This window comes from Henckelia pumila, chromosome 4, assembly GCF_033568475.1.
Source record: "Henckelia pumila isolate YLH828 chromosome 4, ASM3356847v2, whole genome shotgun sequence".
In the NCBI taxonomy this organism is placed as follows: domain Eukaryota; kingdom Viridiplantae; phylum Streptophyta; class Magnoliopsida; order Lamiales; family Gesneriaceae; genus Henckelia; species Henckelia pumila.
In genome coordinates, this window is record NC_133123.1 from 215,184,806 (window position 1) to 215,328,984 (window position 144,179).

General features: G+C 37.5%; 1 protein-coding gene across 1 annotated transcript; it reads right to left on the reverse strand.

The window, feature by feature from the left end:
* Positions 1-49,016: 49,016 nt before the first annotated feature.
* LOC140867825 (ATP-dependent DNA helicase SRS2-like protein At4g25120) lies at positions 49,017-99,127 on the reverse strand. Its single transcript, XM_073272881.1, has 29 exons — positions 98,858-99,127; positions 97,797-98,583; positions 97,680-97,721; positions 97,367-97,530; positions 96,483-96,678; positions 96,089-96,145; positions 95,898-96,003; positions 95,674-95,807; positions 95,477-95,551; positions 95,244-95,369; positions 95,038-95,169; positions 94,844-94,927; positions 83,572-83,685; positions 80,088-80,188; positions 76,606-76,672; positions 76,214-76,264; positions 54,936-55,013; positions 54,589-54,798; positions 54,443-54,481; positions 54,199-54,270; positions 54,027-54,113; positions 53,900-53,956; positions 52,565-52,770; positions 52,380-52,473; positions 51,895-51,945; positions 51,319-51,381; positions 51,125-51,184; positions 49,761-49,823; positions 49,017-49,254 (listed from the first exon to the last, which is right to left on the reverse strand). The coding sequence occupies exons 1-29, from the start codon at positions 98,983-98,985 to the stop codon at positions 49,165-49,167; spliced, it is 3,534 nt and encodes a 1,177-aa protein (XP_073128982.1). The 5' UTR covers positions 98,986-99,127; the 3' UTR covers positions 49,017-49,164.
* Positions 99,128-144,179: the final 45,052 nt, after the last annotated feature.

Genomic DNA, 144,179 nt, shown 5'->3' on the forward strand with positions numbered 1-144,179 from the left:
GTTTGGATCTTTGATGAGACCTTGGTTCCTTTGCCTGAGTAACGGCACCCGTGTTGTCACAGTACACCGGGACTGTACCAACAGCTTCAGGAATGACGCCCAACTCTTGGACGAAATTCCTCATCCAAACGGCCTCTTTAGCAGCAGCTGATGTCGCAATGTATTCTGCCTCAGTGGTGGAATCCGCTGTGGTGTCCTGCTTGGAACTCTTCCAAGAGACAGCACCGCCATTGAGCATGAACACAAATCCAGAGGTTGACTTCGAGTCATCCACGTCACTTTGGAAGCTAGAGTCGGTATAGCCTTCCAATCTCAATTTTCTTCCCCCATATACCATGAACATATTCTTAGTCCTTCGTAAGTACTTAAGAATGTCCTTCACGGCTTTCCAATGCATTTGACCGGGATTGGCTTGATATCTGCTCGTGACACTCATAGCAAATGCTACATCCGGTCTGGTAGATATCATCCCATACATGATACTACCTATGGCTGATTCATATGGTACATGTGTCATTTTCTCTATCTCTTCATCAGTCTTGGGACACATGGACTTGGATAGAGAAACTTCATGACACATAGGTAGATGTCCTCTCTTGGACCCATCCATTGAAAACCTTTTCAATATGGTTTCGATGTAAGTTGATTGAGTGAGTCCTATCATTCTTTTAGATCTATCTCTATAGATCTTAATTCCTAGAATATAGGATGCCTCACCTAAATCCTTCATCGAGAATCTACCTGATAACCATATCTTTGTTGACTGCAACATCCCTACATCATTCCCAATGAGTAGGATGTCATCAACATAAAGTACTAAGAATGTCACAGCATCCTTAATTACTTTCTTGTACACGCATGGTTCCTCCGGGTTCTTGATGAAACCAAAATCCTTTATTGTTTCATCAAATTTCTGGTTCCAACTTCTTGATGCTTGTTTGAGACAATAAATTGATCTCTGAAGCTTGCATACCTTATGCTCGCTTCCCATGGATGTGTATCCCTCAGGCTGCGTCATATAGATCTCTTCCTTAATGTTTCCATTAAGAAATGCAGTATTTACATCCATTTGCCATATCTTATAGTCATACCAAGCAGCTATGACAATAAGGATTCTTATGGACTTGAACATTGCAACTGGTGAAAAGGTTTCATCATAGTCAACTCCTTGTCTTTGAGTATAACCTTTCGCCACCAATCGTGTCTTGTAGGTCAATACCTTACCATCAGGCCCAAGCTTTCTCTTGTAGATCCATTTACACCCTATTGGAACAATTACATCGGGAGGATCTACTAAAGACCAAACTTGGTTTGTATGCATCGAATCTATTTTCGACTACATAGCTTCAAGCCATAAATTTGAATCCGCATCAGAAATTGCTTCCTTGAAGTTTCTTGGATCACATCCAACGTCGGGTTCATCTTGATCCCCTTCAAGAAGAAGACCATATCGAATAGGAGGTCTAGAAGTCCTCTCGGATCTTCTAGGTATAGGCGTGAAACGACCCTAACTCTATAATTATTAAATAAATAAATATGCGGAAATTTTATTTTTTTTTTATATACTTACTAAATAAAATATGCACATATATGCCCATACATACATGCACAGAATAAAAAGATTTAAAATACATAAATAAAAACTTAAATAAAAGAATTTCATTCTTTAAATAAAATAAATATCTGAGTCAAACATTTAATTAAAATTACTGCATAAATAAAATGATTAAAAATTTGCATGTACTGACAATATTCAATAAAATATTCAAAACACACAACCACTGAAAAATAATATAAAATATGTAACATGCTGACATAATCAAAACATGCATGTGACTCAGACATCTATCACGGTCACGGGGTCACTGCATGTCCTCTCATATGTCCTCGCCGCCGGTAGGAGCTACATCCTCCTCTACGAACTCACCTGCACCATACCAGTGTAGTGAGCCTAGAGGCCCAACATGCTAACATAACAAGGGTTTAAAATAATTTAAAACAATTAAATATTAATACATAACATATACATGAATGAGCATGCTTAAAAATATCATGGCATAAACATAACTTAAATTAACTTAAATAACATAATACATAAATATTGTTGAGAAGTTAAATTTCTAACATCGCATGGTTGTATCCGTAGTGTAACCTTAAATCATACATTAAATACTGATCAGCGTGAAAACCAACGTACGTGGCGGTGACGAATCACCTCTTAAATTGGCAGTAAACTGCCCTTCAATAGTTCACATATGGGGACGAATCCCCCTCAAATTGTCACACTACTTCAACTCCCAACATAAAATATTTTATTATTGCTCAACCTTAAACATTTAATTATGCATAAAATTATTTCATGAATGCATGCACTAAAAATATGTCCGTCATATATATTTAATTAATTGTTCATAATATAATATACTCATACTTAAAATAGACTTTATGCATAAAAATAATTAAATATATATTTCGGACTTATTTATTTTTCATGGGTTGGTCCAGACTGCTGATCACTCACTCTAAGCCCATTAAACTTAAATAAAATCCAATAATCATATATTTTAGCCCAAATAACTTAATTAAACTTAATTGGGCCTAAATAAAAATATTTAAGCCCATTAACTTAATTAAACCCAATAAAATTCTAGACAGGCCCAAAAATCCACGGACTGGCCCAAAAATTCTCATGGGCTTTCAAGCCCATAAAAATCATTGGACTAACTTAAATAAATTATTTAAGTCCGAAATAAAATTATTTGGAGGCCCAAATAATTTTATTTCAAATTAATTAGGCCCAAAAACATAAAAACTCATTAAATACTTAAAAATAAAAATACCCAAGCCCGGCCCACCAAACCCAGACCCGAACCACCTGACCCGACCCTAGACCTACCAGACCCGACCCTGACCCAAGACCCGACCCAGAACCCACCCCAAACCCAAAACCCGTACCCCCTCTCCCAAAACCCTACGCTGCGCGAGCAGCAGCCCTTTCAGGGCTGCTGCCGCCTTGCTCTGGCCATGGCCGGCTGGAGCGCCACCGGCAGGACCTACCCAGGGTCCTGCCGGTCCTAACCTGGTCAGCCCCACCCTCGGCTAGCCCCTGCATGGCTCGAACCAAGCCCTCTTCCACTAAACCCTACCCTGCGCACACAAGCCCCTTACATGAAGATCTGATCGGCCAGCCCTTACACAGCATGCTACCTGGCCCTAGTTTGATCCTTAGGCACCCTAAGACACCCCCTGACCGAACCCTCAGTCCTGGACCAAGCCATGCTATGAAAACGTGAGCCATGAGTTATGAAATCCAAGAACCAAGCGTATACATTCACTTCCAACTCGCTTTCTGAAAAATTTCAAGGACTAAACAATGCATACACAACACACACATTTAATACTGATATGGCACGAAAAAAGAGGAAGAAAAACATGCCTTGCACCAAAGAAATCGATTGAGCAACATACGTAGAACGTTTCCGGGACGACGGGACGAACACACCTTCGAAGCTTTAAGAAAATCGAGCTATGGAACCTCCTAGGCTTGTTGATCGAGGAAGAAGATGAATAATGGGGGAGAGGGAGGCGGCTAAGAGGGGTAATCGGTTAAGGGTTTGGGTAGATTAGGTTTTGGGGTTTTTTGTTTAATTAAAATAGGTTTTAGGATAATTAAAAGTTTTAAATATAAAACATAAAATTTTAAACTCTAAATAAAAGTTAAAATCTGATAACTTAAACTAGATAATATAAAAATCCCGAAATTACAAATTTAGGGAATTTTAAAAATAATTAAAAGTCATTAAAATGGCTAAATTTGGATAAAAATGGACTCCTAAAATTATATAAAATTAAATACTAAAAATTTTGAGATAATAAAACTCAAAATAATATTTTAGGGCTCTAAAAAGGCTCATGAAATTAATTGGCTAGAAAGTTGTCATCTCGTCCGTCCACGGTCCCGTCTACGCGATAAAATAATTAAAATACTAAAAATCATAAAAATCACTAATTATGGGTTAAATGCTTAAAAATAAATTAAATCATGCACAAATAATTCACATAATTATTTAACCCATAAATCTAAACTTTAAATAATTAAATATCCTAATTATGCATTCGGATTTACGTATTTAAAATACCGGATGTTACAAGGCGTGTCCTCTGAAGATTCTTGAGGTATGGGATCATTATTTTGTATTTTGGGTTCTTCTCGAATTTCTTCGAGTTCCATCATCTCGCCTTTCTTATCCAATAAGTACTCCTTCTCCAAGAAGGTGGCATTCCTTGAAACAAACACTTTTGTTTCAGTAGGATGATAGAAATAATATCCGATTGCGGATACCCTACAAAATAACATAAGGTGGATCGACTATCCAACTTATCTCCCACTGTCTGCTTCACGTAAGCAGGACATCCCCAAATCCTCAAGTACGAATACTTAGGAGTTTTGTCATTCCATAACTCGTATGGTGTTTTGTTCACTGCTTTAGTGTGAACGTTGTTCAACAACAATACCGCCGTTTCAAGAGCATAGCCCCAAAACGAAGGTGGGAGCTCAGTGAAGCTCATCATGGATCGAACCATGTCCAACAAAGTTCGATTACGATGCTCCGATACACCATTCAGCTGTGGTGTCATAGGAGGAGTCCACTGTGAGAGAATCCCATTCTCTTTTAGATAGTCCAAAAACTCGGCACTTAAGTATTCTCCACCACGATCCGATCGAAGTGCCTTAATACTTTTGCCTAGTTTGTTTTCTACTTCAGCCTTGAATTCTTTGAACTTTTCAAATGCTTCAGACTTATATTTCATTAAATATAAATACTCATACCTTGAATAATCATCAGTAAAGGTAATGAAGTAGGTGTGGCCAAATTGAGTACCAATTCTAAATGGACCACAAACATCTGTATGGATCAAATCCAACAGATTTTGACTACGCTCAGGTTTTCCTTTGAAAGGAGATTTAGTCATTTTTCCTTTCAGGCAGGACTCACAAGTAGCTAGAGAGTTAATATCAGACATATCAAACATGCCCTCTCCCACTAGCTTTTTCATCCTCCTTGATGAAATATGACCTAGCCTAGCATGCCAAAGGTTTGCCGGGTTTTGACTATCGATTTTCCTTTTGTTCGTTGTTACCGGTTTATCAACATAATTTATTGGAACGTCTTTTAATTTTAAGTTATATAGATCGTTTTCAAGTTGTCCATTTCCAATCAAACATTCATTCTTGTAAATATTGCAAATCCCATTCACAAAATTGCAAAAAAAACCATCTCTATCAAGCATAGAAACAGAAATAATGTTTTTAATCAAGTCTGGAACAAATAAAACATCTCTCAAAAGTAACTTAAAATCGTTCTGCAAAATTAAATAAACGTCTCCCACAGCTTTGGCTTCAACTCTAGAACCATTTCCAAGCCTCAGCTGGGTCTCACCCATTCTAAGCTTGCGACTTCTTGTCATCACCTGCAAATCATTGCAAATGTGAGATCCACATCCGGTATCCAATACCCAAGAAGTAGTATTAAGTGAAACATTTATTTCAATATAAAACATACCCTTCGCAGTTCGCAACTGCTCTAGATATTCCTTGCAGTTACGTTTCCAATGACCGGGTTTCTTGCAGTGATGACAAACATCCTTGGACTTTTCCATGTTTGAAGCCTTTGTCTTGTTCTTCTTCTCGGGTCCGGTTTACTTGGATGGGGCAGAACGTTTCTTACCCTTTGTACTTGGCCCCTTCTTAGCAGAAGAAGAGGAGCCCACCAAGAGAACCGGTTTATCCTTCTTTAAAGTGGCTTCATAAGTTACAAGCATATTGACCATCTCTTCAAGGAAGGCCTCTATCTTGTTCATATTGAAATTCACCACAAAACCGTCAAACGATGAAGGAAGAGAGAGAAGTAATAAGTCCACATTGAGTTCATGCTCCAATACCAAATCAAGCGTTACCAACTTCTGAATGAGCCAAATCATGCGTATCCCATGATCACGGACCGAAGTCCCTTCACGCATGCGACACGTCATTAACTCTTTTACAGTAGCGAACCTTTCAGCTCTCGATTGAGCCCCAAAAAGTTCCTTGAGTTGTACGTGAATGTCAGCAGCATTCATGGTATCCTCAAATCGCCTCTGGAGTTCATCAGACATCGAAGCTTGCATATAGCATTTGGCCTTGATATCATGGTCCCACCATTTATCAAGTTTGTCCAACTCTTCCGGACTTATATCAGCTGGTGCTTCCTTCGGAGGAGATTTTTGTAACACGTAGAACATCTTTTCCGAGGTCAAGACAATCTTCAACTTACGGAACCATTCCGTATAGTTTGCGCCAGTCAGTTTATTTTGTTCGAGAATAGAGAATAGTGGATTGCGCGAATTCATCTTAATGAAATACTGAAAAGAAACAGACAATAATCAGTGATTGTTTAATTAATTTACTAAGACATAAAATAGGCAAAATTTATTTTATGTATCTCACTCCCACTATTTTAACGATTTCACTACCCTCTAGTGAAAACGAGAAACATTTTCTTTAGTGGGAACATGGAGTCCAATTGACAAACTATAGTCCCGAATAATATCAGCCAACCATAATTTTCAAAAGGTAGAGCCCAATTGCTTCCAAAGCAACCTCCATGTTTTTACCTCATGTCCAATAAGGGCCCAATAATATGACGCCGTTTATTGTGACATGTCAAGATGACCCATCAATATCAAGTTGTGATGGACGGTCGCCATGTGGATCCCCAATAATATGAGCCAATCCCATGGGAGTTCCATCCAACTTACAACATGTGTCGATCCAATGTACAGCTTTTCGACGAACGGGCCCCCCCAATAATATGAGCCGGACCGTATCCGCGGGTAGCATCTCATACATTGATCGTTGATGGAAGGTAGGAACATTTAAACAATATTTAAATTTCCTTTATTTATCTTGATATCAATTTTAAATCATATTTAAAATGAGGGATTTTAATTTTGAAAATTTGTCTCATCATTTAAAATTTGTATGCTTGCGGGATTCATACAATTTAGTCTAAACATGCATACAACGATAATATCATATATTATATTTTAGGATGATCGATTCCATTACTAATCGACCCGTGGTTGCCAATCACGAGTCTAAGTCCAATCCTAGGTAATATGCAAGTATGCAATGCAATCCTATTACATTGAGCTTCCAATTTACATTTCTTCAGTCTTTATTGTCTGCTGGGCCCACCTTCGTTTTCAAATCTTCATCTCCCACTATGTATAATGTATTTACAATAAATAACTATGACAAGTAGGGGATACATTTTAAGGGGTGGGAACGGGCCATAAACCAGGCCCACTTTTTATGTACAATTCATATTGGGCCATAAACCAGGCCCATTAATAAATCCAACAACAATAAAAACAAATGTAAATTCCCTAACATACACCTACAAAATTGGTCATGGTAATCGATCATCCTTATCCAATAATATTTAATTCAAAATTAATTTATTGGATAACATGCAATGGCAATTAAATTAAAAAGGATAAAATCATATTCCATATATAAAATCTTCTTTTACATACAAAATCACATTTTACCTTTTTATCAAATAAAATCATATTTTACATATAAAATCCAATTTTATACATAAAATCATATTTTACTCAATATTTCCATAAGATCATATCTTATCATCAATTGTACCAAAAATAATTAATTTCATAAAATCTGATTTAACGGATAAAATCTATAAATTTTCCAAAAATTCAAATTTATCCAAAAATCAATTTTAAAATTTTTGGACTCGAACAATTCGATCCGACGCCTCGTGGACCAATCAAAAACAATTTTTGATCGGACCAAAAATAGAATTTTAACATATTAAAATTTTAATTAAAAATAAAAATTAATTTTCCCGGGCCGCCCGGGACGATCCCGGGCAGCCCGCGCCCCAAAAGGGGCTCGGGCCGGGCAGCCCGTCGCTGCCCTGGGTAGCGAAGTTCGCTGCCCCGGGTTTGCCCATTAATTTTAAATTTTAAAATCCTTTTGTTTCAAAAACCAAGGCTTAAAAATTTTTTGTAAAATTGATTAATTTAATCGCTTGATCTGAGCAACTTGGCTCTGATACCACTGTTGGAAAACGGTGTTCAGATCAATCAGAATTGATATCCGGTGCAGCGGAAGTTTTAAAATTTTATATGGAACGATTCCATATCATGGGTATCAAAACTTTACGATTAAATTGTGCGTGTAAAAATTAAATAACAATTAAATTTTTACCTTGAATCTCGAAACGAGATTATGGACACCAACAGATAACTCTGCTCTTGTTGTATATCCCAGGAACTGATGGACGAACAATTCTTCAATCAGGTCCACGAACAGAATTCGAATCCCTCTGATAGATTGCACTAGAAAATCTATCAGAAGTTTCTACGAAGAGAATTAACGAATTTGATCCGTTAAACTAGACTGCAAATTCGAAATTCACAGATTGGATTTCAGAGAGAAAAACACAGAGAGGGGGGCGGCCACTCTAGGTCTCAAAACCCTAGTGTTCGAAAATTATGATCCTTCTATCTAATTTCTGTACTGCAATAACTTATTTATAATGTGGGCTGCTAACAGCTTAGGGCCCATTAGTCATAAGTTAAAGCCTGACAAGCAAAGCCTGTATATTCAGAAATTAATATAAAATTCATCGTGACTCAGATTGATAAACCAATTTCACCAATGTGCACAGAAACCATTTCTGCATCTTTTAAAGTCAAGATAAATTTTTTGAATCCGAATTCAGTGATTTCCAAAAATGCCCATCCCTTTGTCATTTTAGGAAATCTTACTCTTCTACTCTGATATAAGAAGTCCTACTTCTTTGTTCATTAAATTTAACTCTTTAAATTTAACTATCTCAACGGGAATTAGAAATCCATTACTTGTGTGACCCTCAATGGTTCAGGGATACAGCTAGCCATGGGCTCACAACTCCTTGTGACTCGGAACAACAATTTCCGACTTGCCCATCGAATCATGGTAAGAGCGCCTAGCAACATCGCCCCATGATTTCCTAGGTATCACTGATAGTGCCTGCAAGAACCAATAGATTTTGGTTAGCGTACAGTACGGTCCCTTCATCCATATATCCCGATCGAATCAACAACTATTGGTAAATCGAGAGTCGTTCGAGATTCGATAACTATGCAATACATCTTGAAGATCAAATAGTGACATCGCATGTGCTACTAAGAAACCATTTCTTAAAACACATCATGTACTCTGGCCAGAGATTCGTCACACTAATATCTCCTCAGATTGCATAGGATATCCACACTAGCAAGTATGTGGTGAATCCTTGACAACAAAGCATCGACTCCTATATGTGTCGTAACTGTACCCAATCCCGACACCTGATTACCACCCCAATAGAGTCGGTAAACGAGTCAAAGTACAGTACTAGCATATAGAGTCTCAATGATGTTTCAAGTAGTAAGGACTAATGGTGTACAACCAAAACCGCGGACTTTATCCACTCGATAAGTGATAACCACTTGGAAAGTCCGGATAGGGTAGTTCGATCATTCATCGTATGAATATCCATTTGCATGCTTTGAACATCTCTATGTTCCATACCAATGAAACGTGGTACTCAGCATCGCAAATGCTAGTCTCAATCTCGAGCGATCCTTATCCTTATTAACGGACGGCTCAATCGACTAGAAACTGTTTAGAATATACAGTGACTATAAGATGTGTTTCATGATAGCCATCCCCATGTGCCACCATATCTTACATACACTATAGTATATTCAAGGTCTTTATCTAAACATCTTATAGTATGTCACAACATAATAATATGATAAAAGATAAAGTAAATGCCATTATAAAAGTGTAAATTATATTAAACAAAAGATTGTTTATACATAGAGTCATAAAAGCCCTTAGCCACAAGTTGGCTCACCGGGCACCCACTCTTTCAATTTCAACATCAATCAAAGATATTAACATGATATAACTTCTATAAACATACATATACTCATAAATCAAGTCTTGAGCATAATAAACTAGCTTTTACAACTTCAACTAGATCACAAACTACTCAAAACATAAGATTACACAACTTGTTTCAAAGTTCTTCCAACATATCATGTTAAGTGTTCTATCATGCTTGCCATACTTCTAAGTACATCTACAACCCGAGTCCTCACGTGCTAGACTCTCTCCCAGCTGTCAATGACGTCGATGACTAGCTCCTGCCCCTTCTGTTGTCATACACACATACAAAACAAGACAACAGCCGGATAAACTTCGGTGAGAAACAATTCTCAGTATAACCAACATATAGAAAGCGTTAAATAAATCGTATCGACTCTATTTAAACTCGACTCAACAAATAGAGTAAATTAACGCTTCGAATAAGAATTGATTCATATAACTTTGTGCCATCAAGATTCGTAAATGATCTTGACATGGATATTCATCTAACGAGTTCGTAACCGACACGAAAATAAGGTTAACAGCAACCTTGGCATAGAATAAATTCAATATAGCATCATATCAACTCGAATATAAAGATCCACTACCTGAGATGGATCGACAGCAACACAATCAAAAACATAAACAAGTATGTGGTTTTTGCGGGCCAACTCAAGATTAGTCGTTCTTGAGTTTCAAAGTCCCTACTTCGCGATGTCGTTATTATACCTTCGTTTATCTCAATTCTGAACTCTTCCAATCTGTAAGATACAATCATAACACATATATCAAACTTCATTTCAATCTATTGTATCAAAAACAAGTCGAAAACATCATAAGATCGTCAATCAATCGCATTTCAAACCTCAATCCACTTTCTTCGGTTCAAAGTCATTGTCTCGAGTCGTTGGCCTTCCAAACTCAACTGAAACTGAAGAATAAAATTCTATAATATTCACATCATCAAGATAAGTGTTTCAGCTTAGCTATCGAATATCAAAACAGTCCAAAAACTCGATTAAACGGCGTAGCGATTGAAAATCGGAAACCGACGTAATCCCGAAACCATTTCTAACTTCAAAACCAATTATACGTGTATTCAATTCAACAAACCAACTGATATATCATTCCAAACCTCATCTCAGTAGCCATAACAATTGATATACATGCTGGAATCAAAGTTGAATACAAATAACACAAACTCATCAATCCGGTTTCGATATAGAATCGCATAAACGTCGATAAACATAATCGAAAACTCAACATCTGATATCTGTCAACTTTAGAGCTTCAAACCATACTGAAAGATGTAAACACTTACACTAGATCGAAGCCCTCGTCGTAAGGATTCCAAAACAATTTACGGAATCGAAATCGGACAACCGGTTCAAAAGTTACGGCAAATCGAAAATCGAACTTTCAAAGAAAAACGATAAAGGAACTCAGCTCTCTGTTCTTGAATTCTGAATTTGATAAGAAAGATACACGTATACATGCTGATAATCAATTCAAAATCTGATAACTTTAATTCTATTTGCACTTTAGTCCCTCAATTCTTCAATAATTGCAATTCGGTCCTCGGCCCTTTTTTAATTCAATTTCAATCCTTAATAATTTAAGAATATTAAAATTTAAATCAAAACTCTAAATATCCCCAAATTAAATATACTTGGATTAAAATCAAATTAATTTCGGATTAATTTCTAATTAATCCCGGGCCTTACAAAACAGCTGTCAAAGAAGAAAACCCAATAAAGAAGTGGTTCGAAGCCACTAGTGATACAGACAGCGACTCAATGTAATAAAATAATTATAATCGTGGACCATACCACATGTAAAGGCATCTCCTCAGACGATAAATGAGATGTATTCAATTATGTTGTCTTTAATTATGTCAGGGGTGGTCCCCCTTTGTTCTTATCTTTGTACTTATTTTCTCCTATAAAAGGAGATGTTTGCTATGTGAATAACAAGTGAAGTTTGAGTCTGTAAGGCCCGAAAATATTAAATTATTAATTATGGGATTTGAGAATTAAATTCCATATTATGGGCTAATATTGATTTGAGAAGTTTTGAAAATGATAGATTTAATTTTCGAGCTGAAAATATTTAATTTGAGAATATGCGGATTTTGAGAATTAAATTCCGAGAATTCTTAAATTAAAAGAATAAATATTCGATTTGAATATTTATGGAATTGAAGATTTAATTCCATGTTTCGGAAATTAAAGAAGATGAATTTGGAAGATATAACTCGATCAGGGACTGATTTGCACATACTGACATTTGAAGGGCTAAAGTGCAAAAGGCCGGATTATTTAATTAATTCAAATTTATTTAATTTTAATCCGAGTATATTTAATTTGGGAATATTTAAAGTTTTGATTTAAATTCTAATATTCTTAAATTATTTTGGATTGAAATTGAATTAAAACGAAGGCCGAGGACTGAATTGCAATTACTGAAGATTTGAGGGACTAAGTTGCAATTTGTGTATACATATCCGATTTTAGTCTATTAATCAGCAGAATACGTGCTTGAGCGAGAAGGAGTTCAGAAATGGAACAGGGGAGTTCGAATTCATTCCATTTTTGTTGCTTCGATGATTTTCAAAATGCCGTAACTTTTGCGTCGTTCGTCCGATTTCAATTCCGAAAGATGTTTTGGAATCCTTGCGATGAGTACTTCGACTTTATGTAAGTTTCTGAGTACTTTAAATATGTTTTGTAGAACGAAATTGGCAGAGATCAGTACATGAGCATATGATCTTGTTCTTGACGTGTTGTCTTGTTTATATTCGAAACCGGATTGAAGATTTAGTTTTGAATGAATTGTATGGATTCTCCAGCATGTATTATCGAAATTTTAGCTGCTGGTATGTGGTTATTTGTCTGGTTTATGATCACATATGCTGATATGAGATTGAATTCGAAGTCGATATTTCGTCGGTTATCGATTTTCAGTCGTTATGCCGTCGATTGATGTTTTGAAACCGTTGTTTATAGTCTATGATTGAGCCAATGATCTGAAGATCATATACTGATTTTGTTAGAAGATAATCTTTACATTTCAAACATGTTATGAGCTCAATCAACTCAAGAGATCGAAGTTTGAACCGAGGAAGTTTGCTTACGGTTTTGGATGAGTTGTTTGATAATAGATGGATGTTTTGATAGCTGATAATTGAACCGAGATGTTCATTGAAATGTTGCTGATGTTGTAGCATCTTTATTCTTCAATTTCAGATTATTGTGAAGTCTTATTGACTCGAGAACGGGACTTCGTTGAAGGAAGAAGAAGTGAAGGTTTGGAAATGAATGGATTGAAGATGTATTGATATTTTGATACAATTCTGATATGATAGAATTGATCGAAGTTTGATATATCTGTTTTGATGATTATGTTCAGAGTTGAAGCATTCAGAACAAACGAAATACGAAGGTAAAAGTAGACTACTATTTGATTGAGAATACAACTCGAGATGGTTTGTATCGAGTTCCCCTAAATCACATACTTGCTTGTTTATTTGCTCTTATGTGCTTTCATTTGAGTTGTTGAATAAGTTCTTGATATAATGAATGCCTTGATGATGATATATATTGCATTCATCTTGAAAGACTTATTCCTTGATTTTGAAATGAACGGAAACGTTCAAATAGACGATTTGAGGAATTGTATATGTATGGCCTGGGTGGTTGTTTTAGCCTAGCGTCTGATTTACATATATAATGGCTTCAAAGTCTAGAGAAGTGAGATAAGTAGCCCCACCTCGATCGGGAGAGTCGGTGGATTAGTTATGATATCTACTTCTCGGGATCCCAACCGATGAAACGATAGAATTCGATAAGATGAACCTTGTTTTTAAACATGCATTGTATTACTTTTATATCATGATCTTGATATATGTTTGATATGCATGTTTAGTTGCTTTTACTGGGAAATATATTTCTCACCGGAGTTATCCGGCTATTGTTATGTTGTATGTGTCATGGCAATAGGAGGGAATGGAGCAAATCAAAGGCAATCTTGAAGAACAAGGGTTGAAGAGATATAGCGTGATGATCCGAGTTAGATGGTTGAGTGAGTTGTCATGATGTAGAGTTGAGCTTTAAACATGATCTTGTTATAGCTACTTGTTTCACAACGTGTAGATGATCTAGTTGTTATCTTGTTGTTGTATTTAGGATTTGATAGATGTTTAAATCCTTTGAAACAACATGGTGTAGCTTGATCTTGAATGAATAACATTGCTTCTTGCATGATTATGAGCCCTTATGGTTATGTTTTAAGGCTTTGTTATGAATCATTTCTAGTAATGAGATCATGTTAGAATGCATGATAGCTTATGATATTGAAGAAGGCTTTGCATGAACTTATAGTAGATGATAATTGCATGATAGAACCTATTTGACAGCAGTTGAGCCCCTTCGTTTTGTTTCTGGTGCAGTGGCCTGCGCACGGGCGAGCTACTGCTCGCGCGCGCGCAAGCCAGCCCATGGAGCCTCGGGCTCGTTGAACTGCGCCCGCGCGAGGGGTGATGCCCGCGCGTGCGCAGGGCAATTCATTTTTTAAAAAAAAAAAATTTTTTTACTTTTTTGTTTAGACATTGTTTCTTGTCTAATAGTGGACATTTGATTTTTGTCTAATAGTGGACATTTGATTAAATGAGAGATTAGAACTCGGGTCATCACAGAGTCTCTCTCTCTCTCTTCTTAAGTTTCTTATGCTCTGATTTATACAAGACGTATAAAGATTATCAGAAACTAAGAAACATAAAATCATAAACAAATTAAGCTTTATGGAAAATAACTAAAACCAGCCGGGCGTAAGGAAGAATAAGGCTGGAAGTCAAACGATTGTAGATTCATGGTTAGAGTAAACCTAGAAATCCGCAAAGCAAGTATCGTTTGCATAAAATATTGTTGAGGAAAAGCGAGGATTTGGCCTCTGCTCAAAACCAAGAGTTGATCAATCAAGGTAACCTTTCTCAACCTCCTGGTGCCCTTAAATAAAACTTTATTTATAATCTAACTATGCCTGGTATGATACTCAAGCAGAAAATATGCATTTTAAATAATAAGCTTCGAGAACAGACCCATTAAATTCTCAGCAGTAAATATTCATTTTGAATTAAATTTTTGTTAAAAACAGACCCATTATACATTCAGATCTACGTAGAATATAATATAATAAACCAAAAAATATTTTATTTAGAATCCCAACTAATCGAGAAATTATGTGAAGATAGTTTACAAGATATAGATTAAGATGATAAAGATTAAGATGATGAAGATGAGTTCCGCAACCTGCGCAATTCAATGAAGATAGTTTACAAGATATATATTAAGATAATAAAGATTAAGATGATAAAGATGAGTTCCGCAACCTAGTGTCAGAGCCAAAAAATTAAGAATTAGGATCAAAATTAGATCTACTACAAAAATTATGGCGTCAGAATCACCTTTAGGAGAAGGATTCAAAGAAATGCGTATGTATATAAAATCTATAAATAGAATCCAAGAACAAAATTATTGGATGAATAAAATATGTACATCAGTACGATCAAATTATTAACTTATCATATTTAATTTAGCAACTAAGAACATTAGTTTCAAAATAGATATGACTAAAGAACTAATAAAGACTCATATAAGAGCATTAAATCACTCTATGAGTCCTGAAGAAGACGATATAATAATTCAAGATATAGCAGATATTGAACAAAGACTTATAGATCTTAACAAGAAAAGATCTTCCGTTATTTACTAATGACAGATCTGGAAATCGAAGAAATAGAGAATAATAAAAAATATGATTTAAATATCACATTCAATCAACAGAAGTTTTTAGAGATTAAGAAACTCAAAAACAACAGTTCTTCACAACAATTGCTAATTAGTCAAGGTATTTTTACTAAAATATCTCAAACATTAAATCCAAGAAATAATCATATATTTTATTCTTTAAAAACAAAAGAAAATCTTTACGAATAAATCATGAACATAAAAATAAAATATTGTTACTAACAGCAACAGAAGTAGAATCAATTATGAAACGAGCAAAAGAATCTGAAAGAAATAAACTAAAATATATCTATATCGGAGGACTTGAAATAATAGTTTCAGCTCATTTCAGGGAAGGAATTTATTCACCAATCGAAATTATTGTACGAGATAAACGAATAAACAACTATGAAGATTCAATACTAGGAATAATTACAAAAAATTTATGTTATTCAAAACTTAAATTTTATTTATATCTACAATTCTCAGTATCTATACAAGATAAAGATATTAACAGAGTTTTAACACTTGAATACCATTTTAAAAGGAAGGATCTAATGACATCAGGAAATGCCCCAATCAACATAAATTATGTTGTTGGATTAGCATTATCAAACAGTGTGCATTCGCACAGTTCACAATCTAAAGAAATGATCGAGATTCAAACAATCTTTCAGGACATCACAATGGTTGAACCACCCATGAAAGTATTCATTGAAGAAATAAATTCTAACAAACAATGGAGTTCGGATGATCTTCAATTAAATAAAAATTCATCTTCATTACCGAAAAGATCATTATCATTTGCCAGAAATGATGAAGATATACTAGAGAAGATTAGAACAATGAACCAAAATATTCTTAAAATTAAACAAGATATTGTTAATGAATCAACTTCTTCGTAACTATTTTAAATGACATCCATAATTAAATTAGAAAAAGACCTATAAGAATTAGAGAATAAGCTTAATAAGATTAATCTAGCAATACAATAATTAGAGTAAAAACCCAAGGAATACATTGACTTAGCTACAACTAGATTAATAATAGAACTAGAAAAACATAGTAAGGAAATATTGAATTATCTTAAGGAATTTTTTTCCAAAGGATAAAGGAAAAGGGAAACTAGAAGAAGAACCATTCAAAATTGAATCATGGTATAGAAATCCTCTCATTTATGGGAAAACTAAGTATGAAGATGTTTAGTGAAACAGATCAATCTGATTACGAACAAATAGGAATAAATACAGAAGAATTATATCATTCTCATCAAGAAACAGAACAATATAGAGATATGGATATCTCAGAAATAGAATCAGAAGATGATTCTAGACTACAATTAACTCTACGAATGAATGTAGGGGGCAGTGGTAGTGGAACCAAAAATTAAGGATTCAAATATAATAAAAACCAATATTCTGGAACATATAAAGATGGCAGATATTCTTAGAAAATCAAAAACATCAGGATTTCTAAAACAAAACATTCAAGATTTAGGATGTTCTACAATTAAAGAAAGAAAAATAAGGATAGATCATTGGGCAAATGAACTATCAGTACAAATCCAATTAACACCATTATTAGATAAAAGTGAGAATGTCCAAGTATTAACACATGGAATGATAAAAATGACATTAGTAGGAGCAGTAAGAACTTGGGCTGAAAACTTGATAATTACTAATCTACCACAAGGAAAGACGGCACATCGATATTTTGAACTATTTGTTGATGCCTTGTACCAAGAATTTTTAGGAGTTTCTAATAATGATGCTAATTTAGTGGCCAAAAATATAGAACAAAATAGAGAAATTTTTATCCTGGATAATATCAAATTATGCAATTTATGTTATTTAGAAGAATTTATCTGTGATTATGAAAAAAACTATTATCAGTTAATAGACGCTGATAAAAATGAACATTATAAATTGAGTATTTTTAATAAAATACATAATATACCAATAAACAGTAAAGATAAATTCTTAAATAGCTCTTACGCCAAAACATTAGGAGGATCAATTAAATTTATCAAGGATATAATAACAAAGAAATGTCATTAAGTAACGCTAAATAAAATAATCTCCAAATCTTACAAACAAAACAATAAGTTGTGTTGTGATAAAATGAAATTCACTTTAAATAATATGGTTGTAAAATAAACATACCACACAAACATCTACAACGACAGAAACAAACTAAACCTAATAAACCTTATAAATCATTTAATAGGAAATTCATTCCTTATAAGAAAAAGAAATTCAAAAAGAATTTATTCAGAAAACCTTATAGAAGAAAATTTTATAAAAAGTTTGATAATAAAAAACCACCTTGCCCAAAAGGTAAGGAAAGAATTGCACATGTTGTTGTGCAATGAAGAAGGACATTATGCAAATGAATGTACAAAACGAAATGAAAAAAAAAATAAAGTTAAATTACTGGAAGAATTATACAATATTGGATTTTATCCAGTCGAAACATTCGAATGTTCATCAGAAGATGAAAATATTTATTATCTTGATGAATCAAGTGAATCCAATTTAGAATCAGATTCAACATTTGATGATATTGATTCAAAATAATCAAAGGGAATTTTTGCCTTTAAACTATATACCATATTTATATAAGAAATAAAATAAAAAAAGTCAGGGGTCCTTGACCTTAAAAGAATTTTAGATGAAGTCTAATTTTGCAAATAACCCGTAAACTGTTAACGAAATTTTTAAATATATTTTTAGGGTTTTTTAAGCTAATTTTGGTTATATGGAATTCACTTATGCCACATGTCATTAATAGGTGCCAAGTGGGAGACATCCGGTTCCAAATAAGTGAAATCCGGCTTCTCTCTTCGGTTCCCGTGACACGGGACGAAATCCAAAAAAACAAATGAGTTATTGTATCTTTCTCAAAATATAAAAACATACGGGACCAAAACAAAAAACAAGTCAACATACAAAACCAAAATGCTAATTTTCTAGTAAATTTTGAGTATAAAATTTAAGATAGAGTTTATTTAATAATAAGTGAAGTGTAAATAACACTACCCATATATATATATACACAATCAAAAAATGCTTTTGTTTAAAAGAGTCCCCAATTAAAACTCTGAGTAAAATCTTACTTTTGTTCTTTTGTTTTATTTATTGATGCAGCTTCTATCTTCAATTTTGTGAAGATTTTCACAACATAAATAAATAAATTTTATTTCGGGGTGAAATCATTCAAATTAAAAAGAAAAAGTGTTTATAAAATATTCTCTTTGAAAAATACCTCTATGTTTAAAAGGCGTAGAGAGACTCACTAAATATTTTCAGACCTTCTGCAGTTATTACTATTAATCACAAGCACTGCATAATTCCAATGTTCTAAAAACCGATAGGGTTAGGTGGGCGACGACCCACCGTCTAGCGCCTAGCTGCCTAGGTGGTTTTTTAAAAAAACTAAATAATAAATAACTTGGGATATTCATGATTTTTACTATAAAATATAATTTTTATGGGGATAATTCCCAATTTAGGTCTCTTTTCTGATTTGGTCCATCTTTGTTTTATTGACCCAATTTGGTCTTTTGATTTTTATCGTCTTTCCACAATAGGTCCTTCCGTCCAAATTAACGTTAAATCTAACGAAGATGACCTTCGTAGCCCAGAAAAGCTTACCCACTCACTTATTAAACCTGTAAACCCAACTTCCTCGTTTTCCTTTCTCCTAAACGCTATGAACCCTAAGTCACAGTTCGTTCCCTCGAATTTGGCCGCTCAAAAACATAGTAAGTTACCTTCCTTCTTTTTGGGTTATTTTTTCAAGTTCTTGGCGAAGAACTGGAAATATTTAAGTTTTCTTGACTTAATTTTTTTCATTCTCCCTCGGTTTGGTTTTCTTCTTAGCATGTGTTAAAAATTAAAGTTTCTTTTATCTTTTCTTAAAATTGTTGCAATCACACGTTTCTTGTGATCGATTATAAGTTGGTTTTGTTCCTTCTTTTCTTATTTTTTTCCCCCACAAATAATAACCTGTGTGATCTATTATTTATTATTAAATTTTTTTAGGAAGTACGGTGTTTATGTGATTTGTGAGGAGATAAGATGTATTTAAATCATATTAGCTTTTAACATTGAATTGTAGATTATGCATTCCAAGAACCAACAATCTTGAAGACTCAAGTGCATTAATTTTTTTCAACACATTAATTTTTTCAACATATATGTACAGAATGAGTACTGTATATGCCACTCACAAATTCTATCATTGTGCATACCAAGATTGGGTTGAAGTCACTCACAAATTTCATCATAGTGGTTAAAATACAGTGCATTGTTTTTAAAAAAATTTGTCAATATTTATGAAATGGACAGATTTTCGATGCTTGTTAGGTTCACTCATGTTAAACTTACTGTTACATATCACATTTAATTTAACTGTGACTTTGCGGTAGTATTGTAGTTTGTGTTTTATTTTGAAAGTTGTAATTGTGAAATATTGTCTGTTGTTCAGGTTTGGTTAAGCTTCTTAAGGTCACTTGTGCTAAAATGGTGAGTCTCAAAATTTAATTTTTGTTCAATTATTTATACATGTTATACTTTTTTTTCTTTGAACTAATGTTGATTAAAATTTATTTTCGAATTTAGGGGAAAACATATGTTGTGTTTGTTGGTCGTAATCCTGGTGTCTATGATAGTTGGGAAGAAGCACATGGTGAAGTGAATACATTTAGTGGTGCGCACTTCCTATAAATCATATTTGAGCAGAAAAGAGGCCGTGAAAGCTTTTGATGCATTTATGAAGAAAAAGGTCAAAACAGTCTGCAACTTCATTTGCTTCCAGTTACGAGAATTGTTCAACTTCAACTTCGAGTTCTAGGAACGCACCTGAAAAATCTGAAATAATGGCCAAATTTTTGGATGCTCAATTGGCATAAGAACTGAGAATCGCGATCACGCATTACGAGTTGCAAAGATGTATGAAGACATGGAAACAACAATGAAATCCTTCCAGCTTTGAAAGATGATGATTGAACTTTTTATTGCTACAATATTAAGCTTTGTGTTGTTGACTAACTTTTTCATTTGATCACTTTGTAAGACATGAATATTTGTGTTGGTTTGTCTACTCGTATCTATTTATGCTGGTTTGTGTACTCGTATCTACTCATTTGAACACCTTGTTTTTTCATGTTAAATTTTCCCATTTTTTTTATCTATCACTCTCTTCATTTAAAAGAGAAATTCAAAATTATCTAATGAATTAATCTATCAAAAATATTTAAATTCGGACTATCAAGAAATTTTATCTATTTCGATCGGCTTCCAGCAGAATTAATCGTCTATATATTCAAAAAAATCAATGATGCCAAACGTTTATGCATTTGTTCTTCAGTGTCCAAGCTTTTTGTCGCACTTGTTCTTCAAACCCGCTTTATTTCCGTCCAAATTCAAGGCACTTGTTTGTTTAGTTATTCTTGGTCACTGGAACTTGTCAAGTTTCTGAAAAATTTCAGGTGAAACGGCGAGGATGTTTGCCTTTACTTAGGTGGAAATCAGATTTATCTAGCTTGATCTTAGTTTCTTCCAAGAGCCGTATTGATGATACTACGGGTTGCAGAATTAATCCCATGCTTGAATCCAAGCGTGTTGAGTAGTTCAAGTGTTTAATTCATGAATTGAGATTCTTGATTTAGCATAATGGGTCTGGTTCACTTGTTTGGTAGAATGATTCATGAATTTATTCCAAAGATCAGATGTTTCTGACATCCCCAGTAATTTTGACAGTAGAAACAAAAGGTATGTAAGAAGTGTCTTATATTTAATCAAAGCTGCTACTGCATTTCATAAACTTATAATATTGCATAAACTCATATAAATACGTGCACAATATCAGTAAAAACAGTGAAATCAATGCATTTTCACCACGGTCTAGAGAAAAAATAACATCGTAGAGATAACAAAAGTAACCAAAACACACATTCAACCTAACCAAATCTAAATTTTCCTGTCTGACTACATAATACCTCTAACCAAATCATAAATCTAACCAAAACAAAATAACCACAAGTAGCAAAACACAATTCTTCTCATAAAATCCAGTAATGATCATTTCTTGTTTATCGAAGCTTGCGACAAAGTTATTGTCTCCTTTGAGAAGGTTGATCCTGAGTTAGGCTTTGATACCGGGGCAACTGGTTGAGATGTTGATTGAACTTGTCTTCTTTGATCATGTAACACTTGGAAAATTTTAATACGTAAATTCGCATGCATAATTAGGGAAAATAATTATTTAAAATTTATATTTGGGTTAAATGACATTTATGTGTTATTATGTGAATTATATGCATGATTTAAATTTATTTTAGCATTTAACCCGCAATTATTATATTTTTAGATTTTTGAGTAAATAAGTTATTTTGATCGAGTAGACGGGGCTGTGGACGGACGAGATACCAATTTTTTTAGCCAAAAATATTTTATGAGTTTTATTAGCCTTAAAATAATATTTTAAGGTATTTTGTCAAGAAAAATTTAGTATTTAATTATATATTTATTTAAGGGTTGATTTTTAGCCAAAATAAGTCATTTTATTGACTTTTATTAAATTTTAAAATTAGCCTATATTAATATTTCGGGATTTATGTTTTATATCAGATTAGTAGGTATTTTTTTAAGTTTAAAATCTTATATTTATGTTATATTATCTTCCTAAATAATTATATTAGTTATTATCCTAAATCTACCCAAAATTAATCCCCAAACTCACTCCCTAATCACGTCTAAAAACCCTATCAGCCGCCTCCACCCCCTTGCACCATCAACCTCTCGTTTCTTCAGCAGAAAACACCCATAGCCGATCCAACCAAGCTTGGTCTTTGAAGTTCTTGGTCCGTTCGTCGTCCCGGAGCCCGTAAACGCATCTATCTTCGTATTTAATTATCAAGGCATGTTTAATTCCTTCCTTTAACACCATATAAGCTATATAACCTGTTTATGTCCGATCACATGGTTGTGTTTCTGTTTTTTTTTTTAGTTCATGAAGATTTATGGCTAGAACCCGTATAACTATCTTGTTTGCTTGATTTTCATATGCATGGCCATGTTTTTATGAAAGGGAATGGATCCGTCTGCTGGCGGATGATTATAGACGTGTATTAGTGTCCTTAGGATCGATCTGGTTTTAAGGTGGAACAAGCTGGAAACGTGAGTTTTACTTTATATTGCATCAGATCGCGCAGTTCAAGGGTTCTGTGGAAGAGAGGCTCGTTATCCTTCCTCAGGCTATGGTTTGATGTAAGATTGGTTTCATTGGAACCCCTTAGATGTTGGCTAAGTTTTTGCAAGTGGTCTCACGGTCATTGGTGGTCGGAGCAAGCGGCATGATCAAAAATACAGTCGCTGCTCCTGTCTGAGCGCGAGCTGGGATCAGCCTTAATGTGAGGCTTTGTCTGGGCTACTCAGGCCACGGTTTGGGCTGAATTTTGTCTTGATAGAAACCTCTAGATGTTGGCTATAAGTGAGAAGTGGTTTGAGGGAAAAATATGGTCGGAGTAGGGAGAACGATTGGTTTTGGCCGAGTCGCTCACCTGCGCGCGCGAGTACAGATGATGCTTGGTGTTTGGGTTCGTTCTCCACCTACGGTGCATGGTTTGGGTTGTTTCTTAGCTTTTTGGAAAGGTATCGAAGTGTTCTAGTCAGTGATGGTGGATCTTCGGCCATTGGGTGGCCGGAGATGTCCGGAAACAGGCTGTAAAGTCTGCTGCTCACGCGGCCGAGAGAGTAGGAGGAAGGGGGGGTTCGGGCTTGGCTGGGGGCGGGCTGGGCTGTGGCTTGGGGGGATGGGTCGGGTCAGTAGGGTCATGGGTCGGGTCAGTAGGGTTTGGGTCCGGGTTAGGTGGGCCGGACTCGGGTATTTTAATTTTAATTTTTAAGTGTTTATGAATTTAAGTGGTTTTTGGGCTTTAATAATTAATTAGAAAATTATTTGGGCCTCCAAATAATTTTATTTAGACCTTAAATAATTTATTTAAGTTAGCCCAATGATTTTTATGGGCTTGGAAGCCCATGGGAATTTTTGGGCCAGTCATTGGATTTTTTGGCCAGTCTAGAGTTTTATTGGATTTAATTAAGTTAAAGGGCTTAAATAATTTATTTAGGCCCAATTAAGTTAATTAAGTTATTTGGGCTAAGATATGATTACTGGGCTTTTACTTAAGTTTAATGGGCTTAAAGTGAGTGATCAGCAGTCTGGACCAACCCATGAAAAATAACTAAGTCCGGAATATATATTTAATTATTTTATGCATGAAGTTTATATTTTAAGTATAAGTATATTTATTATGAAAATAAATTAAATATATATTACGGACATATTTTCAGTGCATGCATTCATGAAAAATTTACATGTTATGATTATGATCAAGTGTTGAGCAAAATATTTTTATGATGGGAATTGAAGTAGTGTGACAGCACAGAGGTGGTTATCCACTATTTATGTTAAGAGGTAGTTTACTACCAGCACAGAGGTGATTTATCACCGCCACATACGTTGGTTCAGGAGACTGATCAGTCGGCACAGATTTAGTCACACTTACGGATAGGACCATATTATGTTTCAAAATATCGTGCTCAACTATATTATGTATGCTTATGTTCAAGAATAAGATCAATGATGTTTATGGCAAGATGATGAAATATTTTATTCATGCATGCATGTACACAAATATGTATTAGTATGATTATGTGTTGCATTATTTTTAACCTTGCTATAAAGTGTTAGACATATTGAGCCCCTAGGCTCACTACGCTTATATGGTGCAGGTGAGTCAGATGATTATAATATTGCTCCTACCGGTGGCGAGGACGTATGAGCGAGCTGGTAGTGGACCCCGTGACCGTCGCAGATTTTAGTTGATGTTTAAGAAACAATTATTTTTATTATGTTGAGTTTTTTTAAACAAGTTCATTTCCTTCTATTTTTAGGAATTTTGCATTATCAAACTTAGTATTTTTATTTCATGCATAATGATATTTTCAGCGAGTATTTAAGCTATTTTTATGTAGTAATATTATTTCTTTTATGTTTATACATATATGTATGGGCGTATATGTATAGTATTATTTTTAGTATAAAAAAAAATTATTTTCGCATTTATTAGTAGTAGACGTTACAGATCATCTGAGGCAGCTCTTAGCCGGGAGATCGTGGAGTAATTTCTACCACCTTTGACAAAAACTGGTTTGTGAATTATGGTAGATTGATTCACCTAAAACAATTTAAATCATAGATTTAATATCTAAAAAATAAAATGACAATCAATAACTGGTTTTCGACCGATAGTAGACCGATTCAACTTACATTCACATCACATATCGTGTATGAGCTTCCTTCAATATGTATCCCATTAGCACCTGGTTCTCTTACCTATATGCAATGTTCACGGAATTTATGTAAAGAATAAAGAAAAAGAAACCAAGACAATGAGCAAATACATAATAGTTGATATCATGACATCAAAATAGATAATTAGAGGATTCAATTCACAGTAGCCAGCATCAACATGTAAATGAAGATATACCATTTTTAGTCGCTGCTCAATTTCTCTAGATTGATGAATTTTCCAAAAACAGTAAAGAACATACAAGAAACATTAATAGAAATTTATTAAACTGTAACAGGTAGAAAATCACCAATAAAGAACATCCAAGAAATAATAATAAGAACGCTCAACAATCACAATCACATAGGTTAAGGATATAAGGACCCGAAACTGCTACTAATATATTTTTTTTAAATCCTTGCATGCAAGATTCGTAACATAAAAAAACTTAAATAATATACTCTCATAAATCCATGCATACGCAAAACATTTCAAAACCAATAAACTGTGAAAAGAGAAAATATTAAAAACATGTGCGAAAATAACTTCTTTAAATCTCAAAAATCACTGAACATAAACTGAGCATCGGTCACGGGTGTACTAGCTGCACTGGATACTCATACGCCTTCATTGCCAATAGGGACCTCCTCATCATCATCATACCCATAATATCTGCACCATCTAAATCTAGTGAGCCTAGAGGCTCAGCATTCTCTATCCAGTAATAACAAATATGAAACCACATGCAAGCACATATCATATAAAATATCGTGAATATATCATATACGTGCATGATCTTAAAATAATGAATCATAAAAATTATGTCATCAGCAGTCATACATACATCATATAGCTAATTATACATAACATAATTGAGCATGTCATAATCATAAAAACTGAGTATGGTCATATCCATGAATGTGACTAATAACTATGCCGACTGATCAGTCTAAAAGAACCAACGTACGTGGCGATGAATAATCACCTCTATGTCGGTAGTAAACTACCTTTGTGCCAGTGGTAAAACCACCTCTATGCCGGTAGTAGAACTACTTCTGTGTCGGTGGTAAACCACCTCTGTGCCGCCATATCACTTCAATTTCCATAAAAATATTTTTTATGCTCAATTCTTAATCATAAATACATCATAAAAATATTTCATGTATGCATGCACTTAAAAATATGTCATTTTTTTTATTTCATGAAAATTTGCCCGTAAATATATATTTAATTATTTTTCATAAAATTCATACTTATATAATGTAGTAGCCCGTAACTAAAATCAGTAATTAAGGAATTAATCATAATTACTTGGGTAGAGTTCGGAAGCTCCGAAGGCGAGTTCGGAAGCTCCGAACAGGATCGGAAGCTCCGATGGTATTACGTCAGGCATGACGTTGTGGCAAGATCGGAAGCTCCGATCAGGATCGAAAGCTCCGATCACCCCTATCCGAACTCAACAAGTGATATTTTGACACGTGGCAGATCAGGATCTTCGGAAGCTCCGATGGCAGGATCGGGCGTTCCGATCGAGGTTCGGACGTTCCGATCGAGGATCGGAGGCTCCGATCATTGTCTTTAAATAGAAGGCCGAGAATTCATTTTCAATTGCCAATTCCGGATTTCCTCTTTACTCTAGTCGTATTTGAGTTGTTCTAGCCTTCCTAGGCTTGACCCGGGAGTCGTCGAGGCGTTCGATAGTCGTAGCGGAGTTGTGCCCAAGTTCTGGAGGCATCGACATCAAAGGGCTAACGACGGACGACGGTATAACTTTTGCTTCCTATAAATATTTAGGAGTATGCAATAGCTTAGTTTAGGCTTTTAGAGCACTTTAATGATAGTAGTATCATTTGGCAGTGTAGAGCAGACTATAGGAGTGGACCTAGAGTTGGTAGAGCTTGCACTGATTTGAGGTACGAAAGTACTGTTTGATATATCCTGACTGAGTATGCATGTATTATGTGACTGCATGGTTTATATGTCTTTGATTTATGCTGCATTCATTTGCATACTGAGCTATCTCCTTCGAGATGTCTGTTAGTAGGGTTTTTCCATATCCTGTTAGTGGTTGGACTTCCATCGATTTGGGTCCGGCATATCCACTTGTATTATGGTATGGGAGCCACCTCCTGAAGCGACGGCACAGCGTGCTACATACCAGGGCCCGGTCTGTCTCTGTTATCTGATCCTTGACCTCGAGTTTATAGGGAGTTCACTTTGCATGCATGTATACTCATACTCTCGTGCTGAGCGTTTTATGCTCACGTCTCGTACTCTGTGTTTCTGGACACCCTATTTCCATGGGGCAGGTTTGCGATTGGACGAGGCTGGTGGATCCAAGAGGGGCTAGGCAGTGGTTGGCCAGCTGGAGCTTCGTCTAGGTTTTATTTCTGTTGTTTTGGGTTGATACATCTATTCGATTTGGTTGTATAATATTTGGATAAATTACGGATTCCTTTCCTTGGGATTGTATTTATTTATGGTTTCCGCAAGTTTATTCTGATATCTGTTTTATTAAGTTAATTGCATACCTAAGTTTTGTTTAGTAGGTGATCCGGGTAAGGGTCACTAAATATAAATATATATATCTAAAAAAATACATGCACGAATTAAATATATATTTACGGATCATTTATTTCCATAGACTTGTTCGAGCTGCTGACCCCCTTAACTTAAGCCCATAAATTGCTAGAATAGCCCGTTATCAATTTAAACTGACTCATTAATTTAAAAATTGATTCATCAACTTAAGCTAGCTCATTAATAATTTAATCTAGCCCATGAACATCTGGCCTGAATCATAACTTAGCCCAATTATGCATTAAAGCTAACCAAGCCCATGATCCAATAGTTAATCACTTAAACACTCATTAAATTACTCGAACCCGGAATAAAAATAACCTAACCAATAAGGACCCTAACTCAAACTCAAACCCATGGATCAGCAGGCTTGAACGAGTACATGGCAGAAATACATCATAACTTAAGTCATATGCATGCTTCCATGAGTTTGTTCTAAACCACATATCATGCACTTCCACATACCTTTAATGCATAAAACCTTGTACATATGATTTAAATGGTGAGCAAGAATGGATAGAAACATGCATTTGCTTTTCTAACGCACGAAAACTTAACCGGTTTCTTAGATCTTGACTCGGGAATCTCATAATTCTGGAAAGCTCAAATCCCTAGCTGTTTATTTCTCTCTCTTAATATTCTCAACTAGCTTTCGATCTGCAAAAAATCACATAATGGTCAAAAGTCAACCTTAGTCAACTATGGTCAAACTTTGACCAAAAATTCGCAAACTTTATTGTGTTATCACCGCTTCACGTCTTTGAATCTCGACTCGAAACTTGGATATTTGGATCTATCACGTCGAGCTGATCAAAAATGGTTAACATGTCAAAATCTGTTGGCTCGCTGGAGAAGACGGCGGCGACACGGCGGCGCTGGCGGTGATGGCGAAACTTTGTCCAAAAATTATGAAATTTTCCAGATTTGTAGAGCTCGACGAGATGATTCCAACCATCTAAGCCACGACCGGAACGGAGCTTTGACGCGGCCGGGATCGTAACATTTCAGTCCGGTTCCGGCGAACTTAAACAGCTCCGATTAGCTCGATTTCTTCACCAAAAATACTACAATAAGCTCGGGAAATGTTCTACACATCACCTACTATCATTTAGAAATTCAAAAACTAACAAAAACAAGCTCGAATCGTGAAAATCTCGGCGAAGAAGATGATGAATAGTACCTTCGCCAAACTCGTCTGTTCTTCGTCTATTTTCCGGCGATCCAACCGTTGGATTTTCAATTTATTTACACAATAGATTCGTCTTGATCTTGCCTACAATCGGACCATTCGGATCTTTGATCGGAGCTCCGGTGAATGGCCGGAAAAATAAAAAAACGTGGACTGCTACAATGAAACTGAATTCTGTGCACAACCCGTCTGTTCTGACTCAATTTCCCGATGATCCAACCGTCCGATCGTCGATTTATTTACACCAATAGCTTTGTCTTGATGTTTTCTACAAAGTGACTGATCGGATCTTCGATCTAAGAACGGATGAACGGCCGGAGACGCGATATTTGCGACCTGCTATAGTACAAGTCGGGAAAATCCCTTGAAAATGGGGGAAAATACGAATCTGTGTTTTATTTATGGTGTTTCAGTGTGTGTTTTGCTATTTATAGCAACTCGATAATTTCCTGACCCGGATCAATTTATTTGATACTCAACTGGTAAAATTAGTCTCTAATCTGATATTTTTTTCCGGTATACACCCAATATCTATAAATTTAAATTTCTGAAATTATTGACTTTGACCAGTCAGTTGGACTTATAATTTCTCAAATTAATTATTGAGTCAAAATTAGACTGTTACCAATCAACTTTGTCAAATACTTTTCTAAATTAAATTATCTGGCATAAATAATTTTTTTTATTTAAATATCTCAATAATTATTTCCAAATGCCAATATTTCAGATATCCAAAAATAGTCAAACTCATTGACTAATTGTCAAGTGTATTTTATGAATACACACTATAACTCATTTGGCAGTAATAATTATTTTATTCACTCAATAATTATTTTAATTTCCAATTAATTCGTTAATAAATTTTCGGGGTGTTACAATTCTCCCTCCCTTAAATGGAATTTCGTCCTCGAAATTGAAATACAAACTGAAAGTCTCTGGATAACGTGTCCGCATATCAGCATCGGTCTCCAAAGTAGCCACTTCTGAATGATTCAGCCATCGGATCTTGACCATGGGAAGAACTCGCGTCCTAAACTTTCGCCCTTCACGTGTTAAGATCTGCACCGGTCGTTTCTCGAACGACAAGTCTGGTGTCAAATGCAGAAGTTCTTAGTCTAGTATGTGAGATGGATCTAAGATACACTTCCGCAACATAGATACATGGAGTACAGTGCACAGGTGGTGGTGCTATACTGTAGAATATGGTACCAATCCTCTCCAGAATTTTGAAAGGATCAATAAGAATGAGCTTGTTGCTCCTACAAAAACGCATCACTTCTTTCATAGGTGAATTCCTCACAGAGACGTGGTCAAAAACGGCAACTCAAGGTTTCTTCGTCGTCGGTCAGCATAAATCTTCTGATTCTAATGTCGAACTTAAATCTGATCAAAACATGACTTTCCGAGTTGGCTGAAAATCCGCTTTAAGATCTAATTCGGATCAGCAAAATCCTCAATATCTTCGGACACATGATTCAAACGCCAAAAATCAAAGAAGATGGTACCCAAACGGCTAGTTGTCTCCTCATTTCGCCATATAAATATGACCATTCGACTCACTCTTCCTATCCTCAGTTATTTCTTCAAGATGTCGAAGAAGAAGATGGCATTTTCGATGTTTTGCATCATAACCATCTTGATAAACCTTCTCATGTACCTCCTATTTGCCGGTGAATATCCACCCCAACTTTTTTCTCTATTCTTGGATTTGCTTGTACTCATTGTTCTTCCCTTATATTGGGTTGTCATAATGATAGAATTTTTCTAAGTTCAGTCAAATTCTCAGTTCTTGTCATGTAATATGTTATAGATCCTGGTATGAATTCAGTGTTTGCGATAGTTTACTCTGATTCTACCCATGTAACATCCTCATATTGTTCGATTTAATGTTCGAGTATTCTGATAATATCAGCTAAGTTATGTTTATAATGTTTTCAAAATGCAAACTTAACAACGTCTTTCTCTGTAACTTGCAACAGATGGTATCCAAATAGCAAATCGATCTTTTCAAACCTTGATACTCCGACAACTAATCAAATAAACCATCAATTCTAGTCACGACATAATTGTTCTTCAATTTGACTGGATTCTTCATATAGCAATAGAACTTGTACTTGACTTTGCCATTTAGTAAAAATTATCGTCCGCATATGATAAATAATAAAAATCCTGACTCCGACAGTACAACTAGATCAACTCTCATTGTCTGCTCTTGTATCTCTAACTACACTCCACTGCGCACACATGTGGTAGAAAGAACCTCTCCAAAAGGTATGGTAACATTATAACATGTATTAGAAAACTCAGGTATAATGCATACTCTCCTAATAAACATAAGTGATATGAACGAATGCTTAGTTCCAGATCATGTGTCGGATAAATCAGCTCATGTATCTTCAGTTGTCTCGACGCATAAGCAATCACTCTATCACACTGCATAAGTACGGCGCCTAAGCCCATCTTAGACGCATCTAACTCCTCGTGTGCTACTGGAAATTGCCAACACTGTCGCAGAAGTGAGTGCCTCCTTAAGCTGATAAAACTCCTCTGGCAATCAGAACTCTACACAAACTTCGCATTCTTCTTGGTCAAGGATATCAATGGTACTGAATTAGATGAAAAGCCCTTAATGATTTTCCTGTAGTATCCTGTTAGACTCAAGAAACTGCGAATCTCTGACAACTGTCTCAACCTTAGGTGGATCCACTGCTATTCCGTCCTTAGAAACAATATGCCCAAGAAATGTCACCTGCTCGAGCCAAAATTCACACTTGCTGAACTTCGCATACAGTGGATGCTCCATCAGGATGTGCAAAGTTGTCTGCAAGTGCTGTCTATGCTCCCCCATGCTCCTAGAGTAGATCAAGATCTCATCAATAAACACCATGATGAACTTGTCTAGATATGGCATCACCAAAAACTCATAATACCCATCACATGTCTAGAAAATAGTTTTGGACACGTCAGAATCTCTGATCTTCAACTGACGGTATCCAGATCATAGATCGATCTTGGAGAATACCGAGGCTCCCTGCAACTGATCAAATAATTCCTCTATCCTCGGTAGTGGATACTTGTTCTTAACTGTAACCCAGTTAAGCTCCCGGTAGTCAATACTTAGTCTCATGTTGACATCCTTCTTCTTCATAAATAACACTGGCATTCCTCAAGGATAAAAGCTAGGGAGAATGAAGCTCTTCTCCAATAGCTCCTGAATCTGCTCCCTTGGCTCTTTCATCTCAGTAGGAGCAAGTCACTACAGTGTCTTAGAAATATGCACAGTGCCTGGCAGAAACTCAATGCTGAACTCAACCTCTCGAACTGGGGAATTCTGGCAACATTCTCCTGAAATTTATCTGGAAAGTCGCATAAAATTTCTACATTCTCAGTAGAACTAGTAAATAAACCCCTTTCAACTCATAAGTAATAACTTCCTCGCACGTACACGAGAGATGACGTGCAGGGTAATGTTGCTCTGAGCTGCATAAAAAAATAATTGGGTCTCCGTTCTTAGAATTCAGTGATACTGTCCTCTTCTGAAAGTCAACCGAAACTCTTTTGACTGTCATCCAGTCCATATCTAGAATAAGATCAAATCCTGTCATCGCTTGTACAACCAGATCAGCTTCCACGGCATTCTTCTGTTGCTCTAACTCTAACCCACTGAGCACGCTGAAAGTGAATAGAATATCCCGAGAAGGTACGGTAACATCATAATCCATATTAAATACCTCGGTTATAATGTCAACCATACTAATAAACTTCTGAGAGATAAGTGAAAGCGTAGTTCCAGAATCTAGCATCGCAATTGTAGTAATACCTCTAACGCGAATCTTCCCTGCACGCAGAATATTTCCCAGCAGATAAAGACAATAGTTCTAGAGCAACTACTACGAATCAATTAGCATCTAAAGTCCGAACCTAAACATACTCGATTCCCAAATTTGGTTCGCCACTTACTAAAATTATAGTACTCATATAATACCTTATAAATCCTAAATATCATGTCCTAAATATTTATATCCATAATGAACTTTACGTTCAAATCTTGAGATCAACGCAACTTAGACCAAGCATTCACCAAAGAAATTATTCTCGAAAACTATCAAACTTATAGGCAAATAAAAATTCAATCTCAAATTTTTATATTGCATATGCAATATAAAATAACAATCCCAAGTGGTTAATTCTCATTCTAGATTATAGTTTTCTCTGATCTATCATTCTCGCAGTCATCCTGACATCCTTCAAGTAAAACACGTTTCAAAGGCACACTGCAATGTCCATAAACTCCACACGCAGTCGCTATATATAACTAAGTATCTTAACTTAAAGTCCTTACAACATATTTCAGTGAAAACATAACTCATGTGTCTCATACGTAAAACATAACTTAAAGCATTTAAATCTTACAGACTGGCAGTTCGGATTCTGAGCTCCATTTAGCAGGCTAGTCACCCTCCAAGGACCATGCTCTGATACCAACTATAAGGACATGAAACTGCTACTAATATGTTTTTTTAAATCCTTGCATGCAAGATTCGTAACATAAAAAAACTTAAATAATATACTCTCATAAATCCATGCATACGCAAAACTCATGCATACGCAAACTATTTCAAAACCAATAAACTGTGAAAAGAAAAAATATTAAAAACATGTGCGGAAATAACTGCTTTAAATCTCAAAAATCACTGAACATAAACTGAGCATCGGTCACGGGTGTACTAGCTACACTGGATACTCATACGCCTTCATTGCAGTAGGGACCTCCTCATCATCATCATACCCATAATACCTGCACCATCTAAATCTAGTGAGCCTAGAGGCTCAGCATTCTCTATCCAGTAATAACAAATATGAAACCACATGCAAGCACATATCGTATAAAATATCGTGAATATATCATATACGTGCATGATCTTAAAATAATGAATCATAAAAATTATGTCATCATCTCATACATACATCATAGCTAATCATACATAGTATAATTGAGCATGTCGTAATCATAAAAACTGAGTATGGTCATATCCATGAATGTGACTAATAATTGTGCCGACTGATCAGTCTAAAAGAACCAACGTATGTGGCGATGAATAATCACCTCTATGTCGGTAGTAAACTACCTCTGTGCCAGTGGTAAAACCACCTATATGCCGGTAGTAGAACTACCTCTGTGCCGGTGGTAAACCACCTCTGTGCCGCCACATCACTTCAATTTCCATAAAAATATTTTTCATGCTCAATTCTTAATCATAAACACATCATAAAAATATTTCATGTATGCATGCACTTAAAAATATGTCATTTTTTTTTATTTCATGAAAATTTGCCAGTAAATATATATTTAATTATTTTTCATAAAATTCATACTTATATAAATATATATATCTAAAAAAATACATGCACGAATTAAATATATATTTACGAATCATTTATTTTCATAAACTTGTTCGAGTTGCTAACCCCCTTAACTTAAGCCCATAAATTGCTAGAATAGCCCGTTATCAATTTAAACTGACACATTAATTTAAAAATTGATTCATCAACTTAAGCTAGCTCATTAATAATTTAATCTAGCCCATGAGCATCTGGCCCGAATCATAACTTAGCCCAATTATGCATTAAAGCTAACCAAGCCCATGATCCAATAGTTAATCACTTAAACACTCATTAAATTACTCGAACCCGGAATAAAAATAATTCAACCAATAAGGACCCTAACGCAAACTCAAACCCATGGATCAGCAGGCTTGAACGAGTACATGGAAGAAATATATCATAACTTAAGTCATATGCATGCTTTCATGAGTTTGTTCTAAACCACATATCATGCACTCCCTCATACCTTTAATGCATAAAACCTTGTACATATGATTTAAATGGTGAGCAAGAATGGATAGAAACATGCCTTTGCGTTTCTAACGCACGAAAACTTAACCGGTTTCTTAGATCTTGACTCGGGAATCTCATAATTCTGGAAAGCTCAAATCCTCAACTAGCTTTCGATCTGCGAAAAATCACATAATGGTCAAAAGTCAATCTTAGTCAACTATGGTCAAACTTTGACCAAAAATTCGCAAACTTTATTGCGTTCTCACCGCTTCACGTCTTTGAATCTCGACTCGAAACTTGGATATTTGGATCTATCACGTCGAGATGATCAAAAATGGTTAACATGTCAAAATCCGGTGGCTCGCCGGAGAAGACTACGGCAACGCGGCGGCGATGGCGGCGACGGCGAAACTTTGTCCAAAAATTATGAAATTTTCCAGATTTGTAGAGCTCGACGAGACGATTCCAACCATCTAAGCCATGACCGGAATGGAGCTCCTACGCGGCCGGGATCTTAAAATTTCAGCCCGGTTCCAATGAACTTTAACAGCTCCGATTAGCTCGATTTCTTCACCAAAAATACTACAATAAGCTCGGAAAATGTTTTTACACATCACCTACTATCATTTATCAATTCAAAAACTAACAAAAACAAGCTCGAATCGTGAAAATATCGGCGAAGAAGACGATGAATAGTACCTTTGCCAAACTCGTCTGTTATGCATTGATTTTCCGGCGATCCAACCGTTGGATTTTCAATTTCTTTATACCAATAGATTCCTATTGATCTTGCCTACAATATGACCGTTCGGATCTTTGATCGGAGCTGCGGTGAATGGTCGGAAAAATAAAAAACATGGACTAATATAGTGAAACCAAATTATGTGCACAACCCATCTGTTCTAACTTAATTTCCGAACGATCCAATCGTCTGATCATTGATTTCTTTACACCAATAGCTTTGTATTGATGTTGGATACAAAGTGACCGGTTGGATCTTTGATAGGAGAACCGATGAACGGCCGGCGACGCGATCTTTGCAACCTGCTACAGTACAAGTCGAGAAAATCCCTTGAAAATGGGGAAAAATCCGAATCTGTGTTTTCTTTATGGTGTTTCAGTGTGTGTTTTGCTATTTATAGCAACTCGATAATTTCCTGACCCGGATCAATTTATTTGATACTCAACTTGTAAAATTAATCTCTAATCTGATATTTTTTTCCCGGTATACACCCAACATCTATAAATTTAAATTTCTGAAATTATTGACTTTGACCAGTCAGTTGGACTCATAATTTCTCAAATTAATTATTGAGTCAAACTTAGACTATGACCAATCAACTTTGCCAAATAATTTTCTAAATTAAATTATCTGGCATAAATAATTATTTTTATTTCAATATCTCAATAATTATTTCCAAATGCCAATTTTTCAGATATCCAAAAATGTCAAACTCATTGACTAATTGTCAAGTGTATTTTATGAATACACACTATAACTCATTTGGCAGTAATAATTATTTTATTCACTCAATAATTATTTTAATTGTCAATTAATTCGTTAATTAATTTTCGGGGCGTTACAAAGGAAGTCAGTGAAATAACGTGTAATTTCTTCCTTGTGTTGATTACCGAATTTGTCTCCGTTGGTTGGACATTTCTATGTTGTGAATTGGCCTCTTGTTGTGAATTTGCCTCATTCGTACAAGTCCTTTGATTATGACCTAATCAATCACAACACTTGCACTTGTTTTGTCTTCGTAAAGCTTTCAATTTGGTGCGACTCGAGGCTGGGGGTTCATGAGGTTCCCTTCTTCGCAATTTGGCCGGTCTTCCAGCTTTGTTCTTTTTGTAAATAGGAGGCAGCGGGGGTGGAAAATCACAATCCGGCCACAAATCAAGTCCATTCATTGGTATTATTGACCTTGAATAACAAATTTTGTAAAATTCAGTCATGTAATAGTGATTGACATAAGTCTCTACGTCTTCATGTTTGGACCAAAGAGCGCATATTGCATTCTTGCACTGAATACCAGTCAAATCCCATTGTCTACAACTGCAAGATTTTGTTGAAAGGTCCACTGTGTATTGTTCCTGACTGTTTGAGGCCTTAACTTGGAATTTCATATCATTTGATTTCATGGGAATTTGTTTGGCAGCCTCCAAATAATTTTTTTGTAAAATGACTCTTATCTTTGGACAGATTCTTGTATTCCACTTTTCGGTCTTCTCACGATTTAACTGAAACCGCAACATCAAAAAATTTCTGATTGATTCAAACATTTCAATTCTTGACTTCTCTCTTGCATCCAAAATAAAGCTATTGAATCATTCACATATTATTTAACAATATGTCGCTTTTGGGGATAGTGCCGAAATATGCCTTACTCAAATGATTTCCAGGCTTCTTTGCTAACCACTCGTAAGCATTACGATCAATCTCCTTCAACTCTTGCATCCGTCTACGAAACTCATCGAATCTAGTTGACTTTGCAGTAGCCCACAAAGCATTTTTTTATAGCCACATTCTTGAATCCATCATTCTTCATGTTGGTATGCAAGTGTCTTACACAAAATATGTGCTCAGCATTCGAAAATAAACTCTCCAAAGCAGGAATCAATCCTTTTTATTTGTCTGACATAAATGTCCATGCATAATCATTCTCTAGCTTTATGTCGGTGGCTAACAACTGCAAAAAATACATCCAAGTATCTTTCGACTCTCCCTCAACCAATGCATAACATACTGAAAATATGTTATTATTTGCATCTAACCCAACAGCAGACAACAACTGTCCCCCAGTCCTTGATTTAAGAAAACAACTATCAATGCCAATCACGGGCCTACAAGCATATTGGTAACCAAACTTACAGGCAGAAAAGCAAACATACATCCTTTGAAACCTCGGTCTACCTTCATTACTAGTCAACTTCAAAATCACAGTGGCGTTTCTATCAGTCCTTTTCAACTCGGCACAATAGTTTCTAATTTTACTAAATTTCTCCTCAATACTGCCCTCTTCCAAACTCAATGCTTTTCTCTTTGCTAAATAAGCCACTTTAATGGTAACATATGAATTCAATGATTTCCGAACTTGATTCTTGAACTCAACGCTTCCTAACTTAGGATTTGATATGATTTTTTTGGAAAATGTTTTTCCTAACCAAGTTGAGTTCACGCTTTTGTTTTTCAGAAGCCAAAAACATTTGTTGTGCTCTCCTTGGAATGTTTTTACTTGCCAACAACTATAATTGGTCATCATCGATACTGTTGGAAAACGTGTTTAGATCAATTAAGAATTGATACCCGGTGCAGCGGAATTTTAAAAAAATTTATTTTTCGATATGGAACGATTCCATATCATGGGTATCAAAACTTTACGATTAAATTATGTTGCAAGTAAAATAATAATAATCACAATTAATAATATTTTACCTCTTCAAGCAACGGCTTGATTATGGACACCAACAGAATTTAATCTGCTCTTCTAGTATATCCCGGGAACCAATGGCTTCACGATCAATCTCCGGAATAAGGTTCACGAACAGAAAACAGAAACCCTCTGATTGATTGCACTAGAAATCAATCAGAAGTTTATCGTAGAGAATAAACAGATTTTATCTGTTAATTCGGAATGTAATTTTTCACAAAAATCACAGTCCAAATTTTCTCAAAAGGGACAGAAGGAATTTTCGAAAAATCCCTTGGAATTAATATGCAGTGTTCGAATTTTCTAAGGAGGAATCAGTTAGTATTTCGAACCCTACACATGTATATATATATAATTTCTAGACTAGATTAAGTTATAATTATGTTAGGACTCTAAATTCGTTAGGGCCCATAATCCATAACTTAAGCCCAACAAGCCAAGCCCGTTATTTTAGAAATTAATATAAAATTCATCATGACTTCTATTGATAAACCGATTTCACCAATGTGCACAGAAACCATTTCTGCACCTTTTAAAGTCAAGATAATTTTTCTGAATCCGAATTCAGTGATTTCCAAAAATGCCCATCCTTATGTCATTTTAGAAAATTTCACTCCTTTTTAGTTAAGAAGTCCAACTTCTCTTTTATCAAATTTAACTCTTTAAATTTAACTATCTCAACGGCGTTTAGTAATCCATTACTTGTGTGACCCTCAATGGTTCAGGGATACAGCTAGCCGTGGGCTCACAACTCCTTGTGACTCGGAACAACAATTTTCGACTTGCCCAACGAATCATGGTAAGAGCGTCTAGCAACATCGCCCCATGATTTCCTAGGTATCACTGATAGTGCCTGCAAGAACCAGTAGATTTTGGTTAGCGTACAGTACGGTCCCTTCATCCATATATCCCGATCGAATCAACAACCATTGGTGCATCGAGAGTCGTTCGAGATTCGATAACTATGCATTACATCTTGGAGATCAAATAGTGACATCGCATGTGTTACTAAGAAAACCGAGTAACCTAAAACACATCATGTACTCTGGCCAGAGATTCGTCACACTAATATCTCCTCAGATCGCATAGGATATCCACACTCGCAAGTATGAGGTGAATCCTTGACAAAAAAGCATCGACTCCTATATGTATCGTAACTGTACCCAATCCCGACACCTGATGACCCCAATAGAGTCGGTAAACGAGTCAAAGTACAGTACTAGCATATAGAGTCTCAATGATGTTTCAAGTAGTAAGGACTAATGGTGTACAACCAAAACCGCGGACTTTATCCACTCGATAAGTGATAACCACTTGGAAAGTCCGAATAGGGTAGTTCGATCATTTATCATATGAATATCCATTTGCATGCTTTGAACATCTCCATGTCCATTACCAATGAAACATGGTACTTGGCATCACAAATGCTAGCTCAATCTCGAGCGATCCTTATCCTTATTAGCGGACGGCTCAATTGACTAGGAACTGTTTAGAATATACAGTGACTATAAGATGTGTTTCATAATAGTGATCTCTCTTTATTCACTATCTCATCTTACTTACACTATAATATATTCAAGGTCTTTATCAAAACAACAATAGTATATCACAATATAACAATATGAAGAAAGACAAAGATAATGCCATTAATGAATGTAAATTATATTAAACAAAGATTGTTTATACATAGAGTCACAAAAGCCCTTAGCCACAAGTTGGCTAACCGGGCACCCATTCTTTCAGATACATGAATTACCCATCCACAGTCATTGTTTATGCATTGTGACCTAAGCCTCTTTCCATCATTCTTTACAAACCTGACTGGCATTCCTCTTCTGATGCAATGAGTCTCAATTGCAAATTTTACTTTTTTCTTTGACCTAAAAATCAGCCCAAGCTTTAATTCTGGGTTTTCAGATTCAGTCTCTGCATCAAACATAGCAAAATTTTGCATATCATCATCATCCTCATCAGAATTCAATGGACTCCCCGATCCATCCTCATTTACACAATCATCATCCCCCTCATTTTGTTGCAACCTACTAAGCAAATTCTCAGATATGTTCTCATCATCATTATTCCCATTGAAACAAGCATCACGATTTATGAAAGTATAAAACAATTCATCAAGTTCATAATCACTTTCGTTAAATGCATCAACAAATTCAACTTCACTGTCATGATTATGTATCTCAGATTCCCCAACTCCTTTCTCCATCCTAATCAGTATGCTGCCCAATCTCGTCTGACTGCTTGCACCATCATTACGTTCAATGCATATTTCAACCTCGTAATTCTTTGTAATATGAGGGATAATGTCCATAACATCTATGTCATTCTCTAAACATCTTCCATCTTTCAAATTTTCTCCAAATTTATGCCAAAATTTGATACACTGCTTGTCATGACATCCTACATCCTCTGCATAACCCCACAATTCGATCATCCCTAATTTATCCCTATCAACAAAGTCAAAGTACTCAAACTGTCCACCGATGTATTCTTTGTACTCAAGACCAGATTTCATATGTAATACCCGGAACATCCATAAATCTATTCATGATTTATTAAAGGAATTTTAAATAAATTTTAAGTATTTTATTTTATTTAATCATGATTTAATGGTTATTCTTAATTAAATAATTTTATGTGTTGTGTGAATGATTTAAAAAGTTGATATTTCATGTATTAAAATATATGTTTATTTATTTTGTTAAATGATTTTAATGGTTTTGTGCACTTCATTTATGAAGTGTAAATTTTTTATTTAAACTAATTGATGTTATTTCTATGCCTAATATATATTTATTTCTTACAAGATATCTAAATGTTTTCACGATTGAGTTAATCTTGGACTGATACAACGAGACTAGCCTATGCACGAGATCGTAGGAAATGATTTTACGAGTATTTTGAGTATAATATTGTTATGATTTTATTTTAATCATCGAGAGGAGAAAATCTTATTAGTCGAGTTTGAGGTGCGTTGAACAGACTACGTTTGATGTAGTATTTCCAACCACCGCCCCTTATCATTATCCTCCCCTACCCCATCCCAACTAATACCTTGTTCCTTGTCTCCTCTCCCTATCCTACGTTTTCTCCTTCTCTTCCATTCTCCATTTCTGAAACTCAAGTGCAAGAGCTTCCCGTAATCTTTCTTCCAAGCTTCAAGGTTCCCAACGATTCCTCCATCTTCTTCCTTCCACTTCTCAATCTCCAAACTCTCCAACTCGCTTCCCTTTGAGCAGCTGCACTAGATGGCTCATATCTCCTTCATCTAATGTCCAAACTTCATTCCGTTTGAAGGGTCATCTTTCTTACATATGTACCTTTGATTTGAGCTATGAATCGTTATTTTTGGTGGTTTTTTCAGCCTACATCAAAGCTATCTTGTAAGACATTTCTGCAAAGATTTTCTATTCCATTTCTTCTTGTATTTTGTCTTTGATTCTTGGTGTATTCTCACCATATAAAAGTGTAATTTTGATCTTAGGAATAGCTTAACAACCTCTTGGATTTCATCTTCCTTTGGTTACCTTTTTAGAATGTCTCGATTCTGTTTGAGTAAGGCTAAATCTCTACAAGTCCATGTTGATTTCGTTCTTCAAAGATCAAAGGCAAGTACAAATTTTAAAGGTTTTGAAACCACCATTCAAAATATATTTATTTTGATATGAAAATATGTATGTTGAGTTATGTATGCATGATTTTCAAGAATTTCAAGAGCATGAAGTTTTGAATTTTAAGGGTTTGAAGAGCATGTTATGTGATGGTATGAAATCGTGAAGCATAAGTCGTTCTTGTCACATTCTTGAATTTAATTCAAGAGATACATGTTTTCTTTAAGTTTTTAAGTGTTCTTGACGTTTCAAGGGATGTTTTATTTAAAGTATATAGCTAGAGTAGTAGAAAATATCATATTTTGAAGTATTGAGTTAGTTTGAGTTAAAGCTTTGAAATGTTGCATGTGCTGGATTGTCTCGGATTAGAAGTACTTGTTACCATTTTGATGATTAATACTATTGTACTAATCCAAATTATATGAGGCGAATTTGATTTGAAAGCTACCTCATTTATCTACAACTTTCATGTTTTGAGTTTTGTCAAAATAATTTTAGAAGATTGGCCAAAATTGCCCCGAAGTGTGTCAAGTGTTTTGAATTTTTGGCAGTGATACATCTTGGGAGAATGCGCATAAAGTTTTACTGAAATATCTAATTGAGATGAGATTTTTGGCATTGGAAATCCAGGATCAAGAGATACAACTTTCATGTTTACCACTTTTCTAAATTCCGATTTAATAATAGTGTTTCATCGCCTGCAATATGTTAGACCAAAACAGGTCTCGCTCGAGCGGGAATATTTTACCGCTCGAGCGAGTTGTGCTCAGTCCAAAAAAATTTTCATGCATGTTTTTAAGTTATAAATGCATTTTTATGATGTATTAAGGTGTTTTAAGAATGTTTAAGAGTTCCTATGCAAAAATTTTCAAGTTTACGACAAGAACAAAAATAACGGCCTACATGAACCGATTACGTTACGTGATGCATGTACATGTCTAAGTTTCATTCATGAAACCTATGTTCAATATAACAGTATGATTTTCTCATCTAAGACATGCATAAAGTTATCGAGTAAAGTTTTATGTTCATGAATGAAAGTTTATGAAGGAAATTACGATGATATGATGATGCTTCATAATGAAATGAATGTTATGATGAAAGTTATGATGAAATGATAAGATGATGAGGCATAAATGAATGATGTTAAGATGAAGCTTGATATGATATGTTGATGCACAAAAATATTTTGATGTCTTATGTGTCTTTGTGGTGGCAATACGGGACTGGTACTCTGGTTTGGGCTCCGGATGGACCTTTCCAAATACGGTTCAATGTACGGGTTAGGTACTCCGGGATGAGCTTCAGAGGGGCCTCCAAAAATGAATGAACGAATGGTATGAGGCGTAATGCCATATGGCTCAATGTACAGGTTAGGTACTCCGGGATAAGCTCCGTAGGGGCCTCCGAAAAGAAATAAAATTCTTGTTGATCAACAGGGACTACGAATGTGCCCATTATGATGGTTGCAAAAATTTCACATAATTCATCACCCCAAAATGATAAGTTTTTATGTTATGTTCATGGTTTATGTTCATGGATTAATGTATGTCCAAGTTGCATGATTTTCATTATATGTTAAGTGCAAATATTTATTTAAGAATGAAATGGTAAAGTTTTGAGGAAATGCATGAATTCTACTTTCATGATTTAAAGTTAAGTAAGTTGATGTCAATGTTTAAGTTCCTTGCATCTTTTAAGTGTTTTGAAGTTTATGTTCAAGATTTTAAGTTTAAAGTTACATGATGTTTACGTTAAAATTCTTCAAGTTTAAGGTATCATGTTATGTATGTTCAAGTCATTTTAAGTTTAAAGTATTTTGAAGCTATAATGATATCGATATGAATATTTTAATCTTACTGAGTCTTTAGACTTACTATACTTGAATGATGCATTTGGATTAGCAAATTTGAATTAAAAGCTTTGGTAGCACAGCTGAAGAGTCCAAGAGGCGGAGACATTGCATGACACGACAGTTCAGAATCTATGATGTTTCTTTAAAAATAAAAATATTTACATATTTTTATTTATATCATGTTGTTACAATATTTTATGTACGATATTTAAAAGTAATGATTTAATTATTTTCATTATTAACCTTTCAAATATGAGTTTTGAGGATTTCAATTGTTTAGTCTTTTAAATGTTCATTTCAGTTTTATAGTTGTTAAGTTAGTTCCACAATTGCTTTCAAATATATTTTATGTATATAATAATTAATTGAACTCACGTTCCCTTATCCTATTTAAATATTAGTAATAGATTTTGACGTGCCGTATTTTAGATGGTCTTGTCTATAGGGTTTCATCTGTGTTTCAAATATTGTGTGCGTGGTGGAGTCACGAAATTATATTGTTATTAGTTACACTTTGAAATTCATTTTGAGTTAGCGTGATGCACTCTCTGCATCGTTTAAAGTTTTGAAAAAACTTTTCCACTCTTTTTTCCGCAACTCTTTTATTAAATATTTTAAAATACGGGACGTTACATCATATCCCCGTTATAATGTAGTTTAATCGTAAGACAATCTGGTCGTCCGCAAATTCCTAAAAAAATGCAAAAATTATAACTCAATAAATAATGAAATAGTAACATAGTGATAGTATGAAAATCGTATACATATATGTGTGTATCACCATAATTTGGAGTCTGATACAAGCGAGATTTACTACGTTGAGCCATTAAATTTCATCAAGATGAAATCGAGTGTAATCAGCAAATAAACTTCCCTTAGAATTTTCAGTCCTGCAAATAGCTTTTTTAAAAAAATCTGCTTAGGTAGAGTTGAAGTGAAACGCCTACTACTAATAAATGCGGAAATTTTTTTTTTTAAAAAAATAATACTACTATAAATACATGCCCATACATATATGTATATAAAAATAACATACTTTTTCTTAAATAACCTGAAAAATATTAAATAAATAAATCCTTAAAAAATATTTCATGCATCAATTTAAAATAATAAACAATGCTGCTGAAAAATCTCATATGCGGAAACAATAATAAAATAAAACATGTTTCAAAATTCAACATAATAAACTAAATAGCTGCGACGATCACGGGGTCCACTGCTCCGTGAGCTCATAAGTCCTCACCACCGGTAGGAGCTACATAAACGCCATCATGCTCACCTGCACCATATAAGCGTAGTGAGCCTAGGAGCTCAACATGTCTAATCCTTTATAACAAGGTTAAAAATAATGCATCACATAATTACTAATACATATACATGTACATGAGCATGCATGGAAATATTTTCATCACATAATAAAACTGCTGAATCATAAACTGAATCATAATCATAATCATAAACATATTATTTCTTCATCATATATAACATAATTGAGCAATGCTTTTGAAACCTGAAGATGGTCCTATCCATAAGTGTGACGCTCATGTGTCGACTGATCAGTCTCCTGAACCAACGTACGATGGCGGTGATAAATCACCTCCTATGGTAGTAAACTACCGAATCATATGGTGGATAACCACCCCTATGGTAGTAAAACTACCGAATCATATGGTGGAAAACCACCTCTATGTCACACATACTTCAATTTCCACCAAAATATTTTATTGCTCATCATTTACATAATTATATACATAAGAAATTTCATGAATGCGTGCACTGAAAATATGTCCGTAATATATATTTAATTAATTTTTCATAATATAATATACTTATACTTAAAATAGACTTTATGCATAAAAAAAATAATTAAATATATATTCCGGACTTAGTTAATTTTTCATGGGTTGGTCCAGACTGCTGGTCACTCGCTCTAAGCCCATTATACTTAAATTAAAGCCCAATAATCATATCTTAGCCCAAATAACTTGATTAACTTAGTATTTAAGCCCATTAACTTAATTAAACCCAATTAAATTCTAGACTGGCCCAAAAATCCACTGACTGACCCAAAAATATTCATGGGCTCCCAAGCCCATAAAACTCATTGGGCTAACTTACATAAATTATTTAAGGCCCAAAGAAAATTATTTGGAGGCCCAAATAATTTTCTAACTAATTTTTAAAGCCCAAAAACCAATTAAACTCTTAATTAATTAAAAATTAAAATACCCGAGCCCGGTCCACCTAACCCGGACCCGAACCCTACTGACCCAACCCACTATGACCTAGACCCGACCCAGACCCCCAGGACCCGGCCCAAACCCAGCCCCAGCCCAAAACCCGATCCCCTCTCCCTTACCCTCTCGGCTGCGCGAGTAGCAGGCCTTCATGGCCTGCTGCCGCCCGGCTCCGGCCGCCCCTGGCCGGAGCACCACCGCCCAGACGTAACCCACGTCTGGGCGGTCCTAACCTGCCATGGCTCAGCCCCAGCCATGCTCCATAGCCCAGGGTCGAACCCCTCTTCCCAAAAACTCTAACCCTGCGGCCCCTTGCACCATTCTGGTTCCAGCCCACGTGCAGCCCTTCCAGCCCCTTAACGCAGCCACCACACATGAACCTAGGGACCCTAAGGCACCCCCTTAGACCCTCGACTAGCAGCCATGCACACACCATCAAGAAAAACGTGAGTATGTTCATGCACCCAAAGCAAAACCATGAGTCAATAATGTTCTAACTATGAAACCTCAACCATTTTCGAACATAACACTAACATCTTGATGAAAAATCTGAAAAGAACAAAATAGATAGCTTATATGGTGTTAAAGAAAGGAATTAAACATGCCTTGGATTTAATACGAAGCTAGACCGCGTGAACGACTCCGAGACGACGGACCTACGAAGAACTCAAATTTTCCTTGAAGAAATCGGCTATGGAGGCTTTGATATTTTTGGAAAATGGCGTGAAAAGGTTGAAGGAGATGGGTGGAGGCGGCTAAGGGAGTTTTCGGCTGATGAAGATTTGTGTAGGGTAGGAATTGATTTGTTTTTGGTTTAATTAGAATAGATAATGGTTTAAATAAATAATAATAATCAACATAAAGATAATATACCAACAAAACTGTATTTAAAACTCCTAATAATAATAATAATCTGATACTAAAACTAAGATCCCGAAATTAAGACTTAAGAGATTTTTAAATATTAATAAAAATCATTAAAATGACTTATTTCGGCTAAAAATCAACCCTTAATTAAATATATAACTAAATACTAAAATTTTCTTGACAAAATACCTTAAAATATTATTTTAAGGCTCATAAAACTCATAAAATATTTTTGGCTAAATATTTTGGCATCTCGTCCGTCCACGGTCCCGTCTACGCGATCGACTCAAAAATATTCTCAAAAATCTAAAAAAATACAATAACTGCGGGTTAAATGATCTCATAAATTTAAATCATGCATATAATCCACATAATAACACATAAATGTCATTTATCCCAAATATAAATTTTAAATAATTATTTTTCTTAATTATGCATGCAAATTTACGTATTAAAATTTTCGGGTGTTACATGAAGATTCATATATAACCTAAATAAGTTGAAACTAAGATAAAATCAAATTTTGGACAAACAAGCTGTAAAAACTTTTTATCTTGGTCCTACATCAAAAGGCAGCAATAGTTCTATTTCAGGGACTAATGGTCATTTTCCCTTGTTATATCAACTGGGAAGCCACATATTAGGTATGCAGTAAGCTTGATGTCCGACTTAGTACAAAGGGTAAAATTGGTGTGGAAGCATAAGGTAACATATGTTCATATGAGGCAGATCGGTGCGAAGCGGTCCAATGAAAGCCCCCAAAGCTGACAATAAATACTACATCATCCAATTAAAACCCCCAAAGCTGACAATAAATAATACAACATACTATATTGCTTTAACAAGAATTGAATTCACACGATTTGTAATAGTATAAACACAAAAGTAACTTTGGGATTCATATATAACCTAAATAAGGTGAAACTAAGATAAGTTTAAATCAAAATTTTGGACAAACAAGTTGTAAAAGCAAAAAATAAAAATAAAAAAATATGAAATTATAACCCACCGAGCAGCAAAAATGAAGAGCCCGAACTAAGAGGAAACAAGTGTAGATTCAAGCAAACACATAGCTTCGATCCAAGAACAGCTCCAAATCAATCTACGGCGCCCATCGAGAGATTCAAAGAATTGAATCTCAAACCCTAAGCTGCTGGAAAAGGGTAGCCGTTGCAGTTGGCCGCCAGTGGAGAAACACCGTCGCAGCTGATGGGCGCACCAAGAATACATAAACGGGGAGTAGATTAGGTTTAGAGTGTTGGTGGAAATTTGGAAAAATATGGGTTGACCGGTGAAGGAGGAAACAAGTAAACTTTCAATGGAAATATGGGTTGACCGGTTGAAGGAGGTGAAATGGAAACTTTCAATGGGTTAATTCGGTAAATGTCGTTAGTTTTGGCACTTAATTTGGATGGAAGGACCTATTGTGGAAAGACGGTAAAAATCGGAGGACCAAATTGGGTCAATGAAACAATGAGGGACCAAATCAGGAAAGAGACCTAAATTGAGGGATTAAATTTGGAATTATCCCAATTTTTGTGTCTTTATGTTTTTCAGTTTTTGTACGAAACTCTTATAAAATTTTATAATAATAATAATAATAACATAGATATTAATAGATATTCAGTCTTCATATGTAACTAGTAAATATATGCACACGATGCGTGCATATAAATTAAATTTTTGTCTTGTATAACAAACTTTTATATGAAATATAATAATAATTGAGTAATTTATATTTAATGTTATGTTTTTTTGTTATTATTTTTTGATTATTTATTTTATTTAAAAATAATTATGGTAGTTATGGATACAAAAAATGTTATGACATAACCTACCAAAAATAGTTATTATCTATGCATCAAACTTAATAATATAGAAGAGATATGAGATTTGATTTTTTACTTGACTTTTTTTTCTGCGCTTCAGGGCTAATTTCAATGTACTAAATTAATGAATCCGTATAATATTTCAGGCTTATAGAATGCATTGGACAACATATTTAATGATAATTTCAATGTATTAATTTCATGAATCTGTTGTTCTAGTTCTGTAGAATGTTTTATATTACATTTTTTCCTTATGTGTTTGTTTCTCGCGTCGCGTATCTCTCTTTTAGTTTTTGAGGCGGACAACGCTTAGAGAAATAACCTAGCAAGAAAAAGCGAGATGGTGGGAAACCGCCTACCGCGCCTAGACGCCGCCTTTTAAAACACTGCATAATTCTCACAAAAATCATATTGTTTTTGTCTATGCTATGCCAAAAAAATACTCGTTACGTTGTACAGACAAAGTTGGACCCTCACCCCGTAAAGCATAGGAGCGGCCAACTACATCTAAATTCCCGTGCGAAATAGACGCACATGCAAGAACAATATTCAACATATATTAAAAGAAATTTCGCTATAGCATCAGTTTTCATCTATTACAGTGTGATCATAAGTATTTATATTCCTCAATCAAACGAGAAGCATGGAGGCGGGATGCTGGCATTGTTGTGCATCCAAGGCTTTGTAAGTAAGCAATCTGTAATTTGACAAGAAAAGGCAAACATTGTAAGAGTTGACAACAAGAAAACCAAGTTACTGAATCATGTCTAGGTTACAGCCACATATATATGGAGACTCAGCTAAATTTATTTTTCTTTGTTTATCAGCTGATACAAAAGTTAACTTGGACCAATCTAAATCTTTTAGAATGTGAAATATTCTGACAAAAGTGAAATATTTCATAACTCAGATCCACATGTATAGTTTATGAAATATTTTGACAAAGGCCACCTTGGAATCTTGCCAAATTATGTTCGAAACCAAGAAATTTTTCATTGCTCATAGCTAGTTGCTGCAAACAAATTTTCATAATCCAACTAACAGATTTGAGGATGTACTTGTACTCTAACAAACTATATAATCTAAAAATGTGGAGAACTGATCCAATTGGTCATGAGATAATGAAAGCTTGAGATCAGGCTTTTATGCCTACAGCTGGCAATCTTAATACATAAACTACAAAGGATAGCATTGGCAAAATACTTGTTTGGAAGTTGCTTCAGATGAACCCATTGCGCTCTCAATTCTAAGCTTCTGAAAATGTTCCTGAATGAAAATTGAAACGCATAAGATGGTGATGCTACCGTAACCAAAATTAGAAACATAAGAACATGTGTACAAAACATAACAAATGATACTTCAACAAATTGTCTAACAGGTGGGGGTGGGGTGGGAGGTGGAGGTGGGTTGTGTTGTGTTGTGTTGTATACAAAAATGAACTCTCCTTCACAAGTGTTTTGAAAAATGACCTCAATTTCAATAAAACACGTGTTACCATGTGTCTTTAGTGTAATGGAGGTCATTTTTCAAAGAAGTATAGGAGGGAAGGTAATGGTTCAAGGGGGAAACAGCATACGGTACCCCTGTGATATCTCGAATTCGCTCAAATCCCTTCGTGAAAGAATATTAGCTAGAAACTCCCCGTGTTTTTAAATTTTGAGCTCACACACTATAACTCCTCTTTTAGCTGTACAAAATTTTGTTTTGTCGAAATTGCCCCCCTTAAATTAACACTTATGTCTTGCATCTTCATTTCTCAGATTTAAGAATCTCAGCAACCTTTTGTCCTAAACTTCTCGAACCTCACATCCTATATAGCATCGGAAGCTGGTAAAGTGCATTCCATGTCGCATTGTCATTTTAGAAGGTGGACTTTAGGGATATCTTCAATCAAGGCAGAGTTTGGATTCATAATTTTTGCATTCAATCTAGGTCCTCTAACAATAAAAATGGGGAAGGTGCCAATTGCAGAAGAAATCTTCTATATTTGTATGCTGAATTCGAAGACATTTTAGACAACTCTCGTAAAAAAACATGACAAAATTCACTATATTCAGCACGTGGTGAACAAAACATACTAGCGATATTGTGTGAGCACGAAATTTATAACACAGTTTCTAGCTAATACTTTTTTCGTGGGGGGATTTGAGCAAACTCAGGTCATCAAAGGGTGGTGTATGCAATTTTTCATTTTTTAAATTGGCCTGCGAGAAAAGAGTTTTTAGCCTAGCCTGATTAGAGTAGAAAAAACCCACTTGGTTCAAATTAGATTTTTAGTATAACCGACCAATTGTTTATGTCTTGTTACAGAGCTATACAAAAAATATATATATATTGGATTGAAAAAATTTAAAAGAAAAGGAAAAGAAATATTTTTCAATTAAAATCTATAATCACCGGATTGATCCAAGTGCCTTAAAATTATCATCCATAAAAGGGAGAGTACCTTTACTTTCCAAATCAGTCAAGCCATATTCTTTTTTACCCAATCTATATGGTATGAGAGTCAACATAGCTGGCTCCAGTTTTTAACTATTGTAAATATACCACAAACCAGTAAGAATTACCTGTTTTTCTCTCATTAAATGAGCACGCTTTTCAGCAGGAACTTGCTCCCACTTCAGTACCTTTATGAGAAGACAATAAACTACTCAAGTATGTACATGAGTGTAAATTTGCAAGCATCCCCATACTACTTTGAGGAGTGCTGTCTTGAATTGAAGCATTAAATTTTTCCACTGTCAATAGAAATGATACTTACTGAAACTGCAAAGTGAAAGGCTTCATCAGATGTTAAACACGACTTCAGTTCACGCAAAACATCCTGATCAATGAGGAAGGGATTTCTTAGACTACAGACAACACGAACAGAAAATTTGCAAATATAGGAAAGACTATGCAGCTTTAAACCAACATAAGACTGTCTGAATCCTCTAAAGCAAGATAGCAAACTCATCTTAAGGTTTCATAAACTTTTTGAGGCTACTAGCACCATACTTCTTTCAAACTGATTTTTTTAAACTAGATTATGGTCAAATGTATGGCAGGCTATACTGTATCACAGTTGCCTTTGTGTGATAGCTACTCAGAACTATCTGTTATTATTAGGATCTAAAAACATTTTGATTCTCCATGGCAGTAGCAACTAGGCGTCGCTTGTTTAAAATATCATGATATATCCACGTAAATGAGTTCTTAATTGAAAGATAATGAGACGGGACAAGGTAAAACCAAGGCGAGTTGGTACAAGAAGTAAAGCTGTAGTTAAAAAAAAAAAGAAAATGTAAATTGAAGAAAATAATATTGGATTGTAGTCATTCAGATGGTTTACTACAACCTTGTGTGTCGTTTTTTTGCCCTGCAGACGCTCATCAATCACAAAAGCAACCTGAAGAAATGAGAGAGAAAATAAACCTTGAGTAAGACACATAAAAACATTAAATAATTATTCCAGGTTTCATAAAACTAGTCAATGGAACAACTGAAAGGAAGTGATTTGAACACATGCTCCAGTTTGAGCATGATGGCCAAAATTTATATGTTTCATCAAGGAGTCAGGTCAGCCTTTTCCTTTGAAAGAGAATTGCAGCTTAGTTTCTCAATAATAAAGAAAAACACAATATCCATCCTATGTCTGCATCATAGTGCCAGATATACCTCATGCAGAATGTAAAACAATTGAGAAATATATCAACCTCATAGAAAGGGTAAACTTGGTTCCCAAAATAAAATAGAATTTCAAACTAAAGGATGCAAGAAAACTTTCTAAGACAAACATGGAAATTGGATGCAAGAGTTGGAAGGACTAGAGTTCTGGCTCACCTTGTTGAGTAATCTCTTGGGCTCACGAAATGCAGGTTTCTTGGCCCACTGATGGAACAAATGTGAAACAACAGCTCGTTTCTCTGTATTGAACCTATATGTAATGAAGAATTAAAATAAAAATGCCTTATAAATCGCTCTGTTAATATATGGCATTCCACCACTGGTAAGCGTTGAAAGAAAACCTTTTCAAGAAGTTGCTGGTATAGGAGAAGCTTTCAGTTGCTTCACTATGATCATTTGCTGCCTCTTGGAGTGGATTATCAAAAGAAACATGCTGCAGTGTATTGCTTTCAGTAGATTCCGTTTTCAGACCAACATGAATCTGGATCTCTTCTGTTTGCTCAATTTTCTTGCAACTTGCGTTTGAACTCACTGAATTCAGATCTTCCTACACAAAACAAAAACAACAGACTAAATCTCATGAATATAAGTTAAAATTCAGCAATGAATTAACTAGCACAACACCTTTCTACCAAAGTATATTTGGGCATAATTCTAGTCGGCAATAATCCAAGAGGATGTCAATATATTATGGGCTATGTATGTAAACAAAAGGACCTTTTCGATGAAATGTTGTGTAATACCCCATTAATCAAAATATGTAACTATAATACTCAGCCTAGCGTAATAGCTAGCTTAAGCAACTCGCCACATCAGCATGAGCAACAGCTTAATAAAGCTCCTACGCAGTCGCCAAATCAGTGGGAGTCAGTAGATTTCACACCCACTCGAACACGAGTCAGCAGAATGCTTAAGCACCTATGCAAATGCCCAATCAGTAAAAGTCAGCAGCCTGCCGCTGCCACATTAGCACGAGTGAGCAGCTCGCCAAACACCTAGCATGAGAAACAGCTTAATAAAGCTCCTACGCAGTCGCCAAATCAGTGGGAGTCAGTAGATTTCACACCCACTCGAACACGAGTCAGCAGAATGCTCAAGCACCTATGCAAAATGCCCAATCAGTAAAAGTCAGCAGCCTGCCGCTGCCACATTAGCACGAGTGAGCAGCTCGCCAAACACCTATGTGGCGGCCACATCAGCATAAGTCAGCCTTCATTTAACCTGCTGTGCAGCAGCTCGACTTGACCAGCTGTGCAGCAGCTTGATTGTTCTCCCACGTCGGAAATTCTAAGTAGTTCAAGCCCAACCTTCGCCTATAAATAGGTCATTCCATGCCCTTATCACTCACACCGTTATATGACCACTTTGAGAACATAAACCCTCAATCACAAGGCATATTCACTTTTTGAAGTATGCAAAACGAGGCAGCTTGTAAATGCTTCTATGTATCTATAGAGGCTCTCGAGACTGAAATTTATGCAACTGATAGATGGTATAGTGGATGTAACTGAATTTTCTTTTCTTTGTTTTTCCCAGAATTATCTGAACAATTTGCAGTAGGTTTTGATAAAAATTTAATGAGCTCAGAGTTGCATCAAAATAGAAATGCACTCTTCAAGAATTTTCAAGCAAATTCTTCAAAACAGAATCATGCGATAATGAAAAGAAAAGTTCACCTTGGTCTCCAGTAGATGATGTGGTATTTCTCTAAGAAAACGAGACGGTTGCAGAACCTAAAAAAGAAGTGTGCCGAAGCTGTGAAGGAACTGAAAATGACAAATCAAAAGCTGTTTGTAGATTTACCTGCCAATTAGAATCCATAATTACATAGAGAATAAAAAGTTTTAGACGTGCACGAGTCATTGCAACATAGAACAGGCGTCTCTCCTCCTACAAGTGGCAAAACAAGTCAGATATCTAAATGACTTCTGAGGATAAGTTCACATAGACGTTTTACATCTAAATATGAGGTTACCTCAACAGAGGCACCATTTTCATTTAGAATACCATTGTATTCATGCAATAAGGGAACCTCTGTTTCATTTGCCTGAATATTTTATCCAAACAAAGCGTCATCCATGGTTGATAACTATAAACAACACTCTTGAAGATAAAAGCATCAATTGCATCGAGCAACATATACTCATGACAAATACTATGATGATAGAAGCCAAGAAGATACGTCAATACATCAGTAAAGCTAAGATTGGAGCTGCTACCTTTACAATGAAAACTGTGTCCCATTCTAAACCTTTTGACTGCCAGATGAAAAGAAAGAAACAAAAAAGTCAAGATGTATACACTTGCAAAAGTGTCGCATACCAAGAATGAAGACTAAATGTCTATGACAGGAGACTGGCAGGACCTGATGGATAGTAGTAAGGGTGACAGAGTCTTTATTGTCATACTTTCTTGATCGAAAATTTTCTCTTTCGCGTACTGAAATGTGATCAATAAAAGCTTTTAGAGTTGTCATACAACCTTTCCCCTCTCCCATACCATCATTTCCACCTTCTGCAACACTATATATTGTTGTCAAAAACACAGACACGTCATCTAACAGATACTGCAACACCTGCACAGTGGGTAACACAATTAGTCTATGCATCGATGAAACAGTACTTGCCACACTTGAGAAGGAAGATGTTATGTTTCTGCCATCTGCACCATTGAATATTTAAGACGACACAGAAGAATGAAGTCCATGCTTACAGATCGAATATCATTATCCTCATTTAGCAACTTGCTTCCATCAACATCAAGAACTGCTCGCTGTTCTAAAAGGTATTTCTACAGAAGCAGATATTAGAAGCAAAAGTTTACTTGTGTCAAAATGATAAATAGGAAAACGGGTGATGGAGAGACTAAAAAATGTATGTTGCTGTCGTTTAATGGAAAAGAGACATGAGGGGAATGATCTATTTTATTGAATGAATTAAAATGAAGAGTAAACAAGAATATATAAAATACTGTCTAATCTAGTCTAATTTGAATTTAAAACATGGAAGATAAGCTCCTATCTAAACTACTAATAAAACAAAGAGTCGTATTATCATCTGAAACAAGAATAATTGGAGAAAAGAAATATCTTGCTTGCATTACTTCTGAAATTGAGACAGCCTGTGTACACGATACAAAGTTAATAACAAGGGTAAATAAATCACTAATTGATTGGTCTAGTAATTATTTCCTATTCTAATTACTTTATAAAGGAAAATTGTACAAATGAAACATACAGAATATCTCCTATATTATTAATAAGATCTTCAACATTCCCCCTCAAGCTTAGGAATATATGCTTCGCATTCCAAGCTTGCTAAGAAGATTTTCGTGGCGTGGGTTGGCTTGGCTAGAATCTTGGTTAAGATGTCAGCTTCCTGTGCATGAGTGGAGATATAACACAACTTGATTCGCCCTTCTAATTCTTTCTTGATAAAACTTTGGTCTATCCTCAAATGTTTCATTCGATCATGTTGGATTGGATTTCTCTTAATGCTAATAGCAGATTTACTATCACTATACAATTTTGTAGAATAATGGAACAAAGTTAGGAATTGATACTCCTGTAAATATAGAATAGATTAGATTATATTAATTATGGAATTTAGCTAAGATTTAGTACTAATTATGTGGTGATTGATTTGTATCGTTTACTTGTATAAATATTGTATTCGGTGGAAATAAGAATTATTCTTCTCTCTAATCTACATGGTATCAAAGCCTACCTCAAAACCGTAGCCTTCTTCATCGTAAAAAAAAATCAGACAAAACCTACCCTCAAAACCCTAGCCCTCTTCATACATGGCCGCTGAAACAAAAAGCCCAACTCGTGAGATGGCCTCCAAAACAGAAACGACTTCAACGATGAACCACGCAGGAGTCGACAACTCTTCTCTGTTTATCACATGTCACAAACTCAACGGGCAAAATTTTCTCCAGTGGTCGCAGTCAGTATGGATGTATATTTGTGGGAAAGGCAAGGACGAATATCTTACGGGGGAAGTCACTGCACCTGAGAAGACAGACCCAAAATTCAAAGTGTGGAAGATTGAAAACCACATGGTAATGTCTTGGCTAATCAATTCAATGAATAATGATATAGGAGAGAACTTCCTGCTCTATGCAACAGCAAAAGAAATATGGGATGCCGTGAAGGAAACATACTCGGATTCTGAAAACACCTCAGAAATATTTGAAATTGAAGCTGCACTCCATGACTTTCGACAAGAAGATCTCTCTGTTACCCAATATTTCAACACTCTTTCTCGACATTGGCAGCAACTTGACTTGCTTGAAGTTCACTCCTGGGCATGTCCTGATGATACAGAGTTGTATCGGAAAATTGTGGAGCAGAAACGCACTTTCAAATTCCTTCTTGGACTGAACAAAAATCTGGATGAAGTCAGAGGGAGAATAATGGGGACCAAACCTCTTCTAAAGATCAGGGAGGCTTTCTCAGAGGTTCGTCGTGAAGAAAGTAGGAAGAAGGTTATGATGGGAACTCAAAGCCCTGCCCCATTACTTGAAGGATCTGCCCTTGCAGCAAGAGGGCCTTCACCAAATAGCTATAGTGAAAATCGCCAGCAAAAGGGGAGACCATGGTGTGACTACTGCCAAAGACCTGGACACACTAGAGAAACATGCTGGAAACTTCATGGAAAACCAGCTGATTGGAAGCCACGTAAAACATTCAAGGAAAAGGAAAGCCGTGCCCATTATACCACTGCTGCAGAAGAGACACCAGCCCAAATTGTAAGCTGCCCCTTCACTAAAGAACAACTTGATATGCTCCAGAAACTCCTACATCAAAATCCTGCGCCTCAGTCAAGTAATCTAACTTCTGGAACAACTTGAGGATCACTCACCACTATCTTCCACTCCTTCACCTTTTAGTTTTCTGCCCCTTATCAGTGGTCAACCTGAAGTCATTGATCAAATCTCAGACGTTCCAGCAACTATTTTACCTGAAAGTCATCCTATTACAACCCCATCTAAAAATCAGATTCCTAGCCATTCTCAAACAACGCAAACTGCCAATAATGAGCTTCATGTTTACACGAGGAGAAGAAGACCCGAGAGGATAATAGAGCAGCCAGCTCTTCCCACATTTGACCAGGAATCTCAGCCGAGTTCAAGTCCTCAAAGTCATTCAGGTAAAGAAGCTACTGGTCAGTTTGGTCTTGAAAATCCAGCACCTTATACTGATGATTTGAACATTCCAATTGCTTTGAGGAAAGGTGTTAGAGTGTGCACTAATCATCCTATATGCAGATTTGTTTCTTATGATATCTTCTTCCTATCAAGCTTTTGTCACTACACTTGATAGTGTTCAGATTCCCAATTCCATCCAGGAGGCCCTGGAGAATTCAGAATGGAGAAAGGCAGTTAATGAAGAAATAAAAGCTTTGGAAAAGAATGGCACATGGGTTATCTCTGATCTCCCTCATGGAAAGAAACCGGTTGGATGTAAGTGGATTTTCACCATTAAACACAAGGCTGATGGAAGTATTGAGATATTGAAAGCTCGACTTGTAGCCAAAGGCTTCACTCAATCTTATGGAGTAGATTACCAAGAAACTTTTGCCCCAGTGGCCAAACTCAACACTATTCGAGTTCTTTTTTCTCTTGCAGCTAACTTGGATTGGCCTTTACATCAACTTGATGTCAAAAATGCATTTCTTAATGGAAATTTGGAGGAAGAAGTTTATATGGAGGTACCCCCAGGGTTTGAAACATCTTTCAAGGATAACAAGGTATGCAAACTCAACAAGTCCCTGTATAGGCTTAAACAGTCACCTCGAGCATGGTTTGGCAGGTTTGCAAGTTCAGTAATAAAACAAGGATACCTTCAATGTCAAGCTGATCATACTCTATTTGTTAAGTTCTCATCAAACAAGAAAATTGCAGTCTTGATAGTGTATGTAGATGACATTATCTTAACAGGTGATTATGATGAGGAACTTTCAAAAATGAAGAAACATTTAGCCGAGGAATTTGAAATAAAGGATCTTGGATATCTCAAATACTTTCTTGGCATGGAGGTGGCTAGATCGAAGAAAGGCATATTTATCTCCCAACGTAAATATGTTCTAGATCTACTCAAAGATACAGGCATGCTTGGATGTAAACCAGCAGACACTCCAATGGACTGTACTAAGAAGTTGGGAACCGAAGGGGAAAGTGCACCTGTTGATAAAGGAAGCTATCAGAGACTTGTAGGACGCCTTATCTACCTCTCACATTCTCGACCTGATATCGGATTTGCGGTTAGTGTTGTAAGTCGATTTATGAACAATCCAAGAGAAGAACATATGGAAGCTTTGAAAAGGATTTTGAGATATTTGAAAATGACACCAGGGAAAGGACTGCTGTACAAAAAGAATAATGACAGAAATATTGAAGTTTTCTCAGATGCAGATTGGGCAGGAGACATATCAGATAGGCGGTCAACATCTGGATATTGTTCCTATGTATGGGGAAACCTTGTGACTTGGAAAAGTAAGAAACAATCTGTAGTTTCAAGAAGTAGCGCAGAGGCTGAGCTTAGATCTCTAACTCTGGGTGTTTGTGAAGGAATATGGATACATCGATTGCTGAAAGAATTGGGAATATCTACAGGAAAACCTATCAAGATGTTCTGTGATAATCAAGCTGCCATTAGCATTGCAAAGAACCCTATGCATCATGATAGAACAAAACACATCGAGATAGATCGACATTTCATTTCAGAAAAAGTTGAGAAGGCAATTATACAATTGATCCATACTTCTACAAAATCTCAAATAGCGGACATACTCACTAAAGCTCTTCCAAGAACTAACTTTGAAGAACTTAGTCACAAGCTGTGCATGTTCAATATCTATGCCCAGCTTGAGGGGGAGTGTAGAATAATGGAACAAAGTTAGGAATTGATACTCCTGTAAATATAGAATAGATTAGATTATATTAATTATGGAATTTAGCTAAGATTTAGTACTAATTATGTGGTGATTGATTTGTATCGTTTACTTGTATAAATATTGTATTTGGTGGAAATAAGAATTATTCTTCTCTCTAATCTACAAATTTGATAGGTGTGTCAACAATAATCTTCAAATCTTGCATCAATCTTTCCAGCCAAATAACTTCACACATACCCTGTGTAATAGCTCTACATTCAGCTTCTGCACTACTTCTGGCTCAACAGTTTGTTTCTTGCTTCTCCATGTAACCAAAATTTTGCACAATTTGGAGCAAAAACCAGAAGTTGAGTTACAATCGTCGCTCCCAGCCCAATCTGCATCGACATATCCTTCAATACTTTTGTCACTGCTTTTTGAGAGCATTAGTCCTCTGCCGGGAGTTCCTTTTAGATATCTCAAAATGTGGTATACTGCTCGTATATGTCTCTGAGTAGGTGAATTCATGTATCGACTTTCCACACACACGATATAGCTCCCTCGCCATCGATGTCAGGTCGGCCATGAAGTTAGCTCGGCAGGTCGGCATAGCTCCCTTGCCATGGATGTCAGGTCGGTCATGAAGTTAGCTAGGCGATCGGCAGAACTCCCTCGCCCCAAACCCCGGCTCGGCACCATGTTAGCTCGGGTCGGCAGAGCTTCTTTGCCCCTAAGCCCAGCTCGGTTCGGCACGTCAGCTAAGATGTTAGGATCAACCAGATCAGTTGTACGCTATCTTTACGGAGATTCGACCGAGATTGCAGTCGAGATTGACGGGATTATAATCCCAATATTCTCGGGATTTATTTATGGGAAGACGGCACCCAATCCGGAGACCTGACCTATAAATACCAGGTTTGAGCACTCCCTTGGTCACATCGAGCTGGGTCCTTGACCTCGGCGATTTCAGATCAAGCACTCCCTTGGTCACGCCGAGCTGGGCCCCTGACCTCGACGATTTCAGAAGTCTTGATCATGTCAAGCACTCCCTTGGTCACGGCGAGTTGGGCCCCTGACATCGGCGATTTCAGAAGTTTTGATCACGTCAAGCACTCCCTTGGTCACACCGAGCTGGGCCCCTAACCTCGTCGATTTCAAAAGTCTTGATCACGTCAAGCACTCCCTTGTTCACGCCGAGCTGGCCCACATACCTCGTCGATTTCAGAAGTCTTGATCACGTCAAGCACTCCCTTAGTCACGCCGAGCTGGGCCCCTCAACTCGGCGATTTCATAAGTGTTAACATTATTTCAGTGTTACTATGCTCGCCTCAAGGGCTCGGCTCAGCTTCAAGTGTTAACATTATTTCAGTGTTCTATTATGCTTGCCTCAAGGGCTCGGCTCAAATTAATTATGCTCGCCTTAAGGGCTTGGTTCAGCTTCAAGTGTTAACATTATTTCAGCGTTCTATTATGCTTGCCTCAAGGGCTCGGCTCATATTAGATTATGCTTGCCTCAAGGGCTTGGCTCAGCTCCAAGTGTTAACATTATTTCAGTTTTCTATTATGCTCGCCTCAGGGGCTCGGCTCAAATTCAATTATGCTCGCCATAAGGGCTTGGCTCAGCTTCAAGTGTTAACATTATTTCAGTGTTCTACTATGCTCGCCTCAAGGGCTCGGCTCAGCTCCAAGTGTTAACATTATTTCAGTTTTCTATTATGCTTGCCTTAAGGGCTCGGCTCAGATTCAATTATGATCGCCTCAAGGGCTTGGCTCAGCTCTAAGTGTTAACATTATTTCAGTTTTTCATTATGCTCGCCTTAAGGGATCAGCTCAGGAATAAGTGTTAACATTATTTCAGTGTTCTACTATGCTCGCCTTAAGGGCTCGACTCAGATTAATTGACATAAACGAAAAATGGCGATTAAAAGTAATAATTACAGATGTCAAAAGTGACGGCTGGTCTCCTAAACTTACTTTAGATCGGGAAAGCATTGAAGGGTCATCTCAGCCACGAGACATCACGAACTTTTAGTCTTTGACTTCAGTTCGACTTCAAGGGAGGGACTTGTGATACCCTGGGAGGAGATCACCTCAGAACATCGATGACCCTTAAGTGTTAGCTCGGCAGGTCGGCATAGCTCCCTCGCCATCGATGTCAGGTTGGGCATGTGTCAATATATTCTGTCAATATATTATTTCCTTATTATATTGTTGTATATATTCTTACTGTAATTATGTTATATTTCTTTCTAAAATAGGGGATTTGATTATGCTAGGATCAAGGGATTTGATTATTCTAGATATCTATATATTGTAATTCCTTTTGTCAATAAAGAGCATAGTTTTTTCCAGAAAACTCTCGCTTAAATTTGTCATGGTATCAAAGCCAAAATTCTGAGATCATTTCAATCTTGTCTGCCTTCGTTTCTCGCTCCGAGATCTTGGTGTTTTCTTGGACTTGATATCTAAATTCGTGTTTTTCTAGTTGAATCATGTCTTTTGAACGATCAGAACATTTTCTTGTTCGATTTAATGGCAAGAATTATTCTGTTTGGGCATTCCAATTCCAGATATTTGTTAAGGGAAAGGAATTATGGGGTCATATTGATGGCACAAATCCTGCACCTAGCAGCGAGAAGGAGAAAGAATATGTAAAATGGGAGGTGAAGGATGCTCAGATTATGTCTTGGATCCTTGGGAGTGTGGACCCCTCCATACTTCTCAATCTCAAGCCTTATAAGACTTCTAAAGAAATGTGGGGTTACTTGAAGACAGTTTATAACCAAAGCAACGCAGCAAGAAGGTTTTATTTGGAACTCGAGTTGGGACAACTCAGTCAAGGGAGCATGTCAATCCAGGAGTTTTATTCTTCCTTTGAGAATCTTTGGGCTGAGTAAACTGATATTGTGTACGCAAATGTACCTCCTGAAGGACTCATTGTCGTCCAAAAAGTACATGAGACTAGCAAGCGTGACCAGTTTTTAATGAAGTTCAAGGGAGAGTTTGAATCAATCAGATCAAACCTGATGAACAGAGATCCTGTTCCTTTATTGGATCTTTGTATTGAAGAGCTTCTCAGGGAAGAACGGCTCATTACACAAGCTGTCATGGAGTAGAAAGCTCAAAATTCTATTCCGATACCAGTTGCATACGCTGCTCAAGGGAAGTCTAAAGAAAGCAGAAATATGACTAATGTTCAATGCTATAGTTGCAAAGGATTTGGGCACATTGCCACCCATTGTACTGAGAAATTCTGCAATTACTGTAAGAAACCAGGGCATATCATCAAAGATTGTCCCACTCGACCTCCAAAGAAAGCTGAAACTGCCTACAATGACTCAGTTGGTTCCTCAAATGCTTCTAGTCCTGGTCAGTCTTCTCTTACTCCTGAAATGGTCCAGCAGATGATAGTTTCTGCCTTGACTGCTTTAGGCATTTCAGGTAACAAACAGCCCACTCCTAAACCTTGGTATTTTGATTCTGGTGCTTCCAATCACATGACCAACACTGCCTTACCTCTCAATAATGTTCAAAAATATAAAGGAGACCTTCAGATTCATACTGCCGATGGTAACACTTTACCTATAACAGCTGTTGGTGATATTTCAGAATCTTTGAATAATGTTTTTGTGTCTCCTAAGCTGTCCACTAATCTTATATCAGTCGGGCAATTAGTTGACAACCATTGTACTGTTCAATTTTCAAATTCTGGTTGTCTTGTGCAGGATCAAGTGTCCGGGAAGATGATCGCGAAGGGGCCTAAAGTGGGACGTCTCTTTCCTTTACTTCATTCTTCCTCTGCAGTGTCAAATTATGTTTCGTGTAATGCTGTTCAATGTGATAATGAGATGTGGCATAGGCGTTTAGGACACCCTAATTCTCATGTACTTCATGTCTTGCTCAAATCTGGTTTACTTGGGAATAAAAATTCAAGCTTTAATAATGAGATTGTCAACTGTGCATCTTGCAAACTTGGTAAAAGCAAAACGCTTCCTTTTCCATTACATACAACTCGCACTATCAAACCTTTTGAACTTGTACACACTGATGTATGGGGTATTGCACCAGTGATCTCTCATGAACATTCCAAATACTTTGTTACATTTATCGATGATTTCACTCGCTTTACTTGGATATATTTACTTCGATCTAAAAGTGAGGTTTTCTCCGTGTTCAAAGTCTTCGTTGCTTTAATTGAAGCACAATTTTCTGCCAAAATCAAAGTCTTGCAATCTGATTCAGGTGGTGAGTACATGTCAAATGAATTTCAACATTTTCTTCAAAGTCATGGGATCATATCACAACGTTCTTGTCCCTTCACGCCACAACAAAATGGTGTGGCTGAAAGGAAGAATCGTCATCTTCTTGATGTTGTTCGAACTCTTCTAATTGAGTCTTGTGTTCCTTCTCGTTTTTGGTGTGAAGCTCTGTCTACTGCTGTTTATTTGATCAATAGATTACCATCTCCAAATTTGAATAATGATTCTCCCTACTTTCACTTGTATAGGCATGCACCCGATTATTCCAATCTTCGTAGTTTTGGATGTGTTTGCTTTGTTCACCTTCCTGCACATGAGAGAAATAAACTTGCTGCCCAATCTGTCAAGTGTGCTTTCTTAGGTATGCTGGAACTCAAAAAGGGTTCCTTTGCTATGATCCTCTTGCCCGACGAATTCGTGTCTAGGAATGTAATTTTTTTTGAAAATCAGCCTTTTTTTAGCACACCACAGGCTTTAGAGTCTCCCTCTCTATCTGTTTTGCCTCAATTTCTTGAGTCGCCAACAACAGTACAACGATTTCAACCTGGTTATGTTTATCGTCGGCGCAATTCTGCTGCATCTGATCATCTTGCAGGTCCCACTGAAGTTCCTCCCAATCTTCCTGCGACATCTGATCCTGTTCCACCCATTTCCAATGATCCAGCGCCCCTCCGACGAAGCTCTAGACCTCACAAACCTCCTGATTGGTATGGTTTTTCAACCCCTGTTGCTATGACTACTACTTTGTCATCTATTTCTATTCCCACTTGTTATAGACAGGCTACAGAACATGAGTGTTGGAAGCAAGCAATGGAAGCAGAGCTTAAAGCACTTGAGGAAAATCATACTTGGGATATTGTTTCTTGTCCTCCAAATGTTAAGGCCATTGGTAGTAAGTGGATCTATACTGTGAAACTCAAGTCTGATGGCTCCTTAGATAGATACAAAGCTCGATTGGTTGCTCTTGGCAACAAACAGGAATATGGTCTCAACTATGACGAAACATTTGCACCAGTTGCTAAGATGACCACTGTGAGAACCATTTTTGCTCTTGCTTCTTCTAAATCTTGGCCTTTACATCAGCTAGATGTAAAAAATGTCTTCTTGCATGGGGACCTTAAAGAAGAGATTTACATGAAACTTCCAACCGGTATGTCAATCACAGCTCCTCATGAAGTTTGCAAGCTACGACGTTCTTTGTACGGGTTGAAGCAGGCCCCTCGAGCCTGGTTTGAGAAGTTTCGCAGCACTCTTCTCCACTTCTCTTTCACACAGAGTCAATATGATACGTCTCTCTTCTTTCATCAGACAACAAACAGTATGGTCTTTCTCTTGGTCTATGTCGATGATATTATTATCACTGGTAATGACAATGGGCTGATTACTAAGCTCCAAAATATGTTGCATAGTACTTTTCAAATGAAAGATCTTGGAGATCTCACATATTTTCTAGGCCTAGAAGTTCACTCTAGGGCTAATGGTTTGTTCTTAAATCAGCATAAATATATCCAAGATCTCATTGCGTTAGCTGGTTTAAAGTATGCTACTGCTGTTGATACACCAATGGAGGTGAATGTTAAATATCGGAAAGACGAAGGCGAGCTTTTATCTAATCCTTTTTTATACAGGCAACTTGTTGGTAGTCTCATCTACCTAACTATTACAAGGCCTGACATCTCTTATGCTGTCCATATTGTTAGCAAATTTATGCAGTCGCCTCGACATCTTCATATGGTTGCTGTTCGTCGCATTATTCGATACTTAATTGGGTCACCTACTCGTGGGTTGAGTTTTCCTACTGGATCAGCTATTCATTTGACTGCATACAATGATGCTGATTGGGCTGGATGCCCGGATACCAGGAAATCTACCACAGGCTGGTGCATTTTCCTTGGCGATGCCTTGATTTCTTGGAAGTGCAAGAAGCAAGATAGTGTTTCTAAATCTTCCACAGAGGCTGAATATAGAGCCATGTCTGCAGCTTGTTCTGAAATTGTGTGGTTACGTGGTCTTCTTTCCGAACTTGGATTTCCTCAAACAACTCCTACTCCACTTCATGGTGATAATACCAGTGCCATTCAGATAGCTGCAAATCCAGTCTACCACGAACGCACCAAGCACATAGAGGTGGACTGTCATTACATCAGGGAGGCCTTCACAAACGTGTTATCACTCTTCTTCATATCACTACCGATCTTCAGATAGCTGATGTCTTTACCAAAGCTTTGACGCGCCAACGACACAAGTTTCTCAGTGGCAAATTGATGCTGACAGATTTATCCGCATCAATTTGAGGGGGGATGTCAATATATTCTGTCAATATATTATTTCCTTATTATATTGTTGTATATATTCTTACTGTAATTATGTTATATTTCTTTCTAAAATAGGGGATTTGATTATGATAGGATCAAGGGATTTGATTATTCTAGATGTCTATATATTGTAATTCCTTTTGTTAATAAAGAGCATAGTTTTTTCCAGAAAACTCTCTGCTTAAATTTGTCAGCATGAAGTTAGCTCGGCAGGTCGGCATAGCTCCCATGCCATGGATGTCATGTCAGCCATGAAGTTAGCTCGGCAGGTCGGCAGAGCTCTCTTGCCACAAACCCCAGCTCGGCACCATGTTAGCTCGGGTCGACAGAGCTCCCTCGCCCCAAACCCCGGCTCGGCATCATGTTAGCTCGGGTCAGCAGAGCTTCTTTCACTTGGTGCTCTCGTCGAACCTTCAACATGAGAAATGAAGATGTTGCGGAAGCAATGCGCCAACTGGAAAGTAATTTCAAAACCCATGCTGAAAACCAGCTCGCAAGTTACACGAAGATGCTGGAGCAATGTATGGCCACCATGGATCTGCGATTCGGCCAGATGAACCAAAAGATCCAGGAGGTTTCAGGGGAAAAAGGAGGAGTTACGGACTCTGCTTATTCGGGTGGCGGAAACGGCAGCAAGAATGGAGTGACGGGACAAGAATTGACCGAATATCTCAAAGTAATTAAACTTGACATACCAAAATTCAATGGTGAGGATGCGCATAACTGGATATATAGGATCGAGAAATATTTTTCTATCCGCAGTGTCCCGAAGCAGATCCGCTTACAACTGGTCGCTTTTCATCTTGAAGGGGAAGCAGCCTCCTGGTATCAATGGATGGACCGCAATGGGTCCTTACAAGGGTGGGACACATTCTTAATAGCGTTGAAAGAGCGTTTTGGGTCATCGGTGTATGAGGATCCACTGAGACGGATTGCCAAATTGATTCAGACGGGGCGAGTATCTAAATTCCGCTCGGAATTTGAAGTTCTGATGAACAGGATAGTGGGTGTTGACGAATCCATGTTTCTCAATTTTTTCATTTGGGGATTGAAATCAGAAATCAGGAGGGAGTTGCTGCTCAATCCTCCTCAAAGCTTAACCGACGCCATGGTCAAAGCCCAGTTGTATGAAGAGAGAAATGATGATTTACGAGGCACTCTACAACGTGAGGCGGTAACTAATGTGACCCCAGCAACACCTCGGATGTTTGGGACATATCCAAATCTGGGAGGAACATCTCACCCCACGGCGCTAGCCCCCAAGCAGTCGGGACCACCGGTAGCCTTACCACCAAAATTACCTATCAAGAGGCTCTCACCGGCAGAAATCCAAGAAAAGAGGGATAAGGGGCTATGTTTTAGTTGTGATGAGAAATACAATGTGAATCACCGATTCAAGAATCGAGTAATGGTGTTGATAGGCAAGGAGAGGGAAGAATGAAGTGCAGGGATGGTGACCCCGCAAGAAGAAGAACAACTGGTGGCTATGGAGGATGTGGCAGAAGTGAGCCTACATACACTCACCAACGCCACAAATCCTCGCATTTTTCGCATCACTACCATCCATAATCAGGTATCGGTAGAAGTCTTAATTGATACGGGTAGTAACAACAATTTTATCCAAGAAGGGTTGGTGGATAAACTAAAGCTGACCCACACCTGTTCTAAAAGATTCCGAGTATACATGGGAAACGATCAATATTTATGGTGCGACCGCATATGTCCACAAGTAGCTTTGGTATTGCAAGGACATGAATTTTTGGTGGACTTGTATGTGTTGCCTATATGGGGATTGGATGTTGTGCTTGGCATGCAATGGTTGCGAACGCTAGGGCCATGTCTTCATGATCATGAAGCCTTGACCTTGGAATTTTCGTGGGGTGGTCAACGGATATGTTTGCAAGGAAATAAAGTACCGGAGCAGGGCCTGTCTCGTATAATAAACTATGTTCCCTTGTGAGCAAGTCATCAATTACCACTTGTTATGCTGTTACAGGAGGTAAGTTGTTAGTCCAGCGGCCGGACACCGATTTAAGGAGATTTAATGTGGATAAAGATGGTGTAATCTCAGAGACAGGAGAACGAATCTTGGCTCAGTATCAGGACGTATTTGAGGAACCTAAGTGGCTGCCACCACATCGCTCCATTGATCACCGCATTCATCTAGCTTCTGGGACCCCACCAGTAAATGTGAGGCCATACCGGTGCCCTTACTTTCAAAAGGATGCAATGGAGAAGATAGTACATGAATTGCTCGAACATGGGTTCATTCGATCCAGCACTAGTCCTTATTCTTCTCCAGTGCTGTTAGTTAAAAAAAAAAGATGGATCATGGAGATTTTGTGTTGATTACCGTGCTCTTAATGCCATCACCATCAAAGACCGATTCCCCATTCCCACCATTGATGAGTTACTTGATGAATTGGGTGCTGCCAAAATCTTCTCAAAGCTGGATCTAAGATCTGGATATCACCAAATTCGGATGAATGAAAGGGATATACACAAAACTGCCTTTAGGACGCACGAAGGTCACTATGAATTTATGGTGATGCCTTTTGGTCTAACAAATGCACCTTCAACCTTCCAAGCGGCCATGAACCAGTTTTTTCAGTCAACCATCGAATACTTGGGACATCTGGTTACCTCTGGAAAAGTGTCCGCCGATCCCGGGAAAATTGAGGCAATGCAACAATGGCCACAACCCAAAAACATCAAACAACTACGGGGGTTCTTGAGCCTTACTGGTTATTACAGGAGATTTGTCTCAAGCTACGCCACCATTGCCGCGTCTTTGACAGATTTGCTTAAGAAAAATTCATTCCAGTGGACAGAAGAGGCCACCTTGTCTTTCCAGCAGCTTAAAAAAATTATGGCAGCTGCTCCAGTTCTAAGGCTTCCAGATTTTTCTAAAACATTTATTGTGGAGACTGATGCTTCTAATGTTGGGATTGGAGGTGTATTGTTGCAGGAAAATCATCCTCTTGCATATTACAGTAAGAAACTTGGACCAAAAATGCGAGTCGCTTCTACCTATGTCCGTGAGTTATACGCCGTGACTGAAGCAGTAGCGAAATGGAGACAATATTTACTGGGGCGTCCATTCGTTATTCGCACAGATCACAAAAGCCTTAAGGAGCTTATATCACAGGTTATACAAACTCCAGAGCAGCAATATTACTTGAGGAAATTAATGGGCTTTGAGTTTGTGGTTGAATATAAACCAGGGAGAGACAATATTCTTGCTGACCCCTTATCAAGGGTGCATGAAGGAGAAGTCCAAGAGGACCTTATCTATGTGATGACAGCTATATCGAAGCCAAAGTTCATTTTCTTGGATGGTCTTTGTCAAGAAAATAGAGTTCTTTCTGACTTGGTTGAGTTACATGAGAAAATAAAAAATTCTTCTATGGATAACTCACCCTATTCTCAGCGAGATGGAATCTTATTATATAAAGGAAGGTACTTCTTGGGTCGCGGATCTGCTCTCAAGAACCAAATGCTGTTGGAATTCCATAGTTCACCAGCTGGGGGTCATGCGGGTGTGAAACGTACGTACATACGTTTATCTGCAAATTTTTACTGGATTGGTATGCGACAAGCAGTCAAGGAATTTGTGTCACAATGTTATGTGTGTCAAACCACCAAATATTCGACTGAGAACCCGTTTGGCCTATTACAACCAACGGAAATTCCGGAGCTGATATGGGAAGATGTTGCCTTGGATTTCATAGTGGGGTTACCCAGGTCAAAAGGATGCACGACAATCTTGGTGGTGGATGACAGACTAAGTAAGTATGCACACTTTGGTTCCCTACCAAAGTCACATACGGCGAGGCAAGTCGCTGAATTATTCTGTTCTATGGTGATCCGATTGCATGGAGTGCCACGTTCTATCATCTCTGATCGGGATCCGATTTTTACTAGCCAATTTTGGAGACGACTGTTTGAGTTAATGGGGACTAAACTAAGGATGAGCTCCTCCTACCATCCCCAAACGGATGGTCAAACCAAGGTATTAAACCGTTGTTTGGAGCAATACTTGAGAGCTTTCACATGCGAGAATCCGCGAACATGGGTGAGCTTCCTTTGTTGGGCAAAATATAACTATAATACCAGTTATCAATCCGCTATTGATATGACGCCTTTCCAGGCTGTGTATGGACGAGCTCCACCCAGTATCCCGATCTATTTACGTGAAAGTACTCCTCTGGCTGCTGTCGAGGAGGAGTTGATTAAACGGGATGAGATATTGATTAGCCTACGACACAATCTTTGTAAGGCCCAACACAGGATGAAACAGGATGCAGACTCCCACCGACAAGAAAAGCATTTTGAAATTGGAGATTTGGTGCTTGTCAAACTTATGCCATACAGACAGACCACGGTAGCTCGCCGTTTGCATTCGAAACTTTGTCAATGTTACTTTGGGCCATTTCCAGTAATCGCGAAAAGAGGAACCGTGGCTTATACTCTACAGCTGCCTGTTACAAGTCGAATTCATCCCACATTCCATGTATCGCAGCTCAAGATATTTCGAGGGGAAGGAACGGTGCAGTTCTCTCCTCTGCCGGAATTTAGCATAAAAAATCAGCCACTCTCAATACCTATTGGAATCGTGGCTACTCGGATAATAACCGATGGCAATCAAAAGCTTAAACAAGTGCTGGTACAATGGTCGAACAGTTACCCAGAGGATGCGACTTGGGAAAATATTCCAGAATTCTGTTCCATCTACAGCAAGTTCAACCTTGAGGACAAAGTTGTGTTTGAAGAAGGGGGGAGTGATGAGTCTATAATTATTGAAGCAGATTCTAATATAGTGGATCAACAAGTGAAGGAATGGGCTTTGAAAGGGAGTGTACCAAAAGAAGAAGCCCAAGAAAATGATGAGGATGAGCCCAATAATGAAACAACAGATGGAGAAGCAGAACCAGAAAGGGTAGAACCAGAAGAGAGAGCATCACGAGAACATTCGAGAAGAGAACGCAACAAACCAATGTGGATGGAGGACTACGTCATGTGATTGCAGAAGCACGTGAAGCAACAAGTTTCTCACTATAGTTAGTTACGGATTATTTTGAATTTACAAATACTTGTAATAGGGAGTATATAAGCATGAGAGAAAATCTTCTTGTGGGGCATCGAGAATCATTTGGGTATATTAAAGAAGGAGTTTGGCACAGACTTTAAGTGTGCTTATCTTATCAAAAAAACTCCCTTCCTTGCGCCATTTATCTATTGTCCTATAAGACTCTTGGGCTATTTAGATCTAGGCCCACCATCTATACTCTCCTAAGACTCTTGGGCTATTTGGATTTAGGCCCACCAATAATAGGTCCGTAACAATACCATCGTCTTCAAAATCAGCCTTGTCCTCAAGGCTGAGTCTTGAAACTTGATCTTCTACGAATCTTGCTTCCCTCCAGCGGCCAGCCAACATCAAAGACAATAACCTCAAAACCAAGATCGAAGAATTCATTGTTAAATTTCTGCAACTTTGAGTAAAAATTATGAAGCTTGTTCTTTCCAAAATGCGCTTTGACGACAACAATAAAGTTGCTGGAGAAATCACTCAACTCCATCTTCTTAGAGTCTTGAGTGGTCATTCCACAAGAACCCTTCCTCCCCGCCTTTCCTGTATTGGACTTCATGATCACAGAATTAGCTTCTCTGAGTTCTCTTTCGATCCCGAGAGCAGCATTGAATCTAAAAAGAAATCCAGCAGCTCTGAGTGATAGCTTCCTTTTATCAGTTTCATCCTCTTGGTGTTTGCCCCTTCTTGTTAAAATCTGCACTGGTTCATAATTACTAGCCATATCAATCTCCAAATCTAAGGGAGATTCTTGCCCAAACAGCCATCTAACTCTTATCCAGTGCACAATTGATGCAGCCATCTCATCCAAACATAACATCCAAGCAATTATTAGCGTGAAATCCACCCCTTTCACTCTAAAAACTCTTCTATCCATTGTAATTGTACAAGCTCCTATTTCCAGGCCTTTACACACTTCAATCACCCTATCATGAAACCCATCTCCTACCCATACTTCGACCATGTCCTTCTTAAGGAGTAGCGGGCCCAACTCCTTTGATAAAGATCTAGAGATATAATTGTGGCTGCCATCACTGTCCTCCCATACCAAAAGTGCATATCCAGTAAACATATCAGAGGATCTCAGATTATTAAGTTGAAACTTACCTTTCACTCGATCCAAAAGTTGATTTATGAGCTTCAATTTCCAATCTTTGGCCCTTGTAAATCTTGACTCTGCCTTCCTAGTCTCCTTCCGCTTACTTATAGGCTGTTGGCTATTAGCTTCATTGAAGCCTTTGCCCTGCCCTTTCTTTTTTCCAATTTCTTTATGTGCTTGCAATTGGCTTACTCGGATGCTTGTTCCCGCCTTACTTTCGTGGAGAAACGTCAAGCGCGACACCCTTTGCTCGCTCGTCCATTCTCGATCTGCGCCTGGGCTGATAAATGGACTCACATCGCCCTGATCTGAGTGTTTTTTAATCGATCGGGCCCATTCCATGGCCCAGCTATTAATCTCTTTGTATACTGGCCTTTTTGCGCTCAGCCCACCCTTATTAGGGTTGCTCCAATTTTTTTCACTGGGCCCCTTAAACACCAGGGCTATGCATGTTAATTTAGCCCAAGCCCACTCAATTTTTTTAGTCTGCAACCCTTCGCTTTGAAGCCTTGGATTCTGCAGCCATGGCTTCCAATCGGCGAGGCCTTTGCCTGGTTCTGTTGCCTTATCTGGAAGCTTCTTCTTTTTAATCCATTGGAACAAAAGATGCGTCGCATTTGCTGGAATCCTTTTTTGAGTCTCCTGTAACCAAGGATGGGCGGAATCCTCCGTACAACTGAACATGATTTTCCGACGATTGATGGGAGACCCAATGGTCAATTCAGAGTCAGCTTCGAAAGCCCATCCAATTAAGTCTATTCCAGCAAATTTTGGTAGAACTCCTCGTCCGAGATCTCGCTTTGCCTTCTCCATGGAATTTTCTTCAATATTTTGCTTCCTTTCACTGCCCAGCATTTCGGCTGTTGAGAACTTACCTTTTTGCTCAACTCCTCCAAAATCTGGTACTGATATTTCCTTCTTCGATGATTCATGTTGGGCAAAGGCTGCGTCATGGGACTCATGAGAGCCAGGTTGGTGGCCGGAATACTTGAATCTATCGGGCAGTAACTTATCGACAAGAGAAGTTACGTAGTCTAGCTTTTTGTGGACGGAATCCATTTCCTCCTGAAGCACCTAGATTGAGTTTTCGAGAATCTCAATCCTGTCGTCCGAACGAGTGGTGGCCATGGCAGGTCGGACCAATTATTAGGCTACTGGTAAGATAAAGGCCACCGAAATGCAGTAGAATAAAAATAACAAGAGCACAACAGAAGGATACATAAATATGGAGAGATATAGTTAGAAACGATAATATTTTCCCAGAGATAAAATCTCTGTGCATAAACCCTAGCCAAAGTGCTAGTATTTCCCTAGCCAAAGTGCTAGTTACAACCTTCAAGGAAAACAACTGAATGAATGAAAAAAAACTCCCTTCCTTGTGCCATTTATCTATTGCCCTGTATAAGACACTCTTGGGCTATTTAGATCTAGGCCCACCAATAATAGGTCCGTAACACATGTCCCCAAACTTTCTGTTAATTTATTATCCATCACAAAAATAACTCAAGATTTGGATTGTCATTTGACATTTTTCAATTATCATTGTATTTTCCAAGACCAAACTATGGGGAGGATGATAGGATAAGCTAGAGCAATTGAAGGGCTGTATCTCCTAAAGGACAAGGATGGTTGTAGTGATCCCTTGTCCCTTTCATTAATTTCAGTCAATTCAAATAAAGATGAGATTTGGAATCATCATCGTCGTTTAGGACATCCTTCATTCACAACCCTAAAGCGAATGTTTCCCTCTTTTTTTCGAAATAATAATGTTGAATTTTTTCATTGTGAAGTGTGTGAATTTGCAAAGCACCATCGAGTGCCATTTCCTTTGAGGAACACGAGATCTTTATCACCTTTTGGTTTAATTCACTCTGACATATGGGGACCGTCAAGAATTTCCAACATTTCAGGGGTTAAACGATATGTAACATTTATTGATGATTGCACTCGAATGACTTGGGTTTTTTCAGTTTTCTTTAACATGATTTGAACACAATTTGGAGTGAACATTAGAGGTATTAGGACAGACAATGCTAGGGACTATTTCCATCAAACACTGTCAACATATTTTGAAAAAGAAGGCATTGTTCACCAATCTTCATGTGTTGACACTCCTTCAATGAAATTCTTATACTCAAATCATAAGTAAATAAACAAGATAAATGACAGTAAATGACACAAAAGATAGTTCGAAGGCTGAATCTTTCTACGTTTCCCCTTCTTCTACACACAAAAGAATTCACAAGAAGGCTTTTGGTTTTACAACTCTTAGTAACACCCCCTACAATAATAAGACTTATCCAAAGCCTAACTCGGAACTCCTTGTACACCACAAGATAAGATTTACAGTTCTTATCAAACTATCACAAACACAATACTATTGTCTGAAACATTAGATCCAAACTATCAAACTCTTCTTCACAGGCTTTCTGTATGAAGTGGTCGAGGAACTTGAAAACCCTTGGTTGATCCTTGAAGATTTGACAACTTTCTTGATAAATGAGGGCTCATTTGAGCAAAGTAGTTAAGATGTTCGTGAGTGCTCAGTTGAGATTGCTAGCACAATAAATTTGAGAGATTCAAGTTGCAAATATAGAGCTTCGGTGGTTCTTCTCTCTTCAATCAATCTCTATTTATAGTATCATTTGCATGGAAAGACTCAACGTTCATCTAAAGATCATTAATGCAAAGGTACTGTTGACGTTGTCCTTTCCTTGAAACGAAGTACGCTTTAATAAATGCGAGATTTGACTCTTTCCAAATCAAGAAGGCAACATTCGCAGATAGTCTCTGAACATAAGCTCATCAGTGTGACTGGAGTAGTGTGGGAAGCAGCCTACGAGGATGATAGGGGATCTTTATTTCACAACAAAAATATGTTCTAGATCTCCTAAACGAGACTGGGATGATAGGCTGCAAGCCATGTGACACTCCAGTTGAACTAGGGCAGACACTTCACATGAATGAAGAAGTAGATAAAGGCCAATATCAGAGATTGGTAGGCAAGCTTATCTATTTGTCACATAAACGACCATATATGGCATTTGCAGTGAGTGTGATCAGTCAATTTATGCACAATCCAAAGACATCTCACCTTCAATCAGTCTACAAAGTACTCGAGTACTCAAAAAGAAATCTAGGTAGGGGAATTCTTTATAGAAAAAATGGAACCCTAAAATTGGAAGGCTACACAGATGCAGATTGGGCAGGAGCAGTGGCTGACACAAGGTCAACTTCAGGGTTGTACCTTATTGGATGGAAAGTTGGTAACATGGAGAAGTAAAAAAACAAAATGTGGTGTCAAGATCAAGTGCAGAATCTGAGTTCAGTTCAATGTGATTAGGAATTTGCGAGTTGTTGTGGCTTAAGATCATCCTAGAAGATTTAAAGGTGACATGGGAAGAACCTATAAGATTGTACTGTGACAACAAGTCTGCCATTAGCATCGCACACAATCCAGTGCAACATGACCGAACAAAACACATCGAGGTGGATAGACATTTCATAAAGGAGAAACTTGCAGTGGACAAATTTGTATTCCTTATGCTCCAACAGGTGGCCAACTTGCAGATATCTTCACTAAGGGACTCTCTAATCATACATTGAAGAATATTTTTTAGACAAGCTCGGAATGATGGATCTTTACCAACCAGCTTGAAGCTTGAGGGGGAGTGTTGAGAAATTCAAATTATTGAATTAGATTCTTCCAGAATTTCTCTTAATAATGTATTTATGTTTAGAAATATAATATGTAATTAGCCATTTGTAATCTTTCCTAGAATTTATTTATTTTCTTCCTAGAATAGATTTTATTATATTCCTAAAATAGATTATTAGAGTTGTATATATGTGTGTACCTGTGTATCAAGAGATACAGCGTGAGAAATAAAAAAAAAAGTATTCCGCTTTACAACAAGAATACGAGAAATCCATGAAACAATAACTAGTGCAAACTTGCTTCAGCTAAGGACTGAATTCAACTGAGTTACGACAGATGCAATGCAAGCATGCAACATAAATTTTAACATCAAGTGAAGAAAACATAGTTCATTCTCTATGAATATGAAATTCTGGAAAACCTTTCAAACACTTTAGATAAAATAACAAAGGGTATTGGTCATTTATACCTCAAAAATCACAATATTATTAACTAATGGTATAGATTGTAATTTAATGATTGAAAGGACAGTAAAGTTGATATTCAACAATATCTGATGAACAACGCTGGTCAACAAAAATCAGTCAAAACTGTATATATGTATTATACTTTTAAAAAATCTTATTGTAAACCAACAAGCACACTAAAGGAAAGCCAATTGTTATTTCTCTAAACAAAGATAAAAGAACCTGAGGCACCATGTTTGCCACGGAAGTAATAACAGCGGAAATTGATTGTTCCTGAAAGCATGAAATTGGTAAATGAAGATGTTCTTTAAAATTTTTCACTAAAAGGAAGAAAAATAATTAAGATACCATCCGAAGGTTAAAAATAGAGAAAGATAATGTGTGTCATAAAAACATCAGATATAGCTTAGGCAAAGTTGCCAACAAAAGGTGAAGCACCATAATTTTCTTGTTAAAGAAAGAAATAAACTTCACCTATTAATATTTATTGCAATGAAAGAAAAGAATATCTAAACAAATTAAGGGGCACAAGGTTGTGCTCAAAACCCAATATCTCTTGAAAGGCATAGACAATGTAATACACAAAACGAAATGAATTTGCCAAGTCAACTTACTCTGTGAACAAGTTTCGATATCATGTCTAGAGTGAGCAACACCTTACGTCCTTGTGTGAGTTGGCCCCTACAATCAAGTTATTTCGTGAAACTTGAGAACATGGAATACATAAAAAAAAAAAAACTAAATGGTAGATACCGGTAGAAAAAAGAGTTATTCATAAAGAAAAGGCAGTTATCTTGTCATGGAGAAGTTTCCTAGGTTGTGGTTTCAAAAGTTTAACAATTATTCATTTTTCCAACGACCACTTTAATAGGCCAATTATATTTTCTCTATTCGTTATGAATTCAAATATTATATTTTTGTCTAGTTTTGATTTTATGGAGTAGTCGTCTTTTGACTGCGGCCAGGATAAGGTCAAACTATTGATTTTTGCTAATGTATTGGATTGATTGATGTTTTGATTTATTTTATGTTTATTAACTAATATTCACATAGATCTAATTAATTGCATGTTTGTTCAATTTTGACTCGAAAGAAAATAGATCTTAAATAGCCTCAAAAATATTGATCAACACATGGTTCAACCGACTAGAAATAGTATTCGGTTTCAGTGTGTAAGTTTAGGAGAAAGTTGAAATTTTTATAGTTGCGAATGTGTTTTTGTTTAATTAAATTCAATTAGAAATAATTGAACTGTTAAATAAAAGTAGGATTATTAATTCAAGAAATAGATGAATAATTATGATAGGGACTTTTATCGTGAATGTAGATAATTCTTCCTTGATTAAACCCAATAAGTGGCAATAATTGATGTTTGGTACCGCCGTACCGGTGTGTGTTCCCGGTCATTTTCCTGAAATTTAAATTTGTCTTGAGTTTATTCTACTGTTTAATTCAATTAAGATTTCTGCTTTAGAATAGTTTAATTTATTTGAATTAGTTTAAGTAATTCATAAAAAAATCACTTCTTTTATTTAGTCTAGATTACATTAAATAACTTACATCCTAGTAAGTAGTAATTAGATAATAGTCTCTGCGGATTGACTCGAACTCAATCCAAATATATTATTACTTGACCTAGTGCACTTGTTTGAATTCTCAATCGAAATCGTCGGTTAGTTCCCTTTTTACTTGTTGGATCCATAGGAGTGTCTGTTTGGTTTGCACCCAAGCATCCCTGTTTCATCTAGAAGATCCAAAATATATTTTCGTCGGGATCCACATATATAACGAGGATAGCAATTTCACATGTGGTGAGTGTAAAACAAAGAGGGTGTGTTCGGTCTGACATTGCTTGTACCCATACTGCTTGATCACTCTTGTGAATCTGTCAAACCAAGCCCTTGGGGACTGTTTAAGTGCATATAATGACCGTTTCTAGTTGCAAACCTTGTTGGTTGTGGCTGGAGACTCAAATCCACGGGAATGTTCATGTAAACTTCCGCAAAGTGTCTATTGAGGAATGCGCTTTTGACATCTAATTGATGTAGTGACCAATCTAAATTTGATTATGCAAAAACGTCTGCGTTCTTGACCATCTAATGCAGACAATACCATTCTCCCCTTTTTGGAAAATAGAAGTTTGATCTTGACGAACAGACACTAAAAAACTAGAGTTATGATCTTTCCATTTGAAAGAATTGATTGCCTCAAGTAGATAGAGTGCCGAGCATTCTTTAGCATTGTCAATCATCTTCCCCGAATCCAATATCTGAAATTCACAAGATTTTGGAGATAATTTAGCAATGCAATTGTGATTTTGTGTGTCTACTAAAAGATAGTAAATTGTAATTCAATTCAGACACAAAAAGGACATAATTAAGTGTCAAATCCTTTGAGATAGTCACTGAACAAGTTCCAATAGCTTTGGAGGATGATCCATCTGCAACACTGACTGTTATATTCTCATCACAAGGGCTGAAATTCGTGAGAACATCTCTATCTCCAGTCACGTGATCTGAAGCACCCGAGTCTAGAATCCAAGAATTCAGCTTATTGCCTCCGTTAATTTGCTGGCTTCCCGTGAATTTTCCAGCAATTTTCAATTGTGTGGTTTGGCTTCTTGCATCGTTCACAATATTGACGCTCCTTTTTTCCAGTTATCTTGGCTGTAATTTTTAGGAGCACGAGCAGGTAGGGCAGAATTTTCAATCTTAGAATTAATGGAAGGAATCTGAAGCATCACTTTCTTTCTACTTTCTTCTCTTCGGACCTGTGAGAAGGCTTCTCGCAGGCTTATTGGTTGTTTCATTCCTTGAATCCTACCATAACCGTCCTCAAGATTGTTGTTGAGCCCAAATAGAAATTTGTAGACTCTTTTCTTCTCAACAATCAGTCGATGTGTTTTTCATCATCAGGGCAATTCCACGAGTGATCTTCGTGCATATCAACCTGCTGCCAATAACGAGTGAGAGTATTAAAATATTGGGTCACCGTCAAATCACCTTGCCGTATCATCAATCATGAAGGATATCTATATTTCAAATAATTCTGAGTTATTTTGTTTATTTGTTAGGCTTCATTCACTGCATCCCAGATTTCTTTCGCTGTTTCGTAGAGAAGAAAGTTTCCTCCTATTTCGTTGATTATGGAATTGATTAACCATGACATAACCATGCTGTTTTCTGATTTCCAGATAATGAACTTTGGGTTTTCTGCCTTTGGACGAGCAACTGCCCTAGATAAGTAGTCGTCTTTACCTTTGTCACATACAAACATCATTACTGATTGAGACCAATGGAGAAAGTTATTTCCATTTAGTCTGTGGCCAGTAATGAGAATTTGACCACTATCTTGAGTTCCACTAAAGTTCGAGACAATGGAATCTTTGGGAGAGGTGACCTCGTAGTTTGATGAACTCGCCATTGCGTATTTCACCATAGGAATAATCGGCGCGCAGATTGTATTTTAACGTCTCTGGTACTATAATGAAGTGAATGAAATTCTTTATTCTTCTTAATTCAAAGGAGTCTGAACAACTTTAATTTAAAGACAAGTATTTTAACAAAGTAAGGAAAGAGAACCTATCAATCCTCCTAAAAACAGAAATAACCTAATATATGCATATAAGCATATTGGCTGCCCATATCCTCAAGATTTGATAGGAGACCGATTTGTTAATGTAATATTCTCAATATCCTATAATACAGTTTCCATAATACAAAAAGTCAATGGCATATCTAGTAATATAAATTATTCGAATCCATAGAATTGTTAATTCATTTTAAAGGGAATATTGCCAAGAAATAGTTTAAATTAAGGATGAAGTGTATCATTCACTCATATCAACATGAGCATAAAATAATTTTTCACATGCATCACAGTTCCATGAGATTCAACCATATTGAAAAATGAAACTAATCAACAAAAGTGTAATAGCTGTCAAAGCTAGTCCAAACATGGATGACAAGAAACCATAATAATCTCAAAAAAAAAGAAAAACACCAAATGTTTTCACGTAAAACAAAGCTTCGACGTTGTATGATTGGCTTGGTTTGCTATTACATCTCTAATAACGATAAAGACTTGCAGAACAAACCTCTTAAAGGTTCCAGATATCTTTGCATTAAATATGTCACGTGATGCTGAAATAAAGCTGCATTTCCTCACCGTTGAAACCTTGTCAATGTGCTCAATCACCTGAAAAATTGATCAGCAGAAACCTTATAAAGCGGTGTATAACTCATATATATATGTGTGTGTGTGTGTGTGTGTGTGTGTGTGTAAATGAAAGTGGTATAGTTATTAGATTAATATATGTATATATATAAATCTATCCTTAATTATTAATTTAATTTAATTTTACTTTAATTAATTTTTAAATTTTTTTCTATATAAATATACCACTTTCATTTGTGAATTTATTGTACACTCAAGCTTGAAGGGGAGTGTTGATAAGTCTGTTTTGATAATCATCTTTAGTTTTAGTTTATACTTTTACGTCTAAAATAAAGATTTAGTTGTTATCTTATCTTTTAGATGTAGAAATCTTCTATATATCTTGGAGACTTCAGATTGTAACGTAGTGAGATTAAATAAGTATTGAATAAAGAAAATTACGCTTGACAATGCACATCATATTCTTCCTGATTGTTAGCTTTTAAAAATATTACAATTGTCTTCATGTTTTATGGGCTGTCAAATTTTCATTGCGGGCAATGAATTACTTATAGATCTTCTAGCTAATTTTAAAGGACGTGATTTATGTTTAAACTTTATGACTTCAAAATAAATGGAAAATTTAGAAATTATGGTGGTTGTAAAAACAATTTTTAAAATTGATATATTTATTTGTTGTTTTATCACTTTGAATACCTATAGTCTAAGTGTCTAAACATATTATTTTTACCAATTATATGTTTTGTGATATTAAAATAGGTGTCACAATGATAGTAACGATTCAGTTCTGACTAGGGATCACATTAATAGATGCTTTTATTTTTAGACAGAATGCTACAACACTATATACTTGTATGTATATCAAACCTAAAACGACTCAATTAGATTTGTATTCATCATGACATCAAGCAGAAATAAAATATGAGCTTTATCGAGGCATCATGGAATGAATAAATGGTTGAAAAACAAGAGATAGTAAGAGTAAGTGGAGAATTGTTCTCCACATATCATCCTTGGGTGTTCCACACGAGCAACGCACGTACATATCTTCTATTGTGTGTGTGTGTGTATAAAGAACACAAAACTGTTATTAAATTTTTCCAATACATCCAAAAATATTTTTAATCTCGATTGTTATGATAATTGAGAATTGGATCTAAATATCGAGCTTGGGAAGGAAAAAAATTACATTTTGGAAAAATAAAATTGAAGCTTTATGGAGCTGAGGACACGTGGACTGACGCATGTCCACAATTTTTGCTTGGATAGTCCGCTTCATGGCACCACAAAACCGACCACAGCTTTGAAAACCAAACGTCCATGTACTAATCACATTTTTTACCATGGGGGGCTAGCTGTACAAGCAATTCGATCTCTTAAAGGGGGATGGGGTTTCCATCTACTTCTATAGAGGTAGAGGGCTGCCCAAAAGCAAGATTCTAGGCAGGCCATGGTCTGGCAATTTAGTATTCTTCTGCATACATATAAATAGATTCCTTGTCCAAGTTTTAGGGTTCATCATTGTGATGAGCCAATGAATGAAAAGAGAATGTTCGCTGTATTCAACAGCCCCCCATCTTTTAACCAATAATTGTGTTTCCTGATGGATTCTAACCCAAGAATCTTTTATTTTCATGTTCAAAGAACTTGTCCTTCTCTCACATTGGAAGAATTTGTGAAGTGTTGAGATTCTCAAAGTCACACAACTGGTAAACGCCTTGAACCTTCTAATCTCTTGTATAGATGAAAAGTTTGCTAAATGGTTTAAGTGAAATATGTGGGATTGTTGAATACCCCACTTTTGGGGATCTATTTACTGATATTGGGAGATATAATAATATTTCATGCTAGTTAAGGAACTTTAGACTAGTAGATGTGAATATTAAATAATCTTTCATGAGATTGTGGTCTTATCTTTTGGGATTCTTCTCAAAATGGCATGCTTTGAGTTGCTTCATTTCATCAGCAAGTTCATGATACTATTTTTTGCAAGTTCATTATACTAAAATAGCATACAGGCATGTGCTACATGTTCCTATGAAGGTGAATGTTTGAGGCTTAGAGCACTACATTGTAACATATTGAACTTCTTTATTTACTCTTATTGTTTCCATTTCATGTGGGTGACCTTGGAGTGGATGTTGATAACAGTGTTGTAAATGGCGGTAGGCGGTGGCGGGGCGGTCACGTGCCTAAGTGGTTGAATTTTTGTTACTAGTTCTTTATATGTAATTATTTATAATCATATAATATAGGTATAAATCAAATAATGTTCATGCATAAATAAACTTAATACACTGCAAATAAATATATATGATTAAAACTATAAAAAAATAAAAATTAGAACAAGATTTTATTATAAATTTAGTATACAAAAGCTAACCTAGTGGGCTCGAGGTGGCGACGGCTGGCGGCAATGATGCGGGCAGTGTAAGGAGGGAGAGAGGCACTTGCGGGTTGGCTCCTTTTATGTTTTGACTTTTGATATTTGAATAGAAAGTGTAGATATAATAATTGTGGTTTTTTAAAATTGGTTGAGTAGTCTTCGAAAGAAAAAAAAATGACTGACTATGACCGCCGCCCAACTGCCTCGATCGTCGCGTTGCCCGCCTCATCCGCCTTCAGACCACCTTAACTGCCTCGTCCAAATACCGACCGCCTAGGCGGCCGCCATTTAGAACACTGGTTGACAAGGAGACACACTGAGGCTGCAGTTTCAATGGATACTGTAAAATGCATGAATGATATCTCAAGAAGAGGATGATAAGCACATCATGCATTAGTAAAACTCACAGTCGCGTATGTCGACAGAGGTGTGGTTACATAAGGACCCACACCTTATTCATCTCACAATGTACGTCCACGACCATGTTCATATGTATCTCAGAACCTTTTGTATGCATAATGGATTCTCATTTAGCTATTGTGTTAAGCGTCGATCGCTTGCATCCCATTCTTGAGGCATGTCTATTCAACAAATAATGGATATCTTAGCGATTGCTCATGACTTGTGGGGAGGCAAATGGATATGTTTAATGTCTAGAGCCATGGACACTTGTTTCATCAATCTGGTGCCTTTGTTGTATATGGTTCAAATTTTTATCATTTGTGTTGTACATTTTCTCATACACGAAGCCTATATAACTTCATTCATATTGCCTAATTAATGGGATACCTGGAGGGTGTTCAAGGGCATACTTTTTTACGTTGGCTACTTGTTATATTCTTCCTCGTTGAATTTACATGCTGGCTCGGTTAGTTCAATCTCTAAATTGCAGTTATAATTATGCTGCCGATGAAGACCCAAGACCTCACATCATAAAAGCTTGAAACCGAGAAGTTGTATCCCAGTAAAATTAACTAGAAGTTTAGAGTGCATCAGAGGAATAAAAGCAAAAAAATACCTTCTTTTTTTCTTCTTTCTCAAATGGCAGGAAAGCCTTGAATACTTGACGAAATGGGCCATCATCACAACCAGGCAATGTGGTACTTAGCATGGCAATAATGGCTCGAACAACCTGTTGAAAGACAAAACTTGCTCAATCACAAAGATGTGTGGCTATAGCCTATAAGAAAAGAATGCCAAAAAGACAAGTCCATATGCATAAGGGAAGAGAATGGAGATGATTACTATGCAATGCACTTCAGCCAGAACAAATAAGGAAGAGTGTCTCAGAAGAATCCAACTTCCTACATATAAATATCTAAAAGTTGAAATTTTTTATTCCGGATATATCTGATGAGATCACAGTCAGTCTATTTATTCAAAGCCCTAATGCTTTCTGCGCACAGGTTGAGATAGTTACACTAGCCATTCATTTATATATGGGCAGTCTACATCTATTTAGTTCAAACAAGATTCAGGACGTCAATTAAAACGCCAACAGTGAACCCAATCTAGATTGACTTCGTCAACGAATAGACGTTGGAGTTTTCTTTTCCTTCTTATCAAGATTTTCTGGAGGCCAAAAAAAAAATTTGGCAACATAAATCACCATTTCTGTCGAGATTGAACTCCCGATACTTGATACAAAGAAGAGCTCCTTCCCAACATACAACCCTAAATGCATGCTTATGCACTGTAAGTAACAAAGTATGTATTATAAAAATGCATACGGAATATATTCTAAGAAAGCAGTTGCACATTACACATTGAAAGTCAATACAATGTTTTCATAACCGGACCGGTTATCGAACCGGACAACCGTTTATATAATATAATATAATGAATTATATATTTTAAATTTTAAAAGCACAAAAGGTGTATATAAATAGACAAAATAATATATTTACCATGACTTGAAAACTAAATAAATATATAAATATATTCAAAATATAAATTATAGTTATACATTTTTAAATAATAAAATAATTAATTTAAAAAAATCTAGTATCACTAATGTTAAGATATGGATTTGTTGGAAAGAATATCAAGACAGATTTTATGGGATTAGATTGATTGTAATCCCTGGGATTTTATTGTAGCTGTAATTTTATCCTTGATTAGGACAGTTTCCTTATATTTAAGGGTGATATAGTATATAAACTGAGGCATGTTCATTGATCAATAAGTGAAATATAATTTTCTCTATTACTTCACATGGTACCATAGCCATCGGACTGATCTTGGGGATCCTCCGATTTTAAAAAAAAAATTCTGCCCCTTCACTCATGGCGGACACTACTGAAAAAAATTCCAAAACCGATGTGCATTCCATTGAGCATTCAGCCATTGTTTCGATGGGTGATTTGCAGAATATTCACTGCATATCAACTGAATGGAAAAATTTATTTGAAATGGTCGCAACTTGTTCGAAAAACTTTGAAGGGACGAGGAAAGTTGAGCCACGTACTTGGCACAGGGCCTGATTCGAAAGACCCGACATTTGCCGCATGAGATTAAAAAGATTCCCTAGTGATGTCGTGGTTGCGGAATTCAATGATTCCAGCAATAAGTGATACATGTATGTTCCTCGGTACAGCCAAGGAAATCTGGGATACCATCAAGCAAACATATTCAAAGGTTCATGATGCAGCCCAAATTTATGAGATCCGCACCAAAATCTCGGCCACTAAGCAAGGAATCTAATCTATTCAAGGCTTATGGCAAGAGTTGGATCACTATCAATGTCTCGAGATGAAATACTGTTCTCAAGAGATTTGTTGAAAAAGAACGCATTTATGATTTCCTTGCAGGACTTAATATTGAATTTGATGTTGTGAGGATACAGATTTTGGGGAAGGAAGATCTACCATCCTTACATGAAGCCATCTCCATAATTCGTACTGAAGAAGGATGGAGAAGTGTTATGCTTGAAGATCGTGCCTCAAATGGATCAGCACTAGGGACAAAATCAGTCAATCAACAGCCCTTTGAAAGAGACAATAGACCTGCTGCATTGTCGAAGCCTTCCTTCAAGCAATCAAAGGATTCTCTTTGGTGTACTTACTGCAGGCGGCCAAGCCATACCAAGACGTGCCGTAAAATGAATTGGAAACCTCCAAATCTAAACAAGCATTTTTTTGGCAAGGATGAGAAAGACAAAGGACAAGCCCATATGGTCAATGGTCATTCAAGCAGTGAAGAAACTACACCACACCATGTTCAGCAAGGAAGACATTGAGAGGTTTAAAAATTTTTGGGAACTCTCGAAGAACCATCTGGAGCAGGTACATGTTCATTGGCTTACTCAGGTATATCATCCACCTCTTTTCATCCTGATGCTTCAAATCTCAGCACATGGGTAATGGATTCCGGGGCCACCGACCACATGACTTTTCCCTCTAACAAATTCATCACTTATACCCCCTGCCCTAGCCAAAAGAAAATCACAGTAGCAAATGGATCCCCCATCACAGTTGCTGGCCAAGGAGATATTTACATAAAGGATAATCTCACCCTTAGAAATGTTCATCATGTTCCCAGCCTTCTTGCCAACTTAGTTTCTGTTAAAATACTCACCAAAGATTCTAATTGTTATGATTTTCTACCCATCTCAATGTATATTTCAGGAACTGGGCACGAAGGGGAAGATTGAGCATGCTAGTGAAAGAGAAGTTCTTTACCATCTGGAAGAAGGTTGTAGACATGCTGCTAGAGTTGCGAGTTCCTCTCCTTTATCATTTTTTTCCACCATTCCCCATAAAGATAATTTGGCTTTATCACCGTCGTTTAGGTCATCCATCAATTCATGTTCTGAAATTTTTGTTTCCATCGTTAGTTAATGAGTCTTTGCTGAAGAATTTTCATTGCACCGAATGTGAGCTTGCTAAACACAAGCGTTCATCTTTTCCAATAAGTAATACAAAGACTTTTCTCCCATTTTCTTTTTCAATAAGTAATACAAAGACTTTTCTCCCATTTTCTCTTATTCATAGAGACATTTGAGGACCCTCAAATGTACCTAATGTTTCTGGGGCACGATGGTTTGTGTCTTTTATTGATGATTGTACCCAACCTGAATATATTTCATGAAAAATAAGTCTGATGTCAGCACCATTTTTCAGAATTTCTATCACATGGTCAAAACTCAATTCGACGTTGGAATCAAAAAATTTCAATCGGCTAATGCTAGGGATTATTTTAATCAAACCCTTTCTCCTTTCTTTCATCCAAGGGATTATTCATGAATCTTCCAGTGTTCATGCTCCCCAACAAAATGGGGTGGCTGAAAGAAAAATGGCCATCTTCTTGCTGTCATGAGAGCATCCTTGTTTCACAACAATGTCCTTGAGCAATTCTAGGGAGAAGCTGTCCTCACATCAGCTTATCTCATAAACCGTCTTCCAACAAAAGTCCTTGATTTCAAAAGCCCTTTAGAAACTCTCGCTAAATTCTTCCTCAACTTGACTGCCTCAAACAGTTTTACTCCAAGGATATTTGACAGAGTTGCTTTTGTTCACATTCATCCACACAATAGAGGCAACCCGAGCCCTTAGGTGTGTCTTCGTTGACTATTCCTCTACTCAAAAAGGTTACAAATGTTTCCATCCTCCCACAAGAAAATATTTTGTCTCAGCTGATGTCACGTTCGACGAATCAATATCCTACTTTTCCAGTAGCTATCTTCACAGGGAGAATTTGGGTGAAGATAGAGAACATTATATGTCTTTCCTTGAATTTCCTAGTCTGTCTAACCCTATTGTCAAAAAATCTACTCCTAACCAAGAAAGATTGTGTGCATAATTATAATTATTTAGTCAATGTATATCCCAGATTGTGTGGGATTTAAATTAGAGTAAATATTCTCTAGGATTTAATATTCCTAATTTAGATCTTAATTCTTAACTATTGTGTATATAAATCATTGTAATCATCATTATCATGATATAAGAGTTATATTTTTCTCTTTAACTTTTCTATATCAGAGAGCTTTAGGTTAAAAATCCAAATTTTTTCTTTAAGCTTCACATCGTCATCATTATATTGTCGATCTCTCCATTCCCCTCAATCATGTAACCAGTAGGCACACAAATATGTCGGAAGTATCTGATAATAACAGCACTAAGGTCACTAAAGAGATCCCATCGAATGAAGGCAGCAATTTGAGGTCAACCGGGGAGCTGCAAAACATTCACTCAGCATATAGGCTGAATGGGAAGAACTACATGAAGTGGTCTCAACTGGTTCGAACATTCTTAAAGGGAAAAGGCAAACTGAGTCATCTACTTGGTACGGGCCCAAAAGAGGAAGATCCTCAATTTCAAGCATGGGATGAACAAGACTCAATGGTGATGTCCTGGTTATGGAACTCTATGTTGCCTGAAATCAGTGACACATGCATGTTCCTCACCAATGCAGCAGAAATATGGGAGACACTGAAGCAAACATATTCTAAAGTTCGAGATGCTGCGCAAATCTATGAAATCAAGACAAAGATTTCATCAACCAAACAAGGAAGTTGGTCAATCACAGAATATTCCAATTTTCTATAAAGTTTGTGGCAAGAGATGGATCACTACCAGTGTTATAAATGGTGGGAGGCGGTGGCGGGGCGGTCCGTGACCGCCTACCGCCTCGGCCGTCTAGGCGGTTGAATTTTTTTAAAGCATTTTTTATGGGTAATCATATATTGTCATGCAATATAATAAAAAATAAACATAATTTTTTATGTAAGATGTGTAATGAAATAATCTTTATGCATAAAAAAAGCTTCATAAATATAATACCATCTATACAAGTTGCAAAAATGAAAAACAAAAAGAAAGTGGCTAGTGTTTTTGAAATAAGTCAATAACTAGGGTTTTAAAATGGGTAGATTTTGATTAGGTTTTTAAAATTTATTGACTTTTGACTAGAATTTTAAAATTAGTTAACTCTTGACCTTTGACTGAATTTAAAAATGTGTTGACCGCCTTGGCCGCCTCACCCGCCCGAGCGCCCGCCGCCCGTCTCGCCCGCCGGACAGCTTGGGCCGCCTGAAAAGGCCGCCTCATGCCAAGGCGTGGCGGTCGAGGGCTGCCTACCGCCCAGGCGGCCGCCTCGACCGCCATTTAGAACATTGATCACTACCAATGCATACAAATGAAATGCGGTGATGATGCAGCACTTCTTAAAAGGTTGGTTGAAAAAGATCGAATTTATGACTTCTTGGCTGGATTAAATATTGAATTTGATGTTGTGAGAGTACAAATTCTTGGAAAAGAGGAACTGCCAACATTAAACGAAACAATTGCAATTGTTCGAGCTAAAGAAGGAAGAAGATGTGTTATGATAGAACACAATTCAGTGAATAATAGTTCAGCCCTTGCAACCACAAAAGGAAGGAACTTTAGGGCTGAGCAGCCGGCAGAGAAGGATAATAAACAGCCTAACTTTTCATCAAAATCAGGCAATAAAATTCCATGTGGTGCTCTCACTGTCAGAAAGATAATCACACGGAGGACAAATGCTGGAAAATTCATGGCAGGCCACAAAGTTCAAATAAAAATTGGACAGTAAAAAGCTGGATATCCAAAGAGACAAAGAAAGGCATATGCTGTAGCTAGTGATCAACAGGCTGGTGAAGATAACTCTCAAGGATCACCCATTGAATTCAACAGAGAAGAAATTGAGAAACTAAAGAGTTTCCTGGGATCATTGGAAAAACCCACCACAATAGGTACTTGCACTTTAGCGTTCTCAGGTATATCTTCTTATTCTCATGCCTTTAATGTCTTGGATACAATCACCACTAGCTCTTGGGTTATTGATTCAGGAGCTACGGATCACATGACCCACTATCCACGAAATTTTGTCACATATAGGCCTTGCCCAAGCCAAAAAAAGATAACAATGGCGATGGTTCTGCATTAACAGTAGCAGGACAAGGAGACATTGTTATAAACAAAACTCTCACTCTTAAAAATGTCCTTCATGTCCCTAAACTATTTACAAACCTGCTGTCAATCCAGAAACTCACAAAAGACTCTAATTGCAATGCTGTTTTCGATGGTTCTCATTGTGTTTTTCATGAACAGGGCACGAGGAGGATGATTGGACATGCTAAAGAAAAGAATGGTCTCTATTATCTTGAAGAATCGAGTGGTCGGGATAGAGTTATGAACCCCTTCCCAGTCTCATTGCTTTCAGTCTTCTAAATCCAATAAAGACCAGATTTGGCTCCAACATCTTCGTCTTGGTCACCCATCGTTTAGAGTCCTTAAGATTATGTTTCATTTATTGTTCAAAGATTTGGATATTGATAATTTTAAGTGCGATGTTTGTGAACTAGCAAAACACAAACGAGTCTCATTCCCAGTAAGCAATAAAAGAACCACAGTTCCATTTAATCTCATTCACAATGACGTTTGGGGACCGTCCACTATTCCTAACATATCCGAGGCTCGATGGTTTATTTCTTTCATTGATGATTGTACCCGTGTCACTTGGATTTTCCTTATGAAACACAAATCGGAGGTCACCACCATTTTTCCCATCTTTTGTAGCATGATCAAGACACAATTTGATAGGAAAATCAAAAGATTGCGATCTGACAATGCTAGGGACTATTTTAATCAAGTTCTTTCACCATATTTCCAAGAAAATGGCATAATACATGAATCTTCTTGCGTTAATACACCCCAACAAAATGGGGTGGCTGAGCGCAAGAATGGCCACATTCTGGCAGTCACTAGAGCCTTCTTGTTTCAAAAAAATGTTCCTAAACAATTTTGGGGGAAGGCAGTGTTAACATCAGTTCATATCATCAATAGATTACCTACTAAAGTTCTTGATTTTCAAAGTCCCATGCATACCTTGCTGAAATTCTTTCCAGAGTTTAATGCTTCTTGCAATCTTGCTCCAAAAATATTTGGTTGTGTTGCTTTTGTCCATATTCACTCTCATAATAGAGGAAAGCTTGATCCTCGGACTCTTAAATGTGTGTTTCTTGGTTATTTCTCCACTTAAAAAGGGTACAAGTGTTACCATCCTCCCACAAGGAAAATCTATGTTTTTACCGATGTCACTTTTAACGAAGACGATTCCTATTTTTGTAGTCCTTATCTTCTGGGGGAGATCTCACTGACAGAAGATAAGGGAAATGACTTTTTCCCCCTCAATCATGATCCTCCTGCCACGCCCACAGCTCACACACCTACCCAGCTATACACTGAACCTTTAGTGCCTAAATCACCTCAGTATACTGCTCCTCCAGATCTCAGCACTCATCCAGAACCTCCTACAGGTAAAGTTCAAGACTCTACTCGACCACTGCAGGTTTATTCAAGAAGGCAGAGACCAATTATCAAACCGGTGCATGTCCAATCACCCAAATCAGTCCCTGTTCGTGACCCTAATGAGGTAATCCCTGAACCTTGTACTGATAATACTTCGAATGCCATGATCAAAATAATGATGATGTTCCAACTGCTATTAGAAAAGGAATCCGATCATGCACTAAACACCCCTTAAACCTATTCATGTCTTACAAGAATCTGTCTCCCAATTACCAAGCCTTTCTCACCAGCCTAAACTCAATCCAAATTCCCAAAACAGTATCCGAGGCATTGAATGATGAGAATTGGAAGAATGCCATGAAGGCTGAAATGGAAGCACTTGAAAAAAATAAAACTTGGGACTTGGTGAAGCTGCCAAAGGGAAAGCAAACAATTGGGTGTAGATGGATATTCACAGTCAAATATAATTCAGATGGTTCATTGGAAAGATACAAGGCAAGACTTGTCGCCAAAGGTTACACTCAAACGTATGGCATCGATTACCTTGAGACATTTGCTCCTGTTGCAAAGATGAACACTGTGAGAGTGTTGTTGTCTTTGGCTGTTATTCGGGGTTGGAAATTACAGCAATTTGATGTCAAAATGCTTTTTTACATGGAGAACTTGAGGAGGAAGTTTACATGGACGTTCCACCAGGGTTTGACTCAAATACAGGACAGGTATGCAAATTAAGAAAGTCTTTGTATGGATTGAAACAATCACCAAGAGCTTGGTTTGGGAGGTTTACCAAGGCAATGCTCAATGTAGGGTACAAACAGAGCCATGGTGATCATACCCTATTTGTTAAACACTCGAGTTCAGGGCGAGTGACTGCATTATTAGTCTATGTTGATGACATTATAGTCACAGGTGATGATTGGGAGGAAATGGAACTGTTTGATGAAAGAATTTGAAATAAAAGAGCTTGGAAGGCTGAAGTATTTTCTGGGAATTGAGGTAGCGTATTCTCAAGAAGGAATCTTCATATCGCAACAGAAATACACCACTGATTTGTTGATGGAAACTGGCAAGTTGGGTGCCAAACCAGCAGAGACACCCATAGAGTTCAACCACAAGCTTGGTGATAGTGTCGAGGACCCAACCGTGGACAAGAGATCTTATCAAAGACTGGTGGGACGACTCATATATCTATCTCACACAACACCTGATATCGCTTATGCGGTTAGTGTGGTTAGTCAATTCATGCACAACCCCAAAGAACCACATCTCAGAGTTGTACATCGGATCCTTCAATACTTGAAGGGCACGGCACACCGGGAAAGGGTATCTTATTCAAGAAAGGTGAGTTGACTCTTGAAGCATACACAGACGCAGACTATGCAGGCTCTATAATCGATAGGAGATCTACATCAGGTTACTGTACCTTTCTAGGAGGCAATATCGTGACTTGGAGAAGTAAAAAACAGAACGTTGTGGCAAGATCCAGCGCAGAAGCCGAGTTTATAACAATGGCTCTTGGTATATGTGAATTATTGTGGCTGAAATTTGTTTAAGAAGACTTGAAGGTTCAATGGAAAGGTCCAATGAAGCTTTATTGTGACAACAAATCAGCAATTAATATTGCTCATAATCCGGTACAACACGACCGTACAAAGCATGTTGAAGTGATTAATTGCTCATAATCCGGTACAACACGACCGTACAAAGCATGTTGAAGTGGACAGACACTTTATAAAAGAAAAGCTGGAAAGTGGATTGATTTGCATTCCCTTCATTTCTACAAAAGAGCAACTTGATATTTACCAAAGGATTGGTTGGGGCTGGTTTCCAGAGACTAGTAAGCAAGCTTGGAATGAACGACATTCACTCCCCAGCTTGAGGGGGAGTGTCAGAAAATCTACTCCTAATCAAGAAAGATTGTGTGCATAATTATAATTATTTAGTCAATGTATATCTCAGATTGTGTGGGATTTAGATTAGAGTAAATATTCTCTAGGATTTAATATTCCTAATTTAGATCTTAACTATTTTGTATATAAATCAATGTAAACAACATTATCAAGATATAAGAGTTATATTTTTCTCTTTAACTTTTCTACACCTATAACTTGCCATCAGCACCAACTGACAATCCAAACCCTAAAGAAATGATAAAGGAACAAGGAACTCTACATACTATACAACCACTACAAGTTTATTCCAGGAGGCCGAGACTTGACATTTTACCCAATGATGTTCGATCTCCTCCTATTTGAGCTACGGTTCAATCACTTGAAATGCACCACGAGATTGTTCAACCCGAGCCGACCATTAATCCTATTGAGGAAGCTACTGTAATATCACCAATCCCCAAGTAACCAAACCATACACCATCAGCACCAAATGATTGTGATTTACCAATAGCACTTAAGAAGGAGGTCAGAACTTGTACCAAACATCCATTGCATACTTTCCTATCTTACGGCCAGAATTTATCTCAAAGACATAGAGCCTTTCTTACCAATCTTTACTCCATTCCCATTCCCAGAAACTTAACTGAAGCACTAGGAAATGAGAAGTGGGAGAATGCCATGAAAGTGGAAATGGAGGCTTTGGAGCGAAATAAAACATGGGATTTGGTTGAGATGCCTAAAGGGAAGAAAATGGTTGGATGTAAACGGGTTTTCAAAGTTAAATACAAGTCAGATGGTTCAGTGGAAAGATACAAGGCATGATTGGTTGCGAAAGGATATACTCAAACTTATGGCATTGATTATGTGGAAACTTTTGCTCCCGTGGCAAAATGAATACAGTTCGAGTTTTGTTGCCATTGGCAGCCAACTTTGGATGGAACTTGCAGCAGTATGACGTAAAAAATACCTTCTTACATGGTGATCTTGAGGAGGAAATTTATATGGAGGTTCCCCCAGGTTTTAAATCTGAAAATGGGATGGCTTGCAAGTTGAACAAGGCCCTATACGAACTTAAGCAGTCCCCAAGGGCCTGATTTAAAGGTTTACAAATGCAATGATTGCATCGGGTTATAAGCAATGTCAAGGGGATGATACATTGTTTGTGCCACATTCAAAGATAGGGGGAGTGATTGCGTTATTAGTATGCGTGGATGATACTGTAGTAACAGGGAATGATGCCAAAGAAATGCAAAGATTGAAACAGTGCCTAGAAAAGTTGAATGTCTTTAATTCTTCATTCTTCTTCTATATTCATTCTTGAATTCTTCTTCTTAATCTTCGATTCTGAAAGATAAAGCAATCTCGAATCTGACGCATGACACGTATGTATTCAAATAGAAAAAAGTTGAATGTCTTTATTTGAGCTTTACACCAATTATGAATAGCGGGACCAAAACCCGTTGCCTTACCACTTGGCCACGCCCCATTTCAATTTATAATCTAAACTAAGAAACAATAAAATTGGTATTGGTTGTTTGTCAACTCCAGTTCAAATATCTATATATCTATAGAATAAACGGGTAGTGGGATGTTGATACATATAGATTATAGAATTCAACTAAATTTATTGATCATTACATAGAATTCAATTAAGATATTGTATGAAAGTATGATTTCTTCTATTCTCCTTTAAGTTGAGAATTGGAGGATTTTGTGACTGTCTCTTTTGTTCACCAGTCCTCAAGAATCTACTTCAGGAAAAAAATTCATATTTTAAGAAACCAGTTTGATGCAGGCAGGGAGGTTAGGTAGGGATTAAGGTTCTTAAAAGTGGGAAGTCAACACTAAATAGTGATCGAGAGAGAGATGCCACTCAATGCTACTTAAAGAATAATAAATGGTCATTCACTGCTTATCGCTAATAAGCCAGATTCTTGCTTTTGGGGGAATGACTACATTTTAATTAATACGTTTTACGACTCCATGATATCCGACTCTTCACTTGTTTCATAGATAGAAAGTGCAGTTCTAGGCAAATATGATAAATAATAGACGCAGACAAAATCTATTTGACATTTGAAGGAAACCGTAATAGTTGCAGAACTTGTAAACTCAAAGTTGCTACCTTTTTGCGATAGAAGGCCACTCCATGTGTGTTGAAGGGAATTTTTCTACTACGGAATGCAGTTTGGAATAATCTACCTGTTACCTATTTAACAATGAATGGCCCCATTAAGTGCACGGGTGGCATACAAAGTTTATCTTATGACCGAATGCACCTGCACTTAAGTTGAAAACATAGCAAAAAATCAACTTAACCTGCCTCCGGTAGAGAACAGCAATATTTCCATAGGAGAAATTAGCAGATGAAGGGCCTGATGTGATTTCCAATATTTTATCGATCACAAAAGCGCACTGTGCATCTTCATTGCCACACTCCTTGACAGTTATCTGGTCAAAAAAATTAAAAATCGAATTCGTCATAATACAGAGGGAGAAAGCACAGAGTTTTCAAGGGTGTTTACCTTTGACCCAGAAGCGTTATCTGTAAGAAAATCCTTTGAATTGCGCCTTTTTAAATTATTTTGTATGAGAATTGATGCGGCTTCAACGATGCAGCGAGTGGACCTATAATTTTTATTTAGTCTCACCTGAAGAAATGAGAAGAATAATTTGTTAACATAACTGCATTTTCTAAAACTAGTTGCATTTCGACATAGGCTGTGTACATTAAACAGGAAAATAACACAAGGCTAACCTCTTTGAACGTTGGAAAATCTTTTCTAAATGCATTAAATCCAGAAACATCAGCACCATTAAAACTAAAAATTGACTGCAGAATGATTGGTGAATTGATAAAAAAAATGAGTAAATTATTAGAAAACTCATACAAAGGTAAATCAAGAGGCAATATTACCAAGTTTCAAATTAAAAAGTATTGAGGATGAAAAGAACCTGATCTTCGTCACCAACAATGGTTATACGTTTATGAGATGCAAGGATCCGCAGCAAGCTATATTGCATGACACTAGTATCCTGGAATTCATCAATCACAATTGCTTTCCATGATGCTTGACACTCCCCAAGCACTGGAGACAAGATCAGAAAATAATTAAAAGGGTCATTACCATACAAAATTTACTGAGATCCCATATTTAATTAGCACGTATGGCATAAACCTTCTGGAAAATCTGTCAGTAGTTTCACAGAATAATTGATGAAGTCATGGTAGTCCAAAGCATTGCAAGATTTCAATATGTTATTGTAGTTCTGGAGAATTGTAGCCTGAAGCAGATTTTTAACTTTTAATGCTAAGGGATAAATCCAAATTAGCAAAAGGAAAAGGACAAAATACTACATAACAACTCACTCCAATCTCATCGCCCATCTTACGAAGATCTTCAGGCGACCTTCCAGAAGCTTTAGCCTGAAATGCAGTATTCCCTTTAATACAAGCAACACAACAATGAGATAAACAAAAAGAAAAACATGTGAAATGCTTAAATCTAGTCGAAAGGTTAACTATGTTAGTTCATATTTTTCAGCATCGTGTGTATCCATGATCTTACAGGCATTTTAGCAAAACCAAGACATAATTCTCTTAACATAATAAATCGAGTTTACTCCTCACAAACTAGTGAACATTAATCATTTTTCATTTTTGTTTATCAGTGTTGCTTTCAAGCCATTGATTGTTAAAACACATTATGAAGTTTAAAGCCATTTCCATAAATGTATACAGCACAAAGACGGACATTAATTACCTGAGTAACAAACTTTAGCCATTTCTTTGACTTATCTTTGAACTGTTTAAGAGAATTAACCTCGGATAATGCAGCAAAATTGCAAAGCTCATTATTCGCCACTCTTTTTCCATCCTCCAATAGACGAACAGCCTCAATGATGGCTCTTCTTTGTTGGCCGTGCCCATAAATTAGAAAGTCGGCTGTGCGGCCTAACCTATATAGTTAAAATGTTCATATCAACTTGAGAATGATTAAAAAAAAGGCCTTTTCATAAAATAATATTAAGAATAGGACTATGGTTGATAGAGAATCAAACTAAATGTTTCTTGCAATAGTATATAACAAGTTCAGTGCACAAAAGATTATTTTAGTGATACTGTCAGAATTAGCTTGAAGCGTGCATTGACCAAGAAACCTATGCCAGGACAACTCATGAACGATTAGAGGTACTGAAGAGAAGCAAGCAAACTGCATTATGAAGCTCAACAAGATGATATTGCTGTAAGGCGTTTACAAAACTAGCAATAATACTACTGGCACCATCACCTTACCCAAAAAACTTTCCCCTACACATTCCACGATAAGTCATTGGATAACAATTTTGGGACATTCCTGAAATTTTATCACACCACTACTGGTTACATTGATTATATATCATATAAAATTAGCTTCTTAAAAGTATAAGCATGTGATATTATATCCAACCATGTAGTTAGTCCACTTATGTTTGCATGCAATGATCACATCGACAGGAAATTACTAGAGCTGGATGGATTACAATCTGCTTTAACTGTTTATTCATTGAAAATTTAATACATTCTAGCCAAAATGAACTTCCAAACGTAAATTAATTCGGAATCAAAATTCAAAACTATAATCTATGAGTTTGGCGATATACATACTTCTCAGCATGCTGGCGACAGAGTTGCAAAGAAAATGAATGAAAAGTGCTGATATTAAGATCTTTTGCTGCTTCCTTTCCAGCAAATGCTCCAATCCTGTCTCGCAGTTCGGTGGCAGCAGCTGTGGTGAATGTCATAGCCAAAATATGGGACGTACCGATACCCTGGAATTTATTTCAGGATAGAGTGGAAAAGTAGAGAATATTGTGGAAAAAAATATGCACAAACATAAGAATACCAGGGAAGCCTAATGAGCTGGCGAGGAAAATAATAAGCATGACTAACAAGAGCATTTTCAATCACTAAATATTACCTCATTTAGAAGAATCAAAATTCGCCCAACCATCGTAGATGTCTGACATGGGAACCAAAAAGATTAAGAATCAAAAGGTATGCAAACATGTTATTGAAAGATTGGCAGAAAGCTGACCTTCCCGCTTCCTGGTCCAGCAACAATCACCAAAGGGATTGAAATGTCAAAACATGCTGCCTCTAGCTGCTTATCATTCAAAGATTGAATATACTTTTTATACTCTTCAGGCATGTTTTCAGTAACTTCGTCCTGTGATTTGACCACACCAGAATTCAGAATTTGTTTAGTATTTAATTTTTCGTCACTAACATCGAGATTTGTAATGGTGCTACTCTCTTCACAACTCTTAGACAAAATTTCACTATCCATTTGGTTAATTGAGCTATCAACTCTCACATCTTCTCCAATTAACTTTTGTTCACAGACAGCATCAATTTGTTCTAAAATTGACTCATCAAAACCATTAGTCAGGATATCATGCGTCATCAGCCAGCGATCCATATCAGGACAACCCAGAGGTTTTACAGAACTGTTATTTGAATTCCACTCACGACCACTGGCGAAGCCGTGTTGCTTTATGGGAGTGCCACACAAATTTATATCTGATCCATCTTCTGAAGAAAAACCTAATTTCTTCACCTCAAAGCCTCCATCAATCAATTCAATTCCATGGATTGCTTCATTTGGTGAACATGGCCCTGCTCTACATCTAACTTGCCTACTGGGAGTTGAGAGCATTTCACTCTTAACCCAGTTCTTAACAAGGTCACCTTTCTCACAATTTGATAAAATGCAACCTTCTGAGGAAACTGCGGTGGATAAGTTCAACGAAATATCCGAAAGAGGAGCCCTCTTTATCTCACCGAATATCACCTGTCTCTCTCTTACCTTCTCATCTTGATACCTAAACCGATTAAAATGCAAATACATCAGAACTTCCCATGCACAAAACATATTTCGCCAATAACGTCAATATTTAAAAGAAAATGTAATGGCTGTGCCTGAAAATCTTAAAAATAAGAAGAAAATGAACCACCAAAGCCCAAATGAACCTTATTCCCACCCAATCTTGAACAATACTGAACAAAAGGTAATTTTTCCGCCACCCCATAATAATAAAACCGCAAATTGACTGGATAAAAACAGCCTTTTGCGAACTAATAGGATCGGTAACTTACGCTAAACGCGCTCGTTTGCGGGAGAGGAGAGCTTTCGCAGCCCTGAAACTTTGGGAAATTCTAGACCGCTGCTCTGCTGACAATTCACCTTCAACTGGTGTAAGTACAGCATTTTCCTTGTTGTTCATATTTATCTCATCTAATCTGGGCGAGGCTGCGAGAATTCTTGGCTGATTGAGAACGAAATTCAACAAGTCCTAGATTACAGTGAAGTGGGATTGGAGGTGGAGGTGGTCCATGCCAAATAAATTTTCCCGCCTACAGCCAAAGAATTTTAATCAAACTGAACTTATATCCCCTTTCTCAGTTAATTGCTTTGGGAAATGTAGGCAAAAGGCATTGGAATCTAAATTATTTAATTTAAAAAAAAAATGGATTCATTAGTCAATTTACTTATATGTCCTTATGCTTAAACGTAAAAATATCATTAAATTGAAAAAAAAATTACTCAAAGTTAAATTGAGCCAATTAAAAAAGCGGAAAATTGGGGATAAATCACTACACCAAAACACAAGTTTAAATTCAGTACCTAGGTCAGAATATTTTAGTTTGCACTCCCTCTTGTATCCAAATGTTTTTTCCTCACTCCCTATTTCATCTTTTACTCATTTTTCTTTTTTATTTTATTTTATATCCATTATAATATAAATTCTTTTAATTATTATTTTATTTCCTCTTTGTTCCTCTTTCCTCCCCTTTCTCTCTTCCTCTTCCTCCCTTCCTCTTCACGGCTCCCAGAGAAATCCTGAAACGAACCAAACTCGAAGGAATTTTTTTTTTTTAAGAATATTACATATATGCCCATACATATATGCATCTATACTTAAAATAGATTTTCATAAAATTTAATGCATAATAAAAATCAATTGCATCTTAAAAGTTTAAAAACTCGAACAGGTTAAAATCCATGCAAACGACTATAATCTCAAAAGTATGCAAACTAATGAGAAATAGTAAACATGTGCGGAAAATAGCTCAATACATAAAATATCTCATCATAAACTAAATCAACTGAAACATGAGCTGACGAAGGTCACAGGTGTGCTAGCTCGCCACGGATGCACAGAGGTCTTCACCACCAGTCGGGACCACAACCTCCTGAATAACATAAAACTCACATGCACACCATTTAGATCTAGTGAGCCTAAAGGCCCAGCATGCTCTACCTTTAATAACGAGTACTACTAAATAAAACCACATGCAAGCACATAACTTATATAAAAATAACCTGAGGATTTTAATGCATGCATGATCGTAAAATCGAATGCATAAACTGCGTCGTAATCTAAATCATAACATAATACGTAACATAATACATAACATAAGCATTGACATGTCATAAACATAAAAATCATTTCATGTGGGTCATATCAGTGAAGTGTGACCATAAACATAAGCGATTGATCAATCTAAAAACCAACGTACGCGGCGACGAGGTTCACCCAACCTTAACACGGGGATGCCCTACGCCTCTTATGTCACTTCACCCAACCTTAACACGGGGATCCGTAGGCTCCTGAACTTAATTGTCACAATTCACATCAACTTCCAAAAAATATTTCCTTTACATGCCCTTAATATTAACATAAAAACATGCATGAATCATGAACTTAAAAATATCATCTTCCTTAAAATTATGCCCGTAAATATATATTTAATTCATTTTCCATAAAAATCATATTTATATCAAAATATATATATACATCTATTAAATATATATTTACGGACTATTTTGTTTGTCACTGGCTAGTTCGAGTTGCTGCCCCTTAACTAAAGCCCTTAAACTCATATTCGTCCGATAACACTTAGATTGACTAATTAACACTTAAACTCGCCCAATAATACTTAGACTAGCCCAATCACACTTAAATTGATCCAATTAGACTAAGATTGGTCCAATAGTACTTAGTCCAACTTAGAACTTAGCTCAACCAAATAAATTAAACAACTTAGGCCCATTAACAAATTTAGCTTAATTATTAAATTAAGTCTCCAATAACTATCTTAAGCCTCATAATCTTGGCTCAATAAATAAATCAATTCATTTAAGCCCAAATAACACTTTATCCCAAATAAACAACTCAAGCCGAATAAATAAGTTAAACCCAATAAACATTTTAGGTCCAATAACTAAATTAAGCCAAATGAATAAACTAAACACTTAGACTCTTAAATAAATTACCCGGCCCAAAATAAAATAATCCAGACCCAAACCATAGCATATGACCCTAATACACTTGACCCCGACCCGGACAACCCACTTGCCCGAGCTCTTCTTAAGCTGCCCGCTAGATAGACCACCCTTACAACCATCCATTCGTTCACCTAGCCGACACTAGTTCAAGGCATCTTAAACCAAGACTCAAAGGGACCTAACACAGTCATCAAACCAGTGAACAACAACTAAGAACTAGCCATGACAGAAAATCATTCACAATACATAAAAACACGAATGATGCATGAGTTAAAATTTGAGCTACCATATCCACATACAAATGCAACAACACAATTTAATCATCCAAAACAGTGAATATAATGATCTAAATGGTGTGAGAAAGGAACGGTATAACATGTCTTTGCGTTTAAAACGTACGAAAACTTATACGGTTGCAGTTGCGTATATCGGGATTCGAGAATCTCACAACTTTCCAATTTTGCAAAGCTCAAATCCCTAAATTGCTGATTTTTGCCTCTAAATATCCTCAACTAGCTTCCGATCTGCGAAAAATCACACAATGGTCAAAAGTCAACCTTGGTCAACTCTGGTCAAACTTTGACAAAAAATTCCCTAATTTTATTGCGCTCTCACCGCTTAACGATTTTGAATCTCGACTCAAAACTTGGATATTCGGATCTATCACGTCGAGACGATCGAAAATGGTTAGCATGTCGACGGTCGGTGGCTCGCCGGAGAAGACGGCGGCGACGGTGGCGGCGCGGCGGCGATCTGCAAAACTACTCCAAAAATTCTGAAATTTTGCAGTCTTGTAGAACTCGATGAGACGATTCCAATTCACTAATCCATGACCGGAGAGGACCACCGTGGTGGCCGAAATCGGCGAAAAACAGGCGGCGGCGGCGTGAGCTTCTTGAGCTCCGATCTGCACCATTCGCGACGGAAAATGCTACAACAAGCTTAAAAAATGTTCTACACATCACCTACTACCATATAACATCTAAAAAACCGACCCAATTGAGCAAAAATCCGATCAATACGCGCGAGGAAGATGATGAATAGTGGCCACTCCTTCTCGACTTCGTGCTCGGCAAATCCGGACACCAAAAATCACAATTCTTGGTATGGTTGTGACCGCCTCGACGAGAGCTACAAGATGGGAGGGTCAATCGACGGCGAAGGGCGGCGGCTGGCGACGAAAGAGGCGTGAATGGGGGTTAGGGTTTAGTGTGTTTTTTTGGGGTTTGTGCGTAAGAGAGGAAAAATACTTACTATGCATAGAAAATTGGTTCTAAAATGATCCGGTCCAATCCAATTCAATGCTCTTGTGTTATTTTACTCCAATATTAATTTAACACATTTTAAAAATTATCTGGAATGGTGAACTATGACCAGTCAACTAGAACAGTAAATTCTCAATAAATAAAATCTTGGGCTTTGACCAGTTACCCAAACTGATTATTTTCTCCAATTAAATTATCTGGCATAAATAATTATTTTAATTCCATTATCTCAATAATTATCTCAAAATTCCAATATTACCAGATATCCAGAAATAGTCAAACTCATTGACTAATTGGCACGTGTATTTTGTAAATACACTCTATAACTCATTTGACAATAATAATTATTTTTACAACTCAATAATTATTTTAATTGCCAATTAATTCGATAATAAAATTTTGGGGCGTTACAACTCTCCCCCCCCCCCCCCAAATGGAATTTCGTCCTCGAAATTGGAGTAAGCACCGATAAGATATGGACAATATGTCCACATAACGACCTTGGCCTCCGAGAGAGCCTCCTCCTCTAACTGATTCTAACACCGGACCTTTACCAAGGGAAAAACTCGCGTTCTAAGTCTCTGCTCCTCCCATGCTAAGATCTGCTCTATTCATTCTTCAGACGACAAGTTTGACGTCAATTGTAGAGGCTCATATCCATAACACATCACGCCCTTCATGGGCGCAATCCTCACAAGCACATGGTCTCCAACAGCAAACTCGAGGTCTCGTAGTCGTCGGTCAGCATAACTCTTCTAACGACTCTGTGTGACCCTCATCTTGTCCCAAATTCGAACCACGATATCTGCAGTCTACTGAACTAACTTGGAACCTAAGAGAATCCTCTCGCCAACAATGTCCCAATGCACGGGAGATCTACACCTTGTTTCGAAAAAGTCTCGTATGGAGCATACCTATAGACGCCTGACAACTGATGTTATAGGTGAACTCCACTAACGGTAGTCTCGACTCCCTAGAGCCCTGAAATTCAATCACAAAGGCTCTCAACAAAACCTCAATATCAACAGTCTCACGATTCTATCTGGTGTCCGTCAAATACTAAATTCTAATGGTGCTAACAATCACTATCAGTTACGAGCCAAAACAATGTCAAGATGACGTTCAGTATAACTCAGCTCAATAAATAACTTACTGGGTCATAATCAAATCGAAATCGAAGAGACATAGTTCAAAACAATATCAAAATACAATAATATGGAAAACAAATCTGCAAAAAGGAAACAACTCGTTTGCAGTCTAATACAAGGGGTGAGCAAATCAATTCAAGGCTCCATGAACAATGGATACGAGCCAATCAATAAATATCAAATCAGATGATCAATTATCAACAGGTATGACATCATGTCCACCATCAATACAAATCAAAATCAAGGTTGTCAGCGTGGCCTATACACGAGGAAATCCGCACGCACTCAACGAAAATGAAATAAAATCCCAGGTGTAATCCGATGCCAACAAAATAGAATCGAGATCCCAATGGAATATAATAACAATACTCACCCAAATCAATATCCATGTCCAGATTTAGAATTCAAGTTCTCAAGAAATATGAATTTCTGAAATTCATAACCGAAATATCATTCGAAGCCAAATTGACTGAATCTTCAATGAAAAATGTCATGTGAATCAAGGAATGCATGAACTACAAGAAGGATTCCAATATTTTCAGAAAGAATCGGTAAAATGGCTCGCGTAACTGATTTTTCTCTATACCAAAAGCACCTTCCCAATCCCTCACAAAATCAACTAGACGTCAATCAATGCTAATTACTCAGTTAGAACTATCACTGTGAGACCTCGATTCTAATCATCTAAATCTCGCCAAAGAAAACATAAAATTAATCCAGCACAATTGGCGATGCAAAATCGGACATTTGGCAACGCCAAATCACGTCGCGAAACAACAATTTTTTTTTTTTTAAATCGAGCTTCAGGCGCGGGCTCGCCGCAAAATTCCAAGCCCAGGGGAGGCGCGGGCGCTCCTCAAGTCGCGCGGGCGCGCTGCCCCTTCGACCTGCACTGAAAAACACTCCCAAAAAGCAAAACTAAAGCTTGGGAAAGTGCAAAACCATAAACCAACTTAATCATAAGCATGCATTGATACACCAAACTGTCAAAATACAATACATGAAGTTCTAGAGTAGTACAATAATCAATCTAGTAGAACATGCATCACTTCTAAGTTCCATAACCGATACAAAACGAGTTCAAATACAATCTACGTTCGATTAAATATTCGACTTCTAAAACAACAAGGCCTCACGTCTATCATCTCAACCACCTAGCCATGCTGCCTCTGACTCGGTCCTGCCCCACCTGTTGCCAAGTACACATACAAACAAAGACAACAACCGGATAACCGGTGAGAACGATATTCCCAGTAAAAGAGACAGACATGCAATATCAAATAAGTATCTCAAACGAAATACATCAACTTCCAAATTCATATCTAAACTCAATTCAAATGCATACAATGCAATGCATGTCTTTAAAATCTGGGATTATCAAGTCAGATAATCGAAAGAGTTGCTACTTTAGCTTTTGGGATCCCGAGGACGAGATCACGTAAACAACTCACCGACTCTCCCGATCGAGGTGGTGCTACGTATCTCTATCCTCTAGACTTTGGTGCGACTATAAGGAGTATGCTAGCACTAGGTGAAACGGCTACACCCAGACCACTCACAATATAATCCCCAAAACGTCTATCAAAAAAGGGTCGTCCTGCCCGCTGTTCAAATCAAGGATTCTGGCTCAAGATGAATGCAATGCAAAACATAACTCAATCAACTAAATTCAAGAGCAAATAACATGCAAGTATGTGATTCTTCGAAACACTCGAATCAAGTCGGTTTCGAGTCACACGTTCCATTCCAATCTAAGTCATCTTATACCTCTTCTCAAGACGTCGATGCTCCGAACCTGGAACAACAACAATAATTCACTCTAGATTCAATCAAACTTTCTAGTCGACAATAAGAAGATCGATACGATACCGGCTACAATCTTCAGAACTGTTCAAAGCTGAAATCTCGCAACTCCACTGGCTTCAAATCAATCTAACAAAGAAGTCATAAAGATCAATATCGGCATTCCAATTCTTCAATCAAACATCGTTTAATCAAAACAACGAAACGATATTCAAACTTCAAACTGACGGCATAATGGCTATAATCTGATAAACCGGAAATGCAGACAGCATAATATCAATCCCAACAACTCATAACAATCATCATTCAAACATTCAAACTCAAATCCAACACATATCCAAACTCACATTTTCGAAAATCCCTTCAAAAATTCATAACAATTTCAAACGACGCTCTATTTCAAAATCGACAGAGAATAAACGATCAGAACTCTGCCAAGATCAACATACTCGAATCTCAAACGATTCTAAAGACATCCCAAAACTAGAACGTATTTGATCGTAGAAAAACTGAAAGAGTGGGTGCCCAGTGAGCCAACTTGTGGCTATGGGCTTTGATGACTCTTTGTACAAACGATCTTTTGTTTAATATAATTTACACTTTTATTAATGGCAATGACTTTATCTTTCTTCATATTGTTATATTGTGATATACTATTGTTGTTTTGATAAAGACCTTGAATATACTAAAGTGTATGTAAGATGTGGTAGAACATGGGGATGTCTATCATGAAATACATCTTATAGTCACTGTATATTCTAAATTGTTCCTAGTCGATTGAGCCATCCGATAATAAGGATAAGGATCGCTCGAGTTTGAGACTAGCATTTGCGATGCGGAGTACCACGTTTCATTGGTAGGGAACATGGAGATGTTCGAAGCATGCAAATGGATATTCATAGGATGAATAATCGAACTACCCTATCCGGACTTTCCAAGTGGTTATCACTTATCGAGTGGATAAAGTCCGCGGTTTTGGTTGTACACCATTAGTCCTTACTACTTGAAACATCATGGAGACTCTATATGCTAGTACTGTGCTTTGACTCGTTTACCGACTCTATGGGGGTCATCAGGTGTCGGGATTGGGTACAGTTACAACACATATAGGAGTCGATGCATTGTTGTCAAGGATTCACCACATACTTGCGAGTGTGGATATCCTATGCGATCTGAGGAGATATTAGTGTGACGAATCTCTGGCCAGAGTACTTGATGTGATTTAAGAAATGGTTTCTTAGTAGCACATGCGATGTCACTAATTTGATCTTCAAGATGTATTGCATAGTTATCGAATCTTGAGCGACTCTCGATATACCAATGGTTGTTGATTCGATCGGGATATATGGATGAAGGGACCGTACTGTACGCTAACCAAAATCTACTGGTTCTTGTAGGCACTATCAGTGATACCTAGGGAATCATGGGGCGATGTTGCTAGGCGCTTTACCATGATTCGTTGGGCAAGTCGGAAATCGTTGTTCCGAGTCACAAGGAGTTGTGAGCCCACGGCTAGCTGTATCCCTGAACCATTGAGGGTCACACAGTGTAATGGAGTTTTAATCCCCGTTGAGATAGTTAAATTTAAAGAGTTAAATTTAATGAATAAAGAAGTTGGACTTCTTAAATAAGAGTAAGGGAGTAGGATTTCCTAAAATGACATAGGGATGGACATTTTTTGGAAATCACTGAATTCGGATTCAGGAAAATTTATCTTGACTTTAAAATGTGCAGAAATGGTTTCTGTGCACATTGGTGAAATCGGTTCATCAATCGGAGTCACGATGAATTTTATATTAATTTCTGAACATGCGGGCTTTGCTTGTCGGGCCTCAACTTATGACTAATGGGCCCTAAGGTGTTAGTGGCCTGCATTATAAATAAGTTATTACAGTACAGAAATTACATACAACAGGTCATAATTTGAGACAGGTTTTTCGAAAACCCTAGCCTCCTCTCTCTCAAATTCGGCCGCCCCCTCCCTTCTCTGCGTGAGAAATTCCGGTCTGTGATTTTGAATTGCAGTCTGGAATAGCGAATCAAATTCGTTTATTCTCTTCGTAGAAAACTTCTGATAGATTTTCTAGTGCAATCTATCAGAGGGATTAAACCTCTATTCGTGGACCTGATTGAAGGAAAGCTTGTTCATCAGTTCCAGGGAGATACAAGCAGCGCAGAGAAATCTGTGTGGTGTCCAATAATCTCGCTTCGAGATTGAAGGTAAAATTTAATAATTGTTATTTAATTTTACACACACTTATAATTTAATCGTTAAACGGTTGATACCTACACTATGGAATTGTTCCATAATAAAATTTTAAACTTCCGCTGCACCGGGTATCAATCGTGATTGATCTGAGAGCCGCGTTTTACAACAAAAACTTATGATATAACGAAGCTCTCGCAGCCGTGATCGCTAATCTGCCTTCAGAAATAAATTCCAACGGACGGATCGAGCTCGGACTAAAATCCAAAAGCTTGAAAAGCTTTTCTCACGCCTTCAATGGAGGAATCGATTGGGAGAGAAGAGGGTGGAGTGAAGGAGGAGTCAAAACAAGGTATAAATATCTAATTAAGTCCATATTAGCGTTTTAGTCCCTGAAAAATCCGAAATTTGCAAAAAAGACCCTGATCAAAATCAAGTCGGCTTTTGAACTCTGGAATCTCCGATTATCTCAAATAAAGTCGATTAAGATAAAATCGGGGCGTTACAATTCTCCCCCTCTAAGAAAAGATTTCGTCCTCGAAATCAAATACGGTTCCAACATGAACTGTGTCTCACAACTTACTCCTTCAAGTCTGTCAATCAAAAGTCGACTCATTCTCATCACAAATCCTCCTAAGCTCAGTTACAATCGAATCATCTCTGGTTCCAACTCAAGGCATAAAATCTAACGTTTTACTCGTCTAATCTGGCTGTCCGTCGTTCTGAGAATATCGAACTGAAAGAGTTGCAATCAGACAACCATAAACAGATAGTAGATAAAATAAAAACATCTCAAAACATCAGCTGCTGCAATCAAATCCTCAGAAAGATTTGTAGTCAGAAATCTCATACAATCTAATCCTTTTCTCTGTCTCCAAATCAGTTCCGTCTGCGAAAAACAATTACTCCAACTCTTAAGATTAGAACAGATCACGCGAATTTCCTCATAAGAAAATAGAAAACAGATCTTCTAATCAATAAGATCGCTGCGAGCTCAAAGTCCAGATTCAGACATTGAGTCTCGAGCGTCTTCAACTGTCTCGACGTCTAGACTATAGCGCAATTCCACTTAATAAGAATACATCCCCAAAATCTCGATAAGAAAAGATCGCTGATCGGCATAAATTCCATCATCAAATCATACAATCGAAGAAGACCATTCGATCTAAAAGAATTCAGACATCGAAGAAAAACATACAACTGCTCGAACATCTGCTATACGATTCTCAAAAGCTCTGAAAGATCAGTACAATTCTCATTCCAAAAAGATAAGAAATCAACGATAAGAATTCCTAGTCTCAACTAATTCTTCTAAAAGATCCGGTTAACAGAAGTTAACAACACTACTGGAGCATTCATCAATTCGAACGATTCAACAATTTAAAAGAGGCACGTTAAACCTATACAGATTCTTCAATAAAAAGGCAAGAGATTCGCCAGTATCTAACAGTCCAATAAGAATAGGAAACTCAATATCGAACGTTACCTGATCTGTCATTATCGGGTGCAGCCTGAGTCTGCGGATCCTCAGATAGAGCAAAAACTCGTGCCTGCTGTCTGGGAGGCTGGCTTGCATACTGATTACCTTCTTGCACATTCTGTTGCTGAGGTTGGAAAGAGTGGATAGTAGGTGCTTGCTGCTGAGGCTGAGCTATCTGTCTCGGGAAAATTCCACTCTGAGCTTGCTGAGGAACATGCTGAGGACACGTTCTCGCAAAATGCCCCGCCTGGTTACAAATATGACAGCTTCCAAAAATACCTCTACACTGATCACTGGAGTGACGACCTCCGCAGTTGGCATAAGACATGCCTGACTGTCCCGAACTCTGTCCCGATCCATACTGCCTCGAACAACTAGAGCTCGAAAAACTGGTTCCGTGCTTCTTAAACTGCTTTCCTTTTGGATGATAGTAATCCTTCCTATTTCCTCCACTACTACCACCTTCATAACTAGGTGGTTGATTCTGAAATTGAAAGGACTGGTTCTGGTAATACGATGGTTGGTTCTGATATTGGTAAGGTTGTGCCTAAAACTGTCCTTGCTGTTGCTGCGGCACAAACTGACCTCCTCTCTGTCTCCACAAACCTGCTTCAGCTCCTTTTGCGTAATTCATGGCATCCGAAAAATTATCTGGCCTAGTAGTGTTTACCAGCGTGAAGATGTCAGGGTTCAAGCCATTAATGAAATGGTCGGCTTTAGCTTCCTCATCACCGGCAATAAGTGGTGCAAAACGCAACAGACTATCAAACTTGGCTACGTACTCCTCAATATTCAAATTCCCCTGCTTCAAATTGGCAAGCTCTGCTCCCTTGTCCTTTCGGTATGACACTGGGAAAAACCTCTTATAGAATTCAGACTTAAACAGATTCCAGTTAATAGCTGTACCTCGGTTCTCAATGGATCTCTTCGTCATGATCTACCAGTTCTTAGCCACACCACGTAGCTGATGAATGACCAACCTGGTTCTGCGGTCATCAGAATAGTCAAGGGAATCGAACAACTGATCTACGTCGTCCAACCAACTCTCACAATCAACTGGATTTTCTGTACCCAACAACAAGGGAGGATTAAATGACTGAAACCTCTTCAGCAAGGTTTCCATCGGCGTCGCTGTAGCATCCAACTGATCAACCTCGGTACTAGCTTGCTCAGTCGCAGGAGTAACTAGCGGTGGGTTCTTATTAATAACTCGTCGAGGTCCCATCTGATAATCAAAGGTTACGACACATGATATCTCAATCGCTGCAATCGGTGCCCTTGCAACCTCTCAGAATTCCGGATACAGGTGAAATACAGTTCATATCTCAAATAATTCATGCTTTATAATTCAAATCACAAAATCAAGTAACTCAAATAATTCTCAACAATAAAGCATGCTCGCATGGTATTTAAATAAATAAATTTAAATAACTCAATCACATGCGAGAATCAATTCATGCGGACTCGATCTACCCCGCTCACTTTTAAATTCAGTCCAAGAATCTTATCGCTCTGATACCACTTAATGTGAGACCTCGATTCAAATCATCTAATCTCGCCAAAGAAAACATAAAATTAATCCAGCACAATTGGCGACGCAAAATCGAACATTTGGCGACGCAAAATCACGTCGCGAAACAACAAATTTTTTTTTTTTAAATCGAGCTTCAGGCGCGGGCGCGCCTTTTGGTGGCGCGGGCGCACCGGAATTTCGCAAAATGCGAAATTCCAAGCCCAGGGGAGGCGCGGGCGCTCCTCAAGTCGCGCGGGCGCGCTGCCCCTTCGACCTGCACTGAAAAACACTCCCAAAAAGCAAAACTAAAGCTTGGGAAAGTGCAAAATCATAAACCAACTTAATCATAAGCATGCATTGATACACCAAACTGTTAAAATACAATACATGAAGTTCTAGAGTTGTACAATAATCAATCTAGTAGAACATGCATCACTTCTAAGTTCCATAACCGATACAAAACGAGTTCGAATACAATCTACGTTCGATTACATATTCGACTTCTAAAACAACAAGGCCTCACGTCTATCATCTCAACCACCTAGCCATGCTGCCTCTGACTCGGTTCTGCCCCACCTGTTGCCAAGTACACATACAAACAAAGACAACAACCGGATAACCGGTGAGAACGATATTCCCAGTAAAAGAGACAGACATGCAATATCAAATAAGTATCTCAAACGAAATACATCAACTTCCAAATTCATATCTAAACTCAATTCAAATGCATACAATGCAATACATGTCTTTAAAATATGGGATTATCAAGTCGGATAATCGAAAGAGTTGCTACTTTAGCTTTTGGGATCCCGAGGACGAGATCACGTAAACAACTCACCGACTCTCCCGATCGAGGTGGTGCTACGTATCTCTATCCTCTAGACTGGTGCGACTATAAGGAGTATGCTAGCACTAGGTGAAACGGCTACACCCAGGCCACTCACAATATAATCCCCAAAACGTCTATCAAAAAAAGGTCGTCCTGCCCGCTGTTCAAATCAAGGATTCTGGCTCAAGATGAATGCAATGCAAAACATAACTCAATCAACTAAATTCAAGAGCAAATAACATGCAAGTATGTGATTCTTCGAAACACTCGAATCAAGTCGGATTCGAGTCACACGTTCCATTCCAATCTAAGTCATCTTATACCTCTTCTCAAGACGTCGATGCTCCGAACCTGGAACAACAACAATAATTCACTCTAGATTCAATCAAACTTTCTAGTCGACAATAAGAAAATTGATACGATACCGGCTACAATATTCAGAATTGTTCAAAGCTGAAATCTCGCAACTCCACTGGCTTCAAATCAATCTAACAAAGAAGTCATAAAGATCAATATCGGCATTCCAATTCTTCAATCAAACATCGTTTAATCAAAACAACGAAACGATATTCAAACTTCAAACTGATGACATAATGGCTATAATCTGATAAACCGGAAATGCAGATAGCATAATATAAATCCCAACAACTCATAACAATCATCATTCAAACATTCAAACTCAAATCCAACACATATCCAAACTCACATTTTCGAAAATCCCTTCAAAAATTCATAATAATTCCGAACGACGCTCTATTTCAAAACCGACAGAGAATAAACGATCAGAACTCTGCCAAGATCAACATACTCGAATCTCAAACGATTCTAAAGACATCCCAAAACTAGAACGTATTTGATCGTAGAAAAACTTACGATATAACGAAGCTCTCGCAGCCGTGATCGCTAATCTGCCTTCAGAAATAAATTCCAACGGACTGATCAAGCTCGGACTGAAATCCAAAAGCTTGAAAAGCTTTTCTCACGCCTTCAATGGAGGAATCGGTTGGGAGAGAAGAGGGTGGAGTGAAGGAGGAGTCAAAACAAGGTATAAATATCTAATTAAGTCCATATTTGCGTTTTAGTCCCTGAAAAATCCAAAATTTGCAAAAAAGACCCTGATCAAAATCAAGTCGGCTCTTGAACTCTGGAATCTCCGATTATCTCAAATAAAGTCGATTAAGATAAAATCGGGGCATTACAATTCTCCTCCTCTAAGAAAAGATTTCGTCCTCGAAATCAAACACGGTTCCAACATGAACTGTGTCTCACAACTTACTCCTTCAAGTCTGTCAATCAAAAGTCGACTCATTCTCATCACAAATCCTCCTAAGCTCAGTTACAATCGAATCATCTCTGGTTCCAACTCAAGGCATAACATCTAACGTTTTACTCGTCTAATCTGGCTGTCCGTCGTTCTGAGAATATCGAACTGAAAGAGTTGCAATCAGACAACCATAAACAGATAGTAGATAAAATAAAAACATCTCAAAACATCAGCTGCTGCAATCAAATCCTCAGATTTATTTGTAGTCAGAAATCTCATACAATCTAATCCTCTTCTCTGTCTCCAAATCAGTTCCGTCTGCGAAAAATAATTTTTCCAATTCTTAAGATTAGAACAGATCACGCGAATTTCCTCATAAGAAAATAGAAAACAGATCTTCTAATCAATAAGATCCCTGCGAGCTCAAAGTCCAGATTCAGACATTGAGTCTCAAGCGTCTTCAACTGTCTCGACGTCTAGACTATAGCGCAATTCCACTTAATAAGAATACATCCCCAAAATCTCGATAAGAAAAGATCGCTGATCGGCATAAATTCCATCATCAAATCATACAATCGAAGAAGACCATTCGATCCAAAAGAATTCAGACATCGAAGAAAAACATACAACTGCTTGGCACAAACATCTGCTATACGATTCTCAAAAGCTCTGAAAGATCAGTCAATTCTCATTCCAAAAAGATAAGAAATCAACGATAAGAATTCCTAGTCTCAACTAATTCTTCTAAAAGATCCGGTTAACAGAAGTTAACAACACTACTGGAGCATTCATCAATTCGAACGATTCAACAATTTAAAAGAGGCATGTTAAACATATACAGATTCTTCAATAAAAAGGCAAGAGATTCGCCAGTATCTAACAGTCCAATAAGAATAGGAAACTCAATATCGAACGTTACCTGATCTGTCATTATCGGGTGTAGCCTGAGTCTGCGGATCCTCAGACATAGCAAAAAGTCGTGCTTGCTGTCTGGGAGGCTGGCTTGCATACTGATTACCTTCCTGCACATTCTGTTGCTGAGGTTGGAAAGAGTGGACAGTAGGTGCTTGCTGCTGAGGCTGAGCTGTCTGTCTCGGGAAAATTCCAATCTGAGCTTGCTGAGGAACACGCTGAGGACACGTTCTCGCAAAATGCCCCGCCTGGTTACAAATATGACACCTTCCAAAAATACCTCTACACTGATTATTGGAGTGACGACCTCCGCAGTTGGCACAAGACATGCCTGACTGTCCCGAACTCTGTCCCGATCCATACTGCCTCGAACCACTAGAGCTTGAATAACTGGTCCATGCTTCTTAAACTGCTTTCCTTTTGGATGATAGTAATCCTTCCTATTGCCTCCACTACTACCACCTTCATAACTCGGTGGTTGATTCTGAAATTGAAAGGACTGGTTCTGGTAATACGATGGTTGGTTCTGATATTGGTAAGGTTGTGCCTGAAACTGTCCTTGCTGTTGCTGCGGCACAAACTGACCTCCTCTCTGTCTCCACAAACCTGCTTCAGCTCCTTTTGCGTGATTCATGGCATCCGCAAAATTATCTGGCCTAGCAGTGTTTACCAGCGTGAAGATGTCAGGGTTTAAGCCATTAATGAAATGGTTGGCTTTAGCTTCCTCATCACCGGCAATAAGTGGTGCAAAACGCAACAGACTATCAAACTTGGCTACGTACTCCTCAATATTCAAATTCCCCTGCTTCAAATTGGCAAACTCTGCTCCCTTGTTCTTTCGGTACGACACTGGGAAAAACCTCTTATAGAATTCAGACTTAAACATATTCCAGTTAATAGCTGTACCTCGGTTCTCAATGGATCTCTTCGTCATGATCCACCAGTTCTTAGCCACACCACGTAGCTGATGAATGACCAACCTGGTTCTGTGGTCATCAGAATAGTCAAGGGAATCGAACAACTGATCTACGTCGTCCAACCAACTCTCACAATCAACTGGATTTTCTGTACCCAACAACAAGGGAGGATTAAACGACTGAAACCTCTTCAGCAAGGTTTCCATCGGCGTCGCTGTAGTATCTAACTGATCAACCTCGGTACTAGCTTGCTCAGTCGCAGGAGTAACTAGCGGTGGGTTCCTATTAATAACTCGTCGAGGACCCATCCGATAATCAAAGGTTAGGACACAGGATATCTCAATCGCTGCAATCGGTGCCCTTGCAACCTCTCAGAATTCCGGATACAGGTGAAATACAGTTCATATCTCAAATAATTCATGCTTTATAATTCAAATCACAAAATCAAGTAACTCAAATAATTCTCAACAATAAAGCATGCTCGCATGGTATTTAAATAAATAAATTTAAATAACTCAATCACATGCGAGAATCAATTCATGCGGACTCGATCTACCCTGCTCACTTCTAAATTCAGTCCAAGAATCTTATCGCTCTGATACCACTTAATGTGAGACCTCGATTCTAATCATCTAATCTCACCAAAGAAAACATAAAATTAATCCAGCACAATTGGCGACGCAAAATCGGACATTTGGCGACGCAAAATCACGTCGCGAAACAACAGTTTTTTTTTTTTTAAAAATCGAGCTTCAGGCGCGGGCGCGCCGGAATTTCGCAAAATGCAAAATTCCAAGCCCAGGGGAGGTGCGGGCGCTCCTCAAGTCGCGCGGGTGCGCTGCCCCTTCGACCTGCACTGAAAAACACTCCCAAAAAGCAAAACTAAAGCTTGGGAAAGTGCAAAACCATAAACCAACTTAATCATAAGCATGCATTGATACACCAAACTGTCAAAATACAATACATGAAGCTCTAGAGTTGTACAATAATCAATCTAGTAGAACATGCATCACTTCTAAGTTCCATAACCGATACAAAAAGAGTTCAAATACAATCTATGTTCGATTACATATTCGACTTCTAAAACAACAAGGCCTCACGTCTATCATCTCAACCACCTAGCCATGCTGCCTCTGACTCCGTCCTGCCCCACCTGTTGCCAAGTACACATACAAACAAAGACAACAACCGGATAACCGGTGAGAACGATATTCCCAGTAAAAGAGACAGACATGCAATATCAAATAAGTATCTCAAACGAAATACATCAACTTCCAAATTCATATCTAAACTCAATTCAAATGCATACAATGCAATGCATGTCTTTAAAATCTGGGATTATCAAGTCGGATAATCGAAAGAGTTGCTACTTTAGCTTTTGGGATCCCGAGGACGAGATCACGTAAACAACTCACCGACTCTCCCGATCGAGGTGGTGCTACGTATCTCTATCCTCTAGACTTTGGTGCGACTATAAGGAGTATGCTAGCACTAGGTGAAACGGCTACACCCAGGCCACTCACAATATAATCCCCAAAACATCTATAAAAAAAGGGTCGTCCTGCCCGCTGTTCAAATCAAGGATTCTGGCTCAAGATGAATGCAATGCAAAATATAACTCAATCAACTAAATTCAAGAGCAAATAACATGCAAGTATGTGATTCTTCGGAACACTCGAATCAAGTCGGATTCGAGTCACACGTTCCATTCCAGTCTAAGTCATCTTATACCTCTTCTCAAGATGTCGATGCTCCGAACCTGGAACAACAACAATAATTCACTCTAGATTCAATTAAACTTTCTAGTCGACAATAAGAAGATCGATACGATACCAGCTACAATCTTCAGAACTGTTCGAAGCTGAAATCTCGCAACTCCACTGACTTCAAATCAATCTAACAAAGAAGTCATAAAGATCAATATCGGCATTCCAATTCTTCAATCAAACATCGTTTAATCAAAACAACGAAACGATATTCAAACTTCAAACTGACGGCATAACGGCTATAATCTGATAAACCGGAAACGCAGACAGCATAATATCAATCCCAACAACTCATAACAATCATCATTCAAACATTCAAACTCAAATCCAACACATATCCAAACTCACATTTTCGAAAATCCCTTCAAAAATTCATAACAATTCCGAACGACGCTCTATTTCAAAACCGACAGAGAATAAACGATCAGAACTCTGCCAAGATCAACATACTCGAATCTCAAACGATTCTAAAGACATCCCAAAACTAGAACGTATTTGATCGTAGAAAAACTTACGATATAACGAAGCTCTCGCAGCCGTGATCGCTAATCTGCCTTCAGAAATAAATTCCAACAGACTGATCGAGCTCGGACTGAAATCCAAAAGCTTGAAAAGCTTTTCTCACGCCTTCAATGGAGGAATCGGTTGGGAGAGAAGAGGGTGGAGTGAAGGAGGAGTCAAAACAAGGTATAAATATCTAATTAAGTCCATATTTGCATTTTAGTCCCTGAAAAATCCGAAATTTGCAAAAAGGATCCTGATCAAAATCAAGTCGGCTCTTGAACTCTGGAATCTCCGATTATCTCAAATAAAGTCGATTAAGATAAAATCGGGGCGTTACAATCACCAAATTCCCAAATTTTATATCCGCAACAAACTAATTCATCTCTCAATAGTACCCTTCACCCGAATCATTTGGCTCAACGGTTCCTGAGAAAAATAAAATCTAAATTCCTCAATAGCAATCAATAAAATCTCTAAGAAAATTCTCAAAACATTCTCTCCGACCCAACATTCGCATGTAACATATAGCAAACAATTACTAAAATCGTCAAAAATTACTGAGAGATAAAAGAATGTGTAGCTCCAGAATCTAGCAACACAGACGTAGCAATACCTCTAATGCTAACTTTCCCTGACCGCGAAATATTTCCCAACAGATATAGACCGTTTTTCAAGAGCAACCAATTAACATCTAAAGTTCAATCCTAAGCCTGCTAATTTCATCAATTCAGAATTCTCATTCTACACATGCATTTCTAAAACACAAGTACAATAGTCAAGAAATTTCCAATACAAATCTTAACTAAGCATCCCATTAACTGAAATTTAAGAACGCAAATTAGGACTACCCGCGATAAGAGAAGTATCATGATCTACATCCTCAGCATGCACCACAAAAAAGCACCCTGTGGTTTGCCTCGCCCTGTGATAGTTCCTCGAAATTGTTTTGGATCCTCGCAATGGTAGCACCTGATTGAGCCAACCAAACACTTTCCAGAATGAGACCTCTGACGCTGTCTGTAGAAAGGTACCCCTCTAGTGCTAGGAGCAACTGTCCCATGATGCTGCTGGCCCTGCAGCCTCTGCTGCTGCCAAGAATGTCCTCTAGATGACTGCTGGAACTGCCTCTTATTCTATAAGTCATCCTGCATCTCCTTCCTCCCCTTCTCAAACAAGTACGCTCGATTAACCGCTACCTTGTACGTTGTCACGTCCGTCATGGAAACATCATGCTTGATGTCAGACCTCAAGACATCAGTGAAATGCCACAGCGTCTCATTCTCCACTGTAGCAATTGTGGGCAAGAAGTGACAACCCCACTCGAACTTCCTCAGATACTCGGTTACAGTCCTGTCTCCCTGTCGGAGGCTCATGAAGTCACAAATCAGTTGGCCTCGCACATCCTCTATGAAGTACTTATCAAAGAAAGCCGTCTTGAAATCCCTTCAAATCATCCTAACCAGATCAAGTCCAGTCACTGCACCTTCCCACCAGAGAGCTGCATCATCATTCCCCAAATAATTTAAGAATATTAGAATTTAAATATAAACTCTAAAAATTTTCAAATTAAATATACTCGAATTAAAATTAAATAATCTCGGGCCTTACAATTCTCCCCTGCGGGCCTGGCACATCCCTCTGACCTATGCTAGTCTTCCGCATATGTTATTTAAACATATAGTTTTGATGTCTTTTATTTTGTATATTGGTTAGATGTACATTTAAAAACTTCTAGATAAGTTTTGTCTGCATGTTAAACTATTCGATTGTTAGACTTTGATGTTTGTGATTTTGTACCACTTTCATTAGTTTCATGATTGTTTCTCGTTTTGAATTTCTGTCTCGTTTGTTTGAATCCTTGGTGTGTTTGTTGAGACAGGTTTTAAAAGTTGTAGGTAAGTCATGCCAAAATTTTTTTGAAAAATTCCGCATTATTTTAATATCTTTAAAATATTTGAGGTAGAGTTTCGTTTCATTTGGTATCTGTAGTAGCCCCGTCCCATTTTACAAGATTAATTTTCTAATCATGTTTAGATTTAATAAATCATGATTAAGTGATTTTATATGATTAAACGGATCAAGAAATTGGACCCAAAACATCCAAAAAGTGGTAAATGAACTTATATGGGCTTGGACAAGTTCGGAAGATCCAAACTGGGTTCGGAGGGTCCAAAGAGATCGGAGCCAACAAAGCAAGATCGGATGATATGGGGACGATCGGAGCATACGAACATAGATCTGAGCTTCCGATCGTGGTGTTCTTCACATGGCAATGAAGTTTGAACACGTAGCTGCATGCATGATTTCGGAGTGTCCGAAGTGTAGGTCGGAGTGTTGATCTAGGACGATCGGAACGTGGCATGAATGCGCAGATTGGAGCGTCTGATCTGGAGATCAGAGCATCCGATTGTGCTCTATAAATAGTGGTCGAGAGGCTCACTTTCAATTCACTCAAAAACCTCTCCTCTCCCATGATGGCTCGATTTTAAGGGCTTTGGGACTCTTTTATAAAGAGTTGGAGTAGGTTCTAGTATATTTTTTTTTATAACGGACAGTGTCCGTAGTAGTGGCCAAGCATAGGAGCTTTGGCGAGGTGTTCAGGGGTCGTAGCAAGGATGTGCCCAAGCTCTGGGACATTCGACATCAGCGGGCTGACGAAGGACGAATGTATAGCTCTAGCTCCTTATAGAAGATAGGGAGTATGCTATAGTTTAATTAAGGTTTTTAGATCATGTTAGATGATGCATGGTTATTATGAATTGTAGTGTTGCATGGTAAGCTTGGAACCTAGATGGGGGCTTCTAGGAACTACCTTAGAAAAGTAAGTAAGTACTGACTGAGATTTCCAGAGGGTTTGCATGCTTATGTATTGCATATTATCTGACATGATGCATGTTATGGCTTTGAAATATTATGTTGCATGTGCATTTCATATTGAGCCTGTATCTCCTTTGAGATAAGCTAGTATTATAGGGTGCTCATCCCTTGTTATGACGATTAGACACTGAGAGTCACTATGACCGATGGGTCTGTCGAACTCTAGTGATCCAGGGACATTTGGTCCACGTCCTGTTAGGAATGAGTGTTTGGGTTCAGCGGTTTGAGTCCCAGCAGCTACAGCTCATGTTCTAGGCGCCAATCTAAGTGGATTTCTGATTCGTTACCTAGATATGATACCTGTTCATTACATTTCATGCATCATATATGTATGTTTACTCGTACTAGCGTATTGAGTTTCTTATGCTCACGTCCAGTTATTTTCTATTCTCTGGACACCCAATTTGATGGGGAAGTTGCAGGTAGTTATCCTAGAGATCTAGAGATTGGGTGGTGACCAAGGAAGGATTGCAAGGTCAGCCACTAGGTGTTACTATGCTGGTATTTTAGTTATTTGAGTTTCCACAGTATATATCTGATTATGATTATTTTATTGTTTAATTGCATGCCTAAATTTCTGATTAGTAGGTGATCACAGTGCGGTTCACTACATTTATGGTATCATAGCATGAAATAAGATTCTTTGGGACTTAGTGTTGACATTTGGGTTATCCTTGTAGATTACAAGTTGGATACAATGACAATAGCAGTAACAGGAGTTGGAATATCAAGGTACTTAGGCTTTTCCAAGATCATCATTGCCGACATTGGCATCAAAATTTTGCCTTATGTGGATCCTAGCAGGATACAGCTGGAAGAGAAGATCCAGATTTAAAATTCAGGCATTTATCAGGATCTATTGGAATGTGGGAAGACGCGATCGTCTAGATTCCCTATGGTCCATAGATACCCCTGAAGACTCTCCACGAGTAGTTGGAGAGATTTTCAGAAGATCCTGCAAATAGAATGCCTCATGAAGATTTGGGCATCTCTAGTAGGATATAATATTTTAGATCTTGCGAGTCGGAAGTCTGCTGGCATGGTTGTATCGATGGTTTTGTGTGTGGCAGATGGGAAACCTCATGTTCAAGATCAGAAGACGAAATGAAATATTTCCTCTTATATTCAGATTGTAAGATTTCCGTTGTATTTGGGTTTTAATACAGTATTAAGAATTGTTGTAAACAGTATTTCTGTTGTAAGCATTTGGATCATTGTATTTTGATTCTAGACATTTGATGTAATCATTGTAGATCCTTCGATGTAAACTGATATGAATTGTAATTGTACGAAACTTGGGTTTATCTATTGATATTTGGTTGTTCTGTTTTGGAAATGTAATAAAAGATTGTTTATAATCTGGATTTGTGGTTCAAGTACTGTAATATTTGGGGTTATCAGTAATTCGATTGATGATATTTGGGGCATATTATACATGTTTTCAGTTGAATTGTTCTAGATGTATTTCCTAGAATATTCTATGGATTTGCAGATGATAGTTTTCTTCAAGACAAGATTATACTGTGTATTGTGGACTATAAGAATTAGCTAGATGAAAAGGAAGCGCGACCCTATATCGGCATTACTCTAGAAACCTTTCGTGTTTCAGGGGGAGGGCATATATGGGGGAGGCTACCTTAGCCTAGTAATTCTATAGCAGTCATAGGGGTATTTTGATTAGTTGAATGCTTTCATAAAGAATGGGAATCGTCTAAATTTGTCAGAGATGCAATTTGATATTTTATATTATCATAATAGGCTAAGTTGAATATTCCTCTACAAGTGATTGTTCTGAACAACTTGGTTATGAATGTTTTCAGTTGTAATATTCTGGAATAATCTAATGAGTAGATTAACATTGAGTAGTTCCAGAAATGGTATGTTTTTATCAAGGGAACAACGTTGAAATATACTAAGTGGTCTAGAATGTATTGATATATTACTAGACGGAGAAGAGGCACGACCCTAGGCCTATAATACTCTGGGAGCCTTTCGTGCTTCAGGGGAAGAGGTGTAAAGGGGAGGCTACCTTAGTCTGGTGGTTTACAACAGTCACAGTAGGGGTATGAATATGCGACATGTGGATTCTCTTGTAAAAATAGAGCTTGATACTAGATTTAGCATCTGTGGGGACCTCAGGTGCTAATATATTCTTATTGGGAAATTAAGCTTTGTATTAAATCAATGAATTCATAACGTAAACAATAAAAATAATTTAAAGATAGCACCTCACTCGAGCTGTAATTTATTACCGCTCGAGCGAGCAAAGTGCTGCTCAACATTTCATGAACACCTCGCTCGATCGGTAAAATATTACAGCTCGAGCGAGACAAGTGTTGCCCAAATTCTTCAATACTTCTCACTCGAGCGGTAATATTCTACGGCTTGAGAGAGATCAACTCTGTGTCAAAACCAACACATACATAATCTGATCTTGCCAATTTCAAAACAAGTTCAAAAGATGTTATAAATAATAGTCTTTAACATTTCATACAACAACATGCATTCTTGATACACAAACTACCAACTTTAAGTACATACGTTCAAGTTTCATTCCATCTATGTTTTCCAATTTCTTACACACTTGACACATACAATTCTACAAGTTTGGTACAAACACAAAAGCATAAGATCTGCCATAACCCGAGTCCACAACTTCTAATCTCGATCATTGGCTATCCCAGTCTTTTATGACTTGTTCATGCCCCATCTATTGTCATGCACACATACAAACACAACAATAGCCGGATAACTCCGGTGAGAAATAAATTATCAGTATAAATGACATATATTTACACATATGAAGCATGTCATATCATGAATTCCATTTCATAGATCCTCTTCTATGATTTCTAAATAAAACATCTATGAATGCATATGAAATAAAAAGGGTTATCAATTCTGATATCAAAGAAATCTTGGTTCTTGGGATCCCGGGGAAGAAGATCTCACCACAAACCACCGACTCTCCACTCTAGATGGTGTTGTGTATCGTAATCCCCAGACTTTGGCACAACTATAAAGAGTATCTGGCTCTATGTGTAGTGACCTATATCCAGAATTAATGATTAAGGAGTAATTAATCAAGTGATCATGTTTAGATTAAGTAAAACATGATTAAGGAGATTTTCAAACGGAGTAACGGAGTCCAAAAATGAATCCAGGACACTCAAAATGGTGGGACAGGTTTGGGAGGATCGGACGAACATAACTGAGTTCGGAGGATCCAAAAGTAAACGGAGCCAAGGATCGGAGGCCCCAAGGAGTTTGGACGATCCGAAGTCCGATCGGACGATCCGTTCGTGTACGTCCAGCTGTCACAATATAATATGTCATCGGTGACATCACGAAGGTGACTTCGGATTATCCGAAGTGCAGGATCGGACGGTCCGAAGTGAGGTTCGGATGGTCCGAAGTGAGGTTCGGACGGTCCGAACCCTCGTCTATAAAATGAGGCCGAGGAGCTCATTTCCAACTCGCACCATTTTCCTCTCCTTAGCCCACGTGGCTCTATTTTAGGGCTTTGGGTACTCTTATTTTAGAGTTGGAGTAGGGAATATATTTTTTAGCATAGTCAGACAGTGTTTGACATAGTAGCAGATCAATGCTCGTGTAGTGGAGCCGTGTTCAAGGCCGTGGAGCTGCTGCAGGGGTGTGACCCTAGTTGCGGGATAGTCGCCATCAACGGGCTGACGACGGACGCAGGTATAGCTATGGTCTCCTTAAACTATTTAGCAGTATGCAATAGCTTAGTTAAGACTTTTAGGGATTAATGAATGATGCATGAGTATTTGCATTGTAGAGCTGATGATAGGCTTGAGAACCTAGAGTGGGACTGCTAGGAACTGCCTCTAGTAAGGTAGGTAAGTACTGACTGAGTTGGCCACTATGATATATATTTTGTGTGTTGCATGAGTATTTGCTACGTGTTTTATATGTTTTACGGCTTTAGCACATGCATGTTTTTACGGTAGACTGCATCTGGTATGATGTGAGTCATGACAGTTTCCATTGGTGATAAGTTACTCCTTATGGATTCGTGTCTGGGGTCACTCAGCCCCTGGTTTTGCTATCACTAGGAGCGACCATGACGGTGGAGTAGATGCTATAATGGATAGGCTAATATAGGAGCGGCACCGCGGACTAGCTATCCAGCATTGCCCTGTATATTCATGGCGCCTCTGAGTAATGTTTTTACCCTCGTTTTAAATACACTTATGTGCTGCATATATTATATATATCATTGCTTCCGTATTGAGCGTAGTTGCTCACGTCCAGTATTTTCTGTATGTCTGGACACCCCATTCTATGGGGCAGGTGTACGTGCAGGATTGAGCATCAAGAGCTTGGAGTAGCCAGTGACCCTTGAAAACAGCAGGATTAGCTGTAGGTTTTATTTGTCCATATGAATTATTTAATTTGATTGGGTTGTATATTGGTTATTCAACCGGTTGTATTCTGCCGGTCTGCTTTTATTTAAGTCTTCCGCAGCGATTTATTTTAATGCATGCTTAATTATGCTCTTAACTCTGATTAGGTAGTGGATTCGGATTGGGTCGCTACACTATGAGTACATCTACATCCAATGCCACTCAATTATAGCTCCCCAAACGTCTATTGCAATCTAGGTCGTTCCGCCTTCTATGTTTTGGTTTCAGGCTCAATATGAATGCATACATGATCTAGATGCTTCAAACCAAAACCATCAAATATAAAACATGCTCATCAACCATGTTAATCAAACAATGGCATAAAATGCAACACAGAAAAGTATATCAAACATGAACAAACAAGCAAGTAAGTATGTGGTTTTAGGGAAAACTCGAGAATCGTATCTATCTCGATTTTTCTATCCCATCTGGATCAAATTTGGGTTATACATTCAATTCTTGGTTCCAAAGTTCTCACTTCTGATCAATCTACAAAAAGAATTCCATATCAAAATCTGCTCAATTACAATTAAATATTCAAGGTAAAAATGGATTCAAACCTTGCTCAAATCTTTCCTGGTTCGAAGTCTGAATTCTCGAGTTCGATAACCTTTGATCAATATGAAAATCAAGTATATCAATCTACATATATCATCAAATAACTCAGCTCATTCAAACATGACAAAACTCTATCAATTCTCGAACCGGCGGCATAACGGCTAAAAACCGGCAACCGTTACTCATTCCTACTCAATCTAAAAATCATATACAACTCATATATATCTCATATAAGATCATACAACTCAAATATCAACATATAAGAAGTGATGGTTTTCAAAAATAACTTCAGAAAATTGTATAAAATGCAAACGACATTCTTTTTCCGAACCAACTTTGATATACGATCTTCATAACATCAAGAACATATATATATATACAATAAAATTCTGATTCCAACCACTTCAAAATTTCGAAACATGCTGAATCTGATTAAAACTTACGTTACTTTGAAGCCTTCGATGCGATGATCGCAGATATATATTCAATTCTGAAATCTGACGGGCGGATTTAAATATATGAGCTTGAAAAGATCAAAAATTAGTCTTGGGCTTCTTTCTTCTCCTTCTTCTCGATTTTTATGGTTGAACATATACACACTTACATGTTTATATCCTATGCAAATAATTTAAAAATATTGGAATTTAAATCTGAACTCCAAAAATTCTCAAATTAAATATTTTCGGATTAAAATTAAATAATATCGGGCCTTACAACTCTCCCCTTCTTGGTTGGTTGTAACTTGTGACTGTGTTCTTGCTTTGTTAGGGACTGGTGATCTAGTTGTGAGCAGTCCAGAATTAAGTTTGGTGAAGTGAGACGTAAGATAAAATTTTGTAGAAGCATGGATTTGAGTAGATAAGAGTTTAGAGGTCGAGATAAACAAGCGGCTAGATTAAGCAAGCTGTGGTATCATTTTTGAATTCTTTCACTTTTTGTCATGTCGCTTTTGGATTGGGTTCTGTTTTCAGTCGGTAGTGTAGACAGGAATTGAATTTAGTGTTTAAGATGCATGCTAGTGTGACAGGTAAAACTTGAGAAGTGGGTTCTTGCTATGGAAAGTATACAAAATTGTGAATTGGTTCTGCTAGGCTGTTATCACTAAGAAATTATTGTTGTACAATTCTTGGGTTGTCGTGGCTTTTTCTAGTAGCTGCCAAAAATTTAAGTTTTTTGTTTCTTTAAGTTGCTACTACATGGTTGATGCAGTTAGCCTAGTTGTAGTAAGTTGATATATCGGCTGTTTAAGCTGTTGTCTTTGTCGAGTTTAAGGTTTGAAATTTGATTCTTGGATATGAGTCAGAGTTTGGAACTCGCAGAGGAGTTTTGGTAGAGGGTCGGACATAAGAATTTTTGGAAGAGAGTTAAATGATTTAGAAGCTTGATCAAGTCTAGTGAGTCGATTGAGGATTTGTAGAACTTTTGCGAGCAACAACTTCCATTGACATTTATCGTTTCTAAAATGATGTCTGGGATTATTTGTTTGCATGCAAAAATATTTTTTTAAGGCATGCGCTGACTTGTGAGAAAAAAAATTTAAGAAAATATTTTGGCAACAAAAATATAATTTTCGAAAGCATGTATTTATATAGCGGGTGTGCACAATTTAGTTATTTAAAATTTTTAAGCATATATTTCAATGATTTTTGATGAAGCTTTGACTACGACTAATGGTGTAGAAAATTTTTGAACTGCGCTTCATGAAAAAGTTTTGAGAAAATTCTTTTACGAAGCTTTCATTATAAGAAGAGCTAGTAGATTAGTAGACGGTTATTTTCATGTGATCGCTTTTGTGGGAAAAATTTTGGGTACTAATGGAGGAATATAAGAATAGTAAAGAGTTAGTTGTGCAATGAATTAAAGATATATGAATTTGTAGGTTGTAGAACTTATTAGTGGCGGTAGGATTTCATTTTTATGTTTGTAAATTTAGATCGAAAGTAAATTTGTGCAGTGATAAAATTTCTTTTAGGAAAGCTGAGCATTTAGTTGTTAAGTATTTTTGGAACTTGTGAACTTCTCGGGAGCTCGAGTTCTATATTATATGTGTTAAGTTTAATTGGTAAATAGACATTAAGCATAGTTTCATTGTTAGAAAGCTTTTAATTTATGGTTGCAGTCGAGATAAATTATTTATTGGTTTTATGAACCTTTATTGCTTGAAATTGTGACCTAGGATTTAAAGTTATCGAACTAAGGAAAGTATCAGATATTTTAGGACTTTAGGTGGCGAATTACAACTCTTAAAGTTACATTGGAACAATGATTTGAAATTTTTCTTATGATACCATAATTTGGGAACAAATAAGAATTGTGAATTTATATTGCAGTATGAGTTAATCAGATCCTTGATTATATAGATATCAATAAGTTTCAGAGTGCACAGTGAAAACTGATTTGGGTCAACCCATGTGGGTGCAAGGATTGAAAAATTTAGCGTTGATCTGGTCTAATGTATCCGGACCTAGTTACTAAGTCTTAAATTTCGAGGACGAAATTCCATTTAAGGGAGGAAGGAATTGTAGGGACTAAAATCCAATCTACTAATTCGCATGCATAAAATTAAATAGATATTATGATTATTATTTTTAAATTTAATTGATTTAAATTCTTTATTTGAATTATGTGTTAATAAAACGTTAATTATTTATTTAAATGATTTTATTGTACTAACTATTTAATTAATGATTTTAATTGTTTAAGTTTACTTATTTAAATTATTTCATTATTCAACTTATTTTTTTAATGATTTTAAAGGTTTAAGCTTGCTTATTTAAATGATTTTAATTATCCAGATTATTTATTTAAAATTACTTGAGTTTATAGATTAGTTAGTTAAATTATTTTAAATGTTTAGCTTAATTATTTAAATTCTTTTAATTATCCAACTGGTTTTAAAGATTTTTAATCCGCTTTTATATTTATATAAATGACTTTTAAACGTTCATCTAGTTTATTTAAATTATTTTAAACACTTCGTTTATTATTTAAATATTTTATTTATCATTATGACATCAAAATGTTTAGGTATTGATTTTAAAAGAATTCTTGAGTTCCCGCTATTTCAGGGCCGGCGGGCGAAAGCGGAGTCGTGAGAATAATTTATTTTTGAGTTTTATGTAGAAAACTTGAGGAAATTTATTAAATGATTATTTTAAGGATTTTCGAGCATCGCAAATTTGTTTTAAATCCTTATAAGTTGAGGAAAGTAGATAAAGCTTCATTTTAAGGATTTTTTAGTAGTCTTATTTATTTTAAAAGAATTTTAAAGTTTTTTTAATTATCTTCCAAAAATTCATATTTCTAAAATCCGGATAGAAATTGTTTCGCTTAAATATTTATAATTTTAATTTTAGAGATTTAATTGTTGTAAATTGTTTTAAATGTTTATTTTGCTTAATTATTTAAGCTAATTAATCTTGAGTTCTTGAGTTCAATGATTCTGGGTCCGTCTTGAGGAGACGGTGGATTTTGGCGGTAACTCATAGTTTCACAATATTTGAGATTTATGAGAAACTTAGGAAAATAGATAAAATTCGATTTTAAGACTTTTCGGGTGACCATAATGTTTTTATGACATTTTAGAGTTTTACTTCAGAAATTTTCAAATTTAGCATTTTAAAACCTGGGCAAATGAAATTTAATTATTTCCTTCAAATCCTTCACTTTTCATACATAGGGAATTTAAGGGTCTTGGTTTGAGTAGTGTAAGAGTTGTAATACATTTAGTAGCACTTCTTTAAGTTATTAAAGTAGCACTTTTAAGACTTTTACACAGACACAAAAATTAAATCCTTACATTTTAATTTCCCAAACCCTAAAACACACAAAAGTTAGAAACCCTTTCCCCCCAATTCTCTCCAAGTTGCCACATGTAACGCCCCAAAATTAGCCTATTCGAGATTAGAGGCGATTAAGATTGATAATCAGAGATTAAGAAATTTGATGATTTAAGTGATATTTGATCAAGGATTAAATTGCAATTTTTGAGAATTCGGGGACCAAAGTGCATTTCGACATTTTGACTTGGTCAATATTATTCAGGTAAGTGAGAGGCGTGTCATCACCTTAATTATCTTCTTCCCTTCTCCTCTCTCTCAACCGGTCCGCCATAGACGCCCCCCAAGCTTTATGATTTCAGTTTCGTGCTCGATCCATCCGATAAAAATCCAATCTGAAGGTATATTCACAATCACGACTTCGAAGGCTTCGTTCTACCGTAAGTTTATCTTCGATCAGCTATACTTCAATTTTTGGATGCCGTTTAAATTTGATGATTGTCGGATATGTCGTTCTTGAGCTAGGATAGATTGTATATTTGAGGTCGGATCGGAAAAAGAACGTCGTTCGGAATTGTTTTGAATTTTGGAAGCTTAATTCGAAAATTGGGTTTTGGGATTTGTTGGAATTGGATTGGATTGGATGGATTATTGTTGTTATTAGTTGTTGGAATTGTTATATTGATTTTTGTATTTCCGGTTAGTCGAATATATAGTCGTTATGCCGCCGGTTTGAGATTTTTGGATTAAGGGAGTTTGATTGAGTTTTGGGATTGATTTGAATTGGGTTGATTGATATTGGATTTTATTTATCTTTTTTCAGATTTGGTTGAAGATCGTGGAGTACAGAGTTCGTAGAATCCAAATCGTTGAAGATTTGATCGAGTATTGGTAAAGAGTTTACTTTAATCATTGACTTAAGATTGAATGGATTTTGATTAGAATTCTTGTTCTTGTATTTTGTCCGGATTGCAGCTACGTCGAATCAAAGAAAAAGGTAAAAGACGATATCGAATGGAAAAGGGATGAATACTTGTGTTTCGATTGATTCACGAGTCCCTAAATCACATACATGCATGATTACCTGTTTAGGTTGATTAAATGCATTAAGTTGAATTTCTTAAATGTATTACGATTATCATATGCATACATATTGAGCCAAGGATTTGTTCACATTTCGAATTAGACAATTTGAGGATTATAATTGAGGGGCATATGTAGTTGAGACGAGCTGCAGTGACCTGACAAACTCTCTATAATGCTCCAAAATCTAGAGGAGCGAGATATGCCGCATTTACCTCGATCGGGAGAGTCGGTGAGATTACGGTGATATATCTCGGCCTCGGGATCCCAATCTACAAACGAAATTCCTTGATTATCTGATTATATAATTCTGAACCCCAAAGACATGCATTGCATTTTATTGAATTTCAAAATGAGTTATTGTATTCGTTTGGTTGATACACTACGTGGAATTACATGTCGGGTTGTGGATGTATCTTTTGATATATTATTTTATATTGCCTGTTTTGTCTCTTTTACTGGGAATGATATTCTCACCAGAGTTATCCGGCTGTTGTATTGTCTTTGTATGTGTGCTTGGCAACAAGTTGGGCAGGTTCGAGTAAGAGGCAGCACGACTAGACTGGGATTGTGATGATAGAAGTGAGGACTTGGTTTAGAAGTCAAACTTTGTATTCAAACTCGTTGTATTTTGATTTGTAGAACTTATAATTGATGCATGTTCTACTAGTTTGATTATTGTACAACCTTAGAACTATCCTGTCTGTTTTGATACGAGTTTTATGGGTTTATGCATGTTGAATTATGTATAGTGGAGTTGGAATAGAGTTGTGCGTTCTGCTACCTGCCTTTTATTTTGCTGGTGTAGCAGGGCACGGACCCCGTGCCACATCCGTGTGGGGGTCCGTGTACCTTCTCATGTTGTAATGGTTTGATATTTGTTCATGCATGGACCCCGTGCATTAGTCCGTGCATGGGTCCAAATGGGTTCGGTCCGAGGTTGGAAAATCTTGTCTTTGAAAAGCTAGGCACGGACCCGGGCACGGAGGGTGCACGTGGTCCGTGCATGTCTAAAAAAATTCTTACATTTTTCCGGACTCTCTGTGGATTATTTAAATGATATACTTTTATCAGATGATTAGAATCAAGGTCCTCACACCACCCTCCCTTCCCCTTCACTAGAAACCATCGGCTAACCCCTCTCCTCCACCTTGCAGCTGCCGCCTCCACCGTGTCACATCCCCACGGTCGGAGCTCGTCCCAAGGAAGCTAGGGCTTCATAATTTCAAAAGTTTCCACCCCTTTTCTTGTGTGTTTTTTAAGTTTAGGCAAGTTAAGCTACTTCTTTGGCCACCAAGCAAAGATACTATGTTGTATGCATTGTTCTTGCTATTTATTTTGAATTTCCTTGGATTTTTGAGCTAGGGTTTTGGGTTTTATCAAAAATCTGTAGGTATCATCTGTTAAACACGAACCCTCATGCATGTTTGATGTTGGATTGAGTTATGTGTTGTGTTTTGAGTTGAGACTTGGAAGGGATATGCAATATTTCAAAAATATGGACTTTGTATGCAATGGTGGGGCGTTTTTCTTTCAAAATCAGTAGGGTTCATGGCAAATTTTGAAATATATGTGTGTTCACGGTGTTGAAATGAGCTTTGATATGTGTGTTGAATGATTCTTGAAAGGGGTTGCACATTTAAAAAATTTCAGCTTGGGTATTGGTGTGTTTATGCTCATTTCTGAATTTTTGGATGAACGGTGCTTAAGGGACTGCCTAGGCTAGTTGATTAGAGTTTAAATGGTGCGTTGGGTGAGGTTTTAGATGGCTATGAGAGCTGGAGATGAGGGCTTGTTGGTATAGGGTAGAGGCGTGTGGAATGGGGCTCCAGTTGGGGCAAGTCGGTTAATAATTAGACTTTGAGCTAGCTTTGGGTGTGAGGACTTGTCTCGATGGTTCAATGTGGTCTATGTGGTGTTAATAGAGTTGGTGTGTAGACTGGAAGTTGGAAAATTCATTCGGTGAAGTGTTTTAAAGTGGCTAAGATAGTAGTGGTCTTGTGCAGATTTTTAGTCGTGTTTGGGGCTGTTAGGAAAGTAATGTTTAAATTAGGCTTTGACATAAGTTTTGGCTAAGGGGCTGACTCTGGAATTAAGGAAGTTATGAATAGGCCCTTCAAAGCATAAATAAATTCGGTTATGATGTGGTCGCGTTTTAGCCTAACGAACGAATGTAGCACAGATTTCGGTTCGGTTGAAGCCGCTGCCGGAAATTTTGTGGGGCAGAATTGTCTGGGAATCTTGGGAGACATAGGATGGTGTGTTTGTTGAAAACTGGCGAGTTCCCAGACCAATTACGATTGATACCCGGTGCAGCGGAAGTTTAAAAATTTTTCATGGAACGTTTCCATGGTGTGGGTATCAACCATACATCGATTGAATTACGTGTGTGTAAAATTTAAATAACAATTAAATAAATTTTACCTCAAATCTCGCAACGAGATTAATGGACACCAACAGAACAATTCTGCTCTTGTTGTCTCTCCCTGGAACCGATGAACGCCTTCAATCAGGTCCACGAACAGAGGTTTTATCCCTCTGATAGATTGCACTAGAAAATCTATCAGAAGTTTTCTGCGAAGAGAATACACGAATTTGATTCGTTATTCCTTACTGCGATTCAAAATCACAGACCGGAATTTTCTCGGGCAGAGCAAAGGGAGGGGACGGCCGATCGGTTTTGAGAGGGTCTAGGGTTTTCGAAATTTGCTCTCAAAATTTATGACCTGTTGTGTGTAATTTCTGTACTGAAATAACTTATTTATAATGCAGGCCACTAACACCTTAGGGCCCATTAGTCATAAGCTGGGGCCCGACAAGCAAAGCCCGCTCGTTCAGAAATTAATATAAAATTCATCGTGACTCCGATTGATGAAACGATTTCACCAATGTGCACAGAAACCATTTCTGCACGTTTTAAAGTCAAAATAAATTTTCCTGAATCCGAATTCAGTGGTTTCCAAAAATGTCCATCCCTATGTCATTTTAGGAAATCCTACTCCCTTACTCTTATTTAAGAAGTCCAACTCCTTAGTTCATTAAATTTAACTCTTTAAATTTAACTATCTCAACGGGATTAAAACTCCATTACACTGTGTGACCCTCAATGGTTCAGGGATACAGCTAGCCGTGGGCTCACAACTCCTTGTGACTCGGAACAACACTTTCCGACTTGCCCAACGAATCATGGTAAAGCGCCTAGCAACATCGCCCCATGATTCCCTAGGTATCACTGATAGTGCCTACAAGAACCAGTAGATTTTGGTTAACGTACAGTACGGTCCCTTCATCCATATATCCCGATCGAATCAACAACCATTGGTATATCGAGAGTCGCTCAAGATTCGATAACTATGCAATACATCTTGAAGATCAAATTAGTGACATCGCATGTGCTACTAAGAAACCATTTCTTAAATCACATCAAGTACTCTGGCCAGAGATTTGTCACACTAATATCTCCTCAGATCGCATAGGATATCCACACTCGCAAGTATGTGGTGAATCCTTGACAACAATGCATTGACTCCTATATGTGTCGTAACTGTACCCAATCTCGACACCTGATGACCCCCTCAGAGTCGGTAAACGAGTCAAAGCACAGTACTAGCATATAGAGTCTCCATGATGTTTCAAGTCGTAAGGACTAATGGTGTACAACCAAAACCGCGGACTTTATCCACTCGATAAGTGATAACCACTTGGAAAGTCCGGATAGGGTAGTTCGACTATTCATCCTATGAATATCCATTTGCATGCTTCGAACATCTCCATGTTCCTACCAATGAAACGTGGTACTCCGCATCGCAAATGCTAGTCTCAAACTCGAGCGATCCTTATCCTTATTATCGGACGGCTCAATCGACTAGGAACGGTTTTAGAATATACAGTGACTATAAGATGTATTTCATGATAGACATCTCCATGTTCTACCACATCTTACATACACTATAGTATATTCAAGGTCTTTATCAAAACAACAATAGTATATCACAATATAACAATATGAAGTAATATAAAGTCATTGCCATAAAAGCGTAAATAATATTAAACAAAAGATTGTTTATACAAAGAGTCAACAAAGCCCATAGCCACACAGTTGGCTCACTGGGCACCCACTCTTACAATCTCCCACTTGCCCTATAGCCAACTAGTCATACTACGTAGACCCATTGCTTCGCGATGTTTGTCAAACAATGGTCCTGGCAAAGGCTTAGTAAGTGGATCAGCGATATTGTCTGCAGAGGCCACTCGTTCGACACTGATGTCTCCTCTTTCCACAATCTCCCGGATTATGTGGTATTTCCTCAGTACGTGTTTGGATCTTTGATGAGACCTTGGTTCCTTTGCTTGAGCAACGGCACCCGTGTTGTCGCAGTACACCGGGACTGGACCAACAAATTCAGGAATGACGCCCAACTCTTGGACGAAATTCCTCATCCAAACGGCCTCTTTAGCAGCTGATGCTGCAATGTATTCAGCCTCAGTGGTGGAATCCGCTGTGGTGTCCTGCTTGGAACTCTTCCAAGAGACAGCACCACCATTGAGCATGAACACAAATCCAGAGGTTGACTTCGAGTCATCCACATCACTTTGGAAGCTAGAGTCGGTATAGCCTTCCAGTTTGAGTTCTCGTCCTCCATAAACCATGAACATATTCTTAGTCCTTCGCAAGTACTTAAGAATGTCCTTCACGGCTTTCCAATGCATCTGACCAGGATTAGACTGATATCTGCTCGTGACACTCAGAGCAAATGCTACATCCGGTCTGGTAGATATCATCCCATACATGATACTACCTATAGCTGACGCATATGGTACATGTGTCATATTCTCTATCTCTGCATCAGTCTTGGGACACATAGACTTGGATAGAGAAACTCCATGACACATGGGTAGATGTCCTCTCTTGGACCCATCCATTGAAAACCGTTTCAATATGGTATCGATGTAGGTTGATTGAGTGAGTCCTATCATTCTCTTAGATCTATCCCTATAGATCTGTATCCCAAGAATGTAGGATGCCTCACCCAAATCCTTCATCGAAAATCTACCTGATAACCATATCTTTGTTGACTGCAACATCCCTACATCATTCCCAATGAGTAGGATGTCATCAACATAAAGTACTAAGAATGTCACCGCATCCTTAACTACTTTCTTGTACACGCAAGGTTCCTCCGGGTTCTTGATGAAACCAAAGTCTTTAATTGTTTCATCAAATTTCTGGTTCCAACTTCTTGATGCTTGTTTTAGACCATAAATTGATCTCTGAAGCTTGCATACCTTATGCTCGCTTCCCATGGATGTGTACCCTCAGGCTGCTTCATATAGATTTCTTCCTTAATGTCTCCATTAAGAAAAGCAGTCTTCACATCCATCTGCCATATCTCATAGTCATACCATGCAGCTATGGCAATTAGGATTCTTATGGACTTGAACATTGCGACTGGTGAAAAGGTTTCATCATAGTCAACTCCTTGCCTTTGAGTATAACCTTTCGCCACCAATCGCGCCTTGTAGGTCAATACCTTACCATCAGGCCCAAGCTTTCTTTTGTAGATCCATTTACACCCTATTGGAACAATTCCATCGGGAGGATCCACTAAAGTCCAGACTTGGTTAGTATGCATCGAATCCAATTCTGATTGCATAGCTTCAAGCCATAAATTCGAATCCGCATCAGAAATTGCTTCCTTGAAGCTTCTTGGATCACATCCAATGTCGGGTTCATCTTGACCCTCTTCAAGAAGAAGACCATATCGAACTGGAGGTCTAGAAGTCCTCTCGATCTTCTAGGGCAGGCGTGTCCAGCAATGGTTCCTGAGGTGTGGGATCGTTATTTTGTATTTCGGGTTCTTCTCGAACTTCTTCGAGTTCCATCATCTCGCCTTTCTTATCCAATAAGAACTCCTTCTCCAAGAAGGTGGCATTCCGTGAAACAAACACTTTTGTTTCAGCAGGATAATAGAAATAATATCCGATTGAATTCTTCGGATACCCACAAAATAACACAAGCTGGATCGACTATCCAACTTATCTCCCACTGTCCGCTTCACGTAAGCAGGACATCCCCAAATCCTCAAGTACGAATACTTAGGAGCTTTGCCATTCCATAACTCGTATGGTGTTTTGTCCACTGCTTTAGTGTGGACGTTGTTCAACAACAATACCGCCGTTTCAAGCGCATAGCCCCAAAACGAAGGTGGAAGCTCAGTGAAGCTCATCATAGATCGAACCATGTCCAACAAAGTTCGATTACGACGCTCCGATACACCATTAAGCTGTGGTGTCATAGGAGGAGTCCACTGAGAGAGAATCCCATTCTCTTTTAGATAGTCCAAAAACTCGGTACTCAAGTATTCTCCACCTCGATCCGATCGAAGTGCTTTAATACTTTTACCTAGCTTGTTTTCTACTTCAGCCTTGAATTCTTTGAACTTTTCAAATGCTTCAGACTTATATTTCATTAAATATAAATACCCATACCTAGAATAATCATCAGTAAAGGTAATGAAGTAGGTGTGGCCATGTTGAGTCCCTACTCTAAATGGACCACAAACATCTGTATGGATCAAATCCAACAGATTTTGACTACGTTCAGGCTTCCCCTTAAAAGGAGATTTAGTCATTTTCCCTTTTAGGCAGGATTCACAAGTAGGTAGAGAGTTAATATCAGACATATCAAACATGCCCTCTCCCACTAGCTTGTTCATCCTCCTTGAGGAAATATGACCTAGTCTAGCGTGCCAAAGGTTTGCCGGGTTTTGACTATCGATTTTCCTTTTGTTTGTTGTCGCCGGTTTGTCAATACAATTTACTGGAACGTCTTTTAGTTTTAAATTGTATAGATCGTTTTCAAGTTGTCCATTTCCAATTAAACATTCATTCTTGTAAATATTGCAAATCCCATTCACAAAATTACAAGAATAACCATCTCTATCAAGCATAGAAATAGAAATAATGTTTTTAATTAAATCTGGCACAAATAAAACATCTCTCAACAATAATTTAAAACCGTTCTGCAAAATCAAACAAACATCTCCAATGGCCGTAGCTTCAACTCTGGAACCATTCCCGAGCCTCAGCTGGGTCTCACCCATTCTAAGCCTGCGACTTCTTGTCATCACCTGCAAATCATTGCAAATGTGAGATCCACATCCGGTATCCAATACCCAAGAAGTTGTATTAAGTGACATGTTTATTTCGATATAGAACATACCCTTTGCAGTTCCCAACTGCTCAAGATACTCCTTGCAGTTGCGCTTCCAATGACCGGCTTCTTGCAGTAATGGCAAACATCCTTGGATTTTCCATCGTTTGAAGCCTTTGTCTTTTGCTTCTTCTCGGGTTCCACTTTCTTGGGTGGGGCAGAACGTTTCTTGCCCTTCATACTTGGCCCCTTCTTAGCAGAAGATGAGGAGCCCACCAAGAAAGCTGGCTTATCCTTCTTAAGTGTGGATTCATATGTAACGAGCATATTGACCATCTCTTCAAGGGTGGCCTCTATCTTGTTCATATTAAAATTTATCACGAATCCATCAAATGAAGAAGGAAGAGATAGAAGCAGCAAGTCCACATTGAGTTCATGCTCCAACACCAAATCAAGGGTCGCTAACTTCTGTATGAGCCAAATCACTCGTACCCCATGATCACGGACCGAAGTCCCTTCACGCATGCGGCACGTCATCAACTCCTTAACAGTAGAGAACCTTTCAGCCCTCGACTGAGCCCCAAAAAGTTCCTTGAGTTGCGTGTGAATGTCAGCAGCATTCACCGTGTCCTCAAATCGCCTCTGGAGTTCATCAGACATCGAGGCTTGCATATAGCATTTGGTCTTGATGTCATGGTCACACCATGCATCAAGTTTGGCCAATTCCTCCGGACTTATGTCAGCTGGTGCTTCCTTCGGAGGTGCTTTCTCTAACACGTAGAGCATTTTCTCCGAAGTTAAGACAATCTTCAACTTCCGGAACCATTCCGTATAGTTGGCGCCAGTCAGCTTGTTTTGTTCGAGGATCGAGAATAAAGGATTTCGCGAATTCATTGTATGAAATACTGAAAAGGAAAAACAGACATATATCAATGATTGTTTAACAATTTACTAAGACATAAAATAGGCGAATTTAATTTTATGAATCTCACTCCCACTATTTTAACGATTTCACCACCCTCTAGTGAAAACGGGAAACTTTTTCCTTAGTGAGAACATGGAGTCCAATTGACAAACTTATGGTCCCGAATAATATCAGCCAACCATAATTCTCAAAAGGTAGAGCCCAATTGCTTCCAAAGCAACCCCATGTATTTACCTCATGTCCAATAAGGGCCCAATAATATGACGCCGTTTAAAGTGACATGTCAAGATGACCCATCAATATTAAGTTGTGATGGACGGTCGCCATGTGGATCCCCCAATAATATGAGCCGATCCCATGGGAGTTCCACCCAACTTACAACATTTGTCGATCCAATGTACAGCTTTCCGACGGACGGGCCCCCCCAATAATATGAGCCGGACCGTATCCGCGGGTAGCATCACATACATTGACCGTTGATGGAAGGTAGGAACATTTAAACAATATTTAAATTTCCTTTATTTATCTTGATATAAATTTTAAATCATATTTAAAATGAGGGATTTTATTTATAAAAATATTTGTCTCATCATATTTAATTTATTGCATGCATTGCCGGATTCACGCAATTTATGTCTAAACATGCATACAATCATAATATCACATATTATATAGGATGATCGATTCCATTTCTAATTGACCCGTGGTTGCCAATCACGGGTCTTAGTCCAATCCTAGGTAATATGCAGTATGCAAATGCAATCCTATTACATATGCTTCCAATTTACATTTCTTCAGTCTTCATTGTCTGCTGGGCCCACCATCTTCAAATCTTGATCTCCCACTAAATCTAATGTATTTACAATTAAATAACAATGACAAGTAGGGGATACATTTTTAGGGGGTGGGAACGGGCTATAAACCAAGCCCACTTTTATTACATATGACATTCATATCGGGCCATAAACCAGGCCCATTAAAAAACCAACAACAATAAAGACAAATGTAAATTCCTAACATACACCTACAAAATTGGTCATGGCAATCGATCATCCTTATCCAATAACATTTAATTCAAAATAATTTATTGGATAACATGCTGTGGCAATTCAAATTTAAACAAGATAAAATCATATTTTATATATAAAATCACATTTCACATATAAAATCATATTTTATCTCCATATCAAATAAAATCATATTTTATCTTATAAAATCCAATTTACAAAAAAATCATATTTTACTTAAAAATCATAAGATCATATCTTATCATCAATTGTACCAAAATAATTGATTTCAAAATTCAATTTACGGATAAAATATTAAAATTTTCCAAAAATTCAAATTTATCCAAAATCAATTTTAAAATTTACGGACTCGAACAATTCGATCCGAAATCTCGTGAACCAATCAAAAACAATTTTTGACCGGACCAAAAATAAAATTTTAAATATTAAAATTAATAAAAATATAATTTTTTCCCGCGGGCCGCCCGGGACACTCCCGGGCCGGCCCGCACCCGGGGCGCGGGCCGGGGCAGCCCGGCTGCCCCTTAGGGCAGCAACGTTTGCTGCCCTGGCGGCGCCTGGCGCCGACGCTGGGCGGCGCCGTGCGTCGCCCTGGGCGCGCCGAGCGCCGCCCCTGGGTGGCGCTGTGCGCCGCCCTGGGCAGCGCCGAGCGCTGCCCTGCGCAGCGCCCAGCGCTGCGCTGGGCAGCGTACAGCGCTGCCCTGGGCAGCGCCGTGCGCCGCCCTGGGCGGCGCCGTGCGCCCCCTTTGGGCGGCGCCGTGCGCCGCCCCTGGGGGCAGCGACCATCGCTGCCCCCTCCGGGCAGCGATCCAATCGCTGCCCGGGTTTCGCCCCCCGGAAAAAAAAAAATTTTTTTATTAAAAATATTTATTTTGTTTCAAAAACCGAGACTCAAAAATTTTGTACAATTGATTAATTCAATCGATTGATCTGAGCAACCTGGCTCTGATACCACTGTTGAAAACTGGCGAGTTCCCAGACCAATTACGATTGATACCCGGTGCAGCGGAAGTTTAAAAATTTTTCATGGAACGTTTCCATGGTGTGGGTATCAACCATACATCGATTGAATTACGTGTGTGTAAAATTTAAATAACAATTAAATAAATTTTACCTCAAATCTCGCAACGAGATTAATGGACACCAACAGAACAATTCTGCTCTTGTTGTCTCTCCCTGGAACCGATGAACGCCTTCAATCAGGTCCACGAACAGAGGTTTTATCCCTCTGATAGATTGCACTAGAAAATCTATCAGAAGTTTTCTGCGAAGAGAATACACGAATTTGATTCGTTATTCCTTACTGCGATTCAAAATCACAGACCGGAATTTTCTCGGGCAGAGCAAAGGGAGGGGACGGCGATCGGTTTTGAGAGGGTCTAGGGTTTTCGAATTTGCTCTCAAAATTTATGACCTGTTGTGTGTAATTTCTGTACTGAAATAACTTATTTATAATGCAGGCCACTAACACCTTAGGGCCCATTAGTCATAAGCTGGGGCCCGACAAGCAAAGCCCGCTCGTTCAGAAATTAATATAAAATTCATCGTGACTCCGATTGATGAAACGATTTCACCAATGTGCACAGAAACCATTTCTGCACGTTTTAAAGTCAAAATAAATTTTCCTGAATCCGAATTCAGTGGTTTCCAAAAATGTCCATCCCTATGTCATTTTAGGAAATCCTACTCCCTTACTCTTATTTAAGAAGTCCAACTCCTTAGTTCATTAAATTTAACTCTTTAAATTTAACTATCTCAACGGGGATTAAAACTCCATTACACTGTGTGACCCTCAATGGTTCAGGGATACAGCTAGCCGTGGGCTCACAACTCCTTGTGACTCGGAACAACACTTTCCGACTTGCCCAACGAATCATGGTAAAGCGCCTAGCAACATCGCCCCATGATTCCCTAGGTATCACTGATAGTGCCTACAAGCAGTAGATTTTGGTTAACGTACAGTACGGTCCCTTCATCCATATATCCCGATCGAATCAACAACCATTGGTATATCGAGAGTCGCTCAAGATTCGATAACTATGCAATACATCTTGAAGATCAAATTAGTGACATCGCATGTGCTACTAAGAAACCATTTCTTAAATCACATCAAGTACTCTGGCCAGAGATTTGTCACACTAATATCTCCTCAGATCGCATAGGATATCCACACTCGCAAGTATGTGGTGAATCCTTGACAACAATGCATTGACTCCTATATGTGTCGTAACTGTACCCAACTCGACACCTGATGACCCCCTCAGAGTCGGTAAACGATCAAAGCACAGTACTAGCATATAGAGTCTCCATGATGTTTCAAGTCGTAAGGACTAATGGTGTACAACCAAAACCGCGGACTTTATCCACTCGATAAGTGATAACCACTTGGAAAGTCCGGATAGGGTAGTTCGACTATTCATCCTATGAATATCCATTTGCATGCTTCGAACATCTCCATGTTCCCTACCAATGAAACGTGGTACTCCGCATCGCAAATGCTAGTCTCAAACTCGAGCGATCCTTATCCTTATTATCGGACGGCTCAATCGACTAGGAACGGTTTTAGAATATACAGTGACTATAAGATGTATTTCATGATAGACATCTCCATGTTCTACCACATCTTACATACACTATAGTATATTCAAGGTCTTTATCAAAACAACAATAGTATATCACAATATAACAATATGAAGTAATATAAAGTCATTGCCATAAAAGCGTAAATAATATTAAACAAAAGATTGTTTATACAAAGAGTCAACAAAGCCCATAGCCACACAGTTGGCTCACTGGGCACCCACTCTTACAGTGTTTGGTTAGTTTAGGAAGTGTAGAGGATGTATTTTCAAGCATAAGTCAAATCGGTTAAGGAAAGGTCAAGTTATGGGTTTTTTGGTTTGAACGCTCGTGATGAGTATAGGTTGAGGAGGAAAGGGAGTTGTAGTCAATTAACTTAGCCAAGGGGCAGCCACTTAACCATTGTTTTTATTTGATCTAAATCATGTTTTCCATCATCTAAAGTTGAGTATTTGTGTGATTTATTCAAAGAAATTTTCCTATGAGTTGAGTTAAAGTAAGAGCTTTGAATGAGGAGAGTTGATTGCGACAATAAATGTGCAATGTCGGTCGGGGGATGTCTCGGCTCACTTTCCAAATCATATGTGTAGGGAGGGGATAGAAGACATCCTAGTTTCCCTACCAAATAGAGGGGCATTGTGGTGCCTGGATAAATCTTGGTGTCATTGCCATAGAGGGGCAATGTGGGACCGAGAGAAATCTCGGTGTCCTTGACATAGAGGGGCAATGTAGGGTCGGGAGAAATCTCTGTGTCCTTGCCGGCATAATATTGTAGCTATTGAGCAATCAAACCATAGGGTCACAATCGAGGATCTAAATGCACATAGAAATGATTAAATTTAAGTTTTATGAAATTTTATGTTTAAATGCATGAGTAAAGTTAAAGTTTCAAGCGTGAGTTTGAGTTAAAGTTGCGTAAGTTCATTGTGTGCGATTTCTTTAAAGTTCCAAGTCTTATCTCCATTTAACTTCAAGCATTTCTTCGAGAAAATTTCAAAGTATTTTGAGTACAATTATTTTAAAAGTCGTGTGCATGTATTATGTATTCTTTGTTATTACATGCTTTATATTTATTGAGTCTTTAGACTCACTACTTTGCTTGGTGTAGGTTAGAATTTTGATGAGATCGAGGTGCATAACTCTTGAGTGGAATGGGATGTGGGCCTGGAACATCTCTCCAACCTATGCTAGTCTTCCGCAGATGTTATAACGTATAGTTTTGATGTCTTTTATTTTGTATATTGGTTAGATGTACATTTAAGAACTTCTAGATCAGTTTTGTTGGCAAGTTAAACTATTTGATTGTTAGATTTTGATGTTTGCGATTTTGAACCACTTTCATTAGTTTCATGCACGTTTCTCGTTTCGAATTTCTGTCTCGTTTGTTTTCATCCTTAGTGTGTTTGTTGAGACATGTGGATTTTAAGAGTTGTAGATAGATTATGCAATTTTTTTTGAAAAATTTCGCATTATTTTAATATCTTTTAATATTAGAGGTAGAGGGTCATTTCATGATGACCCCAGTGGGGTCGATAAACAAGTAAATGTGAAGTGATAGCACATAGATCTCCATGATGTCCCGAGTCACAAGTACTAATGGTGTACAATCATAAACTAGGATCTTTCCAATCGATAAGTGAGAAACACTTGGAAAATATTTTAGAGAGGGTTGTTCAGTGCACTTTACAAGGAGCACCTATTTGAATTCTTGGACATCACAATGTCCGATGAAACGTGGTACTCATGTCGCAAATACTAGTCTCAAGCTCGAACGGTCTTTATCCTTCTTTTGGCGGCTGGATCGACTAATAACGATTTAGAATATACTTTAATGGGTTGGACCTCACCCTCTGCTCTAGCCCAATCTGGCCTCTTGTAGTAGCCCGGTTCCATTTTATAAGATTAAGTGATTTTAAACATGTTAGAAAATGACATATATTTTTAAAGTGTCAAAACATGTTTAAGGAGTCATTATTTTTTAAAAATAAGTGGAAAATCAGATCCGGAATGTCCAAAAATGGTAGGGTAGGTCCCGGGGGGTCCAAAATGAGTTCAGAAGGACCAAAGCAGTTCAGAGCGTGCGGACCAGTTTGGGCCGTCCGACCCAGTTCGGGCCGTCCAAACTCAGCAGAGCCTAGGTGTCAAAATGGCTCAGACAAGTGGCAGTTCGGACCATCCAAACCCAGTTCGGACCGTCCGAACTCCGCCTATAAATAGGCCCTTCGAATTTCAGAATTTTCACACCATTTGCATATTTCTCTCTCGGTTCTAGGTTGTTATAGGTAGTTTCCAGCCTTCCTAGGTTTGGTCTGGAGGTTGGCCAGGCGCTCCGGGGTTGCGACGGAGCGGTGCCCATGTTCTGGGGCAGTCGTCAACAGCGGGCTGATGACGGACGCAAGTATAGCTCTGTCTCCTTATAGTAAAAAGGAGTATGCTATAGAGTAGTTAAGGCTTTTAGAATAAGTTTATAATGCATGAGTATTTTTCATTGTAGTGCGGGCTATAGGCTTGGACATAGAGCTGGTCTAGCTTGCCTAGTGTTTGACGTACGGAAGTATTATTCGAGATATCCAGATTGAGTATGCATGTATTATGTGTTTGCATGGATTATGTGATTGCATGTTTTATATGCCTTTATATACATCATGTCATGACTGTATGTTGCATATATGAGCATATTGAGCCTTTATCCTAATTGAGATATCCGGTATTATGATATCCTGTCAGTAGATGGTTGGACACAGAGACACGTGTTAGGTCGCCAAAATCAGTTGGACACAGATCTTGTGTTAGGGCACTGATATTTGGTTGGACACGTGTACATGTGTTAGGTCGCCATCAGGGCTTCTGAGTATGTTGGTCACCTCCTGTAGCGATGGCTCAGCGTGGCACATATGAGGACCCAAGTTTGTTCTTGATCAGATATTCTTGACCTCGTGTCTTGGTACCCAGTTCACTTGCATACATGCACATATAATACCATATACTCATACTCTTGTACTGAGCTTTTCATGCTCACGTCCCGTACTTTGTTGTATCTGGACACCCTATTCCATTGGGCAGGTCTGCGGCTAGACGATGCGGGTGGTTCCAGGAGGACTTAGGCGT

What these genes read in the sequence shown, in the direction of transcription:
- LOC140867825 (XM_073272881.1), bottom strand. Translation starts at nt 98,985, where the DNA reads ATGAACAACAAGGAAAATGCTGTACTTACACCAGTTGAAGGTGAATTG. An exon ending in AGGATAATGATATTCGATCT is followed by an intron (nt 54,799 to 54,935) that starts GTAAGCATGGAC and finishes CCCACTGTGCAG; the next exon opens with GTGTTGCAGTATCTGTTAGA. An exon ending in ATCATCTACTGGAGACCAAG is followed by an intron (nt 52,771 to 53,899) that starts GTGAACTTTTCT and finishes TGTTTTGTGTAG; the next exon opens with GAAGATCTGAATTCAGTGAG.